The sequence below is a fragment of the Ptychodera flava genome, chromosome 22, assembly GCF_041260155.1.
Source record: "Ptychodera flava strain L36383 chromosome 22, AS_Pfla_20210202, whole genome shotgun sequence".
Lineage (NCBI taxonomy): Eukaryota > Metazoa > Hemichordata > Enteropneusta > Ptychoderidae > Ptychodera > Ptychodera flava.
Window position 1 is genome coordinate 28915498 of NC_091949.1, and position 121896 is coordinate 29037393.

The 121896-nt window shown below is 36.4% G+C and overlaps 2 protein-coding genes and 3 long non-coding RNA genes across 18 annotated transcripts; 1 reads left to right on the forward strand and 4 right to left on the reverse strand.

The window, feature by feature from the left end:
• Nucleotides 1-4307: 4307 nt before the first annotated feature.
• On the reverse strand, nt 4308-33842 carry LOC139123146 (poly(U)-binding-splicing factor PUF60-like). 11 transcript variants are annotated; one of them, XM_070689177.1, is made up of 15 exons: nt 33709-33797; nt 32645-32714; nt 29246-29315; nt 28417-28464; nt 23561-23696; nt 22936-23150; nt 22204-22476; nt 15224-15351; nt 13790-13858; nt 13295-13397; nt 12891-12995; nt 11460-11634; nt 10782-10987; nt 7386-7575; nt 4308-6660 (listed from the first exon to the last, which is right to left on the reverse strand). In XM_070689177.1, the coding sequence occupies exons 5-15, from the start codon at nt 23604-23606 to the stop codon at nt 6551-6553; spliced, it is 1620 nt and encodes a 539-aa protein (XP_070545278.1). In that variant the 5' UTR covers nt 23607-23696; nt 28417-28464; nt 29246-29315; nt 32645-32714; nt 33709-33797; the 3' UTR covers nt 4308-6550. The 11 variants fall into 11 exon arrangements, with proteins under 11 accessions (XP_070545278.1, XP_070545277.1, XP_070545282.1 ...); XM_070689176.1 differs by lacking the exon at nt 28417-28464; XM_070689181.1 differs by lacking the exon at nt 23561-23696.
• A 3576-nt stretch (nt 33843-37418) lies between these two features.
• LOC139123133 (SPARC-like) lies at nt 37419-90364 on the reverse strand. The gene is made up of 7 exons (XM_070689149.1): nt 89984-90364; nt 89541-89610; nt 75294-75333; nt 45494-45721; nt 39837-39994; nt 39322-39505; nt 37419-38552 (listed from the first exon to the last, which is right to left on the reverse strand). Exons 2-7 carry the CDS (start codon nt 89604-89606, stop codon nt 38542-38544), a joined length of 687 nt encoding a protein of 228 aa, XP_070545250.1. The 5' UTR covers nt 89607-89610; nt 89984-90364; the 3' UTR covers nt 37419-38541.
• Nucleotides 47701-72782, forward strand: LOC139123134 (uncharacterized). The gene is made up of 2 exons (XR_011549604.1): nt 47701-47813; nt 71946-72782. It is a non-coding gene; the product is annotated as an uncharacterized lncRNA (long non-coding RNA).
• Nucleotides 90365-99736: 9372 nt separating the features above from the next.
• Nucleotides 99737-106202, reverse strand: LOC139123135 (uncharacterized). Of its 4 annotated transcripts, none has more exons than XR_011549608.1 (6): nt 106095-106202; nt 105409-105498; nt 103535-103610; nt 102548-102650; nt 101446-101606; nt 99737-100823 (listed from the first exon to the last, which is right to left on the reverse strand). It is a non-coding gene; the product is annotated as an uncharacterized lncRNA (long non-coding RNA). The 4 variants fall into 4 exon arrangements; XR_011549605.1 differs by having other exon boundaries at nt 103529-103640; XR_011549606.1 differs by having other exon boundaries at nt 100652-100823; nt 103529-103610.
• Nucleotides 106203-119271: 13069 nt separating this feature from the next.
• LOC139123136 (uncharacterized) lies at nt 119272-121120 on the reverse strand. The gene is made up of 2 exons (XR_011549609.1): nt 121031-121120; nt 119272-119497 (listed from the first exon to the last, which is right to left on the reverse strand). It is a non-coding gene; the product is annotated as an uncharacterized lncRNA (long non-coding RNA).
• Between the last annotated feature and the right edge of the window lie 776 nt (nt 121121-121896).

A 121896-nucleotide genomic window follows, 5' to 3' on the forward strand; every position in this document is an offset into this window, starting at 1 on the left:
TCATGGGGGATCACCATGTTTTTGACTTTGGTGATAGGGGGGGTCACCATGTTTTTGAAATGCCCAATAGGGGAGGGGGGGGTCAGTGTGTTTTTGAATTTCGACACAGGCTCATCATTGCCTAAAATGCATCGTGTCAGCCACAAATTTCATCATTCAGTTGCATTTTTCGGTGCGCCCTTCGGGAGCGTAACTTTAATAATCAGACATTTTCAGCACGCCCAATTTTAACATATCAGGCATACATATATCAGAGATATCTGTATGTTCAATATTTTTCAGCATGCTCTTCGAGCACATCACTTTAATATATCAGACACTTTTCAGCTCGCCCTTCCTTTGCATGACTTTAATATACAAAAAATATATATCAGAGATATCAGGATGTTTCATATTTTTCCGTGCCCTTCAGGCGCCATACTTTAATAAATCAGAGATATAAGCCAGAGATATCTTTATGTTTGCTAAGTGAAAGTGTACCGTTATGAAATCTGCATTTCATATGGAAAGCATGACAAATTCCTGATACTTTTCGAATTCAGTATGAGAAAGCAACATGCACAAATATTTCACAATATATATTTGATAAAGTGACTTATTTTAGAGACAGAAAAATGACAAGATATCTTTCGTTGTCATTGATGCAACGTCTGTTTTCCTTTGTGTCTCAGGTTTTCTGTAGAATGATGCTTTTTTATGACCAAAATAACATTTAAAAAGGCAGTTTTTGTCATTATTAGCTGTGCTTTTATGGTTTCAATGTTACAAGAAAAGGTCATCTCAGATACTGCACACATCAGATTTAGCTAAAATGCCTCTCTATGGCTCCTCAGGAGATTTAATTGGATGGATGGCAAGTCTTAACACCCATCAAAGTTTTTGATTTACTGCTTTTTCCTCTTTGATATTAATGATTGACATCCATTTCTGTTCAGGACATCTGGTTAAGCATAGAAAATACATTCACAACTCATTCAAAATGTACTATATTCATACTTCAAGATTGACACTTTGAAATTCCTATCTTACAACTGACATATCAACAATTTCATTAAAACACAGAATAACTGTTAAAATATAAATGTATGTAAAATATATATATATATATATATATATATATATATATATATATATATATTATATATATATATATATATATATATATATATATATATATACATATATATATATTATATCCAACTATTGTTTCACATTTGTCGCGTGCGGGGGGGTCACCCTGTTTTCGAAATTTGGGATAGGGGAGGTCACCATGTTTTCAAAATTTGGAATAGGGGGGTCAGCCACTTTTTGACGTCGGCAAAAAATAATCCAACCCCCCCCCCCCCCCGGGCCGAAGAAACTGACCCTAACCGCGGTCCCTCGGACTTTTTGCCGGGATGCAGACAAGGCAAAATAATCTTTTCCCCTTTTAGACTGACCAGAAATATCTCAGACAAGATACACTGATACTGATTATTGAATTCAACATTATATTTCAGACGTCGCAACAACGTGTTCACAGAGATCAGTGCAGACACGTCGGAATTCAGAATTCGAATCCCACATGCCTGCGAAACCCGACGATGTGTAGGGCGCCGCCAGCGGAGGTGCTAACGTATTTGCAATGCAGAAGTTAAATTAATTGCCAAGATCAAAAAAATTCAAAATCGGGTACAGTAGAAGCGGCGATATCGATGAACAATTTCTTTTTTCTTTCTGACCTTGCCTGTCTATTTTCTTCTTCCAAAGATTTGATAGTGCACTTCATGTCTTCAACCAGGGCGTTGAAGAATTCCAATGACGAAGACATCGAATTCTGTGCAGTTTTCATTTCCTCGATTGCCGTTTATAGTACAGCTGGCAGACACGACAGCCTTGAATAAATGTCCTTCATTTGCTCAGATATCATTGTTAACGAGGTTGGCTGAGATTTCTCACCGTGTTGTTTTGCGTTTTGGTGCTCACTTGAGTCGCTGTCTTTTTTCTTTTTTTTTTGTGGTCGGAAAACTTTTCCCTTTGTAGGCCTGGCGGAGGAAGAGACTCACCCTGAGTGAAGCTCACGTTTCTGGTCTTTCCATAGACTGCCCCCAGTCGCTTGGTTTGCCTCGCCAGAGCAGTTACTGTCCGGGCAAGGCGTTCACTCCGCGATCTAAGCACCAGCCTACCACCTAGTCTATCCAGTCTGCTGGGGTTCATTCCTTCAATTTATTCTGTTTTGATATTTATATGCCCACAGACTTGGAGCAGTCTAGTCTTTCCACAGTCGTTGCACTAATTGGCATTGTTCTTCAGCTACTTATAGCACTAGATCTGTATCAATTTAATATAAAGAAAATGCTTTTCCCTTGACTTTCCCCGTGTTGGAATTCTCCAAATATTTTAGCGGCACTATTACCATCGATTTGTATTTAACCAGCAACAGGATACCTTACTTGACTAAGTTTCTCTGTCTTTGAAATGGCTTCACCATTAATGGAAAAAGTTCCTTTTTTCTCGATTTCGGGTGATAAACAGTAAATATGAGCCACCAGAAATTTAACCTTGGGAGTTACCAGACACGATGGTTTGTGACATCAGTCACTGCTTTCCGTGACGAAATTCGAGACATGTTCACGAAACCCTTCTCACTGAAGCGCCCCAACAACAGTTTCCTTTCTATTAACAAACATTTCTGAAATTTGCAGGCCAGGTCAGGCTTTCCTAGCAATCAAATGTGTTACCCCTGGGTGATTCCGGGTGAAACTCCTCTGTATGGCGTTCACACATTCCAAGTTAAAACAAATCATCGCGTTCATGCAACTCTCACACATTCACAAATCACATACTTGAAACAATGCTATGATAAGATCAAGGTTAGGAAAATAGCCAAGTATCTCACCATGAACATACAGGAAAACAGTAGAACACGTTTGTAAGACTGCTTCATAGGCAATTTAGAAGCGCACATTTGTGTGTAAAGACTGCTTAATTGGCAATTTAGAGAGCACACATTTGTTTGTAAGACCACTTTCCTATGCAATTTCGAGCGCACAAATTTGTATACAAGACCATTTCATAGGCAAGTCAGAGAGCCTATGTTTGTGTGCAAGAAAACTTCACTTGCAAATAAGAGAGCATGCATTTGTGAAAGCACTTCACAGGTAAATTAGAAAGCACACATTTGATATTTTGTCAGTGACTGTTTTTGTTGGTCAACTGGCAGAGTAAAAAAAGGACAAAACTTATTATATTATCTACAAGTAGTCGGGACACTGTTCCCTAATGTTTATTAGGAAAGAATAAAAACAAGATACATTACTGTACAGGAATGACTTTTGCATGCTTCATTGCTAAGATATTATTGATAACATTTGCTGACAGTACAAAAATCTTCAAAAAATAATGGTTTTTTTTTCTCTGGCATCAAGCAATATTGAAAGTTGCAGGATATTGTTCAAAATGCAATGCATACAATAATTTTGGCCAACACCGAGAGACATTCAACTAATGAATATCATAAGACAAGTTGTTGGTTGACTGGCTGTCTCTAAGAAAATGCTTTCTGTTTTATCTAAAGTGTCTCATGGCCTGAGCACATGCTGGCTGTGGAAAGCAATTTTGTTTCAAGTTCATCTGCGCAAAACCAGCTTCAATGCAGCCAAACCAGGTTATACACGGACACTTCTATTTTGGCAAAAAAAATCAACATCCAAAAATTGATCAATACCGGAATGTCTATAAGGAATAAGGGGGCACCCACATTACCGTTACTAGGATGTAGCTAGCATTGAAGGATCACCTTAACCCCTGCTGCAGCCATTGTTATTGAACTGTTACTAGGATGTAGCTAGCACTGTAGAGCCACCTTAACCCTTGTCCTGCCAGATATAATCACTTCACAATCTGACAGGTCATATTACAGCAGTAAAAGAGGATATTGAGCCAAAATTATATGACTTGGCTTGGTAAGTTACAGCAGCTTGAGTCTGTAAAAATCATGTTTACAGTGTCTGTTTTCAGGAGCTTTCAAATGTTCAAATTTATTGTTAAAATGCACATACATAGCACATATAGGATAGGGCATGTTGTACTTTTGCTCGCTTTAACCAACTTGACCTGATGGTGAAATATGAACTTGGCAGGATAAAGCTTAAGGCACAAAAAGATAGATTAGAATACAAGTGTTACTAATTGACAACATCACATTGTAAAATCACTTTGAAATCATATTCTAACACTTGAGTTCATTTTTTAGACACAAATACTGGTGGGAATTTTTAAGAACACACATTTTAATAAAACAGACTACACAGAGTTGTTACCAACACTTGTTATACAAAAGTATGAGACTTGTACTTTACTTCTCTACCAACTGTCAAAACTAGGTGTCCTTGGTTTCATGGGTAAGAGAACCTCTATACAGATACAAAATTAAAATGCACATAAAATAACAATCTGGAAAGCAAGAAACTCACAATTAACTTTAATGTTGAAAATGAGTTGTATGACAGGACTTTTCATCTTAACCCTGCAATAGCTACTTGTTATAACACACCTCTTCAAAACACTTTGTCGTTATTTGTGAATTTAAGGTAACATGGTATGCATCATTTGTGATGATATATGCAACAAAGTAGTAGCTGGTCAAGTTTTCATCTGTAAACTGGCTAGCAGTTTAGACAACTATTGACAGAGTAATTTTGAAAGTTAGTTTAAACAATAATGGATAGAGTAAGTTTGAAAGGCCCATCTTTGCATGTTTACATGTCAAAGAGGATGGCGATGATGAGAGATAGTAAAGAAATTTCTAGATTTTTCAGAGAGCAAATTGGACAAGGTGTTATAAAACACATGGACTGGCATATTCAGGTAGCAGCATATGTTTGTTTACCCTTTGGCCTGAGAGTTGCACTAAACAATCTGTTTACTAATGTCTACAGCCTTATGAGACAGATTGTATGGATGCAACTCTATGACAACATATGCAATACCCTCATTGCAAGTCAATATGTGAATACTGTTGCAAGGTTGAAGACTCTTGGTTTTACAACAATAAAACTTGACTTTCCATACATCTGGAAACAGTTGAGTAATCAGGAAATGGAATTGGGGCAAACCTGTGTTATCAATGGTGATAGTGGACCTGTTTATAGGTTATGGGTGTGAACAGCATAGGGGTAACTGTCCTAGAACTGTACAAAGGCTTACCGACTGCAGATTGTCATTAATTAAAAAAAATATGGCCAGGCATCAGTATTTGTCTAAAGATCTGTATGAAAATGCACTTTTAAAGGAAGACAAATAATTTCAACAGATCATCTTGAAAAGCACTCCATGATTCATATCATTCTAATATTCCTAAATAGATTTGTATGCATTGTATAACTTCTCTACAACATGTTGAGATAATTTTCAACATCTTCTCTGGGATGTCTAGCCTGATAGCAAATCTATGCTTTGTGGGTACACAGTGATTCAGGTCTAAAGCATTGTTCAATAACACCCTCATAATGCCAGTAACATTTGGCTAGAAATCTTTATTAGCCAATATCAATTTACACTAGTTTTATTCAGTGTGCTTGCTACCACACAGAACAGTACTTGTAACCAAAAAAACATGGCTTCTGTTCTTAGTGGGTGGAAGAAATGTTACTGTAATTATCTGCAGAGCATTCGATGGTAAATGTTCATCACACAATCTATTTCTTGAAACACAACTGCATAAAAAGTACTTTCCAAAATAATAAGCCAGTATCTGTGACACAAATCAGTGTTGCCATCACATGGACACAGTGTTGCCATCACATGGACACAGTGTTGCCATCACATGGACACAGTGTTGCCATCACATGGACACAGTGAAAACAGATAAATGTTGGTAGTCTCATCTTACCGTACATGGAAAATCAGTCACTTTGAACAAACTTGAAAATGATCATAGATGATTAAGAATTTTAATAAGCAATATCTGTACATAAATGGCAAACACATATGTTGTTTCTATGAATGACAGTCTTACAATGACATCCTTGGGGAATTATATCAGTGAGAATATATTGTATCAGTAAGACCTGATACTATGATATTGATCAAAAAACGTTTTAAAACATTTCTACTGTAATACAGCCATTAAAAGATTTTCTTTTCAGTTGTGTTTTGAAGCACTATTCATTCTTCTTTTCACAATAATTACAATGTTCCCACTACTTTTTGTCAGGTTACAAAATCATGTGACAATATAAAGGAAAATAAATGACACATGAATCTAATAAGGTTGATCTGTCTATTTTTATCATATAGACAGCAAGGTGTGTATATGTATATTCTAAATAAAAGAGCCCATGCTGATGTAAATTTTGACAAATATGAAGAATACTTGCCCGATCTCTGATGTGAAAAAAACATTGCTTTCTTACAGAGCCCCCAATGATTTGTGAAGCAAGGAAACCCTATAGATTGCTTTCTCACAGAGCCCTCCAACAGCATCATGAAAGGGAACCCCTGGGATAATGTTGATTGGTAAAATCAACAGCGGGCCCAGTATTTTCAAGTCTTGCCTTAATTGTAAAGTTTACCCTGACAAATCACTTGAATCAAATTTCACTTGTTCATAAGTCTCTGCTTTCACCAGTCTTCCACCAAACCACCTTCCATTCAGTGAATCTATTGCTTTTTCTGCCTCTGTTGAAATTAGCATAGAAAAAGTAAAATAAGGTAAGTTGAATGAACACATATGTTATTAGTGTTATCCAACAAGTTACATAATTGTATCAATACTCAATGAATTTCAAGGGGCATACCCTCTGACAAGATACACATTTCTTTGTGTCTGAACCTATGTAAGCAGTGACTCTGGCACAGATATTCCGACTCAAATTTTCACAATTCTTATCTGCTGCTCTTTATGTGCGCTTGTTTTAAAATTTTTCTTCACAGAATTAAAACCCTTGGTGCAAAGTTTGAACAACTGTCTTAGTTTGAGGTTGATGTAAGTGCTACTTACACTTTTGTTTTCTATTGAATTTTTGATTGATTGAAAAATGTTATCAGGAATACCATTCTTCAGTACTTCATAGGTCTAAAGTTACACACAGTATAGGTCCACTTGATTAAATACACCTGCAGAGATTTTGTTATCTCTGGGATACCAATTTTGTCACAAAGTCTATGACATTTACAAACTCTAAACCTAACTTAACAATTTTACTTAATTTTTTCAAAAGACATAGCAAACAACCACACACCTTTTGAGGAAAGTCGGCAAGAAATTCACACTTTCATTGTAAGGTGTTGGTTATCTGTGTTGTGTCAGTCTTTATTGTGGGACAGTGTAACAAAGCTGTGAGAAGTACTGTACAATGGGCAGTTTTATTGAAAGTGTCAGGATTTCATAATGACAGACTTACCAGCTGGTAATGAGAATTCTACAAATAGTTTTACAATGACTTCAGCATCCTCTTCTTCACCTTGTTTTTCTTGATAGATGATAACTCTATTTACAGTGCCAAATCTTCCACATTCCTCTGTCACTTCACCCTCTAGCTCATCATCCAAATCATCAACAGTAACCATATTCCTTAAAACCATCACACGTGACTATCATCAAATTTAAAGGAAAGAAAACATGATAAGATTACAGTGAGTACATCAATAAATCATTAGAAACTTCATATTTTTTCCTGCATCTAAAAATCAAACTATTACCGGATTTTTCTGAGAGTACGCCCACTCGAAAAACCGCCATGGGCGGTTATTTGGGGGGGTGGGCCGTTATTAAGAATTTTAAATTTCACTCAACCTTTGTCTGCGGCATTTCAACTTGACTCCCCTTGAAAAAATTACCTACGCAAAGGTCAAAAAGTTTTATATAGCGTACAAAATAAAACAAGTTACACTTCTAAGATAATTACTTCGGCGATATATGTCCGTATCCCCCTATTTATGCTACTAAAATGCAGGTGGAATGATCCAGAAGAACGCAAAGTCAACGTTAGAGTTTGCCACACAATGCCGACAATGATTGACAGATGAAGCAGGAGCCAGGAATTTTCCATTCTGCACGATGGGGATCATGAAATAAATAAAATGACTATCATAAAAAATAACTCTGTTCATTATTTTTTTATTTAATGTACATCATTACTTTTCAGGTTTTTTCGCTTTGATACAAAAATCTGATGATTTTCTTCGCGTAAATTTGTTGCATTCACAAACGTAACAGTAGTAGTAATCCCTAGTAGAAATGGTATGATCCACAATTGTTTACGATTATTGACCTCTTTGCGTGCAACGAATGTGAAACACTGTATCTATTTTCACACGTTCGACTACTTTGATTAACTTGTCACACTTACAAACTAGGTCAACCTCAGAACACATGCACACGTCAAAATCTGATCGATGATTTTCTTCGCTTCAATTTGAATGCGTTCGACAAACCATGGAGGTAGTAGAGAAGGAGTCACAACTGAGATAATTACGTTTATTACTATTGTGCACCATTGGTTTAATCCCTTTTTGTCCATTGTTTAACACCCCTTTCCCGCCATCTGCGTTGCCGACGGTACCTTCGCAACCGAACCGAGTGAAATTAACCTGGGTTTGCTATGCGACTCAGTTTCTCCAGTGTCATAACGCATGCGCAAAGACTGTATTTGCGTAGCTTGGGTCAAGTGCGTCATGATAGTGTAAGAACCGACACGTTCCGTCCACGAAAAGTGAAGTTACAAGGAATTTAAGTTTTTCATTCTCAAAATCTTGGTAATTTTAACGTCGTTTTTTATATACTTTACATTCGATCGCAGGAACCTTTTCTTGTTAGAATGAAAGTTCTGATCACGAACTTTTCAATCATGTACTGAGTATGGTGCAGCGGACTGCAGCACTGCCGTGAGCGTGGGTTAAACTTGTAGCGTTTCCCGGGTGTTTAATGACACGACGCGACGCCAGCGACGCCATAGGCGACGCTGCGACGCTTTGTTTCAATGCATCGTACGTGTTGTTTTTATATCGCGACCATTCATTAAAGTCATGGACGTAGCAGTTAAAAGCTATGCTTTCTTATTTAACCTTATCATTAATGCCAGTACAACATGATAAAACACGGCAAGAACCAAGAACTGGATTTGGAAAAAGTTGGCGTGTTAACAATGCTGCTCTACGATGTATGGCATTTTTTTTGTAATCGCAAGCTATCATCAACTCAGTCTTCGCGCCTTTGCAGATACAAAACAAAGCTCCCTTCCTCAATTATCTGTTCCTCGACCTCTTTAACATCGTGTACATCAAAATCAGTGGAACGACTCGAACTTCCCGACGCTTGGACACGTGACGCCATGTTTGAAGATCTGTCAACTGCCGAGGGACGGCCGAAACACCCGAACAACCCCGAACGAACTTAATCTTGATAACTCCTTTATTTTTTAGTTAATTGGCGGTAAATTTTTACCGAATTACGGCCCTGGGCCGTTATTTAGCTACAGATGTGAAGCAGACAATGTAGCCATTTTCTCTTTAACGGCCCTGGGCGTACTTTCAGAAAAATCCGGTAGTATTGAAACTTTTCAAACGATGTGAAATAAAACAGGAAAAGACAAAAGAATCAAGTCAATCAAACTGTAGGGCAGATTCAAGATTGACAAATTTACTCTTCAAAGTGTGCCGACTTTGGGAAAGACTGTGTCATTGAAAAAAGCTTAAAACAAACCAATGAAGAGCTTGAAGTACAAACAGACAAATGGTGATTAAAATCAAGGAAAGCCATTTAAATTTACAGGAATAAGAAATAACAATTATGATGAACAAACAAAATACGTGAAAAAAATCTTAGTGCATTGTGAGTTTGCTATGAGTAAAACTTTGGTACATGGTGAGACTGCAGTGAGTAAAACTTTGGTACATGGTGAGACTGCAGTGAGTAAAACTTTGGTACATGGTGAGACTGCAGTGAGTAAAACTTTGGTACATGGTGAGACTGCAGTGAGTAAAACTTTGGTACATGATGAGACTGCAGTGAGTAAAACTTTGGTACATGATGAGACTGCAGTGAGTAAAACTTTGGTACATGGTGAGACTGCAGTGAGTAAAACTTTGGTACATGGTGAGACTGCAGTGAGTAAAACTTTGGTACATGATGAGACTGCAGTGAGTAAAACTTTGGTACATGGTGAGACTGCAGTGAGTAAAACTTTTGTACATGATGAGACTGCAGTGAGTAAAACTTTGGTACACTTGTGTGAGACTGCAGTGAGTAAAACTTTGGTACATGATGAGACTGCAGTGAGTAAAACTTTGGTACATGGTGAGACTGCAGTGAGTAAAACTTTTGGTACATGGTGAGACTGCAGTGAGTAAAACTTTGGTACATGGTGAGACTGCAGTGAGTAAAACTTTGGTACATGATGAGACTGCAGTGAGTAAACTTTGGTACATGATGAGACTGCAGTGAGTAAAACTTTGGTACATGATGAGACTGCAGTGAGTAAAACTTTGGTACATGATGAGACTGCAGTGAGTAAAACTTTGGTACATGATGAGACTGCAGTGAGTAAAACTTTGGTACATGGTGAGACTGCAGTGAGTAAAACTTTGGTACATGGTGAGACTGCAGTGAGTAAAACTTTGGTACATGGTGAGACTGCAGTGAGTAAAACTTTGGTACATGGTGAGACTGCAGTGAGTAAAACTTTGGTACATGGTGAGACTGCAGTGAGTAAAACTTTGGTACATGGTGAAAATGCAGACTAGTTCTGCTAGCGTAATGAAGAATTTAGTAACTTGAATTTCTTTTCTGCCACACTCACCTCTGTCTTTCGTAATAATTTCTGCATGACCATATGCCTGGCACTGCTACCAGAGATAGAAACATTTTCTTGTTCACTCAAAGTCTGAGGAAGTTCATTTTCTTTTTTCTCCTCTTCTTCTTCTTTTTTCAACTTTTCTTGAGCTGCTGCTGAGAGTAGAGATGTAGCAGCAGTTGCTGCAAGCAAACTCTTTGCTGGCGTCACTCCTGTAAAAAAACAATTTAAACACCATAAGAAAGAAGACACAACAATGCCAACATTCCTTGAAAGTAACCTGAAAGATGTCCGCCAAAGCAAACTGTATTTGCGCTGATAAATGTCTTGTGTACTGTATACCTAGTTTTGCATGCCTGACCTCAACCACGTATTTGCGTTTTGATTTGCACCACGAGCAAATGGTTTTTCACCATGGCATGGCATGTTATAGCAAGTTAATCTAGTAAAAGGGCCTTCAAATGTTCAATTCTTTGTTAAAATGCAACATATGGGACACATTAGGCCCAGCTGGTTTTATCCAATTTAACCTGATGGTGACCTATGAATTTGGCAGGATAAGGGTGAAGTCAGTATGGATTGTAGCCCTATCATAGATCACTTCCTATCTCAAAGAAACTATCCCTAATCATCAATGCGTGCTCATCAAACCATCAGTACAGGGTTGGAATACTAGATAGTTACCTGTAATAACACCAGGTGCACTTGCAGCTAGGACAGCCTGTGGTAGAAGTCCACTAGCTAGACTTGTTGTGACAGCAACACCTGGTAAAAGTCCAGATGATCCGAGACCTGCCACATTTACACCAGATGCTGCCATTCCCGTCTGTCCAAGGGTACCAGCCACTGCATCCAATGCCTGCCAAAGAGGTATCAAAGAGGTGACATATACGGTATGCTCACATCAGTGCATTCTGTATCAATTGATATATGGTTTAATTGAAGAAATTCATTACAAATGCAAATGAGCTAATAATCAGAACGTCGTACTCATCAAAGTTACAGTATAGTTGGACCTAATATGACCAATACACAGCAGTAGCAGAGGTGTGGTCAAAATCAATGCCTCAGTATTGCTATGTATAGCCTAATTACAGAAATTCCTTCAACATTATCAGTAATTAGCAAAGGTTTGGTCAAAATCAGCCCATTAAATATTAACATGTGGGTTACTTACAGAAATTCATCAGATATGCAAATGTACTAATGATCATCATGTCCCACTCATCAAACTTACATTATGGATGGGCTTAAGTATGATTAATGAAAAGCATAAGTTTAGTCAAAATCAATGCCTCAAGTATTGATATAAGGCCTGAGTACAGAAATTCTTCAGATCTTCAGCTTATAATCAGAGTGTTGTGCTTATCAAATTCACAACATAAGTAAAAGCAAGTATGATTAATGAATAGCAAATGTTTGGTCAAAATCAGCACAATCTGTATTGATATACGACCTAATTAGAGAAATTCATTAAATATCCAAATTAGCAAATAATCAATATTTCACACTTCTCAAATTTCTGCTAAACATGACTTATGTATGACCTACACACTTAAGAGGTCTGATGAATTCGGTGCATTGAATTTGACATATGGCCTGATGTAAAATAAGTTTTTAAATAAGCAAATGAGCTTCTACTATATCAGCCACACCAACCAAAGTTGTAAGATCCTAGAACAGTTTAAGTGCCTACACAGTTACATCGTTTGGTTTGGTCTTCACATGATTATGCTATTTATAAATTTGCATGACACTCTGATCATCGGTTTTCAATTTGTAATTGGCTTATGTAAATTTTAGTGCTTAAAATAAATATGGCTGCCTAGCAATCATATTGGATTTGATGCCAAAATAAAGCGACATGCACATGTATGCCAAATACGCTGTCCTTGTACTAAGTTAGAGACAGATCAGTCCAGTCTTGTCAGAGAAACATCTCTGAACACATGGACACATGAACAGATGTGCGCACAGACACACACCCGGTGGAGATTAAACACACTGACATATGCATAGTGCTTACATTGAAAACACAGACATACCTAGATCCTGGCTGTGGAGATTAAACACATTGACATATGCATAGTGCTTACATTGAAAATACAGACATACCTGGATCTTGGCTGTGGCAGCAGCTGCTGCAACTGCTGCAGCTGGAGGAAGTCCACTTGGTCCCAGTGGAATCTGAGGTTGATGTTCATTTGGCGGTGTTATTGCCTAAACAATAAAAACAAATAAATCAAAAACTCTCTTTCCTCTACCTGTGTACCTCAAATTCCTTGTAAAGAGGTCTTCAATCACCATTGATAACAATGGGTTTGAGCTAATCAATGGTTGTGAAAGGGGATAGAAATGTGACAGCAAGATGCATCCACGGGTATGAGTAAATTCAATATTTTAGAAATGTGTTGATCATCATAGAATGCAACAACAATGGAAACAGTACCGGATTGATATATACTTTCAAGTTCACAGGGTTAAAGCTGCCCTTTAATTGCAGAATCAACTTGACTTACCCTTCCCACTCTTAGGTACTGTCCTCCAAGGTCAAATAAATTCATTGATGCAATGGCATCTTGTGCTGACTGGTTGCTATCATACTCTAAAAATCCATATCCCCTGCAAAAATCGAAATAATTATGGTTACAAATCAAACCAAGTCATATCTGTTGCAATTGACCAAGATGATCATGATTATATATTTTATCTTATTTTCTAGAATTAGATCTTCATGTACTCAGTATCTATAACTCAACAATCTTTCAATTACTCCAAATGTTGACTAGTTAGCTCTTCTTCACACAGAAATTATATTCAGCTGTACCAAGCACATTCTTTGGTTATTTCATTTCAACAGTAACGCTTTAAATTCCTTTATACACCAGTTTGACAGCTATGGAGCAAGCAGGAGACACAAACTGCATCACACATTGTTGTGAACTCTGTAAAATATGTGCAGAATATCAAGCTGAGTAATTCTCACAGCACTTTCAGTGATCGTCAGTACTTACTTATGTTTTGTGGGTACAGTGTCAGCAACTAATGTACACATTTTAATGGTTCCAAATGCTTCAAACACACTGTAAAAGGAAAAAGAAATCAATATTGATTAGTGCTAGTACAAATGATACACATCTATAACTATGCAACTGCACAAAACTGTATTTTTCAAACACTCCATTATTATTAATTTAAGATCACATGGTATGTATTATTTTTGTGATGATACATGCAGGTAGCTAGTTACTGGTCAACAGTTTCAATATAGAACAAGGCAATAACGTGACACTGTAACATGTGATACTGATAATGTGTTTGTCTTGTTTTGATGAAGTGGAAATGAACCATTCCAAAGCCTCCACTACACTAAAACTACAATGACAGACCGTGCAAACGAAGAGACAAATATTCTCAGTCAACATGATGAAGTATTTCAAGCTATACTCCACTGCCTGGAACAGTTGGAAACAAAGGTTAATGCAGGCCCTGATGATGAATAGGTGTAAATCAAAGCTGCCGGTGTAGACTACAATTGCCTTATCAGCCATATTGCCTGGCAAAATCAGATGCAAGTCAGCCACAATCTGAGTTACAAGGTAATGCCATTCAGCATGCTCTGTGCACAACGCCTTAAGTATGGATTTTGATGTCACAAACCCTGAAATCAACCAACTTGCAGAGCGATGCGGTTAAAGCAAAAGTCAACTAGATTGCTTTGCCACCAACCACATGCTACCCAAACACACACAAAGGATTTGGATTTGATAGAGAAGTGTTGCCCACTCTTGACATTCCGTATCAAACTCCCAAATATCCTAAACAAACTGTCAAATATCCTTATCAAACTGTCAAATATCCTTATCAAACTGCCAAATATGCTGAGATAATTATCAAATTGTGTAATGAGCCACCCAGTAATAAAAGGACCTGCACCTCTTCACTTGCAGATGAAAACAAAGGTACTTGTGATGTTATGCTTCAACAAGTGTAAAGAACTCCTGGTCAAATCAAATTCTGAAACATGCACTGTGACCTTGTTTGCAGCTCTCAAGGGCATAACAAGCGTGTTCGCAGCCCTCCAGGGCACAGCAAGCATGTTTGCAGCCCTCCAGGGCACAGCAAGCATGTTTGCAGCCCTCCAGGGCACAGCAAGCATGTTCGCAGCCCTCCAGGGCACAGCAAGCATGTTTGCAGCCCTCCAGGGCACAAAAAGCATGTTTGCAGCCCTCCAGGGCACAACAAGCGTGTTCGCAGCCCTCCAGGGCACAACAAGCGTGTTTGCAGCCCTCCAGGGCACAGCAAGCATGTTCGCAGCTCTCCAGGGAACAACAAGAATGTTCAGTAGATTTCTATAATAGTATAAAATTTGCTTCAGCGTTATCTGGAACCGTTGAGTGCAAAGATTAAGTTGGAAAGATCTGACAATGCCTATTGGACGTATATACCTTTTAATATCTTCTTCTGAAAGATCTTGATGCACTGATGCTACAAATATTCTGTTATACTGTTTAGCTTCTTCCATAATCTGATCAATGATTGGCTGAGCTTGTGGCATGTTACTTGGACGACCAACCTATGATAAAAATTCAACAACATTTATTTGTTACAGTATTTTCTGTGGCGCATTTGAAATAGTCTTTCAATGAAATACTTTCACAGTAATAATTGAAGTCAATGTGCAGTGGGGCTCAAAAGGTTGCATCTAATTGGTAGATTGTAATTATTTCCAGCAACTCAAGGAGTCTGAAAGTAAGGCTATTGTGTAGCTGATAGGCTGTTTGGAAGTGATTCCATAATGAAATGATATTCAGCCAACCAGTCAGCTACAATCTTCCAAGATGCTGCATATTGCCAGATATAAAGCAGCTCTACATAGCTGGTGGGCTGACTAGTCCAATACTTTTCTAAATGAATTTCAAAGAATATCATTCTTTACACTGATCACAGTTAATTCTTGCACCGATGCTTTCCTCTGCTTGAACTATTATATTGATATGAAAAATAATTGCTCTAAAACTTGGTGTAGATGAAGAAGGGAAAGCTGTAACTTTTCAATATTTTTCCACTATTTTTGTGTTGCATCAGAGGTCGTAGGATTTTTTCAAGGGCGTATTTTTTGACACATCCAAGGAAAAAGTAAGATTCCTTTATCAATCAATATTTAAGAGAATGCTTGCAGATCAGATAACTGATTAAAACAAGTCATTGTAAATGACACAGTCCCCAACAGTAATTTAGATGATTTGATTGGATATTTAAGTCAAAATAATGTAGTACTTAGAATGTGAGACTGGTATGTCATAGCACCTTGATTAAATGAAAGTTGAAAAGAAATTGGTCTTGGCATATCTGAGTAATGGCTCAAGCCTGACAGGTGTTGAAATAAAATGGCTGCAAAGCGGCCATAATGATTCATCACATATAACAATTGTTGTGAAGCCATAAGTGCTCGTTCTAGGCTTTGTCCAGCCGGGACTGATGTCAGTTGTCCTCACTCTGACAGCAGTCTCCTGACCTTGGAAGCAGTGTGAATGGTTGTCACTATGATTAATGTTGTCTAGATCTAAAGTGATATTATTTCCTGAGAGCAAAATTCACTGTCAATGGGTCATTGTGAATAACATAGTCCCCATTTGGCTAATAAATTTGGAAACCATCTGTGGAATCATGGTGAAGTGAAATTCACTTGTGTAAAAACAACGTGACCTCTGTGTATGCCAACTATAAGTTCACAACAAGTTCTTTTTACTCTGCAAAACTTGATAAAACACCACTGTATTTAGCCTGCTAACACAGCGTCTACATGTGTAAAATGCATTGTTATAGTGTTCATTTGAATTCTACTAGTCAAGGTCAGAATTCACTTGTCAACAAAACAAGGCAGTCTATACAAGTACAAGCTGGGTTGACAAGCTGAACACAGAGTATCTCAACGTGCTTTGGGAAGTAGAAGAATAAGAATCTCTAGTTGATATCAAAGACAATCAAAGTGAGACTTGAGTGGACACCGTGGGTCATCAGTATGTATTAGGGAGATGGTGCAGTGGCAAAGAATGTGAAATTTTCAGAAGAGTTACCTTCAGATGTGCTTAGGAATACAATTCAGAATAACATTCAGACACTCACTATGTGAGATAATATTCTGTATATTCCAGAAGAGTCCTTTCAGAATGTGCTTTGGAATACAATTCAGAATAATATTCAGACACTCACTATGTGAGATAATATTCTGTATATTCTAGAAGTAACAAGTCATTGACAATGACATAGTCCCCACCTGTAATAGGAGTATTAGTCTTGATGGGGCAGGGAAATGAGGTCATTAAGAAGTATCACTGGAGTGTATATGTTCAGATCTATGGACACATAGGTCTATGTCATTGTTCCCATTTTTAAACAAGAGGCATGTCTAAGTTATGGTTCTAAATCGGGGAAAAAGATCAGACCTCTAGCTGTATTGGCCTGCCAAGAAATACATATGTGCATAATAAATGAGGTACAAGATGTGACATTTTAAGGTCTACTATCCTATCAAAATTGAAGCGTAAAGAACTTGTGGTTACTGAGTTATGCGTATATATGCATATTCAAGGTCAAAGGTCATCAAGGTCACGTGACATTTTGAAAAAAACAAGTCATCGTTGATGACACAGTCCCCACTTGTTAATGGGTACTTTGATTACATGTCCTCAGAGAGGATAGAGTCCTCTTCATTAATTAGGTCTGTGATAAAATACTTTGATACAGATAGCGCTCAATGGCCAAGAATGACCTACATACAAGAAAGACCTACATATGTATGACATAGGTTAATGTCCTTGTACCAACTTTGAATAAAATCGGTTGAGATATGCCTGAGTATTATGGCTCTGTACATGAAAAAATCGTAACAAAATGGCCGCACGGCAGCCATATTGGATCGTATCACATAACAAATTGACATGCATATGTATGACAGTAGTCAATCTCCTTGTACCAACTTTGAATAAATTCGCTTGATACATGTCTGAGTATTATGGCTCTGTACATGAAAAAATTGTAATAAAATGGCTGCCTAGCGGCCATATTGGATCGTATCACATAACAAATAAACGTACATATGTATGACATAGGACAATGTCCTTGTACCAACTTGGAATAAAATCGGTTGAGATATGCCCGAGTTTTGGCTCTATACATGAAAAATTGTAAGAAAATGACCGCCTGGCGGCCATATTGGATTCGTATCACAAAACAAATCGACGTGTATATCTATGACATTGGTCAATGTCCTTGTACCAACTTTGAATAAAATTGGTTGAAACATGTCTGAGTTTTGGCTCTATACATGAAAAAATTGTAAGAAAATGACCGCCTGGCCGCCATATTGGATCGTATCACAAAACAAATCGTCGTGTATATCTATGACATTGGTCAATGTCCTTGTACCAACTTTGAATAAAATTGGTTGAAACATGTCTGAGTTATGGCTCTGTACATGAAAAAATTGTAATAAAATGGCTGCCAGGCGGCCATATTGGATAGTATCACAAAACAAATAGACTTGCATATCTATGACATTGGTCAATGTCCTTGTACCAACTTTGAATAAAATTGGTTGAAACATGTCTGAGTTTTGGCTCTATACATAAAAAATTGTAAGAAAATGACCGCCTGCGGCCATATTGGATCGTATCACAAAACAAATCGTCGTGTATATCTATGACATTGGTCAATGTCCTTGTACCAACTTTGAATAAAATTGGTTGAAACATGTCTGAGTTATGGCTCTGTACATGAAAAAATTGTAATAAAATGGCTGCCAGGCGGCCATATTGGATAGTATCACAAAACAAATTGACTTGCATATCTATGACATTGGTCAATGTCCTTGTACCAACTTTGAATAAAATTGGTTGAAACATGTCTGAGTTATGGCTCTGTACATGAAAAAATTGTAATAAAATGGCCGCCTGGCGGCCATATTGGATTGTGTCACAAAACAAATCAACGTGCATATCTATGACATTGGTAAATGTCCTTGTACCAACTTTGAATAAAATCGGTTGAAACATGTCTGAGTTATGGCTCTGTACATGAAAAATTGTAATAAAATGGCCGCCTGGCGGCCATATTGGATCGTATCACAAAACAAATCGACATGCACATCTATGACATTGGTCAATGTCCTTGTACCAACTTTGAATAAAATCGGTTGAAACATGTCTGAGTTATGGCTCTGTACATGAAAATATCATAATAAAATGGCCGCCTGGCGGCCATATTGGATCGTATCACAAAACAAATCGACGTGCATCTGTATGACATATGAAGTAATCCTTGTACCAAGTTTGAATGAAATCGCTCCTTGCATCTCTGAGATATCTGCGTGAACGGACGGACGCACGGACGCACGGACGGACGGACGCACGGACGCACGCACGACATGACCAAACCTATAAGTCCCCCCGGACGGTGTCCGTGGGGACTAAAAAACCACTGTATTGCTAATTAATCCATATATGCCAAAATTCAGACCTCTAGCTCTATTGGCTTGCCCACATTATATATGGGCATAATTAACGAGGTAAAGCATGTGTTGTCATAAGGTCTCCCATCCTACTAAATATAAAGGACATAGCACTTGTGGTTACTTATTTATTGACATAATCGTGTATTTTAGGTAAAGGTTATCGAGGTCACGTGACATTTTTCCAAAAAATTGTATTGCTAAGTTATCCTACATACCTAAAATCAGACCTCTAGCTCTATTGGCTCGCTCAAAATTAGATATGTGCATAATTATTGAGGTACAATATGTGGCGTCATAAGGTGTCCCATCATACCAAATATGAAGGGTGTAGCACTTGTGGTTACTGAGTTTTGGACAAATATGTATATTTGAGGTCAAAGGTCATTGAGGTCACGTGACATTTTTCAAAAATAATTGTATTGCTAAGTTACCCTACATACCAAAAATCAGACCTCTAGCTCTATTGGCTCGCTCAAAATTAGATATGTGCATAATTAATGAGGTACAATATGTGGCGTCATAAGGTGTCCCATCATACCAAATATGAAGGGTGTAGCACTTGTGGTTACTGAGTTTTGGACAAATATGTATATTTGAGGTCAAAGGTCATTGAGGTCACGTGACATTTTGTCAAAATAATTGTATTGCTAAGTTATCCCTATATACCAAAAATCAGACCTCTAGCTCTATTGGCTCGCTCAAAATTAGATATGTGCAAATTAATGAGACCAATATGTGGCGTCATAAGGTGTCCCATCATACCAAATATGAAGGGTGTAGCACTTGTGGTTACTGAGTTTTGGACAAATATGTATATTTGAGGTCAAAGGTCACCGAGGTCACATGACATTTTGTCAAAATAATTGTATTGCTAAGTTATCCCTATATACCAAAAATCAGACCTCTAGCTCTATTGGCTCGCTCAAAATTAGATATGTGCATAATTAATGAGGTACAATATGTGGCGTCATAAGGTGTCCCATCATACCAAATATGAAGGGTGTAACACTTGTGGTTACTGAGTTATGGACAAATATGTATATTTGAGGTCAAAGGTCACCGAGGTCACATGACATTTTGTCAAAAAATTGTATTGCTAAGTTATCCCTATATACCAAAAATCAGACCTCTAGCTCTATTGGCTCGCTCAAAATTAGATATGTGCATAATTAATGAGGTACAATATGTGGCGTCATAAGGTGTCCCATCATACCAAATATGAAGGGTGTAACACTTGTGGTTACTGAGTTATGGACAAATATGTATATTTGAGGTCAAAGGTCACCGAGGTCACATGACATTTTGTCAAAAAAATTGTATTGCTAAGTTATCCCTATATACCAAAAATCAGACCTCTAGCTCTATTGGCTCGCTCAAAATTAGATATGTGCATAATTAATGAGGAACAATATGTGGCGTCATAAGGTGTCCCATCATACCAAATATGAAGAGTGTAGCACTTGTGGTTACTGAGTTATGGACAAATATGTATATTTGAGGTCAAAGGTCATTGAGGTCACGTGACATTTTGTCAAAAAAATAGCATTGCTAAGTTATCCGTACATACCAAAAATCAGACCTCTGGCTCTATTGGCTCGCTCAAAATTAGATATGCACATAATTAATGAGGAACAATATGTGGCGTCATAAGGTGTCCCATCATACCAAATATGAAGGGTGTAGCATTAGTGATTACTGAGTTATGGACAAATATGTATATTTGAGGTCAAAGGTCACCAAGGTCACATGACATTTTGTCAAAAAAATTGTATTGCTAAGTTATCCATATATACCAAAAATCAGACCTCTAGCTCTATTGGCTTGCTCAAATTAGATATGCACATAATTAATGAGGTACAATATGTGGCATCATAGGGTGTCCCATCATACCATATATGAAAGGTTTAGCACTTGTGGTTACCGAGTTATGGACAAATATGTATATTTGAGGTCAAAGGTCACGTGACATTTTGTCAAAGCGTCTGAGATATCTGCGTTAACTCACATGGATGGACTAACAGACTGACATGACCCAATCTATGAGCCCCCTGGACTTTATCTGTGGGGACTAAAAACTGTGTCACTGCATCCTTTTTGCAATATGAATACGATGAGAAACTAAATTTTTATTTTTCTTGGCCTTATACATGGGAGTCTATGGACTGCCTTATACATGGGAGTCTATGGACTGCCTTATACATGGGAGTCTATGGACTGCCTTATACATGGGAGTCTATGGTCTGCCTTATACATGGAGTCTATGGTCTGCCTTATACATGGGAGTCTATGGTCTGCCTTATACATGGGAGTCTATGGTCTGCCTTATACATGGGAGTCTATGGAGGTGAAAACTAAAAAGTCCTCTACAACGGCCAATTTGATCGCATTGTGAAACAATCAACATGCATCTGTATGAGGTAGAGTACTATCCTTTTACCAAGTTTGAACAAAATCGCTCCAGGCGTCTCTGAGATATCTGCGTGAACGAAAAAAGTCATAAAATATGCAAATGAGCAATTAATTAATAAGCCACACCCACCAAAATCTAATCAGATCTAAGTCTCATCATGATAATACCAAATACCAAATTGCATGACATTGGACCTAAGGGTTCTTAAGTTATGAGTGGAACAAAATCTGTCTACGGACGGACGGACGACGGACGGACGGACAGACGGACGGACGGACGGACGGACGGACGGACAGACAGACGGACACACACACAGACTTGTGGCGACATAGGACACCTTTGGTGCTTCGCACCACAGTGTCCAAAATAGTGGAAATTCATCAAAAGTTACAGCTACTGTCCCTATGAGATTGTCATTGCCAACAACTCCAATATCTCTGATATACACAGCAGTGTCAGAATACATGTTTGATTGAATGGTTAAAGTGTAGTGATACACTCACCTTGATATTTCTTCCACCAATCATAACACCATTCATTTGTTCTAAAGCTAGCTGAGCAGCCTCTGGCAACTCATACTCTACAAATGCAAAACCTTTGTGTTTCATGGTAACTGGGTCCCATGACAGGTTGATATTCTTGATAGGTCCAAATGGAAGGAATGCTTGCTTGATTGTGTCTTCTCTCAGTTCAAAGTTGATAGATCCTACATAAACACGGCACATCAATGCCAGGGCACGCTGTCTCTGCGCTGCCATTTGTAAATTTGTCATTTGCTAGAAAAAACAATATGAAGTGAAGACATTAAAACTGGTATAAAGCTATGCACTACATCATACTTATTACTTCTGTATGTCTGGCCTAAATGTTGCATGTTTTCAGACATTTTCAGTTTATGATGACAAGGAATTCTACAGCCATGTTGCCAAAAAGTCAGTCCTTAATGGCTGCACGTAGGGGTTTAAGTAAGCTTGGTCACAAGAAAGTCAATCCTTAATGGATTACAATACAAGAAGCCATAAGGATAAAACATATTTTTTTTAGTATCCTAAGAGTAATGACAATCACAGGAATTCACAAAGTATTATTACAAACTTACACAACTTCCTGGGTTTACATTTACAGTTGTGAAAGACAAACACATGCCAGTTACATACAAAGTTACATTAGTCCAGGAGAATCTCCATCGAGAGCCTGATTGGAAGATGACAAAACACAGAGACACTTTGGCTTACCTGTTGTTGGTGGGCTAACGTTTGTTTAACTAACACACTCTTGATGCTCTGTTCCATGGCAAATTTCTTGGCTTTGGTCAGGGCCTCTTGTTGATGTTCTGTTAGTTTTGGTAACCCTTGTGGGCCATCTTTGCGTGCACCGGGACCTGCTAACACTGGGCCTTTCTGTTCAACAATTGGCATCGGTGAGGGACTTCTCCTCTGGAAGTCAGGATCTAAAGCAAACAAATAATATATTTTAGTCTGGATTTTGATGACTCTAGCCTTCATCCACAATGTCAAGCGCATCAAAAGTATATTTTGTGTTGTTGTCGAAGCAAGAGTTTTAACTTCAAACAATTTTTTTAGTGTTTGATGCAACAGCTTTGAGTCCTTAAACTATGTGTCATAGGTATTGCATTGTGGATGAAGCTATTTTTGTTCCTGTGGTTGAATGAAAGGTTTGAATGTCATGCTTGAACACAAAAATCAATGGTGAAAACCCTTAACACCAGAAGGCCTACCACAAAAAAAGACTATGCCAAAATGAGTACATTACAAGATTTCTTGCAAACAAATTATCGCTAACATAGGTTTTTGTTTAATTTCTGCACAGCATGATACTTATTGAACCAATTTTCTTTACCAATAACATCATGGCATTTGTTGAGGCTTTGTAGGCCTAAGGCCATTGTAGGCTAGACGCGGCAAGCTAGACAATAGGTGTGTCATCTGTAGGCCAGCCTGCATTTTTCATTTTCCTGGTCAACTCTGCTTCTTAACTAGATTAATGCACAAAAACACACAGAAAAAAGAAGAGATTTGAAAAAGAATGCATGAATGGTTAGACCTTGATGATATTTGGTGTATACTTGTGTAAAACATTGCAGCCATAGATTACAGCTTCTGTATTTGTGGAAGGAAAGGTGTTGTCTTGGTAACAGAGCACAAGGAAAGTTCCTCTAGGTCTATGTGTAAATGCTCTCCTTCTGGTGGTTTTCTAAACTTTATCATCAGTTTTACAGACACAAGACATCCCCAGGCTTTTGATGCATGACAGTTGGATGTACAAATGTACAAAGCTCTAAAACATTTCATAAATTATCTAACAAATATTATTCTTCTTTATTTCAGGTTAACAAAGTTCCAAATTTGCACATTTAAAAATCTACTTATACATATTTTAAAGTCATGGGAGGACAAACATGACATGAACCACTGCAAGTAGTTTGCAATACAATTGTAATTAGTTGACCTTTTAGAGTTGTTGGTAGTTTTGACAAGGCTGGGGATGTCTAGCTTGACTTTTAAACAACAATGATCACATTATAACAGACATCACATGCCACAATCAATCTCTTTTTCACCAACACAGAAATATTTCTTATGAAGGTTACGTAAACTACCATGTCTGGACCACATCAAGGCATATGGGTTGCAAATTTCACCCATTTAACACAAGATTCACCAAGTTGTACACATTGGCAAAGTTCACACTCAATTATAAATACCGCAATTACACAGTGTCGCTCAAATTTGATCAGAATTGGTATATACCAGTATGGGTTTCCAATGATCAACAATAAATGTTGTTTCTATCTGTTCAGTGGAGGAAAATTCTACGTTGATGTTATGACAATGATTTCTGCACAGTACAACCAGAAAAACAACAAGAAATATTTAAACCAGAAGAACAAGAATGACAAAAGTAATTAAGGTCTGAAACTTTAGGTACTGGAGGTCAACTTTAGCAACATGCATAGCAGAAACAAGCCCCTCTTAGTTTGAGCATAGACAGTCTTCCTCCCCTCTACTGTCTATGGTTTGAGCAGGTCTGTTAATATGTAACAGTTCATAAACAATGACAGGAAATGACTCAAGATCAGTAGAGTTGGCCTGTTTCTTACTGGCATGCCATCACTCCTGCACATATGCAGGATTTCACTTTTTCTTACCTCATTTGCATATTTTTGACACTGATGTGTTCATTTGAACAACGTCACATTTCAAACCCTACATCTACCTGTACACCAAATACTGAGATGGTAGCTCTGACAGTATGGGAGCCTTTGTGTGTGACGGACATACATCCGCACATGCATACCCACAAACATACAGACACACAGACGCCACCGACTCATCATATAAGCTCTTTTTGGTATTTATATACAAAACCAAATATGAGCTAAAAACACACTTAGTTTACTCATTCATTTATTTACCAAAATCATAACAGAGTGTGCATGCAGATGTGAAATCATTGTTATTGATATGCAATATGAATGATCCAGAACCGGGTGATGTAAAGATGCTAATTTGGGATACAAAACTAGAAAGACAAGGGATCTAAGATTTCACTCGATGAGGTAGTGTAGTTACTTAGTCCATTGACTTGTGACACTAAATAACCACACTACAAGTCCATCAGTGATATGCCATCTTTGTTGAAAGCATGACATTCTAGTTAGACTAAACTTAATCATTAATGCAGTGTGTTTGACTGTCTACAGCAACTTGTGCCCTTTTAACATGTTCCCTTTGTTCAGTTGCAGCATGACACTGCTGAGCAAAACCATGCCATCAGCACACAGCTGTGCAAGACTCCACACCAATGGCATTTGCAGAACTCACTCATAATAAAATATGCTAGATGTGACCGGTAATGATAACACACTGAAACTACCCATGAGAGACAGTAGACAGTCTGGTATTGATTATACATGATTCCTAAACCACACAGGCAATGCCTTCAGAGGTACCAACTTAGGACTACATTTACCTTATCTGCAGTGCTATGGTAAATATACAATAACCTATGGAGCCTTAATTTATTTAGGAACTGATTCAAGCAATATCGAAACACTTAAAATGTTATACCTGGCTGTTAATAGACTACAGTATTTGCCATTTATCATTTGACTGAAAAGCAAGCACTAAATTGATATTGACATTTTCAAGATTGTAAACAGTAACCACATCAAAGGCATGATTAGAGTTGGTTACATATTGATCTAACATAGATAACTGTCCATACAAATCCACCTGTTTTGAATGGTGAAGTGTATGAATATAATTTATGACATCATTAACATGCTTTCTTTCTATGTACCAAGATAATCACAGTGTGTTATTGCAAGTAACATGACATCAAAGATTGTTGTGCAATGTTCCTGACTTTAAAACTTGACAGTGATTGGATGTATATGAACTTCAACTTGTGTTACTTCTTGTACTAACACATGGGATAAGATTGGTTATGGCAAAGACAGGGACATTGTGGCATATTTTGGCGTGGCAAGAAGGGCTGTCTTGATTGAGGGAATCAAAGCAACAATGCATGGATATCTTACCACATCATGAAATAAGATCAAGGTAGTACACGCCTAAAAATTTCACTTTTGTTCAAACTTTCCCTGTGAAAACTTGAAAATAAGAATAAACATCAGGGGGTCATCATGCAAATTTTGGTAATGTACAAGCAGATTTCCTAGACATTTATTGACGTATGAAATTCAAAATGGCCACAGTCCCTGTGTTAATTCTGTGAGGAGAAATTAAATTTTTGATTTTAAAAGGTCACGTAACTGAAAACCCTACTGAGCGTTCGATGACTCTAAAGGTTAGATCAAGCCAGGGAGGCTACACACTGCTACACTCTTAACATGTCCAGTTGTATTTGTTTTTCAAAATAAACCAGACCATCATAGAGGTATCTATTCAAAGACCTTCAAAACAAGCACACACAATCAATGGACCACTAAGTATTGTAACAGTCTGATGAGGCACATTCCATCTTAGACATTCCTACAAAAGCAAATGCTAATGTTTTAAATGATTCTGAGCATTTTGGCAGCTGAAAGATCAGAAATTAATATTTCCAACATATTTTAATTTTTTTTGTTAGTCATTTTTGTAATGTAGCAGTCAACTTCATCCAACCTATCAAGGATTTTATTTCTCTATAAATACGCCTTATTCTCTTCTGGCATCCTTGATCTTGCTCTAAATTCTTTGTGTTTGAACTTATTTTCAGCTCAACAATTACCAATGAGAAATAATTTAAATGTTGATAAAATTTAGCTGACCAGAATGATCATAAGAACAACAGCTTTTTCGCTAGGAGAATATTCTAATTTTCATGAAGGCTGGCTGCATTTCCGATCAAACACTGTTTTTCTTTACTATTCAATGCTTCATGTGTAACATCCTAATAATAATTATTATCCAGCGGATGTAAAGTTTTAGAGAACGCTGCAAAACTACCTCCGCATACCAAACATTTAAAGCTTTCTATGAAAATGTAGACCCATCCCCAACGAATTTCTCTTGCAATGATGAAAATCGATTGTAGTCTACAGACTAATACTTTCTGTAACAAAATGGCCAGGTCCCCCATTTTCTGAAGGCTAATCATTACAAGGAGGTTATCATGTGAAGGATAATTGCTGTGCCAAGTTGTCATTATCTTTAATTGTTCTCTACTCAGGTTTTGAATTGTCTGATGGTATGGGGATACATAACCATTTTAAAAATTTTATGCTGGTTTTATGACAGTCATATTGATTTAATCATCTAGAATTCTGTTATTTGTAAGATGTAACACCATTCTATTAATTTGATCATTCTTGAGTAGTTAAGGAGCCTGTTGTATATGATCATTCTTGGGTAGTTAAGGAGCCTGTTGTATATGATCATTCTTGGGTAGTTAAGGAGCCTGTTGTGTTATAATATTGATTTCATGATTGCATTATACTTGGAGAAATTATCATATAAATATTTCAGCAGACTGTGTACTACCCGTACACACATCACATTGTCATGAATCCTCCATTGTAATGGAGTCTGTACGGATGGTGTTAGGGGAAATGATTATTAGATTCTGAGATCTGCACTATTTCTTTATATTAAAACTAGCAACCCAACAAAAAGGGAATGCCTGTTAGTTAACATTATTGTGTATGAAAGTTTGGAATCCTTTCAATAAACTTGGGAAGCACATAACAAGATAAAGTATATCTTTGAAACTAGTTGTCACTTTCAATTTTTTGCATTTGGATAATTTGGGCTTGAGTGTAACGCCTAATGTATCCAGCAAAATTATACTCTCATATCTATCAGTGTTTTCTCTAGGTTTCTCTCACAAAGAGGGACTGTCCCCTCTGCTAGAATTTTTTTGGTGTAGTCAAAGTAAGAAATAAATTCCTTTTCTGTACTGCATATTAATACTGTTTGGTTCTAAATCAGTTTCGCAAACAACTGACCTTCACTTTTGTACATTGTTTGAAATAATCCTTGTAAGCACATTGTGTGTTGACTTTGTAACTGACTATGTGACTAACAAGCAGAATTTTAGCCACAGTTTTTGCAAGTGTCCTTAACTTTGATGAGTTTCTAGAGCATAATGTTTGAGAGACGAGTTATGGGATATGTTTATTAAAAATACTGAAAGAGAGTTGCTTCATGGTTGCATGAGGAATAGCCTGGGCACAAAACATGGCGTACCATAGTTATAGTGGTAGTTTCAGGTTACCGCTTGCTTCAAATCTAGAACTTAAGAAAAAATGCACAGAAAGACAAAAAGAAAAAAAGAAAAATATAATTAACAAATGCATGAGATAAGTGGTTCACGGTGTAGTTTTAGTGATGATAGCAAGCCAAACACAACCAAGACTTGCAATGTACACTTAGATTACAAAAGCTTGAATTTCCTGAAGTCCCAATTCAGTCTGATGCTAGACTTGATGAATGATCATGACCTGGTCACAATTTGCGATGGATAATTCTAGTGGCTAACATAACTTCACAAGTTTTTACTTTATAAATTTATACATCATTGACGTTGAAGCAGAACAAGTTAAAAGACATAGAGCCATTCTCAATCCATCTCAAAATGTTCCACGCCATTTGAAAACTGTTTTGACCACCAACTGGGACACAAGGAAATTAAAGTTTCTTATTATTATCACAGAGTACCTTGTTAAACTCATTTCCTTATATTGTTATTAGCAAATAGTACATTTGTGTGTATGTGTGTGTGTGTTGGAATAAAACTATGAGATCTGTGTATTTGTCTTCTTGAACCATCTCTTCTCCGGACACTTCCCTCCATCTGCAGCATCTTGTACCAACAGCAGTGTTCAATATTTGTGTCTGATACTGTAGAAACCTAGCAAATTATGTTGCTTTTTTAACAAAGTGTTGGGTGCACAAAAGCTGTGTTTGATTAAAAAAGTCCTTTACACAAGCTTACAGGGTGGACATGTGCAAAAAATGGGTAAAGGACAAAGGGAACAAAACAAGAAAGCACTTGATAGTAACACCTGAACTTTACCTTTCAAGCCATCTTCTAATTTGATTATTTTTGCAGCAGGTTCAGCCATGTCTCCAGCTCCTGTTGCCATCTGAAATTCAATTCAAAAACCAAAATTAACAATTTGCCCCATCACAATCACTAACAAATAATCTTACTACATGTATGAATATGATCTTTTAGGTTATGTCAACATGGTACCTGGACTATCTTAATTTAAATATAAGTGGCAAACTTATGCTACAGGTCCTAGACTCAGGGGTGCTATACATTTCAATCAGCTATAAAAACCAAGCATTGTAATTTTTGGCTCTAAACTTTCACCAATTTTAATCTTTTTTTGAACAAGTTGGCAATTACAGGAAAGAAGCCATGACTTACACAAACTTTCTGTGTTACCGATGTTTTCACAAAGCTAGGTGAATAAGTTGATATTTAAAATAGCCATTGCTGAGGTTCATAGACTGAGTAGAAAGGTTTAGGAAATATTGTATCCTTTGTTTCTTCTTGAAAAGCTTTTCTATCATTTTGTTATACACAAAATAGTGTTTTAATATCAGCACTTGGTGCTTGAGGTCTCGCCCATATACAAAGAATGGAAGATGTATGAATGTAAATTACTTTATTATTACAAATTGACACATTATTTCAAACAACAGAGAAATTGTGGCTTGACATTAAATGTTTTTCTACGTACACTGAGGTAATAGTTTCAACTTGAAGTTAGAAAAGGAGTATTAATGAGTATTCTGTTTGCTTTATTCCTACTATATGGCAATGACTCTAACTGGACATGCTCTGTTGAAATATTTAAAATTCAATCTATATGTACCTCAGTGTTTTGCCCAGAGTGCGTTCTTGCGTCTTTTGACGCAAAATTAGCAACAATGTCCCGCAAAAATACCGGACATGGGTCACAGGGACGCACTAAAATCAGGGCTAGAATTGTAAGTCCAGCGTCCACAGAGAGACTACTTTTTAGCTACCAAATTACATACTTGATAGCCCGTACAGTTATTGCTTCTCTATTGAGACAATGAAACATTTAAAAATTAGTCTATTTTTTTCGTCACAATGTAAACACTATTGGAAAATCAGTTAGTCTGTTACTGTCTACGATTCGTGGTATGAGCACAGTCGCTCGAGAGTTATTCAGCTCAGTCGCCCCATAGACGAGTATACAGAAGCGAGAAATACCTCAAGTCTGGAAACAGAATGGCTATAAAAACCACGCCATGTCACATTCCGTGTCCGATTTCACTGTGAAAATTAGCAAGTTCAACTATCATGCAACCGTCGATCGTTCCCTACCATTCTAAAAATTCATACCTGATACTTTATCTGATTCAAAAACGCTCGTTTCGTGTGATTTTCGGCCGAATTCGACGGACAACTCGCCAAAACCTGGGGGTGAGCAACATTCCGGTCACCTCTTGGGTACCTCCACTTTACTGACGTTAGCGCAGCCTACCCATGAGGGATGACTGGAATGTTGCTCACGCTTATGTTTTGGCCAAGTGTCTCTTGAACTCGGCCGAAAATCACAGGAAATGAGCATTTTGTAAGCAGATGAAGTATCAGGTATGAATTTTCGTGTGATTTTCGGCCGAATTCAGAAGACACGTCGCCAAAACATTAGGCATGAACAACCTTCCAGTCACCCCTCATGGGTACGCGGCGCTAACGTCAGTAAAGTGGAGGTGCCCAACGTCCACTGTGAGGTGCCCGAATGTTGCTCACGCTTATGTTTTAGCGACGTGTCCGTCGAATTCGGCCGAAAATCACACGAAACGAGCGTTTGTGAAGCAAATCAAGTACCAGGTATGAATTTTGAGAATGATAGGGAACGGTTGACGGTTACATGATAGATGACTTGCTACTTTTCACGGTAAAATCGAACATCGAAGTTGACATGGTGGCAAAATCCCTATACGAAATAGCCATTCTGTTTCCAGACTTGAGGTATTTCTCGCTTCTGTATACTCGTCTATGGGGCGACTAGTCCCAGAGCTGAATAACTCTCGAGCGACTGTGGTATGAGCAAGGCGATGTGCGTCCACTGGGCCATGCAGCCCGGGGACAGACTTAAATACCAGGCCGGCCACGTACGATCCCGATAACCAGACAAAGATTTCGGAAACGGAAGGCTTGTAAAAAGAACAACAAACTTTTCACAAAGCAAATTTTATTGACCACCAACTTTGAATGAAACGTTTACTTGTAAATATATGCTAGTACAGTGAAGTACGAAGAATCAAATTTTCAGTCACTAGTCTATACTAGCCCGGGCACATGGCATCAAACTGAATTGACTGTACGTGTATTTTGGTGTACTGGAAGCTCATGACTTCACCTAAAAATATCATCAACCCCACAATTTTGTTGAAACACTATATCCCTGACTTTCAAAGTAGTAATTTGCCTCAAATTTCCCCACAAGGAATCTCATACAACTCTCCGATCGTCTGCAAGCCAGAGAGATCGAGGTCACCATGCTGAATTCCTTATATAGTCAAGACCCCCTAGCTCGATTGTAGCTGATCTTAACAAGAACCACCTAGCTTGTCAAAACAGCTTTATGGCAATGTGTTACCATGAGGATCAAGGAGTTCTGTCAGATATTTGTGTTTTTAAACTATCTTTTTTTGCAATTTTCAGGGAAAATTAATTGTCAGTCATTGGAGCAATTATAAAAAAGAAGAGAACTTTATAGCAGTAATAAAAAAACAGGTTACAATGTGCATCAAACTATATATTGTCTTCAACCACTTCTAGTTCTGGAGTCATAAGTGTAATGAAACATCTTCTTTATTTCTGTTAAACACATGTAATGCAGTAACTGGCAAGAATCCCCATAAAAGAAAAATGCGCATGAAATTGATTTTATCATGATGATGTCTTTTTTTAAAATTAAAATTGTAAATACAACCAGTTAAAATGACTTTGTCACAAACCATTATGGGAGACGTCCAGCAATCTTAATTTTAAAATGAATGTATGTATTCATGATATCAAATTTTTGATGGAAAACAACAGCCCTACATGTTTACAATACCTTTCTGCCTTGGTTACTTGCACTTTGCTTTGCGTTCTTCGCTCACACATTGACCCCTATTGTAACTCAGTGTCCCCCTATTTTAACAATCATGGGACACTGTGTCCCACCTTTACAATTCCTGGGCAAAACACTGTATATGTTTCTGATGTTGTGTTACATGTGATACATATGGGTACATTTTACAGTTGTTTGAATTTTTAATGATAAATAGATAAGTATATTAGCATCTTATTAGATGATAGTGTCTAGAAAATCAGAAAAACTGTTTTGGTGCCACCCTGCTAAATGAGATTTGTAAGGAATCCTGATATATCATGTTGCTGTAAAGTTTTTGCCATTTTTCTCAACAGTACCATGCCTACCATACACGCCACAGCCACTTTCCAGGGCAGTTATGTCCCACCATGGGATGATAATTATGTATCTTTTATCCTCCAGATATGAACAGAAAAAAACAGCAGAAAAAAAAACAACATTTTGTTACATTATGTATATAACGCCACTTTGACAATAATTTCCATGAGAATATACGGTAATTGAATAACTCAAAATATGGACTGTCATAGTTTCCATTCTAAACAATCTACTCATCACGTGATGTTCTTAATTATACATAATAGTTTCAACCTTCAGTAAAACTGAAAGCAAGCAAATGATCATTTCTTGATGTTACCCTTCATGCTATTGACAACAATCTACTTCATTAGCCAACTAACTTAACTCTTTAACTTTGAACTCTCAAGAAGAACTTTTCCCCCAAAAGCTAAGCTGACAGTTATGTTGGCCAGAGTTCCTAATAATTTGGCTGCATGTGTTTGTTTGCAATTTTGTGTCACTCTTATCTATATGATGTTAGTTTCACTTCAATATAACGTCAACATAGTTTTCAACGACCTGACCTGTAAACTAACTTCTAGACATAAGTTCACGGTCATCTAAACTAAGATATCCCGATTAAAATTAAATCTGATGAAAAATTGACCGCCGTTGTTTCCGAGCTCACATTCCTTTGTAAAATTGCTAGCGTGCTTCGTTCGTCGAAAGGACGCGAGCATAGCATGAAGTAATCAGTATCACTGTCGACAAATCACAAAGAAACACTCATTAAATATTGCAATTACATCTTTAAAAAGACATTCCATCGTTCTCTGTACAGCGATCGTGCAGTAATCGGTATGGTTTCATGACTGCCTTATCTATGCCTATATTATATAGTGACTAAGAGCAACAAAATGGTGTCCTTATTGCCGGCTGAAGACCTTGTGCGTGGTGCAAGTGTTTCAAAATGGCGACCGCTCAGAAAGACGGTACCACCAACAACTCAGATCGTTAATTGATTGAAAACGTAACATTGGTCGTGTAAAAGGGACAGTCATAGCTATATCACGTTTCAGACGAAAAGCCGTCAAAAATTTTAGATTTTTACCTGTGGAGAACTTTGATTCAGACAGTCGTTGACAGTGCACGGTGGACACAGTCGGGAAATACGATACTGCACAAATTCTGTCACGTGACTGCTTATTTCAATGAGAGGGCGCTGTTATGCGTGAGCTCTGCATGCGATGTTCGTGCAGTCTCATACATTATACGCCGTACTTCATTCATACGATGATAAACAAGGTCGATAATTTTATAACTGGTTTTTCAAACTCTGCGAAACTTAAAGGTAGAAGATGCGCCTGAATGCATTCATATAATGAAATATTATCACTGTCACTCCGATTTAGCGGCTGGGTTAAACTCTTCACTTTTATCTGTTTAATAGCTTTACATATTTGAAGTTGTGTAGACTTGATATTCAATGTTAATTGATGAAATAAATTTTACTTTAAAACGGTAACGTTAGTCAGCAAGATGGAAAACATGACCTAGTCATGTTTTTTCAAAGGGAAATAATTTGGCGGTGTTCTCACCCCATACAGGCTGCTCATAATTTTTTTTTTTTTTTTTTTTTTTTTTTTTTTTTTTTTTTTTTTTTTTTTTTTTTTAAGATGTAACACCTTTTATTAATTAGGCCTAACACTAATCCCTTTCATTGCTTTGAAAATACCCCAGAATATCAATTCAGTTATAAAAGGCTTATAAAAGGCTTTAAGGAGTAAACCAAAATATGCAAATGATGAAGCATATTTATTATGATTACTTATAATTGTATGCTATGGTAGATCAAAAACTATGAAAGAACGTAATTCTTACACATGAAACAGGAGATATGAAGATATGAAGTGCCGATAAGTTTACCTGAAAACAAATTGGTTGAACCATACTTTAAACCATGACGATACAAAAAGAAACCATATAAGGGTAATCAGCTGGCATCAGCAAAACACAAACAGAACATAAACCAGTTTCCTGGAGATCACATTAATAACAGATTTACACATCATTAAGCTGCTCTTCCGTCAGAAAAATAAAGCATGGAAAAATATTTCAACTTCTGAGCACTGAATACAGTTGTTGGTATTGAAACTGAAGCTACGCTGAGAGTTATTCTCATCAAGCAACACACACTATTTCTTTCAGATGTTGTTTGGATCATAAACTTTGCAGTCTGTTATTACATATGGTTTGCATGCTAAAAATTTATGAACAACTGGATGTTCATCTGTCCAGCATTGACCCATTCATGTAATGCTATGCTTGATCACAATCACTAAATCAACAACCCGACATGTGCAGTGTCATGGAGATTTTTAAAAAGGTTTAGGAGAGATAACAACAATTAACATAAATCCTTGAATTATATCATCAAATCAAAGGTGCGCCTTTTGAACTAAATGCGGTTATCTTTCTTCAGTGACACACAGCAAACATTTGTGGAAAGGCTATATGGAACATTGTTGTAATTCAGATGAACTCAATTCACTGGTAGGATTATGAAAAGGTTGCATCTGTAGGTAAGATACTTCGCAAATTCTTACTTAGGGTCTGCCTTTAAGTAAGTGAAAGTTAAACTATTATTATATTACTGTCAATTTTGAGGAAAAAGAAAGGCTTCTTTAAAGTTATCTGTAGAGGGCATTAAACAGGGGGATAGCACTTCAGTTACGCAAACACTAATTGGCACATGGGAATTGGTCCATATGAAGGGTTAGTCATGTGGTTGTAAGGACAGAGTACAAAAAAATCCTCTTCACATGCTTCACACACAATTGCACATAAAATTTACAGTTTATATTGTCAGCTCATCTTTGAATTAATATAAGTGAAAGGCAACTTGCACATGGTTCTTGTATATGTGATCGATAGATCGATGGATAGATAGATAGATAGATAGATTGATCGATCAATCTAGATATAGATGCAATATAACAAATTACTTAAAGTACAACGTAAAAAAGTGGTTGGGAACCTTTCTATTCCATAAATAATATTTGCTTGGTGGCAATATTTTGGTTTCAAAATGTCGCCTCCAAAACAAACATTTATCAAATTTTAACACCACCTAGAAATAGAATGGTACATCCTAACCATATAAATGAGTGTAGAATATTTCAGTTGTCTGAAGATTGCAGGATGCACAAAACTACTAAAAAATATTATTGCTTTGTACTTGAAGGAATTTGTGTTAATAATAACACTCTGCTTTTCAAATCAAGCACTGTAATTAGTTAGATCAACTTAACAGATGTTATTACTTTGTACTTTTTGTTAGTGTGCTGGATGCCAAAAGCAGAGCATTATAAAGAATAACACAAATTACTTCAAAAATTTAAATGTTCTATTAATTATCCACGTCCCCCGAATTCAGTTTGGATGCTCTACCAACTGAGCTAACGGATCAGTTCAAGTTGGTTTGATGTGCGCCGTCCTGTTGGCCTTTCCCGAATGAGACCTCAGATTTACACTGGTTATTCTCTCGAAAGAGTTGTTTTAAGGAACCGGTTCCTTAAAACAACTCTTTCGAGAGAATATATATATATATATATATATATATATATATATATATATATATATATATATATATATATATATATATATATATATATATATATATATATATATATATATATATATATATATATATATATATATATATATATATATATAGAGAGAGAGAGAGAGAGAGAGGGAGGGAGCGGGGAAAAAAAAATCAACTTTACATGCTTCACACACAGTCACACATAAAAATATATTCATTTAACATCACTGAGATGTTAAATTGATGTATCATGGTCAATTATTGCCAGTGTGTCCAGTTATTCTAACATTTATATCAAACAACGCCCTTCTCTACAGATTAAAACTAGAGTTTATTTTGTTACGACTCAAAACATGTAACAGACATTATACATACAGAACTAAACTGGAATATAAAAAGTTTAAATTAAGAGCATAATGAGAATGAAAATACAAAACAATTCAAAGTCAATATTGATATAAAAGCAATACAACTATATAAATACCTGTAAGGACATAGTCACTAAAATGATAAATTTATTCTACCAGTGTATTTTTAATACAGTACATTGGATTTGCATCTATTGATGGGAAGTTTCCTTATTGATTTATGAATGATTTTCAACATTTAAAATAACACTTACATTGGTTGAAGGAAAATATTTGTGAATATCATGTTTCTGTGCTGTGTGTACTGACCTCATTGAAACCTTGCAAACCTTTGCTTTCAATTGAATTTTAAATGTTGAAATAATTTGCTTATTCTGTTTGACTTTGTCAGAACTCTGTGCCTTTACCATCAAATTACACTATGGGAAACATGTTGAATTCAAATAGGACAGACAAAGGGTTGAAGACTAATGATTACATCTAGATGTAGTAATACTTTCATGAAGTAAGCATACAACTTGTTATTTGCTAAATTGAAGTTTTAATAACTTCACTTTACATTTCCATCATGAAATTTGTCATCCACTTTAAACCATCTGTGTTTTTACTTGACCACATACCTCCGTAGAAGACAATTATTGAATTAATATTTTCAAATGCAATGTAGATTCTCAATCACAGCATGTAACTATGGCTTGATGACCATATAGCTACGCTGCAACTTGTGATTTTGACTTTACATGAAATATTTTGAATAGAATTTTCCAAACAATGGTTCAAAGCATACATTTAGCAACTTCTTACAGATGTTGAGCCTTCCTTTACACAGTTGTCTTTTTGAAAAACACCATTTAACTTGTTTACTTATAACGCAACAAGCAATAGAGACTGTACTTAACAATTTTGACAAAACTCCAAATCAGTACTGTGTCAGATTTTCTTTCAAACATTTATGTACTTCAAAATATAAAACATTTATCACAGACATTCTGTTGGGACAAGGTTCTTGTAAAGGCTCAGGTTTCCTTGTGTAACAATTGCTCAAAAATGACGGTCATGGCCGATGGAAAACAGGAAAGTATTTTTGAAAAACTAGCACCATTAAGTCAGTGTTAAAGGTCATGACTGCTGAGACAACCATGACTATATACCATCAACGTCTAACAAACATGAACTTGAATGGCTCATATTGATCTTAAAACATGAACAATTAAGACTATACTACAATATCATATAAAAAAACAAAAAACGGTAAACACCATTCTTTCAGTAAACATTTACACACACACAAAAGAAAGCATGCACATTTAGGAGTTAACAGACATTTTGAATGTTAAATATTCAGTCACTAAAGTTTCTGTGAATTAATTTTAATTTGGGCATTTAATATCTCCATTTTCATCAACATTCACATTACCTCTGCCACTTTCATGCTGTTCAATGATTCAACTATTCACAATCTGTTTAACTAGAAAGTAGTCATAACCTTTGATGATTTCCCAATTTGTTGTCGGCAATTTGAAACTACACTTTCTTATTCTAATCTAAAAAGCATGATGGGATTGTCAATTCAACTTTACGTCTTCATGGAAGTAAGAATGACTTGTCACAAATAAAAAGACACAAATATTAAGTACATATTGGGAACAGTAAACAGTAAAATGCTAAAAATACAGACACAAAATAACATGATACTAAAATGCATCATGTCTTTCAAATGAGGTAAGATATGGTTTTGGTATTACAACCAGCTATCATGTACATTCAGGATCAAGAGACCAATATAAAATATGTTATAATATCAATACACTACAAAGTAACTTTGGAAGTGTGAAAGTTGCTGGAAGTATTTCAGGTTGTCACTTTCCTTGAGTGTTCTCTGGGTAGCTAGACCATTTCAGCCGCTGACAAACATCGGGTTTGATACTCAGTTTGGGATTCTCCAGATTCAAGTTGGTCTTTACTGGTCTTAGTCTACATCTGTAAGAAAAGAAGCAAGATTGGGATATGTCCAAAATAATTCTGAATAAAATGATTTGTCTGCCCATCGTCCCTTGTAAAACAAAACGTCTAATTACTCTTTCCTCTGAAAAGAAAATGGACACGATTATTTTGTATGAAAATTAAATGACAGATGGGTATGGATTTGATGAAATCAGTAACAGATTTTAGAGAGACAGTAAATGAACATTTGATGAAATCAGTCATAGATTTTAGACAGAATTGATATTGAAAACAAAAAAGTGAAAACATCATCAAAAGTTACAGTTGCATTCTATTTAAGTAAGCTTCTTTGTTCAAGGCGTTTGAGTAGACTGAAGGTGTAAAATGTACCATACATGTTTTCACCTACCAGAAGATGTGTACCTTGAACAAAACTTTGAGATAAAGCCTTAACTGATGGTAGCCTGATGGTAATTGGCTTACTACAAAGAGTATATATATATATATATATATATATATATATATATATATATATATATATATATATATATATATATATATATATATATATATATATAATATATATACATGTTAAATATATAATATATTTGTGTGTATCATAATATATATAACATATTATATATATATATATATATATATATATATATATATATATATATATATATATATATATATATTATATAATATATAAGTAAAAAATTGATAACAAGTAGAACACACATATATATATATATATGTGTGTATCATAATCTGTAAAACCTTGCTGTACAAGTACAGTACTTACATGATTCTACTTCCAAACAGTCAAACCATTCCTCAAGAGTAATTTTCTTGTTACTGTCAGCATCACAACCATTGAAGAACTTTGATGCACAATGTTCCAGTGGCATCAGGGCATATCGGAAATTCTTCAGATCACGACGATCCAACTTGCCATCTCCTTTACGATCTAACTCATTAAATTTCCACTGGAAAAGATCAAAAGTTGATATTATAATTTCTTTTCTCCTGAGTTCAATGCTGTACAAAAAGTGGACAGTCAGTGGATGAATAGCTCTTTTGTACTTCACAGTGTGGCAGGGTATCACTTTTACTGCATTAGATCTTTCCTCCAACATCGTACACTCCAATGATCCAATCAGACATACACAACCATTAAACTGGACCAAATGAAAGGAACATATCATAAACTATTAACGAATGGCAGTTCTGTTCACTTAACCAAATAAACTGAATGCATCACTCTGTTATAAACTGATATAAGGATTTTATCCAATACAAGAAGACTGATTCATCTACCTGAGCCAATGCTTGTCTTCTCTGAACACTCAGAGTGGAAATGCTGCTCTCCATATCAACAGTTCCAAATTCATCAACTTCCCGCAAATGTTGGAACCACTGTAACAACCGATGCGGAAACTGTGCTATTTCATCATTTTCACATCGATCTTGAGAAGCTGAAAAATAAAAAACATAAACAACAACTAAAATCAACTGAAGTTCTTTAGCAATCAAAATAACAACATAGAAGGATTCTGACATTTAATGAATAAACAGGACAACAGCCATAACTTTTGATAACATTTTCATTGTCTGTTCCATAAGACAAGTTTGTGTTTTATTTGTCTCCTTATAGTCTGTGAAAGTACACACTATTAGTATTGGCAATATGATACATGGTCTACAATTTGCCAATTTTCACTAAAGTTCAGTTATCAACATTGACATCCGCAGGCATTTCATAAATACCAGTTGTCTGACATTCAGACAAGTAGCAGTGTGATTTACAGACAGAAAATAAAAAAAATAGTGACAATATCACTGTTCGCTCCCATATAGTTATCAAAACAAGTCAACAATTGTATGAAACATGGACATACATATACAGACAGACTGACATACACAGACTGGCACAGAGTGATGACATTGACCTAAAGTGTGCCTTGGCCCATGGAGAGTGATAAAGATATAACAAACAGCTGAATGTAATGATAAAATAGTTAAGTATAGGCCTATACAGGCACTGAGAGTGAATATGTTACAGCAATTCGATTATGTTACACCAATTTGATTAGTTTCTTTTCCTTTTCTACTTCTGTGATAATATTTAAGACAATCAATCTGCAAGGCAGTTTATGTATTGACAAATATGTTATCTTTTACAAGCACACAGTAAACTGTCCTTGATTTTTCATTTACAATATTTGACATAGACTGAAATACATAACATGCAACCAATGTTTACACTTTGCCCATACACCAGATACATGGAGAAATTTCAACATACAATCATCAACTCAGAAACCCTACAGGAAAAAGTAAACATTGTTTTCTTCCAGAACAGCTGGTACATCCACATCTGGAACAACTTACAAACTTAACAAATTACACAAGGATGATGACACTAGAGATAGAGTTAAACTGTGGTGAACTTGACTATTCCTTTCAAATCCTTACCTAACTTGACATCTTAAACTAAAATACACTGCATGGTGGACCATTTGTTAAGGGATGGTGTCTGGAAGATCGATCTGCCAGGATTTTTTTACCGCATTTCAACACCAAATACAGTTTACCATATCAAATGCTTACTGAATCACCACATTATATACTCTTAGTTCCAGTAGGTATAAAATTACCCCCCAAAAAATCTTAAAAATACAAAATGAAAGATATCCCAGTAAAACTGAAAGTTTCGCAAAGTTGCCCCTAAAATTCAAAATTCCGGATTTCAACTTAATTTCACTATATCTTATTAACAAAAACCCTAAGGACCGGTTTACTAAATATCAAAGCAATCAGACTGGTAAATTTTGAGAAACAAATTTTTTGACCAAAAATGAGAAAAATTGCCCCCCCAAAATACAAAATTGCAGATTTCATCCTAATTTTAAATATATCTAATTAACATAAACCCTAGGAACCTGTACACTAGATATCAAAGCTACCAGATCAGAAGTTTAGGAGAAAAATTTTTGACCAAAAAGGCAAAATTGCCCCAAAAATAAAAAAAAATTGCCAGTTTCAACATACTTTCAATACATTATATTGAGATTAATCTTAGATACCTGTATACAAATACATGTATCAAAGCTATCAAATCAGCAGTTTTTGGATTAAAAATTTTTTTATCAAAAATTGAGAAAATTGCCCCAAAATTACAAATATGACAATATCAATACAATTTGTACAAGCATGACTGAGGTCATTCTGAGGAACATGAATATTAAGTTTCATAGCAATCAGACGAGCGATTTCAGAGAACAAGATTTTTTGACTAAAAACGGAAAAAATACCCTAAAAATACAAACATGCAAATTTCATCCCAATTTTTGCACACATAATTTGGAATACCTAAAGAAATCTGCATACCAAGTTTCAACCAAATCTGACCAATGCTTACTGAGTTTTAGCCATTTGCAGGATTTTTCCTTTTTCCCCCCTCATTTGCATATTTTTGGCACTGACATGTTCATTTGAACAAATTCACATCTCCACCCCTAGGTGCACCTGTACACCAAATACTAAGACAGTAGGTGCTACGGTTTAGGAGTTTTTGATGTGGACGGACTAACAGACATACATACATACATACATACATACACACAGACGCCATTTTGCCACCTTATACGAATACCTCCCATTTGCATATATACATATGCATATATGGGAGCGTAAAAACTCTGGAAAATTGATCAAAGTAAACCGGATAAATCTTTACAAATCATGACATAAAGCATCTAAAAATAGCTAAACATTATGTTTTGAATCCACAATGCCTGAAATCTTTACAAAATACAAGTGACATGATCCTACACTGTCACTGAATATAGTCCACTTCAAACACTTTAGAAACCCCTGAGACAGCTAATCACACAATCTTTTGTAAAACACTTCATACCTCAAATATTTGTTTAGGTCCAAGTATTTCTCATTGGGTGGAATTTCCCCAACAGCACAAGCAATAGTTTCTAAATACTTGTTTGTTCTTTTAAAACTATTTTGTATTCATCTGATGAAAATCTGATCTTCATCAGTCCATACTGTTTATATGTGTACTTTACAAAATCATTACTATTATCTTATTTTCGTATTATCACAGTTTAACTTCATGTTCAAGGGTACCTTTCTTATAGTTGTGGTAAAATATTCTAGTTCTTTGTACAAATAACTGATAGCATTCCTAAAATGGAAAAAGTAGTTTGAACAACAGTCAAATTGTACACCAAACACATGTAATGACAAACATCAATCTCAATGCTTACAATCCCCTCCTTTGACACTGAGGGCGCCCTTTAGATGGGTCAATACAGATCTCCACCAAGTTGTAAACTGTAACATTCAATATTTACAATGTAGGTCACCAGATAAGTTTTTCAATATCACAGTGTAAAGGCTAGCATAGACAATACCACTGATAGTTCATTTAAGAATTCTTTGCTTCAAGACTGATGTAAATCTCTGTCTGCAAATTCCTTACAAATACATATTCTCTTCAATTCTCCCAAGTCCTTCCAATGGAAAATTCCACCAAAGAGTGACCTTAGTAGACTCCACCAGCAAGACTTCCACCTTATTGACATAGTTTATATCCCTTACTGACAAGATTCTCCATGTCTGAATTTCAGACTATTTGACTCTAGGCACATTAATTTTAGACTATTTGACTCAGGCACAAATTTCAGACTATTTGACTCAAGGCACAAAATTTCAGACTATTTGACTCAAGGCACAAATTTTAGACTATTTGACTCAAGGCACAAATTTCAGACTATTTGACTAAAGGCACAAATTTCAGACTATTTGACTCAAGGCACATTAATTTCAGACTATTTGACTCAAGGCACATTAATTTCAGACTATTTGACTCAAGGCACATTAATTTCAGACTATTTGACTCAGGCACAAATTTCAGACTATTTGACTCAAGGCACGATGAATACCTGTCTAAGCAGACGACATTATGTCATCAATCATGACTCACAGTGAAAGGAAGTTTTAGACAATATAATTGTACATGTACCAACAACAATGTTTGATGACACTGTCCTTGTCAGCAACGAGTTGACTCTTTTTGAATACTAACTGATAAAATGAAGACATTTACCAAAGTGTGCTAGCTGTTTTAAAAGACCATTATACAGAACATAAAAGCTGATCTGAAAAGAATAAACAATACTGCACCATTACTACCATACCATCAACAGCAAGTCACCTCAATACTGCAGGTGATGACAAAAAAACTCTCTCTTGATTTACCAAACGACAGCACTTCTTTTTAATTTCAGCACACAATTTTTAGACTTGGAATTTTCTTGTCAATTGTAGCCTTTTAACCCTTATTCACCCCAATTTCCCTCTGTAGAAATCTAACTTTACCACAGAAAACAATGGGGTTGGTTAAAACCACAGCAGTGAAAGGGTCAAACTGACAGACTGACCTGACCTGAACTTTACAACCTTTCAGACAAATACTATCAAAATAAATGAATTTTAATGCTAAAGGTGGAAAAGACAGTGTGACTTCAATGTGAGAAGAACTGTAATGTATCTGGCAATAAGACAATCTTCATTGAGGATACTGTCACCACCATGTCCTAAGGACAATGGTCCACACATTTTGGTATGGCTCCTAAATAATTCAAAACCTCTCAACAGTTTGGTTGACACCGAAAAACGTCAAAGCCTCTGCAAAATTTGCTATAAATAGCATCAAGAAACTTTCAAACCTATCAACAGTTTGGTATGGCAGCCAAAAACTTCCAAACTTCCCCACAATTTGGGGCGGCATCTAAAAACGTCAAAACTTCTCCTCAATTTGTTATAGTGTTAACAAACTTTCAAACCTATCAACAGTTTGGTATGGCAGCAAAAATTTTGAAAACTTCTCCATAATTTGGTATGGCATTCAAAAACTTCAAAACCTCACCATAATGGTACCCTTAAAGTTTGGAGTACAGTACAAAAACTAAGGAGTGGTTCTAGACTACAAGGAACCTTTATCCAGTATGAGAAAATTGTCTGATAAAATAATGCATTTATGCATTTATCTATGCGGTAGGTATCATCCATTTGTTTAAGTGAGAAGAAAAGGCCTTAAAATCTTGTAAAGTTTGAAATCTCTGGCCACTCAATTATTCTTACCAACTTATCATCAAAAATTTACAAAACAGCCATGGTATAATTAATGTAAGGACTTTTTTAAAATCAAAAGGGGATTTATTTACATGAAAACATTTACTAGTTCATTTAATAGGAAATAATACACAGAAGTTAACACAAAATAATTTAATTGAGTAATGTGAGTGATTATACGATGCCTTTCATCTAGCCAAGTCTCCTAAACAGACTTTTTCCAAATAACAATATGGAGTTACATGTGACAGTTTATCAGTACGGATGTCAGCGAATAAATAAAAACAAAAAAAATAAATAAATAAATAATTAGGTTAAACAAACAAATAAAGCTGGAGAAACTGAAGTGATCAATTTTTTCAAAAATCACACTGAGCCTCCTAGTTCACATCAATCAATGTACAACTCTCATAAAATCTGTGGCTCCTGAGAGTTAACATCTGAGAACTCAGCTGTTCCAATTTATCTGATCTGTTTCCACCAGCATCTGATAAACGACAAAAACTTGCAAAACCTCTGAAATTGTCTGTTCTCTTTGTTGAGCTAAAACACACAACATTATAATTGCCAAAGCCATACTGTACAGGCAAAAACTGGCAATATGTTATACAGAGCAATAGGCTTTCAGATTTTCAATTAGCACATACCAGAAACACTACAAACAACATTTCCTGACAGCGGTCAGTCGCAACATGGTCCACGAAGTTGTGAATAATTGGTTTGGATCTCTTTGAGAAACCATGGGAGGTATACGTATTGTACCATTAGGTATTTCTAATGATGGTTAATTTTCTTGGAAACGACAAAGAGATCGTACTAACCGATACATTTTCCTTTGTAAGCAACTCCAATGTGTTTCTTCTTATTACAAGCTTCTAAGTGAAGTTGGCACAGATTGTCATACTGACGGCCATAGACACTGCACACTCTGTCCAGTTGATGCGGACATTCTGTTGGACAGACACAAGTTGCTGTCTTTCTGCCATTCTTTTCTACAACCTCACACATTGAACCTGCAGGCTTCTTGCATTTCTTAGTGGCACAGGGATCTGTTGAAAGCAAGATTGTTACATTATGAAAATATGTGATATAAATTGCCAGCAATGTGGCAATGGTGTCATGTTTTTACAAAGTGGCCCTGGCTTGTTGATAGCACAATTGCACACGTGTTGAACTTTGACAACAGTCAGAGCAGACATGTGAGAAACAGTTGTTAGTAATAGTATGTGACCGTGGAAACATTGACTGTACGTATATGAACTTCAACTTGTGTTACTTCTTGTACTAACGCATGGGATAAGATCCAAAACTTATTGTGTATCGCTATTCAATGGCACTCATCTCAACATTGGAGACAGATTGTCTGTAACTACAAAAAGACAAATTTCAACTTTGCACTCTGAGAGATGTAAAATTTACAAATCACAATAAAAATGCCTGCGGTATTTCAGAGTTTACAAAGTGCACAATGCAGTGTCATTGACAGCAAAGATCATATGGTTCAAATCAGCGGCCTTTGCCTGCTTCATATCATATGTACATTCCAAAGTAAAGTAATGACGTTGATGTCTAGAAGTCGATTGACCCACAAATCTTACACATACTCTGGACACACTCCTCTCTGGTACCGTTTGACTTCTAAAGTACCAGTATGTACAATTATTTCCTAAAAGTAATTACTCTAACACAAAGTACAATCGCCGAGATTGAATTGTTAAAAACAGATGTTCAAGATATTGTAACCAGCATTCTGAGTCAAATATACTGACATTGACAAAGTAGAGATTGCTTTGAATGTTAGTAATTTTTTTCTGAAGAGACCAATAGCTAACACTCATTCAGTGAAATTATTTGTGATAATTTATTACAATCAGCCACCTTGGGAATACAGACCTACTTGAAATTCTACTTTCAGCCTTATCATAAATAGAGACTGACTTGAACTGAAAGTTACATGTACCTCTTGAGTGCTGGACAATAAATCAAGAGGGGCATTATCAATGGAAACCATTTACAGCCTGTTTGACACATGTATTCTGAACTGCTTGCCTTTGGTTGAATTCCCATGAATTTAACAATTGTTTTGGAAGGATGAAAGGAAAGCCATGTAGAGACAAAATCAGTTGAATGGATTTAGGAAGACTTTCAAAATACATGAATAAAACCATCTAAGTGGTCAGAAACTCTTGTTGCATGCATTCAGCAAATAAAGACTGTTTAATCTCACACATGTAAGCGATGACAATGTTGCTATCTTGTGAAATGATGACAGTCAAGCAATGCTATTTAATCCTGGTCTACAGGGCTAATTACCAACTTACAGTAGAACAAGGAAGCCACAATGGATACAGTGTCACATACGAAGAGAGATTATCTAATCTGTTTTACAACTCTGTGAGGAATTGAGGATGCATCAGACTGTACTGGTCTCTATAGTGTTATAGACAGATAACTGGGTATAATCATTACAATGTGTACTCTAAGAATTTGTATTGATATCAAGTCTAATCCATTAATACTGCCAGCAAGATGCACTTGTTATTAATGGTATTCAGTGATAAAAAACATTTAATCTGTAGCTTGGCACCTTTCTTCATCCTACTGCACATGCATGCTGATAGCAACTACACATTCACATAAAGAAAACAGCACCACAAAATTGGTGGCTGTAACCTTACACTGGTGATCAAAATTTCAGTAAACAACCCCTCAATATGAATATTGGAAATTGCAATGCTATTCACCAATAAACAAATAATTAGTATTTAATCACACAAGATGGCAATATTGGAATACAGATATTATAAACAAATTAGATGCAAATCGAATGTAAATAATTTTTCCATTTTTGTCTCTTCTGGATTAATTTGTTCATATTTTTAGAACAAACTAATTTCTGGAAGATTACTAGTTTAGTTAACAGTTCATACAATCTCCCAGAACGACATGGACAGGCATCTCCTTACGCCACACCGTGCTAAGTCAAATTGCCTTTATTGCCATTGAGGGCGCTCTGAATGCCACACATAGTGCAATGCCAAAGGTCATACGGTACTTCATACTGGACTTTTGGAATTGTCAAAAGCAAGGAGTCCTTTGAAGCCTTGGATACTGTTTACAATTCATCTGATAAGACATAAGGTTTGTTGTCTATCTACATTGGTTTGTACTTTACTGCTGGATAAAGTGTAATTGACAGACTCAGTTAAGCATGAAAGTAAATTAAGGTATGCAATTGTGCTTCATGTATGGATATTATGTTAGTTAGCATAATTTGCTGACTGGCCCATGAAACTATCAAGTGAAAATCATGAAAAAGCCTTGGATAAGTAAAACAAACACGTTGTTTTAAAACCATTGACACTTTATTTTTCTCAAATGCATAATAAAACTGTTCACTATAGGTTAAATCATTTACTGTCAAGGTTGAGTCAGAGAACAGTTACATACCCTACAATATAACTCTAAATTTTCATCACATTTGCTAATTACATGCAACATAACTTGCAGTGATACATGGTTCTATGACACAGAAATCAAGGCTGTAATTTAAACAAAATTTTCAATTTGATTGATCCATAAATTTGGTTTGAGCTTTAGTTGATCTGAACAACACAAGCCAATACTCAGGGAAAGATACAACATTGATGTACATTGAAAAAACTCCATGGTTTGTTGCAGTCATCAAACAATCAAGATATCTGACCATTATACTGAAGCCAGTTTTGTGTCATTGAACTGCAACGCCAGGCCTGCAAGGCCACACTACTGACATAGTATGCAAAACCAAAGTCATTTCATTGGTTCCAACCTTGCACAAAGTAGTCCAACAAATGGCATATCAGATACTGCAAGGCTTCACAGGGCACTATAATACTGTACCGAGAACCACGTATATTCCAGTTCTATAGTCATCCCCATGGCTAAGACATTAATGGAATGGTTTTATCAAGTTCTTCTTCACTATGAAATACTACAAGTATTTGTACACTACAGAGGTTTCATTTAAATTTGTATGATAATTGCCATCAATTTTTAGGGTGTCTGGGGACCATCAAGTGCATAAAAAGTATATCTACCCCATGAATAAGAACATCTTTAAAGGCAAAGCAACTGACCGAAATCTTTAAAAAGCCTTTCACATTGGTCTTGTGAAGCATGTAATCAACATGGTCACTTACAGTACCATGGTATGTGGAATATTTGACAGTTTTACAGCTTCAGCCAACAGGAATCTGACTTTGGAATGAAAACTGACAGGAATCTATCTTGTGAGCATGGCGGCTTCCACTGACTACACTATTAGTGTATGCAATGATTATATCTATTCCACTCTGATCCAAACAGGAATTTGCTATTCTTGCTTGGATTAGACACAAATGAAAAGTTTATTATCGATGTCAATCAAGTAAGAGAATTTTGAATGATGGCAATCACATGTGTGTGTACACCGGTATTTTATCAGCGTAGTGGTACTTGGCTACTCGCAAAAGTGTTAAGCACTACCATATGTGTGAAATAACAGTGTAAAAATGAACGTTTGGTATGTGAGTCAACTTCAAGGCCAGGTCTGTAATCTGCAGATATTTGTACTCAGTCTACTTTTTCAGTGAAGTTTGATTTAACAGAGGAAGTATTACACCCAGTCTGTTCATGAGTTTGGTCTCACTTCAGACAGAAATTATGAGCCCTGCATAATTTAAATCCCGATCCCAAAAGGCGGCCTTGGCCAGAACCTCTGTAGTAAACCAAAAACTTGTATTTATGCATGCATTGCACTCTGATTTTTCAAGGCCATAAAATTGCTCATTTGACAGTGACAGCTAGCTACTCAAGCTTACAAAATGGCATAACTTGCATCCCCATATGACTCATAATATATGGTAGAGCAGCTATAGTAGTTGTATCCCAGAGACTTAGCTGTCAGCAAAGTAATGGATAAATCCCATAGTACCGGTATTCACATTGTAGTCATTGACAACTGAAGGCCTCAAGATCTTTACAATTACAGCAACAGCTACTGGCAGAAATGTGCTGAGTAGATTAGATTTATGAAGCAGAAAAGCAGCTCGATCTGGCTCAGAGAATTGCATTCATAGCCAGTCACAAATCACATAACCAATCACATACCAAAACTAAACCTACAGGTTCTGGAGTTCATACAAAACCAATACTACTAACAGGTTCTGTATATACTCAAGAATAAGGATGGAGATTTGACAATCTTTAAACATACATGTATATTAAACTCATAATACTGTACAAGTACACAGTAAGTTGAAGCATAGACTTTAAAGTCTATGGTTGAAGATTGTATTAACTCAATACATGTAGACTAGAAGGTGCATTTTCTTTAAAGTAATTAATCATTATTGTGGTAGACTTGTATGGTATAAATAGCAAAGGATTTCACATGAACAGGGAAAGTAATGGATCTTTTTTTTATCAAATTGAATATGGATAAAATCTGATAAAGTTATTAGCTATCTAGATATTTTGGTGCTAGTAACAATCGTCTCTACATGTCGAAATGATTTCAAATTACAAAGTAAAATTTCAGTAATCAGGGCAAAAAGGCAATAAGAACACTTCTTTGCCAATTGGATTTTCAAAGTTATTTGGACAGACCAACATGTACCAACCAACTATTATATCTATAGAAAACTAGATTACAAAGCTTTTCAATTTGCAATTAGCTCTTTATTCTTTGAACTAGAAGAGCAACACAATCTGATGTCTATTCATAATGCTGCTACATAATGCATGGCCCTGTTTCACTAATGCCCTTTTGCAAACCGCTGTCTGCATTAGAGAGGTGATTTTCTGTGTTGACATCAATTTACAATACTTTTAATTCAAACACCAAAAGGAAGACAATTCCTACACAGGATGGCTAAGTCCTCACACTTTTTTTTGTTGTCGGGATGATTGGAAACATAGCCTAGATTCCTTTTCCGTCCGCTTGCCTCCGTATACCTCCGTCCGGGACAGAGGTACGGAGGCAAGCGGACGGAAAAGGAATCTAGGCTATTGGAAACAAGACAGAAATCGTTGACCACACAAATCAGGAATCTCATAGTGAAACCACCCATGTGGCTAGGTGTTACATTGAAGACTTACAGATGTAAGTTATAACACAGTTGTCAGTATTGTACATGTAGATGCTGATAGATTTGACAGTTTGTTGACCGTATGCCACAATCAATCTCACACAACTTGACCTTGAAGATGAATGTTATAGCCTCTACTGGTACACTGGTCTGACAGTTTGCAAGCTGTGAAAATGAAGACATTACACATCGGGTATAACTTGCTTCATTCTCTGTCTGCAAAGGCATAACTGACCTAAAATACATCAACACCCTGAAATAACTCTAAATTGATTACAGAAGAATAAAATATTTAGTTCCCATCATATATACAACATATTGTAATCGCACTGAATTGGCTGAGTAACCCCAATGTAGGCTCTTGGAGTGTTCAGTGCAGTGTTGGACATTATTGGACACACACAGAGCCCCTGAAGTGATTGACCTACACTAAAGATCATTTTTATACATCATTTTACATATAATTTTTACTGTGTCATAACTGATTATTTTGTTTGATTTTTGAAAATTGTGGGCGGATTATCAATTTTTCATGACTGGATTTTCAATGACTTTCAAGGATGCTTTGATATTCAGGACTTTCAACCAGCATATTGACCTCGCAGACTGTCATGAATTAAAGATATCAATTATAATCTGTAAAACTATATATGTTTAAGTACATTTACTCAGCTGAATATTAACATGATTTGATGCAACTCAATAATAATTTATAAAAATACCGTCAAGGACACTATGTGCTCACATTCGGTTTGAATTGGTCCATTCGAGAAATATTTAAACCAGGAAAAACAAGAATGACAAAAGCAAATAAGGTCTCCAACTTAGGTACTGGAGGTCATCTTTAGGAACATGCATATCAACTTCTATAGCAATGGGAGAAGCAGATCCTAAATACGTAAGCAAATGTCAACAACAAAAAACAGAGAACGCTTGATAAAAAGAAAAGGTGGGAGTGGGCAAAAAATGCACAAGGGATCTGGTAAAAAAGTAATGCTACATCATTGATCTTCTAAACCCTACCCCCTCCTGCATATCAAATGTTCCACCCCTTGGTATTACATAAGACCAAATGACAGGAAGTACATTTACAACCTTGGAGATTTTTAATTAATGCCATGAGTGTTATCATTCTAATGTAAACAGCACTTAAGTTAGTTACAGATAGTGAAATGCCTTCCACTGTGGGTGGTGATTACAACATCTGGAATTATCCTGGATCCAAATTCTCATCAGTTTTTGTATGTCTTACATAGAAAAGTTGCAAAAATTGGTCCAAAATGAAAAAAAATCACCTCAGCTTTGTTTTCTGGATCAAATTTTCCTACAAATTGGTATCAAATATGACAAAATTATGTTCACAGCCTTCAAATTGCGGCTGACTCGCAGCGTGTTTGCAAGGTTATATCTGATTGGTCGATTGTCACTATTCACAGCAACTTAGGGAGTTTATTTGTATTGTTTTAATTATATTGGTAAGATTCAGCCAACCAATAGGATAACAGCTTCGAAATCGCTGCAGGTCGCCCCCAAAATTGTCTCACAACATATCCTGGGTTAGTATAGGTCATTTAAGGTCACAAACTGAGAAAAGTACCTAAAATATACAAATTTTGGGGTTTCCCAACACTTTGAGCAGAAAATTTATCTAATAACATCTTTCGGGACTTTTATACCAAATTACAAAGCTATCAAACAAGGGACTTTATACCAAATTACAAAGCTATCAAACAAGTAATGTTGAGATAAAGTTTCTTGACCAAAAATGACAATATTGTCTTAAAAATACAATTTTTTAAATTTCAGGACAATTTCCACATATCTAACTATTGTCATCTCTGTACGTCTGTGTACGAAATATGAAAGCTGTCTGTCCAGGGGTTTTAAAAAGGAAACACTGTCTAAGATTTTTTGACCAAAAATGACAAAATTGCACAAAAATAGTAATTTTCCCAATTTTGTCATAATTTCAACAAATTAGAAGAGTAACACCTGCGCAAAGATCCAACCCAAATTTGAGAGCAATTGGGCCGGCGATTTCAGAGAAGAAGAATTTTTACTGAAAATGAGAAAAATCACAAAAAAATTCAGCAAAATACAAAATTAAGGATATCTTCACAATATTCATAAAACTGTATAAGGTTAACCTAAGGTACTTGCACACAAATTTTCAAAGCAATCAAAAAAGTGGTTCTTGAGTTATTAATTCTTAACCATTTTCACATTTTGTAAGTCATTTGCATAATTTTGGCAATGCAGACTTCATTTGAACAAAATCCCATCTATAGCCCACGATGCATCCACACACCAAATACCAAGCTGAAACGTGCAGCGGTTTGCGTGTTTTTAATGTTGACGGACATACTGTACGTACATACATACATACATACATACATACATACATACATACATACACACATACATACAGATGCCATCGACTTCAGCCTATACGATAAACTCACATTGGTAAAACCAAATGTGAGCTAAAAAGGAACTTTTCAGAGATTTCTTTCTTCACCAACTTTCTGACCGATGAATTTGTCAAAAGTTTTCTCATGAGGAACAAGTCATAAAAAACTCATTTTGTTGAAATTAAAAAAGGTAATAATTAACAACAATAACTTTGGCATTTCTTTTATGGGAACCATTGTTGCTGTAAGTTCATAGCCAGCATGAATAGTTATGATTTAACACTTTCATACAGATTTTGCTTCAACCAAAAGTGTTTTCAGTTGAACCCGAAGTTACCATGCAGACTACAATAATTAGTGATAAATTTGCTGGCAAAAACAACCAAAATTATGTGAGCAGAGGTGATGGGTCTCACAAATGCAATTCCATAGCAGGGCAGCAATATTCGGCAATGCATACCGGCTTACAGAAAACCGACCTGACCCAAATTTTTAAGTCGACCTAAGACGAATTTCAGACAACGCATCCCCTAAGTCAACATTTGTAAGTCCAATTTTGACACCTCCTATGCCGCTCCGTTTTGCTGAAGCAGAATAAGCCTGTACACACTACATGTACCGGTACTAGTACCAAGGTTAGGTTTTCGGCCTCACACTTCCATCCTGGGCCTTCAATCGACTATCCAAGCAATGCTGCACACACCTATCTGCCACAGACTGACTATCCCAGAGTTCCATGCATTACTCCATGCACAGGTTTAATTTATAGCTGCAATAATTTAGCCCACAGGCCACGCGCCTGCTTTAGGTTCTAACACAGCCAACACGTCCAACACAACAAAAAAAGCTGGCACCCGGCTAGTGGACTACAATTATTGCAGCTATATGCGGGAAATTTCCTTATAAGCTCTTTGACCTGCACTATCTGTTTGATACAGTCTTTTGAACAAATTATGTCGTATTGTTGCAATATTAGTGCACACCCTTACCGAAAATTATTTCTACTGCAAATTTGCCGTAAGTTTGCTGCAAATATGCAGCAAGCATATAGCTTGCAGGAAGGAGTTGCAGAAGTTTGCAGGTAGATGTGATCCTCCTGCAAACCCTTAAGTCAGTTTGCAGCAAATTTGCGGTAAACGACTAAGTTGCTGCAAATTTGCGGCAAACCAGATTATTGCTGCAAATATGCAGCAACACATGATTGACATATTTCCCACTATTTCATTACCAGGGAGTACACACTACACACTGAGTACTGTTGCACTTCGTGACCAGTCATGTGTAAGCAACATAAAATTGATCTTTCATTTATATTTTATGTTCCTTTATTTCATAACAGACAATCCACTTTTTAAATTATAATAACTGGTAATGCTAGATAATGAACAGCTTCAGTTATGCTGGTGAAAGCATTGCATGGAAGAGTGCATCTATAGTATATACCGTAGTGACATGATGTAATAAAAGTGCCCTTTGACAATCTGGTTGGGTAAATTATGGTTGGATCGAAAACTGAATTTTTGGGGAAACAAATTTTTGAAACAGGGACTTGTCTGTCTTGCAAGTTACACCCTGTATTTTCTGCGAATGATACCAAAATGCAAACAGTTTCGAACGAAATGTGCGTTTGATGATGGTCTGTAAGGACACGTCGTAGACTTTTGTTACTGCAAATCTGTACAGTAATGTTTCCGCTACTACCTCCAAGCAGAGTAGTGGCTGTGCTCCAAGCTATTCATCCCATCAATATAGTACATGTATACGGTACGTACAATGCACTGCAGCTTACAGTCTGTCCCATCGATGCCGCTGACAAAATCTCGCCTTCTGATAACATGGGTCGAGGTAAAAGGCTTTTGTCCATGTTTTCAGCGTTAGAGTTGTATTGCCGAGCACAAATTTGAGATTTAGGATTACACTCCATCCCGAGTCGCTGTACGAAAATTCAAAGCGCCGCTTCACCAACGTCCAACACGTCCTGTGTATCAGCTGCGAGCAGCCGACATATTTACACTCTCCAGTCACGGTTCATCAAGGTCAGTTCGCGCATTGATATTGATTCTTCGTGCTGAAAGAATTTTTACTCTCTTTTTAGTCTTTCTATGATAAAAATAACCATTTTCATTAAACTAATAAATTAAATGCTATATTAAGTATGAAATATAACGGATTGGTGCAGATGTAGAGTCAATTCCAGCATTTAAAAACGGGACTACATTATCGATCGCGTAATGATTTATAGATCGCACTTCCGTTATCGTCATGAGGCTTGATCGGCGCGAAGTTAGATTTTAGTACCATCGGCCAGTGTCGGCTGCGTACTTGTGAGCAGGGAGTTTTCTAGTGGACAATTTCGTGATCTTTCTATGGAATCGCCAGCCAAATGATATCACATAGTTGCAAAAACGTGTATACAGTACCAGGGACATGCGGAGTTCTAAATTTGTGAACGCGAGCGGCAGTAAAGATGCCGACTATATTTTCTGAGTACGGTATTTACACACAGCACGGTGAGTCCTGCAACCGGACCGGGAATCGTCCAGCGTCTGCGAGCCGTTCACAAATGTAAGTCAATGTACTGTTCGTCTGTACATCGATCGCTATAATTATGTTCTGTAATCGTTGTATTGCAATCTTTACCTAAAGATAAATTTTCGTTGAGTACTGATTCATACTGAATTCACTTTCGTTTCACAACAGTTACTTACAGTAAGTGCTGAGATTTTTGCAGATTGTCGCCGTCGTGTATGTAAACAACATACGGCGAGTTGTCCGCTGTCGGACATTTTAATCATTATTAATTTAATTTCGATCATGAATATTTATGCATTTTCTGCTTCAATTTTTCAACTTGATTTTGTCTCATTTTCAAATAATTATCGATTTCTTTCATGAAATTTACAATGTTTGGTCAAACGGTAAAGACTTACACTCTTCCCTGAACGATTTATATTTTTCAGAATCCATTGCTGGTACACTAAAGGGACAAGAAATTCAGAGAACAGAAAGCCAAATCGCAGCCTTTGACAGTAATGTAAATGTTACATGAAACTTCTCAAGTCAAAAGAAAATCTTGACATGATCATGACACTTATGTGGCATGAAATGAACATGGCATATAAAATAAATTGTACCACAATTGAATTTAACCTTTTTTTCTCTGTCATCTTTTTGTTTATAATAACTTTATTTGCGCTGACCATTGTTTCTCGTGAAACTGGTATTTCAGAGTTAAGTTGGATAAAAAATATTTATATATTGGCCGACTGTGGACAGCACAAGATGTGTTTTATCCAACTAAACTCTGAAATACCAGTTTCACGAGAAACAATGGTCAGCGCAAATAAAATAATTTGCTGTATGGAGTTTGCGGCAAATTTTCAGTAACATTCAAATTAATTTGCGGCAAGTTTGCTGCAAGGATTGTGCCGCAAATTTGCTGCAAAGAGTTTGCAGCAACGTTGCGGCAGGGAGTTTGCTGCATATTTGCAGCAAGTTCACAAGAAACCTAATTTGCATCTGAAAAATGAACCACCCGCATATTTGCGGCAAATAGTTTGCTGCAAATTTACTGCAAAGCTTGCGGCAAATTTGCAGTAACAGTTTGCGGGAGGCCTAAAATTTCGGTAAGGGCAGGAATAAATGCTTATTCTGTATCTTTTGTGATGTGGAACCATGAGAGCGCAAAGAGAAATTTTTCTTGATCATCTAGTCCCGGGCCGAGTTTTTCAGTAAGCCATGCATACCTTGAAAATCAACTGAAACAGAAAGTAATAGCATAGAGCAAGATGCAGACTATCCTGTCATTCAAAATGCAGTACTTCAAAATACATGTAGTTGCTGAAAAGATGAAGTTATATACTGCAAGTCATAACCACAAATATCAAATATGTGATTCTTTCAACAAATGGAAAATGAACACTCCAACATCAATACACTACATGTGTTTACAGAAGGTACGGTAATCAGTGACCCATGGTTTATGACTTGTGCAGCACTAGGACAAAACAAGTCATCGTTGATGACACAGTCCCCACTTGTTAATGGGTAGTACTTTGATTACAGGTCCTCCGAGAGGATAGAGTCCTCTTCATTAGGTCTGTGATAAAAATACTTTTGAATAAATTCGCTTGATACATGTCTGAGCTGTAGTTCAGGACATGAAAAAATCGTAATAAAATGGCTACATGGCGGCCTTATTGGATCGTATCACAGAACAAATCTATGTGCATATGTATGACAGACATCCAGCTCTATGGGTTTGCTCAGAATTAGATATACGCATAATTAATGAGGTACAGTATGAAGCATCATAAGGTCTCCCATCATACTATATATGAAGGGTGTACCACTTGTGGTTACTGAGTTATGGACAAATATGTATATTTGAGGTCAAAGGTCATCGAGGTCATGTGACATTTGTCAAAATAATTGTATTGCTAAGTTATCCCTATATACCAAAAATCAGACCTCTAGCTCTATTGGCTTGCTCAAAATTAGATATGCGCATAAATAATGAGGTACAATATGTGGCGTCATAGAGTGTCCCATCATACCATACATGAAGGATGTAGCACAAATATGTATATTTGAGGTCAAAGGTCAAGGAGGTCACATGACATTTTGTCAAAAAAATTGTCGTGCTAAGTTATCCCTATATACCAAAAATCAGACCTCTAGCTCTATTGGCGCGCTCAAAATTAGATATGCGCATAAATAATGAGGTACAATATGTGGCATCATTAAGTGTCCCATCATACCATACATGAAGGTAGTAGCACTTGTGGTTACTGAGTTGTGGACAAATATGTATATTTGAGGTCAAAGGTCACCGAGGTCACGTGACATTTTGTCAAAAAAATTGTATTGCTAAGTTATCCCTATATACCAAAAATCAGACCTCCAGCTCTATTGGCTTGCTCAAAATTAGATATGTGCATAATTAATGAGGTACAATATGTGGCGTCATAAGCTGTGCCATCATACCATATATGAAGGGTGTAGCACTTGTGGTTACTGAGTTATGGACAAATATGTATATTTGAGGTCAAAGGTCACTGAGGTCACGTGACATTTTTGAAAAAAAATAGTATTGCTAAGTTATCCCTATATACCAAAAATCAGACCTCTAGCTCTATTGGCTCGCTCAAAATTAGATATGTGCATAATTAATGAGGTACAATATGTGGCGTCATAGAGTGTCCCATCATACCATACATGAAGGATGTAGCACAAATATGTATATTTGAGGTCAAAGGTCACCGAGGTCACATGACATTTTGTCAAAAAAATTGTCGTGCTTAGTTATCCCTATATACCAAAAATCAGACCTCTAGCTCTATTGGCGCGCTCAAAATTAGATATGCACATAAATAATGAGGTACAATATGTGGCATCATTAAGTGTCCCATCATACCATACATGAAGGTAGTAGCACTTGTGGTTACTGAGTTGTGGACAAATATGTATATTTGAGGTCAAAGGTCACCGAGATCACGTGACATTTTGTCAAAATAATTGTATTGCTAAGTTATCCCTATATACCAAAAATCAGACCTCCAGCTCTATTGGCTTGCTCAAAATTAGATATGTGCATAATTAATGAGGTACAATATGTGAAATGTAACAACTTAGCCGGCTATTGAACCACTCTTTTTTGGGAGTGGAGATTTAGCCGACTGGTTCTGTCTGTTGCCTTTCAGCTAGGCGACTGATGCCGTATGTTGTGGGTTCGAATCCGATTGAAAACTATCCGAATGTGGCGTCATAAGCTGTGCCATCATACCATATATGAAGGGTGTAGCACTTGTGGTTACTGAGTTATGGACAAATATGTATATTTGAGGTCAAAGGTCACTGAGGTCACGTGACATTTTTGAAAAAAAATAGTATTGCTAAGTTATCCCTATATACCAAAAATCAGACCTCTAGCTCTATTGGCTCGCTCAAAATTATATATGTGCATAATTAATGAGGTACAATATGTGGCGTCATTAGCTGTCCCATCATACCATATATGAAGGGTGTAGCACTTATGGTTACTGAGTTATGGACAAATATATATTTGAGGTCAAAGGTCACCAAGGTCACGTGACATTTTGTCAAAATATCTGAGATATCTGCATGAACGGATGGACTCACAGACAGACATGACCCAATCTATAAGCTCCCTGGACTTCATCTGTGGGGACTAAAAACTGTGTCACTGCATCCTTTTTGCAATATGAATACGATGAGAAACTAAATTTTTATTTTTCTTGGCCTTATACATGGGAGTCTATGGACTGCCTTATACATGGGAGGGAGTCTATGGACTGCCTTATACATGGGAGTCTATGGACTGCCTTATACATGGGAGTCTATGGACTGCCTTATACATGGGAGTCTATGGACTGCCTTATACATGGGAGTCTATGGAGAATGCCTTATACATGGGAGTCTATGGAGGTGAAAACTAAAAAGTCCTCTAACACGGCCAAAATTGATCGCATTGTGAAACAAATCGACGTGCATCTGTATGGGGTAGGGAACTATCCTTGTGCAAAGTTTGAAAGAAATTGACCCGGGCATGTCTGAGATATCTGCGTGAACGGACGCACGCACGCACGCACGCACGGACATGACCAAACCTATAAGTCCCCCCGGACGGTGTCCGTGGGGACTAATAAAGACACGCTGACATTGTAGGCCTTGCAGTAAAAAGTCAGGTACTGGCAGTATGTACACCTTGATTCATTTCATTGACCAAATCTTTACGTTGGCGTAGATATTAACCCACTATAGGCATTGAGTGACCATGGCGTCATGTGGATTAACTGCTGTGGTTGAGTTATCTTAGCTGGCTTGATCTGTTCATGACCTACATTGTAGCAAGTCTGCCATTGACAATCAAGCTATCATTGCACGCATTGTCAAAGTTCAAGGGGTCTCCAAATCTGCGACTGCACACAACAATCTCCAACTTCAGAGTGGCCATGAAGTGTTTGTAACCAAAGCTGTAGGTGTGCAACGTCTGAATATTTTTGCTGCTAGAAATTAGGACAAATTCTGTCAGTGTTGAATGAATGGCTGGTGTTGCAACATGTATAAATATATCTTTTCTAGCGGTTATCATAAAGCTGCATTCACCTATTAGGCTATATTTTCAGCATTCTTGCACACATAATTTCCATGAATGGAATCTGAATTTGCAGAAAAATACTTATTTTGCATATTAATGACAGTACAATTAAATAATTTGCAAACAGGCCTATTTTATTGTTGTACTTGATCTGAAAGAGGGTAACATTACAAACACCATCTCATTATCTGGAGTACCTACATGTACCAGACTACTAGGCAGTTTTTTGTCATTTTGTCTACACAATGCAGACAGATTCACCAAAACCAGAAATAAATCTAGACATTGTCTGCACAGATTAAGTTGTTTTTTCTTCTTCTGGTAATAAACTTTTTGTCAGACATTCTGAACAAAGACTTTACAGCCAATCCCCTTGTGCCCAGCTTAGGAACATATTCATCCATCCTTTAATAGATTGTGTTTAAGCTTCTTTTTTTTCCAGAGGAGTAATGAGGGACAATTCAAGAGACAGGAAACTTGGTGGGGAAAGTTGGCTGAGGAAGGGAGTTTACTGGGGTCAATGACCCAATCTTTTAAAATAGTCCAAAATTTACTAAAACACAGAGACAAGAAGTGAATGGACTAGACCTAGAAAGACAACTTTGCCGACAATGAAAAATTTACTAATCAACCTAATCCTAGGTGGTCTAGTTGTTTCAAAAAGATACAAGAAGGCCCCTTAGGGAAACTTCATTGTTTTAATAATGCACATTTTGTCATGTGTTCTTCAAATGACTCAATGAAAGAGGGACACTTGGAACTTTGAATGGTGATTATAATAGTATTTTACGTTTATTATCAGCTTTGCTCATCCCATTTTACATCTTTCACATTATCTCAGTCACGTGAAACCACCTTCTAAGTGTTGTGTTACTACAAACAACTCACCGAACAAAATTATTAATTTGATACTGCTAGTTTTTCACAGTCTGTTACATGTAAAGATTACAATGGCACACAAATAACAATTGACTTTATGACGTAAATTTAAAACCATATAGATGTCCATGATTTCATAGTTAAATTCAGCTCATTATGAATTTTTGCCATTATAAAGCTGAAAGCAAACTCACTCAAGGAGAAAGTGCCTAAAAAAGATGGAGTTACTGCCTTACTGATCTTTTTTGTCAATTTTAAATTCATCAAAAGTAAGTTAAGTATCTGTCCTGTGCATATTCACATTTTAAAAGTCAGTCAATGAAGCAGTTGAAAGGCGGAAGCGTCCGGTACTGAATCAATTTACCTCCGCATTTGAAAAATGAGACTACAGTATTAACACATGTCAAATTTGGAGATATTTCCTGACGGTACTGTTTTAAATTGCCACATGCTTTGGTAGAGACAGCCATAAATAAAGTGTAAAGTCGTGGCTTGATTTTCAGACATAACATTACCAACCATTTTCAAAATAGTTTTTGTGTGTTTTTCTTGAACACTGTGAAAAGCTACACAGGGACACAAACCGGGAATTTTACCTTACATTGGCCATATATTTGAAAAGAGTGTTTTAGTCAGAATCTTGGATTATGATGGAAGCATGGACAACAATAAATACACAACTTCATCTATGTTTACAGAATACAATGGTTTATCTTGTCTAGAACCTCTAAATTAGTTTTATTGTAAGTTTTGGTGTACCATACCAAAACTACAGAGATGTTCTGAAACAAAATGCAGCTTCTGTCACAGCATATCTCAGCGTATCAGCAATACTCTTTAGGAATCTGAAAGTTATCAGTGTTTTTAGGAGACTTTGTATGTGAAACTCTTTGAAACGGAGTATGTCCTGACACTATTAAAATATCAACCCATACACCAAATGTCTTCATCTATAATAATATTCAAAAATACTGAGTAAACTATAATTGAGGCAGTATTTTTTAAATACTGATAAAGAAATAAAGTATTTCAAATGATTTATGATTTATTCACATTTGAAAACCATATAAATTGGCAATAAATACAAAGTTGTTAGCTTGTTAACCTTGATAACTTGGAACCATTTACACAAAATTTCTGTAACTGCAATACCATCGGTATGCTTAAACCTCACTGTGTCTAGCCAAAATTTGACTGTGACAACACTTTTTTCAGATAGGATTACAAAATGCCTCATTTTTTCCACCATCAGTACAAAGCTGCTTTATTTACACCACTAGGAACTTTTCATGCGCTGTGTTGATGCACCAAGTCACATAAATGAGGGTTCAGGCATAAATTAGGGGAGAACCATTTGATTTCTGGGGGGGGTATGGAGGAAATGGTATGGGAGTAAATTTTTTTTTCCTGTCAGAGTGACAGCAATTTTTTTTTTCTACTGTCTGACCTGCATCAATTTTTTTTTTTCAAATGGAGTAGCAGTGCAAATTTTTTTTTTTATTGGTCATCAAGTTTGTAATGCGTTGTATATAAGGGAGCTGTCATTATTTATGGCCTGAAACTCCAAAATTTCAAGTGACCCCCCCTCCTCGCCAACCCTGATGAATTTGAGTAACCTCCCTCTCTAACTCTGAAATTTTGACTGACCCCCCCCACCTCCCCACTTAGAAAAGTTAAATACCAATACATGTAATTGTAAAATTTACAAAATACAGCAACAGTAAAGACCTTTCAAATCCTAATGTACCCTGCTACACTATCATCAGTTATCTCATGATGGTTCAAAAAGGTGAACACATCAAAACGAAATTCAAAGTCAAAATAAAATAAAGATATAAAAGCTCACGCAGTATCTAACAATATAGATATTGTTTGGTTTGGATGGGTATTATGACAGGGTTTTCACTAGGATATCTGACCGGGCAGAATTTGAAAGTACAGGGGGAGAACATGCGAGAGGCTTAGGGGAGAGTGTCACAGGGGCTTTCCCCTATCTTGCATGGAAATTTTTAAGATATTGATGTGTGCAATGGTGCAGTCTGGTGCAATCGGAGAGGTGTTTTTTAATTTTGTTACTAAGTGAAACTGTTAGAATACCCCAAGGGGGAGAGCAGCACGAGAGGGGGGTTCCCCCTCTCGTATTGGAAATTTTGAGAAATTTATGTGTTTAATGGTGCAATCTGAGAGGAGTTTCAGTTTATTTTGCACTTGGTAAAACTCTTTGAAAATGACATTGAACACTGATATTTTTTACATTGTCATCGTCATTCTTGTGCCAGATTAGTTATTGAGAAAGTTCGCCACTATTGACGGACTCTATAGTGAGCGATCCGGCGTCTGGTGTCATATTATGATTAACATGACCAAGCATAGATGTAAGTTCTCAGGGAAGATGTTATCTTTTGTGGTCAGAGAAACAAGGCTCACACATTGTATTCATTATATTTGTTGTTTCTCAATTTTTCATTGTCAAGGTACATCTTTCTAACATATTTATATTGAGAGAATAATATATTGGTTTTAACACTAGTTTATTGACTCCTGTCTTGTGTTTTGAATTTTCACAATTTACAGAAGTCAAATGGTCCCCTTTAGATAGTGCCTATGCCATTGAGATATTGCAACAGAAGTCCTGAAATATGACTTCTTGGGTCAGAGAAGGGAAGGAAAACATTGAGTGTACTGAGGTGTAAAGTAGACCTATGTAGTGCATGCTTATATCGTAAGTGCTAGAAAAAAACAACATAAGAATTGCTTGTGGTAAAAACATATGCGCCGCCTATGGCGGCGCACCGGCAAAGAATACATGAGAAGATGGTTTCCAAATTTTGCTAATTTCTGGTGCATTGTGACAATTTTTTTTTTCACTTCTGTATGTTATGATCATTTATTTTTTCTCAGGCCATGACAGGATCAAATTTTTTTTTCTTCTATCACACCTTGCAACAAATTTTTTTTTCTCAAAATCCTCCATATCCCCCCCCCCCCGAAATCAAATGGTTCTCCCCTTAGGACAATTTACAGTCAGTAAGACCAAAAAGGCGATCATTCTTGTAAAACGAGTACATGGCCATCAATTATACTGTCACATTTTTGTATTTAGGGTTATAATTAACTTAAATCCTGCTGTGTGCTGAAAGAAGACATAAATTGCTAAAAGGAGACATAAATTTTAAGTGGAATTCTTAATTTATTCTTGTGCTAACTGTTAACACCTAGCAGAATGCCAATAGACTAGTGTGTTCTTACAAAGAGACCAATGTATCGGGCCTTTTTGCCATGGATACAAAAAGAGAATCCATTGATACATTGAAAACTAAATGACACACTGGGGAAAGAGTTAGAGACTTAATTGACCCTGAGGCTCTTGATTTGAAAATTAAAATATTTTGAATACAAGTCCGGTGGTAAGGCTTTTAGGTCAAACCAGCCTGATAACAATGACATGTCCTGTACTGAACACTCCCTGTATTTTAACATACTTTTAAGGTGACTTGGTTATTTTTGTGGGTTCTTTCAAGGACAAGTTCTGTTCATCCAGGTCACAAGAATCTCTCTAACAGAGAATTCTTTTGTTCAGATATGGTGACTTCTGCTTTGTATAAAGCATTTTTACGACTTAGAGGTCTGAGTGAACTGGTATACTCTGTATTGAAAGAGCAAAACCTTGAGAGACCCACATAAAACAAGAGACCCAGAGGGTTATGATTTGAATGACAAACCTTGTCAATATTGAGATTCTGAGTCTACATAGATAAACGCTATTCATGGTGATCTATCTGATCATTGAAATAAAATATTTCAATGTAAGTCCTTTACACTGCCCTCTAACACATCATTGGCTTTGAGTACCATAAATACTGTCAACAGGATAAAACAAAAGTATTAAGCCAAAAGCCAGAATAAGACAGATTGGTGTAAAATGCTGTGAGACTTTCATTTCTGTGATACAAACTCTATCAGGAGAAGTGGTATATTAGTCTCTGCTTATCAAGGTTGGTTCAAATATTCTCAGAGTTGTTGTTTCCAAATCTGCTTGCCTCGGTAGCGTAATGCACTGGCTAATCTCTGACCTGTAGTCTCTGCTCAAAGTAGGGTAATTTTATCAACTGGTTTTTACTAGAGAGTTTCCGTCTTTAACGTTTACCTATACAGACATATATGACAGAATGACAGCTCAACCCTAATCCTGTCTCTCTATTCACTTTCACTGTCTGGAAAGTCCGTGAAAAGCAGTATTGAATCAAAACCTACAAGCACTTTCAGTTTTGTATGATATAGTCACAGCTATGTAGGGGATTTAGTCAATAAAAATCATGTTCACAGAATCCCTATTTTCAAAACCTTCAACTTTTTAATTTTTTTGTTAAAATGCAACATACACGAAACATGATTCACCACTTTTAACCAACTTGACCCAATGTGACAGCTGAACTTTGCAGGATAAGGGATAATTCTATTGCTTGTATTTTCTATCAGATATATAATGATTGAAACCAGCACTTCAATGTTTCTCATAAAGTTTTGCTTTTGATTATCATGAGAAAGCTCAAATTCCTGTAAAATTTTTATGTATTTTGTGGGACTGAAACACCGTTTCCAATACTGACCTGCTTCTGTCTCACTCTAGTGGAAAGAACATTGAAAACATCCTATTCTAGAGTGGAAAGAACATTGAAAACATCCTATTGAATGTCAAACACAAAGGTACCGAATGCTGCATCTGAAAAGAGATCTGTGATTAAACTGTACACAGGGTTTGAGCTCTGTTGAAAAGAAAGAATTTACCCTTGAAAATTAGATACACATTACAATCTGCAGTATTAGTTGACAGCTTCAAAAGTTTTATCAGTATATTATAGCAACTGGATCACTAGGTATGACAATGTATGAGTATCTATGTTTCATGACTTAAGACGAAAAGCCTAAGACAGCGTACCTCTTTTCCCCAATACTGTAATGGAAAATTCTAGGATTAGGTTTATGAATCAATCACCAATGATGCATCTAAGCATCTAACACAGCATATAACCTCTTGTCTTAGAACCTGTCCTATACATTTCCTGTAATAAGCTAAAAATGCGATGAGAGCTTGGAATGCAGAGGATACAATCTGTATCAGGTACATCTTCTAAACTCAATGAATGAATGTCGCTTCATTAATACTGACATGACTGATTGGTTACTAAGCAATGCTGTTGTTTTTTTCCAAGGAATATGAAGACAATTTTAACTACACTATGTAGAGCAGCTAGAGTCTATTGGAGTAAATGGAATCTATTTCGCTGTCTAGCAGCTGCTTATTGTCAAAGGCATTTACAAGGTCATAGCTATTTTGGAAAGTAAGGATACCAATAGTACACCATAAAGGGTCAGTAGCGCTGCAACTTTGAGGATTTTTCACTATTTTGGTTTGCATGCCAAATGTAAGTTCTTGTTCACACCAAAGTGTATTCAAACACTTCAAATCATAAATTGTTAGAGCTATACTGGCCCCTTAACATTTAAGTATGTGTATCAGAAAGTAAATGGTATATTACAGTTTACAGGTATCATAGCATACCAGTAATCATATATTACCAGAATTTGAAGTATGCAGGTTTAAAGTTGTCTGCCAGTATGTAAGGTCTCAGAGTCCTCGACATGACACCAATCAAAGTGTTCAATTTGTGACTGTGCTCACGTAATACCAGTATAACAGTTTTGTGTCAGTCTTCAAGAATTTAACCCTGCTTGAAAACTATCTGTTAAAATTAGAAAAGGCTCTGATCCTTAAATATTGTCAACAACAACTGGGCAGAATTCACCTATGTCCAAGCTGTTGCATAAAACAGTTAAAAAGAGCTAGGTCACATGACAACAGTTGTTGAAAAGACTGGCATTCTCCACCTTCCTTTAGCTGAAGTTGCTGTTGAAACAGCAACCAATATCAATTTCCTGCCATGAAACAGCCACAGAAAAAAATAAGGAATTATAGTTGAAACATTAAAATAACTGTTGACAGTATTATCAATAACAACACACAGCTCTGAAGGTGTGGTCATGACAAAAAATTAAATTTAATGTAAAGTTATGTAAATTGATAAAAAATTCTGGTCGTGTTTTTACCCAAAAATAGACATGAAGGGAAAGTTCAAAATGTGAAATTCTGGGAGAAAATACTCATACCTTATCAACTCATAGAAAAGCCACAATGTAGGAAGCTGAAAAAATCCTCATCTCTGTCACCAGATAACAAACCCCCTCCATTGAGCTTATGGTGGCAGATCGTCCATGTAGCCGACACGAACACGAAGTGTCTGTTACCGGCTACCGAAAACTATGAAAAATAGTAAAGAATGAGCTACAAAATCACTATCAGTTTTAAGTTGCAGGTAGAATAAGTCTGTGCCTTTGTATAAAATACTATAAAAATAGTAGAAAGTGAACAACAAACTGAAAGTTGGTTGAGGAGACCTTAACTGCATATCATTTGCATCTCATTGTCGGCTACATGGACTGTGTGCCCTTATGGTAAATTCTGACATACAATCTTAAGGTGGTTGGAAAGGCTAGAGCGTCAGTTATAAATTTCAACAAAACTATTAAAATATAAAAGTATTCAACATTCTCTGTGGAATAAAAAAAACTAGACATTTGGGCACAAAGGCATTGCAGAGCTATAGCCTGTTAAAACTTCTGAAAAACTGACCAAATAAGAAGAAGTTGGGGAGTCCTTAGTGTATTAACTATGGTAGAGGTCCCCTAGCTTTTAATAAAATGTTTGAAAAGGGAAAGTCATTATTTGCTGTTTTTCAGGAAAGTTTGACAAGGCGGTGTTGGCATTCAGAGTGAGTGACTGCTATTGTAAATGCATTTTTAGATTCTTTGAGTGTCAAAGAGGTGTCAAAAGTGAGATTAACCAAAAAAACTGCTCTATGACTTCAAAAGATGATCTTCAAAAGTATGACTCAACTCCCGTCGTTAACTCTAGTTGTTCTCACATTAACTGGTCCAAGGTGAATCATATATCATTGCATAGTTATCTCAACAGTTCATGTAATAACCTTAGAGACATTAACATTGGTAAAGAAGCTTTCTTTTGTAGAAATTCAAACTGTAATAACCCTTCTCATTTGCAATCAATTTCAAAACTGTATGATGATATTGTTGAAGCTTTAAAGGATGCTGGTTTTCAAAGCATTCCTTCTAACATTGAGTGTAATAATGGGGCTAAATCAATTCCAGGTTGGAATCAAAATGTTAAAGAATATCATGCCATTGCTCGTGATGCTTTCCTGTTGTGGCGGGACTCTGGCAGTCTCAGACAAGGTCCGATTTTTGATCTCATGAGGACATCACATGCTAAGTTTAAGTATGTTTTTAAGATCTGTAAAAAGAGTGAGTCTCAAATGAGAGCTAACGCCTTAGCGGACAACCTCTGTAACAATAATAACAAGGAGTTTTGGAAGCGTGTTAATAGTAAAAAGAAGTCTCCTCTTTCATCAACCATTGATGGCTGTAAATAATGACATTGCTAATTTATGGCGTGACCATTTTGCAAGTCTGCTTTCCTCTGTCACCAACAACGGTAATGAGTGTTTTGTGAAAGATTCTATTTTGAGTGTTTCATTCGATGAGAATATGATTGTCACTCCAACTGCCATTAGAAATTCCATTGCAAAATTGGCCAGTGGTAAATCTGCTGGTCCAGATGGCATTACAGCTGAGCATTTAAAGTTTGCGCATGCACGCCTGCACGTTCTTCTCTCAGTGATGCTTACTGCAGCGCATATTCATGGTTACTTGCCATCTCGCATGATGGACACCACTTTGGTTCCACTTGTAAAGAATAAAAATGGTGACGTTACTAATTCTGGGAATTATCGCCCTATTGCTATTGCCACTGCCATTTCTAAGATGTATGAATTATTCATTCTTGATAAGTGTGATAGTCTGCTGTACACAAGTGATCATCAATTTGGTTTTAAAGAAAGTCACTCAACTGATATGTGTGTATTTTTAGTAAAAGAAATAATTGATTTTTATAAGCGTCATAATACCCCTGTTTTCCTTTGTTTTCTTGATGCGACAAAAGCCTTCGATAAAGTGAACCATTGGACATTATTTCGCAAATTGATTGATAGAGGTATCCGAATTTTATAGTTCGTATGTTGGTTTATTGGTATAGGCATCAAGAATTTGCTGTAAGATGGGGTTCTGTGTTATCTAAACATTTTAAAACATGTAATGGTGTGAGACAAGGAGGCATACTTTCTCCACGTCTTTTTTCAGTTTATGTTGATAAACTTAGTCATTACTTGTTAAGAAAAATATCGGCTGCTTCCTCGGTGGAAAGTGCATGAATCACCTGTTATATGCTGATGATATAGTACTGATTTGTCCTAGTGTAAAGGGTATCAACAACCTCTTGAATATTTGTACTCAATATGCTAATGACCATGATATTGTCTTTAATGCTTTGAAATCTAAGTGTCTTGCCATTTTGCCTAATATGCTTAATATTTGTAAGATTCCGCATGTGTACTTGTATGACAAAGAGCTTTCTTTTGTAGATAAGCATTCTTATCTTGGTGTCATTTTCAACAGCAATGGCGATGATAATGATGATATTAAGCGTCAAATGAGGTTGTTTTATGCCAGAGCTAACATGTTAATCCGTGAGTTTTGGAACTGTTCGTACTTTGTCAAAACGAGACTTTTTATAACATATTGTACTTCTATGTACTGCTCACATCTTTGGAGTAAGTTCACAAATCAGTGTATCAATAATGTTCGCGTTGCTTATAACAACGGTTTTAGAATCTTGTTTGACAGAAGATTAAGTATCTCGAACACTTTTGTACAGAGCAACATTTTGACTTTCGAAAGTAAACAGCGCACTTTACGCTCAAAATTTTATATGAGGCTGATGAATAGTGAAAATTCTCTTATTAGTGCTGCTATCAATACATGTATTATGTGTGGTAGCCTGTTCTGGAAAATTCTGTTTTCCGACTGCTTTTAAAGTTTTCTCTGTCTGTCAGTTTTAATTTCCTTCATGATTTTTCATGATTTTTATAGTTTTTTTTATAGTTTATCAGTCCCCCTTTTTTTCTGTATGCTTTTTGGTGTATGAGCTGGTTCTCGAAATAAATAAATAAATAAATAAAATAAATAAATAAAAGAGGGGTGCAAATATGGTTTGTTTTCAACATTTTTGACAGAATAACAGTTTTCCTACATAATTGTATACCAATTTAATCCAACTTTGAAATGAGATATGGACATGGAATTTTTACAGCCTATTAACAAGGTTACAGATAAGATTTGTACGGCACAATTTTCCTGTATTTGAAGTACTTTTTGAAAAATCACATTTTGAAATTTGAAAGAATTTTTAATAATTTTTTGATATATAAACCCATGTAAAATCATAAAAACAAATTTTATTTACAAATCCTGCCTTACAAATCTTACAATAAATAGTGTCAACATATTTATAACTAATTTGGTAATATTAATACTATCCAATTATTATTAAATTCAAATATGTAAAAAAAATATGAAAAATTAAATTTTCATATTTACTGTTGTCATATTTCAAAATCATCACTGTATCGGAAAAAGAGGTGTGCAATTTCAACAAGTCTGAGAAAAAAAAGTGTTAGTTTCAAGTTACCTGACCAACGTGGCTCTTGTAAACCTGCCAACCATAAACAGTTTTAACCGCATATCAACAAAAAGTGACGCAAGATGAGAAAATTCTGCCAAATTTTTACACTCTGGTCTCTTCAGAGGGGTTAGAAACCCTGAAATAATAAATCTGCAAAATCTACAAATCTGCAGAAGCTACACACACATTGAATAGTTTGGCCAAAACAACTAGCAGTGTTCTCAATGTATAACTCTTCTATGAAAAACACACATTCTGAGAAGCAACTGGACGTCACATGGCAGAAATGACGTCCTGTAGACCTTTGATATTTGTCAGTCCTATACACATGCATTACAATGTATATATCTTATGTGACCTTTGAAGAAAAATTTAAAAACCTGGATTTCACGGTTTTAAACAAAATATGCTGCAGAGTTTGAAAGTATTTTTTTTAAACACGTACTCTATCGAAAATATTCAAATATTTTCCCCTCCTGCTGATGATATATATGTATCATGTACATCTGAAAACATCAAAATGAAAAGAAATGAATCACTACTGAGCCTTTTTTCTGGGTATCAATGCACTTTTCTCTTCTCATTACACTTAGTTTTATTTGACTTCTTTGATAAATGACTTTTCTGTCACAGAAATGGTAAATGTCAGGATCTCTTTAAATATCTTGAAAGTTGACATTTGTAAATGGTAATACGGAGCAGCTATGTCTTATTCTGAAATTTCAGCATTATTATGTCTATGTTCACTCCCTGAACAAATTGAATAAATATATATGGAAGATTTTTAGTTTGTTATGCTGTGGTTAAACATTTCAATAACAAATTCAACTTCAACAAAAATTAAATGTGCTGCAATTGTACTGTGCAGGGTCTATACAATGTCACTTTAAGTTCAAGGACTTGACTCTTTCAGCAGTTTTCAAGGACTTTTTGAAGCGTTAAATGCCACTCTCATGGCATCATTTTACAATATATCATTTTTTACATCATCTGGAGTATCATTTCTAAGACATTGTGACTGATCATTTGGTAACCATCAAAGATCATGGAAGGTTTATCAATTTTCCAGAACTTTCCAGCACTCAATTTATTTTCCAGGAATTTTGAGGACTTTCTGAAGGCAATGGACCCGGACTGTGTGGGAATCTGTTCATTCTGGCGTGTAACAATGCATGGATATCATCTTACAGTAATGAGCTGTGATTTGAGATCTCCCTCTCTTTTGGACAGGACTGGGGAAACACTGCTACAATATCTGAATATGATGTAAACTACTAGCACCAGTAATTAACTTTGAACTCTAATGACCAGTGCCCATTGTTGTCTTTATCAAAACCACTGAAGACACCAAACATCTGTGTATCGATAATGTGATGGAAATATTCATGAGTACCTTGACAGTTGGCAATCCAAAATTAGATCACATATCAATGATATCAGACTTAAATCATGATGAGACATGAGAGATTATTGTGAAAATGTAATTATCTGATAACATCAAAGATTTGTATGTTTTAAAAGCCTTGGAAGATAACCTACAGTAAAATTAATTTGATCTTCCCACTTAAACATTGCTGTAATTACATAATAGAATGTGTAGCCCAGTAACAAAGTTTATACAGGTCGTGTGAGACAATTTCTATATGAATCAACTTTGTTTCAGCAATCCAAACTGACATATGAGCAACATAAATTTTTCACTTGGAAATTCCTTCAATGTAGAGCTTTTATGAAAACCCCAAGTCAGGTCCTATAAGCAACACTCAGCAAACATCCAGACTACCAGGACAGTGTAACCTTGTAGTGTTATACAAACAGATTAAACAGTATGTTACCATCCTTGCAATGAATACTGGTGTGACAAAGACAGACTGTGAGTCTGAAGTGAATTGATTGTGACCAAGACATACATTAAAGTCTGAATTGAGTTGATTATGTCTGCTGTAATTACTAGCACTGCATAGCTTTTACAGAATCACACTCAAAAGACCGGGCAAACACCACTTCACAAAACCACACTTAAACAAATGATAGAGCAAAATGCATGTGTTTAGAGGAACAGCTTGAGTAAAATAATTAGAGCACATATGACAGACTTGTTTTCTGACATCAAGTTTAAATAAAGATACAACTTTTTCAGTTTTACAAACATTCATTTAAAAATAGCTTTTAGAGACTAAAATTTTGTTTAAGATCTACAGTTTTGCCTCAGCGTCTAGACATTCTCTGTACAGATTATACTATTTCAGTCGAGAGTTTTATGTCAATGATAAGCACCTGGACCTTAGTCTCAGGCGTAAATCTATGGTTTTTCTCTGTCCACATTCCTTCCCGCATTCTTATCCGGCTTTAATCTCCCTAAAGGAGAGAAGTGTTTGCATATGTCCTGAATAGCATCAACTTGTAAACATGTCTGTCTGGTAAGGCATTTCCACGGAAACCACTTTGTTTATTCAAACTCTGGTATTCATGGCCCGTTGGGGGACACTGGTCTCTCAAGGGTGTATAAACCAACATGTTTTCCAATAACCTACCATTGACAGAATGTAATACTATAGTGGTTCCCCTCTGGGATAATTTTGATGACATTCATCAAAGTATTCTGACCTTGAGGAATCTACTGACCTACTTTTTTCGGAAAAAAAGGTTTTGGAATTGTATAATGTATGGCAGATAATTAATCTATACTATGATCTGAGGAAATGAATTCCTGCAGATGAAAATATTTCTACCTGGTAGGTAACAGTGACTGCAAAATGTCATAATGAATACTAAGAGATGAAACAGGGCCGGCCATTGAGAAGTTATTATTTAAATGCTTATTGATAACAATATGCTATCATAATTCACCACAGTATGATTAATTTTCTTCAAAGCTGAAGGATTGTACTGCTCAGTTAACCTGGAATTTCATCAAGAAAAATTGATCTGAGGAAATAATACTCATTTTCACCTGTGATGTTATGTCTACTTATAAGAGACCACACAGATTGAAAATAATAACTTCAAAAGAAATACCGATCATTGTTGACACAATCTGAATTTAAATGATTGCACACAGATAAGTTAAAAGTTTTCATTGAATTTAAAACCCGCGAAGTCTTCATGCATTCATGGGAAATGGTTGCAGCAAATTAGCTTCCTTGGTAGACTGACTTACTGAGTAGAACAGAAAAGCCATTGAAAGTTGAGAACTGCTTCCGTGAAGTGAACAACAGAGCTGCTGAAAAGTTTTGAATGGATTCTTTTGATCAGCAGTTACAAGAGCCCTGGCATGTAATTAAATCTCAGTCTATCCACTCTTACTTGTAACTGAACTGCACACAGATTTATTAAGTAATAAAAGTACCTGACCTGGGTCACCAATTACTGACCAAACGGAAGGAAAAATTTGTAAGACAGCTACTCAAACAAATCTTTCAAGTGTAACCATTCTTACGAAATACTTTCCTGAGGAGAAAAGTCGATCTGTTGGATTAAAACAACTCTGAGTTTCAGTGAGTTTTTAGTTGACATGTAAAAAAATATTTGTTTGTTGATGGTATCGAGTTTGAACTCTCAACTGGTATGAGAAATGAGACTATCTAGATAATCTGAGTGCATTTGGATGTTGACAACAACGCTCATGAGAATCGACTTCACAGACAAAGGTTCCATTAGTAAAAGGATGTAAACAGTTTTTGTAGAAAGTCGAGCAGATGATCTAAGTGTGCTACTTTACTCCAAAATTTAAGTTTACAGAGGTCAAACATATAGGAGGTCAATGCATTCATTGGTCACTTCACCATCCCATGGGTGGAGGGATGGTGGTCACTTCAAGGCCATTTCCAATCAACTACATAATTGTTGTCACTGGTAATACAAAGGCACCAAACTTTGTTTTAAGTTCTCTACAATTTTCATCTATTTTTTAAAAATTCAATTTATGGCTTGTGAAGACAAGTCTTAAACACTCACTCACGATTGTTTGTCACAAATTTTAGACCAGGACTACTCAGCTTTTATACACAGAGCTAAAAATGGATGCCTTACAGGTACAACACAACACCGGACCTGACAATGGATGCCTTACAGGTACAACACAACACCAGACATGTTGATTTTGAAAAGAATTTGCCTCTCTCATATTTGGATTGTTTGAGCTGCGGAAGTCTGAGTAGCCTTTGGGAATTCTGAACTTGGTCAACACCCAGAGTACATGGCTAGGATATTCAGGACAACAAAGGCTTATCAGTAAAGGCACATTGGGACTAAACTAATGTTCTACAAAAGTACCGTGCCATGATATTAAGATCTTTGAAATTGTACGTTAGCTCTTAAAACCTCCATGTGGATTTTTTGTTCATTATTTTCAGGAACATTGTCACGGTTATATCAGTTACCATTTCTCCACAAGATTTGTCATGTCTGAAACAAACAAAACAGAATGAACTAAATCCAGCTTACCAGATTCTTCCCATAATTCTTTCCATGTTTCTTGCTGAGCCTGTGGAAAGAAGACACAAATATTGGACTTCCATTCATGACCACAAAATTGACAGTCATTGCATATTGTATATGTCAATGCATGAAAATCAAAATTTTGCAGCAGCAGATATTACCTGCAATCAAGGAGATGCAGATGCCAAATCCATCCCATCTTTTTTTCTCTGGCTCTAAGCTTAAGCCCCTCTCCTCCCCCCCCCCCCCCCCCCCCCCCACTTGTTGACTCTCATTTTTCATACGCCTGAGCCCGAATTTGATCGGTTCAAGGCGCCCCTCACTTCAAGCCCTCACATTCCCTCGCACTTCGATTGTGAGAGCCTATGATATCACTTCAAGCCCTCACATTCACTCGCACTTTGATTGTGCTAGCCCTCACTTTGGCCCCCGCACTTGTCGATTTCCGGCACCCTTACATACCTGTAACTTCTTTTGAAAGTTTCAATTGATTACTTTGCAAATTAAACAATATTTGATTTTATTTTAGTTAAGATAAACACTAAATATAGGATAGCAATTTCAGCTCACTTCCAAACATTTAGCCGGTGTGACAACATCAGAACTGCCTAGCCCAACTATACGCTACCATCAACTGGCCTTGCTTTGTGGCTGGAAACCCTTAAGACTGCAAAGAATGTAGAACCATTACCCTCCTTGAGACAAAGCTTACAGATATCAACCATAAATAAACTCAGACACCATTTACAGTGACAAGACTAAACACTAACTATTGTCCTATTTTAGTATTTCCTTGACCTCTCTTGCCCTTTAATATCTAGTATAGCACTACTACCGTATATCTGGCTGGGTCATGATGTTTTCACCCACCAACTGGATTCCAGACTAATACCAACTGGATTCTAGTCTAGTGCCAACATGGCTTTGCCTTTTATCAGAACTCCAAGTCCCAGTGACTTATCAATTTCCCTTCTAATATTTCTCCACAAATGCATAGAGTACCGGTATTCTGCAGGGCAATGGAACCTGCACAGGTGTACCATGAAAATTCTGTAATTGGCTCACAGGCAGGATCAAGCCATCTGATCCACTACAATACAAACCACAAAGACAAAATCCAGTCAGTATAGACCCCATCCCTCTTCAATGTTTTGTAGCAATGCCACCTAGGTTGCACTGGTCATTGTAGATTAATAAACTGCAGTCTCAGTGAATCCATTCAACACATCTTTTCTGATGTAGATATATTCCAAACAACCTGATATTGTACTTGGAAGGAAGCAGCGACATAAAACTCTTTAACAGATGAACTTCTGGCAGGACCCCAACAGTCATTTGCATATGTAATGGCTTGCATAATTTGGTAAATAACCTATTTACTGCAAAATAAAGCGATCCATGATAGGGTTGAAATGGTATAGGTAAATTCAAAGGTTCCTCAACTTCTTCAGGAAGCCCTCAATAAGATATCATTCATAAGTACTCCCTGGATTATAGACTAAAAATATCAATGGCAGATCCACTGGTCTGTGAAAAGGAAATATGGTAGGCCTCAGACAAACAGATCTGCACATCACTCACTCATGTGGTCACACGGCATTGACACTTGCAGCTAGTAAATAAAAAAGTTTTTTTACTTGAACCTTGACACGCATTACTCTTTCTTATTTTACATAAAATAGTGAAAAACAGCTTTCATTTATGTTTCTGTCTTTCAAACTTCATTCTAGCAGTCCAGGTTCTATAGAAAATCCTGATGCATTATGGGACTAATCGTAATACTGCTAACAATGGCCGTAGCTGTATCATTACCCTGCAAAGGTTCAGTTCTTTCTTCATGACTACACCTTTTCTGATTTTTAGGTACACTTAAAGTTTAAAACGTACTAATCCTCTTTAGAGTTGGTCAAATGAAAACCTATTAGGCACAGTTTTAGTAATGATTAATTGTCTTTTAATTGTTTTGTCTAGTTAAATAATGTACAAAGTCAGACCATAAACAGTGGAGCAGTTGTCTATGGTCAGACCCAGTCTAGCGTCTCCACATCCATTGTTTTGGGTCAACTCCAGCCACTAATGACCTGAAAAACATTTTGTTAAAATCAACTGAAGCAAACATTAGTGATCAACAAAAGTTATACCAACTGTGATGAACAATTCAATTTCCAGAATAACTCATATTGGAAGTCTGCAGACACATAATATCTTGGGATTAATTCTGGTTTTTTGTAACATAAATAAGTAATTATTTGGGATTTTGACTGAGAAAAAAACCAATTTAAAACACTTTTTTCTGAAAGTTTTCAGCTGAATAAAAAGTGACACCCATGAATAGTAATCCTTGAAATCTAGAGCTTACACTGTGAGGGAAAGTAATGAACCAAGGGATTTTGACAGAAAGTTGTTTGAAATGCAAATCACACAGCTTTAAGACAATTTATCTGTACAGTTAGAGCTTTGGAAGCACAGTATTTCAATCAACAATCTGAGTAAAGTTGGCTGCACAGATGTCAAATACCGATTTCTAAGTCTACTACCATATGACGTAATGTGAAGATGTACACAATTTACAACGTGCTACAATCTGTGCAAGCATATCCAAAAGTACTGGAAGACTAGAAAAACCATTCACCAAGAGATTAAGATATTAATCAAATATTGTTGAAAATGAATTTTTCCTAAAATAGTGAATTATTTGCCATTTTATTTTGAAATGGTAGTTGCCATTGGAACAAATTAAGACAAAGAAGTCAGAATATCTCATGCAAACTTTTGTTTTCACATTGCAACTCTTTTTATTTTTTTTTCTTCAGCAAGTGGAAAAGGTAAGGTTCTGTGATTTCCTGAACATGGAATAAAGCTTTCTTTTCTTTGTTATTTACAAGGGGGCAGACACTCAAAGTCCCTTGAAACCAAAGGACTTTCAAGGACTTTCCCCGGAACAGACCCTGTTCCCACCACACACTTCTCATTTCAGAGAGACATAATAACTATGGCCAGCCAGACAGTTAATGGATTCACAGATTTAAATAGATTATTGGTAATATTCAAAGCTGATGAAAAATCAAAGAGTCAAAGCCGTACATTATCAGCATGATTTCTTAAAAGAGATATAAATCAGAGAATACCTTCACCTCACTGTAATTGAGTTTTAAAGTTAAAATTAATTTAAAAAGTGAAAGACATCTTTAACGAAAGACATTTTTTTCTTTTTCAATGAAAACTGCAAATCACTTTGGAGAAAAGAGGATTAGCGAATGCAATTGCAGGTTTGGAAACTCAAGGTCATGTTTGCCTGTTGCTCAATGTGTACAGACAGCTATAGAACCTTTGGATCTTGGATCTATAGATCCCTATGGATCTGGTCATTGCCTATACCGGTACTTTCAAAGAAAACCAAGAACGTGATTGATGATTCCACAAACAAGAAATTCTCTTCACATGGCCAGAACATGCTACTCAATGGAATTGTATATAAACTTTCCAGATTAAATCCCTAAAATCTCACCCCAAACACTCGTAAAACTGACCACTCAGATGTGTCTGTGATAGAAAGATTTCTTAGTAGTTGCCCTGTCTGACCATTCTGTTTGCTATGCCAGGGGTCGACTTATGTATCTTTAAAAAGGTGACATATGGGGTTGCTCTCTGTACATCTTACGCTTGAAGGGCACCACACAATATTCATTTGGTCAAAAACTATTGACAAGTACTGTTTATCTGTTTCAGTATGCAAATGAGGAGATATTTCAATCATCATTGATGGAGCCTATCCCTATCCTTCGGGTTGAACATTATTTGTTATGTACACCTGGTAAACAGCTATCCCTCAGGTTGAACACTGTTTATCATGTACACCTGGGTAAACAGCTAAGATAAACCTATCCACACTGATCCATGTTAAATCATAAACATGCCTATATTTAGAAGCGTTGATACATTTTATTTTGATTAGTTTTCTCTGTTGACATGACGGCAACAGTGGTATAGAGCACTAAGTGAGAGCAAGATTAATCTACTTTTAAGCAATAAATAATTTTGAATCAAATCAAAACCACACATTTTATCAGCATGTTGAATGCAATGTTATATAAAAAATAATAATTTGAGGCAAATGCATACTAAGTAAACACTACTGAGCAATTTGGAAAGAGAATTGCCTCACAACCAGTGTCCTGTGTGGCATTTAGCTCAAGGCAAAGTAAAAACAGACTTCTAGCATCAAGTACCCTCCATTGAAAATAAAACTTCCATCAAGCAGAATTCTTTTCCCACTCTTGAAATCCAACGATAACAACGACTAGTATTGTATACACATCTTTGCAGGCTAACTTTACAAAGTCATGTCATAAAACCTAACTTTCTTCACAGTACCTTTCAGCTTTCTAAATTGACCACGCAACAAAGGTGTCTTTAGAAACTTGAGATTTTAGCATGCTGTAATTTTAGAGGGTATGATTTGTGGTTTGAGTTGTGTATCAGGTGAGTTTGAAAGAATGGTGGCACTGTCTCCAAACCACAATTCAATATATATCTTGAGGTCTATAACAACAATTTGGAGTTGTGGTTCCTTGGAGTCTGTGACAACAATTTGGAGTTGTGGTTCCATGGAGTCTGTGACAACAACTTGCATTTGTGGTTCCTTGGTATATCACCTCACTGACACATTGAAACCATTTCAAATGGTTTCTGGAGAAAAAGAGAATCAGTGAACTGCAAACCACAGATTGATTGTTCAGTAATACTACAGGTACCCTGGCAACAGAGATTGAAAGTCTTATCATATATGTCTGCCATTGAAAAGCTCAAAATCACCTACATAAAATCTGCTTGTCCCAATCAAAGCCAAGAATATGAAGTCCTCTTAAAACTTTAGGTTTGTGAATAATATCAAAACTTCTAATCTTTGATGTAGGTTGAATGAACAGAAATTTGGAATAAATTTGAATTATCAAAATTTGAACATTTGTAGGAACTGTAGTGGCATTTGACAGTCAAAAATCCTTATGTCACTGTGAGTACACCACATCACTTCTCTGATGTTGACCATATTGTTGCTGTGTCCAAGCTATCATATACAGATGTAACAAACTAATGAAGGCTAATTAATACAAAAGGCAACAAATTCACTATTTCCCCAACGAAAATGTCTGCCTACAATGAAAGATGCACATGGATTTCTAGGAACTGACAAACTAATGAGTATATGAGAATTTCAACTCTTGCCACATCAGTTTTATAAATCTTTCAATACTTGGAAATTTTCTCTGTGCTAAACTTATTGAAGTACCAGCAAGAAAAGCTTCGCGTATCAAAATAAAAAACTTTCGAATTTGTGTCTGATGATTATTTATTTATTTATTTATGCTCCTTTCGTACACATCTCTGTAGTCATCAAAGAGTTTGTAAGACCAGGACAGTATAATCCATCGTAATTTTTCAGTCTGCTTTTCCTTTTACTCATTTATTTTAATTTACTTTTTTTCATATTATATTGAGCTGCAGCCAGTGACAATTACCTTCTGGAAGGCCATGGCTGCTTAATAAAAGTGTAAATAAATACAACGGATAAAAAAATTTAACTAGAAATATATGCAAATGAGATAACATTTCCCCTCCGAACTGAAAACCTTGACAGTGTTGTGAGGTTATACAACTTTAAAATGCACCCTTAGTCTGACAGAAGCTCTTTCGGTGGATAGAGGAAGATCCGTGTGGAGATGCGGAGAATTCACAAGATGGTTCAAAGTTTTCTCACCTGTATACTGAAAGAGGCCACTCATCAGATTTCATGAAATAATGCTTAGGTATTTGGCACCATCGCCAAAACGTATTGAAAAAAAACTTTGATCAATGCTTAGATTCAAATGATATAGGATGTGACACTCACGTTTCCTTTAACAGATCAATTTCAAGAGAATTTTGAACTTTTTTCTGAGATTAAAAACTCACTGACTGACTCTCTCAAAGAGAGATTGTCTCTTTAAACCCAAACTGTAATGCATTATATTTCGACCTATATATTTGAATTGATAGACTTTATTTAAGTCTCAGCCATGCTTTCAGAATAAAAGGAAATAAATACAGATGCAATAAATAATGATTTCAAAGGTGTCACTTCATGAAAAAAGCTCACAACTGGATTTTACAGTGATAGGAATAAACAAATATTGCAGTAGTTTGGCTGATATCACTATTAACACTTTGGCAACTTCTCTTCAGTGCCAAATATATAGCACGTTAAGTTTCTGTATATTTCTTTGATGAATGCTGTATGCAAGATCTGTAGTTCATGAATATTCACCAGTGATAACAACTCATCACCAGTGATGATGACTCATCAACACTGATAACAACTCATCAACACATCAACACTGATAACAACTCATCACCACTGTTAATTCATCAACACAGATAACAGCTCATCATCTCAATAGACACTTAGTAAACAATACCTTGAATTCACTTTTCATAATTACAATTAGATCATACTTTAAGAAAAATGTTGTTTTGATCAATAGGAAAGTTGGTTCTGTTGACAAAAAAGGCCTGTCAAGGTTGGTTTTGTTGACTCACTTTTAAATCCATTGATGACATTAACAGGGAATTTGTTACCTGAACATTTTATTAATATTTTCCCAATATTCTTTCAGTCGTAGCAAATGTATGATAGTATGTAACTATGCCATGACAACACTTGTTTCTGACAAAACAGGCAATGGATTACACAGTCCTTAGTTCATTTTGGATTTCTAGTTTCAAAAACTTGACATGACTAGGAAAAAAAGTTTTAGTAATATGTGCAAGTGGATAACGCCTTGTTACAACTGTGAATCCAATTATACTATGCAAGATGCGATGCACATGAATATTCCGCATTGATTAGCAATCATTACCATACAATTTCAATACCACAACAATGCTAATTAATAGATTTTGCATACATAAATACTAATCCACCCCACTTCTTGCACTTCAATCCAGGTACATGCACCATTGTCCACTATCTTTTGCATGACATGGAGCAGCCATAGTATTTTTCTTATTTATCTTTTTAAAACTTGCAAACAGAGTCCCATTCTGTTGTTTCTAATATTATTAAGTTTTATCACATCCTTTTATAACTACATCTGTCAGGACTTACTTCAGTCTGACAGTAACTTTATGAAATCAACACTCAAAGTTTCACCTTATGAATCTAGTAGCATCAAACCAAGTATCAGGGACAGTAATTTTTGACAAAACCAACACAAGAAATCCTATAAAGTAGTGTTTGAAAATGTTTGATTGCGTACTACATAGACGAATTACAGAGAAGCAGATATTCCTGTAAATACTCTGGAATTGAAAAAATGCTCTTAATGTTGTTGTCTAGGACCACTCTGTCCTTTGGAGTATGGACGAGGGCCAAATGACAAAAAGACAAAGAGTCAAGATACTAGACAATAGCATACAATGCAAGACCCGAGGTACATGAATATTCCACATTGATTAAGGGTCATTAGCATAGAATTTTAATACCGAAACAATGCTCATTAATGTAATCTGCATATTTGAATATCATTATACCTCGCATCTTGCACTAATAGCACAATTAATGCTGAGACTTGTTACGTGCAGAGAAAACTAACAAAAGGGTGAACTCAGCAGTTACTGTTTAAACAAAATTTATTACAAAAATAAAACTAATTGCTAAGTCAGGGATAGAGTACAAGCTTTAAAAGTGTACAGACTACTTATCTCAGCTGGGACGGCAAAGCTCCAGTCTCAGAGTTGTAACAGTCAGTCGGATGAATGAACAGTCCTTTGGCTTGCAGGCTTGAAGCTGCACAAAGACCACAGTATAAATCCAGCGTTGACAGTGAAGGTCTTGAAAAGTCTTGAGAATGACTACTGCTGGAGTTTAGTAACACACAAGAGACACGATCCCAAAAGTCTGACTGGAAGCTGTGCGCGTCCCTTTTATAAAGGCATATAAGAACAATCTAGAACTTTTATTGACATGCTAATTACTGTTCTAAAATTATCTCCCTTACACAACTAATCAACTTTCAGAACATTCCAAACATGACTAATTGAATTCAAGGTTGTGAGGTCATCAAGGGCAGTGACCTTGAGAATGTTCTAGACTAATTGAACTCAGGTCATGATGAGTGTGGGGAAATGACCTACATAACACACCCCCTCTTCAAAAAAAAGAAATTTTTCAAAGAAAAATCTTTCTTTTACAAATGTAATCTTGAAAAGGATTTAGTACTCAAATTTGTTTTTACTCTAAAGTAAAATTTCTTGAAAGTGAACAACAATAAACTCTAAATACGAGAGAGACAGTCTGCAATTAAATTGTCTCTGCCTTTGATATGTCTAATATCAAGATTAAACTCCTGTAACATTAAACTCCATCTTAGCAATCTCTGATTTTTGCCTTTAAATTTCTGCAGAAAAACAAGAGGGTTGTGATCAATATAAACCACTATTGGCTGATTTGAAGAAGTAACATAAACTTCAAAATGCTGTAAAGCTAATATCAAAGATAAACACTCTTTTTCAATTGTAGAGTAGTTTCTCTGGGATTTGTTAAATTTGCGTGAAAAATAGCAAACAGGATGATCTACACCATGACTATCCTCTTGCAATAAAACAGCACCAGCAGCCGTATCACTAGCATCCACAGCTAATTTGAATGGCAAAGTGAAATCTGGTGCAGACAACACTGGGGCACTTTGCAGTATGGCTTTAAGTGTATCAAATGCCTGTTGGCATTGCTCTGACCAAACAAACTTTACTTTCTTTTTAAGTAAGTTAGTCAAAGGCTCAGTAATTGTGGAGAAATTTGGACAGAATTTTCTGTAGTAACCAGCCATACCGAGAAAGCGCATCAGTTGTCGTTTGCAGTTTGGTATGGGAAAACTTGAAATGGCACTGATTTTGAGCATCAACAGGTTTTACCTCACCCTGTCCTACAGTATGTCCGAGGTAAGTTACCCTCGCCCAACCAAACTCAGATTTGGCAAGGTTGACAGTCAACATTGCTTTACTCAGTCTCTCAAAGAACTTCCGCATGAGCTTGATGTGTTCCTCCCAGGTGTCACTATACAGACGACGTCGTCAACGTAGGCTGCACATCCGTCTAGCCCGGATATGACGTCGTTGATCATCCGTTGGAACGTTGCCGGAGAGTTCTTCATTCCGAATGGCATCACCTTGTACTGGAACAATCCGTCTGGTGTAACAAAGGCGGATATTTCACGAGCACGATCCGTCAAAGGGACTTGCCAAAATCCCTTCAGTAGGTCAAATTTCGTCACGTACTTGGCTTTTCCCACTCTGTCGATGCAGTCATCAATCCTCGGGATTGGGAAAGTGTCTGTCTTTGTTAAAGTGTTGACCTTCCTAAAGTCCGTGCACATACGATAACTGTGATCTGATTTGGGAACAAGTATGCACGGCGAACTCCAGTTACTTTTACTGGGTTCAATAAAGTCATTGTCCAGCAGGTATTTGACTTCTTCCTGGAGATATTTCGCTTTTGTTGGATTCAGTCTGTATGGATGTTGTTTTACAGGCTTACTGTCCCCAACATCAACGTCGTGATAGATGACGTTTGTCCTCGTTGGAACATCTTGAAACAGGTGTTTATATTCGTGGAGCAGTTCTTTCACCTGTTGTTGTTGTTCTGGCTGGAGGTGTGCCAACTTTGTAGACTCCAGCTTCTCCAGGATTTCTGAGTTCTGAAGCTTGACCGAGCCCAGCTTTGAGTTTAGAGTATTTTCACTCAAGTCAGTTTCAGTATCACTATCTTCATAATGGTTTGAACTGACTGCACTGACAGGCTGAGTTATAGTAGGATTATCCCTATCCAAATATGGCTTAAGCATATTTATGTGACATAGCTGTTTTTGTTTTCGCCTGTCAGGTGTTATTATGATGTAATTTAAATCACTCAATTTCTTATCAATTAGGTATGGCCCAAAGTAACGAGCATGGAGTGGTTTGCCAGGAATTGGAAGTAGAACAAGAACTTTTTGACCTGGTTCAAACTTCCGTTTTGAGGTGCTTTTATCATATCTGGTTTTCATTGACTGCTGAGATGACTCAAGATTTTCTCTGGCTAATTCACATGCTTTAGAGAGTTTTGTACGAAAATCTGACACATATTGCAAAATATTCAGACAATCATCATCGTCTGATAGGAATTTCTCTTTAATGAGCTTAAGTGGGCCACGGACTGTATGTCCAAATACAAGCTCAAATGGGCTAAAACCAAGAGACTCTTGAATTGACTCTCTAACAGCAAAGAGCAGAAAATGAATTCCTTCATCCCACTGCTTCTCTGTGTCAAAACAGTAGGTCCTAATCATGTTTTTCAAAGTTTGATGAAATCGCTCAAGAGCACCCTGACTTTCTGGATGATAGGCGGATGCCTATACTGTTTAATGCCTAGCTGATCCATTACTTGTTGAAAAATACCAGACATAAAGTTGGAGCCTTGATCGGACTGGACACATTTAGGGAGGCCAAATAAAGTGAAAAATTTGACTAAAGCTCTCACTATAGTCTTTGTCTTTATGTTTCTCAGTGGTATGGCTTCTGGGAACCGAGTTGATGTACACATAATTGTCAACATGTACTCATTTCCTGATCTTGTTTTTGGTAGGGGCCCAACACAGTCTATTAGTATCCTACTAAATGGTTCTTGAAATGCAGGAATTGGCTGTAAAGGGGCCTTTGGAATGGTCTGATTTGGCTTTCCTACCATTTGACATGTGTGACAAGTTTTACAGAAATGTGCTACATCCTGCCTGAGATTAGGCCAATAAAAGTGACTGAGAATTTTATGATAAGTTTTCCTGACTCCTAAGTGACCAGCCCAGGGCGTTTCATGGGCCAGGCGCAATATTTCAGCACGGTAGGGCTTTGGAACCACAATTTGATGTTTTATAGCCCAATCGTCATCAACCAAAACATCTGGAGGTCTCCATTTACGCATGAGAATACCAGATTTTGTATAATAGGAAACAGAGCTTTCTGAAGTTTTACCTTCATCATCTACCCTGTCAAACAAAGACAAAATATCTGGGTCTTTGTGTTGTTCTGCAATGAGATTTGATCTAGAAAATGTCTGACTTTGGTCCGCAGAAGTTTTACTGGAAGTTTCAAATCCACGAGGGATAACGGAATGATCCGTGTCAAACACCTGACTGAGAAAGGTGTCATTTAAGTCAACATCTGTGACATTATTTTTGAGAGTATTTTGATTCTCGGAAGTTTTCTTTGACATGGCTCGAGTAATGGCACATGAAGGAAATAAATCGGGTATCTCTTGTTCAATTGGCTCTGGATCCTGATCTAAAGTAGGATTATCAGTCACAAGTGGATTAGTAATGACCTTGTCCCCAGCAAGGTCGTTTCCAAGAAGAAGGTGAATCCCTTCAAAAGGCAAAAAAGGCCTAATACCTAAAGTCACAGGTCCAGAAACAAAGTCCGAAGACAAATAGACATTATGGAGAGGAACAGGAATGTAGTCATTACAATCTACCCCCTTAATAAGAACTTTAGAACCTGAAAATGACTTTTCAGAAAACGGCAGGGTATCTGCCAACAAAAGAGACTGGGAAGCCCCGGTATCTCTTAAAATTTTGACAGGGGTAGCGGAAGAGAAATCACTAGAAAGTGATATAAAACCATCATGAATAAATGGTTCGAAAATACCCATAATGCTATCTTGAGAAGAATTGACCTTGACCTCATTAATTGGGGATGAGAGGATTTAACCTCAGAAAATGTGTTACACACATTATTAGACTCTAATTGAGTTGATGAAGAAATAAAGCCGGTTGGCTTAGATCCACTTTGACCACTTTGACCTTCACGTTTTCTTTTCAATTTGAAACAATCTGACATTAGATGGCCGTCTTTCTTACAATAATTACAAGAAAGTGTACCAAACTGTTTGTCAGAAGGAGATTGAGACTTGGGATCTGATGATGTGGGAGTGTTACTTGAACTCTGTGAACTGTTGTCATTTGATTTCCTACTCTCCTTTGAAAAATTCTTGGACGAAAAGGAGGAGTTAAATTTACCTGCATTGTTTCTGTAGGAAAAGGACTGGGATGGTTTGCTGAGAAATGAAGATTTGTGGGTCAATGAATAATCATCGGCCAAACGTGCAGCAACCTCTAATGTATCTGCCTTTTGTTCATTGATAAATGTCTTGATGTCACTCCGGATGCACCTTTTAAATTCCTCAATCAAAACAAGCTGTCGTAATTTGTCATAATTCTGACTGACCTTTTCGAAGAACACCAACGATCAAACAGTTGTTCTTTTGTTCGAGCAAATTCAACATAAGTTTGATCCTTCACCTTCTCACAATCCCTAAATTTCTGACGGTAAGCTTCAGGCACCAACTCATAACCTTGAGAATTAATTCCTTCACAGAATCATAATCTGAAGCCTGCTCTACTGACAATTGAATGTAAATTTCTCTGGCTTTACCCACCAAAGCACTCTGCAAAAGCATAGACCAGGACTCCTTAGGCCAATTCAGACTCTGAGCAATTTTCTCAAAATGAAGGAAATATTTATCAACATCCTTTTCTTGGAAAGGGGGACTAACCTGAAATGCTTAGTGATGTCAAAACCGTGTGAAGGGAAGGATTTTCCTGACTGTCCAAGCTCTAAACGTTTCATTTCTAATCTTTCCTGCCTATCTTTCTCTCTCTGTCTTTCTTCCATTTCTAACTGCATTTGTATTTTTCTTTTTCTATTTGTAATTCTAGTTTCTTGATCTCCAAATTTGTCTGCATTTCTAATTCTAATTTTCTGAGTTCAGAGGTAGACTCGGGCTCATAATCTTTCAGGGTGGATTCCTCAAATTGGCCTAAATCAACTAGATGTTTGGCAATACGGTACTGTATTTCCCTCTTGCGCATAGATCTTTTGACTTCTACTTTAAGGAAATTGGCCAGTGTTATGAGGTCGTCTTTTCTGAGGGAATCAAATGTGTCCTGATCAAGGTCATCCATTTCCTCTGGTTTAAATTCCGCCATGATTAAATTTCGCTGAGTTCACAGTATACAGTAGTTTTAAAAAGGCTGGCAAAATGTTGTCAAACGGCTCAAAATGTTCGTATCCCGGACAAGCCCCCAATTTTGTTACGTGCAGAGAAAACTAACAAAAGGGTGAACTCAGCAGTTACTGTTTAAACAAAATTTATTACAAAAATAAAACTAATTGCTAAGTCAGGGATAGAGTACAAGCTTTAAAAGTGTACAGACTACTTATCTCAGCTGGGACGGCAAAGCTCCAGTCTCAGAGTTGTAATAGTCAGTCGGATGAATGAACAGTCCTTTGGCTTGCAGGCTTGAAGCTGCACAAAGACCACAGTATAAATCCAGCGTTGACAGTGAAGGTCTTGAAAAGTCTTGAGAATGACTACTGCTGGAGTTTAGTAACACACAAGAGACACGATCCCAAAAGTCTGACTGGAAGCTGTGCGCGTCCCTTTTATAAAGGCATATAAGAACAATCTAGAACTTTTATTGACATGCTAATTACTGTTCTAAAATTATCTCCCTTACACAACTAATCAACTTTCCAGAACATTCCAAACATGACTAATTGAATTCAAGGTTGTGAGGTCATCAAGGGCAGTGACCTTGAGAATGTTCTAGACTAATTGAACTCAGGTCATGATGAGTGTGGGGGAAATGACCTACATAACAGACTACACGTCAGAATCCGAAAGTATAGATTAAATCTTGGCAGGGATATTGGGGTGTGATCAACACTTCCTTCCATGTTGTGAACCACACAGGTACATCCCACAGCTGTACGATACAAATATTTGCATCTATACATTCCTTTGAGGTTTGGGCCTATAGCATGTACAGTGCAGCCCAATAAACCATACAGAAAGAATTATCTTATCAGGTTTTTTGAAATCATCAGGTCGAGTTCAAATTTTAGTTAACGTTCGATTAAAAAATAAATTTCAGTGCATCGCTAAGATAAGTTGATACGAGACCATACTGGTCAAAGGTATATCGTCCTAACATTCCAATGAACGTTATCTTTGTGTTATCAAAGTTCCTACGCCCCCACTCATCAGCTGTGATAGCCCCTGCAAGGTTGCATACCAGACAGTCCCACTTATTACTAGTAAACGAGCCGACAATAAATTGTGCAAGACAGAAACTAAATCCTTGAGTGAAGTACTGATACTAGCGTTCGGTCTAGCAACATACTTACTCTGATTATGTTGGTTGTAACACACAGAAACAGCATTAAAACTGTCAGGACAGCACGAACAGCCATTTTACTGGTGAGGAAAGTAAGAGAGCTGTTAGAAACTGCACAGTGTTACACAGCTTGATTTGAAAGATTCGGGGGGCAGTTCGTATAAAACTCAGTACAAAAAGTACATGAAATATTTCCATCACAACGTAATCCTGAAACTTTGCAATCATTTCTGTGTTTTTTTTTCAAAAGTTTCTCCCAAAATGAACGCTCGACTGAGTTCACTTCATTTGACCTGGTTTTTTCCAAGTTGTCTCCCCTCCGCACTCGCGCCAGACGCGGTTGCCGGCAGTGAATAGCAAAGTTAGTCACAATAAAATATCATTGTCGCGTATAGCGGAAAATTTGAAAACATGCATCTTTACAATAATTACTAGATTATTATTGTTACTTACTTTTCTCAATCCGTTCTGTGATTTTATTTCGTCAACCTTTTTTTACCTCCACACGTACAGTGTCTACTTGTAGCAAACCTTCCCAGTTCGGCTAATTTGGCTGTGGCGTGGTCCAGTGGATACCGCAGTTTGAAAGGGTGACCAGCGGACCAGCGCACCGTATCCGTATGCAAATTATGTGGGTCAGACAGAACACTAGTTAAGCAGGGAGGTTCGGCCTTGCTTGACCGTCATACTGCAGCGAGGGGATCGCCTGGTTTCCGGGAGTCTCAACTACTTCCCGCGTCGCTGACGACTTACATGGAAGAGTGTTTGGAAAGAATGCACGGAATATTAGAGGACAAAAATTTTTCTCCGTGTCGGTGGGATAAACAAGTTATGTAAGTGGAACGCACTTCATACAACGCAAGTCCCGCGCCAGTTATGTGCAAATAGATACACTAAACATGTTTATTGTTTAATCGTCCACCGCTACGTTCGTTGCTCTGTGCAATAACGTTGCATCTATTATTACTCAGATTAAAGCTCTATAATTATGCAAACTCTACTCTGACTTACCTGGCAACGAATCGATATGACGATAAGTATCCATAATTTCAAAATGATTTGCTGTTTAATTTAACATTAAATGAATCATTTGGTTGACATGCTGTTGACATGTCGTGTAACAGCCCTTGGCAATGGGAACTTCGAAACTTCGACGGTTATTTAAAGTCTTAAAACCGGCGGAAGGGTCGTGGATTCAGTCATTTTCGCCCGAATTTCACCGAAAGGTCGTCTTTTATCAAACGAACCCAAAATTTTGGCAAGGATTGCACGCCATCAGGGGGTGACTCACCCCACTGACATAGCATGATCACTGATGACTGACTGTATTTACACTGATTCAGGGGTATTTTCGGATTTTTCACGTCATAGTTGGAATACTTATTAGTATTTCGAGTAATTGAAAATGGCTAGGTACACTGGACACATGAAACTGAGGACCATTTGTAATTTTCATATCGCCGAATTTCCCTCGTGTGCAAAATATGATCTAATCAATCTTTATTATGTACTCAACTCACACTAGCAGAGATTGTGGTATGGTACATTCCAAAATTGGACAAAGTACAAAACTGAACACTTTCAAGAGGACAACAAAGTATAAAACTTGTACAATAAACAAATTGTACAAAGCTACTGGAGGGTCAGCACAAATCAGTGTTCTTCAAGAATATAGCAAAATCTAGAAAATTATACTCTATAACCCTTTTGAGGGCCGTTTCCTTTTGTGTGACACTTGAAAAAGTTGAGTTATCTATCCACTTTCCTGTAACAATAAAACTCGTTCAGTGATAAGGGCGACATTTTAAATTTTTGTGTTTCTCATCTCCCGACCGACCGTAAATTTCAGCTCCGACATGAAAATAAAAAAAACGTTTTTTATTTGCGCCGCCTCTGAGGCGATCATCCTGGCATGTATTTTTCATTTAGGCTGCGCGATTGCGCGATTCCCCCTTCTTTTTTGTGCTGGGCGCCGCCAATTGTACATGGGAGGGGCGACCCATCGCGCACTGCACTGAGCTGGCTGGAATGGCAAAGCAAATACAGTATCATAGGTGTCACATATCGTAGGTGTCCTGGAAAATTTCATAGTTACCTTGAATGATAATGATTATTGGACCTGATTTGATGTCTATTTTGATGCATTTGACCCGTTATTGTATAGTGTAGCAAGAACATATACATGAAAGGAACTAATTTTAATTCGATTTTGATACTTTTTGAACTGCTTCAATAAAATGCTGTTGAAACAATACAACGCGTTAATTTCGGTACGTTGATTTTGCATATGAAAGCCTGTCAGCCAGTTGAGAGTTACGTTCACAAATGTTCATTGCCCTGGCTCGATACGATTGAGAAAAGGAGACAACTTAAGTTTTTGTACATGGTATGAATGTCCACAACACTATGAAAATATAATTCTGGTAGCAAAAATTGACCCGAAAAATTGGACTTTACTGTTACAGAAACGTACGTACGTTATAAATTCACAACAGTGATACTCAAATTTGTCGACTTTTGAAAAAAAATCTTATAGGGGATGGTGTTTGCAGCAAGCAGCTTGGATTGTGTAAGCAAGTGATTTATGGCTTGTAGTATGTGTATGACAAGTGACATCATTGCAACATTAAACTTACGTGTAAAGTATATGTTTCAGTTAAATCCCCCCCCCAATTTAAAATCCCCCTCAAAATTCCTGTAGAGGGGGACTTGTCCTGGTGTAGCATCCTAGATGAAACACTAGAATGTACTTAAAAATTGTAGAGACTAAAATGAGAGAACACTGAATTGAAAGGCAAGAAATTGCAGCGACTGAACGGACAGAACATTGAACTGAAACAAATACACATTTTTTGTACTTAAAAAATTGTACAGACTGAATGGGCAAAACATTGAATTGAAACAAATAGTTTTCTTGGGGTTTTTTTTGGTCTTGTTTTTTTTATTTCGCCCGCCCGCCCTGCTTGAGTATTCCTCTGGAGATGAGAAACAAAAACAAATAGGGTCACCCTAAACTTTTTACATGAGAATAATAAATGTAACTCATTATCTATTTCGTTGCTATCACTACTGAGACAAAGTCTATCTTCCAAAGGCAATTTTGGCTTACTTTTCCTACCCAGTGTAATATTTAAACTATGATCACTCAATCTAAATTTCGATAATGCTCTGCGAAGAGTAAAATTTGACAAATCATTTTGGTACGTATTTTTCAAAATAAAGTCCAGTCTTGAAGTTCTATATGTATGCAGTTATTACCACCTCCATTTTTTCTTGTATCATCTGACATATTCTTTCTCCAAGTATTCAAATACTCGCTTGATATCTTCCTTTTTAATTTCTTGTTTAACTGGGCATATGATGTCACTCTAATGGAGTTGAAAACATTCATATGATTGTAACTTCCCAAATTACAAAGAATTAAATTTGCCCAAGGAAAATTTATAACTATGTTTTCTTGAAGCGCCTGTTTCAGAATATGATCTCCTGGCATACTATTTAATACACCAATATATAGATTGATCTTTAATGGAAATCTGCCAAATGCTGCTCTTATCCCTTCAAGTAAAGTACATTACTCACTCCCAAGATAAATCTGTAATAAGACATACACAGACCTTCAAGACAATTATCAGTACTTGTAATTTCTGTTGCCCAGATTTCTGAAGCATAAGATAAAATTGGGACAATTAACGTATCAAACACTTTCAAACAAAGCTTTGGACTCAACATCTTTTCACTAAAAATTGACTTTTTGATACTGAATAAAGCTTTCATTGCTTTATTTTTAAGAGTAAACTGATTCTGCTTGAATTTTCCATTTGGTGTAAAAACTATACCTACATACGTATACTGATTTAAAGTTTCAATTACATTTTTCTCATAATAAAATGACTTCTTTATTAAACGGTTACTTTTATTGAAAACCATTGTTTTTGCTTGTTTTTTTTTAGTATTTACTGAAAGACCCCAACTTTTCATCGTTCTTGCGGAAAATGCAGACAGATATTTATTTATTTATTTATTTTTGCAAATTAACGAGAGAAAAATGACATTCAGTAATCGGCGCTATTGCATACTAAAATACCAAATATTCTGCTTTCAAGACAACCAATGCCAAATGGCAATTGCTATTATTGAAAACTGAATTCTAATCCGGACTTATAAAATGACCCAATCGTTTTGTAGTGGAAAAAATGTTCAAAGCAAGAACAACTTCAACTGCGTATTAACTATTTGGAGCATTCAACAACGAACATTTCACCTGAGGTATCTACTTGCCCCGGTGCAGATCCAATAAGCTTATCGTGATCAATCGTGGATCGTGGAAAAGCTGATGGAAATTCAGTTCCGTTCCGTATTCGAAGCTAAACCACTCAAGCATTGTTTTCGATCCGTCTTATATGGAGACCAAAACAATTTCACGTACTGCCGCCAACTTGAAAACTTTGAGGGAGAAATCAACTTGTGAAAACAGTCGCGATCAATCTTACGGTACACTCGCAGGCGCTCCTTAGCTGGGTAGTCTGCGAAATTCGATTTTCAGCTCGATGTATCGATCCCGTAGTCGATATGCCCGCCACTGCAACCTATAAATAGGTGCATATGTACACTTTAGTTTACACGTAAAGCGGCTTATATACCCCTTTACTATAGGTAGTATGATTTATAGTGGTTCGCAGTTCGTTTATTCAGTACTATTGGCCACCGGCCAAAATGTACGAAGGTATAGATATTATATGTATCAGTCGCTAGTAAATAATAGAATAAGCAAACATCCAAGTCTGTCGAAAAAGAAACGAAGAAAATACTTAATACGGAACTATGTAACAGAATTATCCAAAAATTCGTGTCTACAATTTGTCGCATAAAATATTAATCTACTAAGTTTCCGAAGAGTGTCTACTTTCTCTGATAAAAGAAGTGCTTTAAACTTGAACAAGACAGGGGGGTTGTAGTCAGTAGTAAGGAATATATCGAGCTCTCAAATCGGATTACTTCGGACAAACTAGCGAGAAATGGAATTCATCTTCAACATCCTTCAAGGTGCATAGGTCACACAACCTATCTATTCGTGGAATATTATTCCAACGATCTGTTTCTATTTTCAGACAGTGAGCAGAGATTCTAAATCTACACAGTGCCAATCTAAACACGGGTTTCTCGATCAGGTACAAATATGGTTCAATTCGAAGTTCTTTTGTTGAAAAATCCGTAAAAATACCGCTTCGTTCCCAACATCTTGGTGATCCCTCACTTCACCAAAACCAAATCTACGGGGAAAAAGCGCACATTTTTCACCAAAAATTTGTAACGTGTAACATCGATGTTGTTGACCTGAAATTCATAGTATTTATTAACAATTCAGTTCTTGTCCATGCGCTCTATGCGTAACCAGTATTTAATTATTCTACAATAAATATTATAACTCTCAAGGTAATTCTACCCAGTTCACCTCTCATGCAGTTACTGAAGTATTGTTGTACACCTTTAAAATAAAGCGCATCATCTTGTTGTGAATTTGTTCAATATCTTTGGCAGGATGGAAGCCCAAAATTTCTGAACCATACAGTAAAATTGGCAGAATTTTAGTGTCAATTATTTTCCATGCAATATCGACTGGTAATGTACCAAATCTGTGCAAATTGTCAGACTATAAAGCGCTGCTTGTTCACTGAGTGATTTTTGGGCTCAAAACCATTGACCAGTCCAAGAGGAAACTACACCACGATAGCCATAGAATGAGATGACTGATACTTGGTTGTCATTGTAATACCATTTCTCATATTTTCTCAAGCCACCACCCGTCCTGAAAACAATTATTTTGGTTTTATCTACATTTACTGAAAGTTTCCACTCAGAGCAGTAATATAATTGTTTATAAACCCGGTAAGCCTATCTTTGAGGAGCTGACAAGAGTAAGGTCATCTGCAAATAACAAGTATAACATTTTTATGATCTGAATACCAGAAAATTGATAAGTATCATTCCAAGTTCCACCAAGGTCATTTACAAAAATGCTTAATGGAAGAGGTGACAATACAGAACCTTGTTGCACTCCTAAAGTACATTCGAAGAGGTTGGTAATACTTTTTCGACGTTTGAACACAAGCTTTTGCGTTCTGATACATTTGGAATATTACATTGCAAAGTTTACTTTTGACTCCACATTTAAGTAATTTATAAAAAAGTTTCTACATTGTTAACAAAATCCTTGACAGTCTCACAAAAAGTTTCTGTTCAAACCGACAACCCTGTTTTCGCAATAAAAATGTCTAGACACTTGGAGATATGCAAGACTATCAACATTGCTTGGCGTAATGTAAAGGGCACGTCAACATGTGTTACAAACCAATCGAGACGCCCTGACTCCGTTTGTCAAACTGTGTTGCAGACGATGCTTTGATCAACCTCTTGAACAGCAACAGTGCCGAGCCTTTATGTAATACTATTAAATATTCAGCCATAGACAACTTTCTTCACAAATATAAGTAGCTTAACAGCGACTCTATCTTGGAGACATCATTTGACATGTAAAAAGCATTTAGGCCAGAAAAAAAAACTGTTCATCGGAATCGCCGCTTCTACTTTCTACTCGATTTGGATTTTTTTTTATTTCGGCAAAGTCATACTTCTGCATTGCAAATACTTTAGTATCGCCGCTGGTAGCGCTCTACACTTCGTCGGGTTTTCGCGGGCATGTGGGATGTGGGATTCTGAATGAGACTTCCGACGTGTCTGCACTGAGCTGAGCTCTGTCAACACGTTGTCACGACGTCTGAATTTTGCTAATCACGACACAAACTGTGTCAATTTTTGGCTGAAATTTCTCCGTTAGATTATTTTGCCTTGTCTGCATCCCGGCAAAAAAGTCCAAGGGACCGCGGTTACCATTGGACCCCCAAAAATAATTCGCTCGCCGCTCCTAAACCTTGGTCAAAAAATCCGATGAACAAGATGTTTTTTGCTCTAGCCTTAGTTAGATTGATTTTCACACTGGTATGTACATTTCAAATGCACGATATTGTCTTCTCTGCATTATACCATGTTCGCCCACGGGATTTGTTTACCTTTGCAAGGACCTGCTTGGGTGGTCGTCTTTGAGAACAAAGTGTCTTGTCTAGTAAATATAAGCACGGTCCCTCCACAATTTTATGGAGGGACCTTGATATAAGCCACTTTCATCGGTGGAAAGCGATCTCCAACTTCACACACTCATTGAATACCAGCTGAAAGCTTTCCAGTGCAATGATCTTCTTTACTTAATGCAGATTTCAGCAGTGTGAGACTGTTGGCCTGCCCTCAATTACTATTAAGGTAGTATCGCCTCAAAAGTGAAAGGCTTAAACTTTTGCTCAAACTTTCCTGAAGGATTTTTCACCCATTTTCTTTCAAAGTCAAGAAAAACAAGTCATCGCTGATGACAAAGTCCCCACTGGATTATGGTGTTTGAATTACGGTGATTGAATTACATTCTTGGCAGCTTCATTACAGGGGAGAGGGGTGAATTGTTAAATGAAAGAAAATATACGATCCAACGTGGGCGCCCGGTGGCCATATTGGATCGTATCATAAATTGACGTGCATATATATGCTATATTGTACTCTATCTGCGTACCAACATTGAATGAAATCGGTTCAGGTATAGTTGAGTTATGGTTCAAAAACATGAAAAAATCGCAACAATTTTTTTCTTATACCAAGAGCTTTAAAATGAGCCCCACCCACAAGTGGTAGATCAGAAAAGAATTGCAAAAGTTTGAGAGTCCAAATATCTGTCCCCGAGGCACATTCTACCTTCATAATTAAGGCCACACTTTTGACAAAGCTACAGAGGCGACAAGCGCATTTTATACGGACCATCAAAATTTTTCACTAATTACAATGTTACTGAAGACTTGAAGTAAGCTTACAGATTTTACAAACTGTCCATGATATGCGAACGTCACATTTTCTGGACGGGTCACTTTCAACCTAGGGAGGCGGGTGTTTTTGTGCCGGTGACAGGGTCATCACAGGAAAGAGCGAGTAAAGTGTGGGGAGGATCATTTTGAAAATTACCATCACTACACACTTCAGCAACAAGAACACAAATGCAAATGGCACGCCAACTGTGCTGGAAATTCAGGTGGGCCGATTCGAATAAGTATGTTTTATCGTTACTATGGGTGACGTGAAGCGTTCAATTCCTTCAGTTGTTGGATGGTTATTGCCCCTATTTGTCCATATCCGAAATAAGTGATTCAATTACCTGTAATTACAAATCCCAATGATTAAGGAAAATCCAAAGAACTAAATTCCCTACAAAATTCACCCAAACAACACTACTTTCTTAACTTTTCCCAACATGACAGTGATAACGAAACGAGTAACTGCCGCGTATGCCCGATACACGCGACTACGCGGCTAGTCTAGTTCAACGTTATGGAAATATGGCAATAAGAGTACGTTTATGGCTCGTTAACCGTCAAATTATAGATACTTGTATTTTTAGGTGACTGCATTTTTATAGTAGAGAACATCATATGAATTCGCCTCGTTAATTCCATGCATTCTCCTATAATAAAGTGTGTTACTTTGTCAGTACAAAATTACTGGTACCATATTTTAGCTACCACAGACTATGGTTGTATTTCCATCTGTCTGTGCATACAGACAGACCGATCAGATTCAGTTGATTCGAATTTGTTGCGCAGTCGTAGTGGCGCCATTATAGCAGAACTGAGGAGACTTTGGTCGGTGAGGCTTGCATATGTAGCTCTAAGTGGATGTGACCAATTTCGGATATTTGTCAATATCTTGGCAATGTTTTCTTAGAATTAGAAGGAAGTTGTTGAACATTGCAACTGGCTAATTAGAAATTTGCACATTAAACACACACTTGCCAATAAGGGAGCCGTCATTATTTTACGGACTGAGGGGGCGTCACTCAAAAAATTGAAAGCAACATTGGGGGTTGCTCAAAATGTGGAGAGAAAGAAGGGGAATTACTCAATTTTTGGTGCAAAAAAATTGAACACCTCTCAGATTGCGCAATTGCGCGCATAAATTTTTCAATATTTTCGATGCGAGAGTTGGATACCCCCTCTCGTTCTCTCTCCCTTCGGGTGTTCTAACATTTTACTTGGTAAAAAAAAAATTGAAAACATCTCTCAGATTGCACCAGACTACACCATTGCATACATCAAATACTCAAAATTTTCCACGCAAGAGAGGGGACAGCACCCTCTGACACATTCCCCCTCAGCCTTTCACGTGTTCTCCCCCTGTACTTTCAGATTCTGCCCAGTCAGATATCCTAGTGAAGACCCTTTCATGATACCCATCCAAATTATTGTAAAACAATACCATATGGTTGCATACTGGTTATAGCGTGAGCTTTTACATCTACACATTATTGTGTTGAATTTCATCTGTTGGTTTTACCATTTTCAACCGTCATGAGATAACCGATGATTATCTAGCATGGTACACCCGCATTTGAAAGGGCTTTACTATTGCTGTAACTTTGTAAATTTTACAAAACATGTATTAATTTTTAACTTTTCTAGGTTGGGGGTCAGTCGACTTCTGTATCAGAAAGGGGCTTACTCAAATTTATCATGGTTGGCAGGGGGTTACTCGAAATTTCAGAGTTTCCGATGAAATTCCTCCGACCTCCGAGGCTGTAAATAATGATGACTCCCCAATGCTATATTCATTGAACCCATTCGTAAAAATGCTTTGATTTTTTGTAAATATACATTCCTAGGGATAACCTCACCTACATTTATTCAATCAGCAATAAATTTACATGTGTAAAATTCTGAGATTTTTCTCCTAACTTTTCTCTGAAGACCTTACACTTTGAAAACCCTTATCCGATTGGTTTGGAATTTGGTCTGTAGCTTATGCCAGACGACCCCATTCGGTATATAATGTAAGTGAATCTTGATATTTTGAAGATTTTCCTAATTTTTGTGAAAACATCGCCTTACTTGCTTGATTACTTCCCTTAAAGCTAATTTGATTCAGACTCCTTCAAATGGTGGTGAAACTTGCCCTTATATGTCAGGGCAAAATTTCTCATTTTGGTCAAACATATGAACGGATGACTTGGTCAGATGTGTACAACAGATAGCAAATGTTTTATATCTGTGATGAACTTTGAATATTACTGCAACAACAGTCTCTTTGGACTAATTGTGCAATAACGAGACTACTCACTTTGGTACAACGTTATAATTTATTGAGTACATTTTAGAAATAAGATTGCACGCAGTCTCTCGTGATAGACGGACCGTGGTTTGCAATAACGTAATCAATGTATCCCTGTGCATATGTCTCAGTCTCAGTCGTGTATTATATTTTTATATAGAGCGTCATAAATAATAGCACAAATACATTTATCATAGTAATAGATATAATTACTGTGTACTTGAAATATATATATATATATATATATATATATATATATATATATATATATATATTATCTTATTGCTTCTAACACGATGCTCTTTTGGGTAAAAATCATCGGTACTGTAATTAAACAAATCAAAATCTAATTTGTACTTAGTATAAAGTCCTTTGATTTGATTATCCGTCAGTCTTTCAAAATATCTTTTAAGTTTATTGTGCGACGAACTGTTTGTTTGATGAGGTATGATTGACGGGAATTGCACATTATCTGCATGGATTTTCTGAAGTACGTATTTAGCATCCTCAGCCAGGGTCTCGTAGTTACCGATGACATCATAATGAACCGCGCATGGATTGCACAAACGGAATATTTGCCCCCAATGTGAATCAAATTCAGTTGGATTTCCTCGGATCACGTAGTTCACGAACTCTTTAAACGTAAACGCGAACTTTTTAGTGATTTTGTTTGCCTTTTGAATTTTTGGTCTGAACCTTTCGACGATAGGTATTTCAGGTTCATCTTGAAACTTGTCATAAAAGCCGAAAGTAGGCGTGAAAACGGGTGTCTTGAAAACATAAACTTAGTGTAAGTTCTGATCCGTTTTAGTCTTTCTATCGGCGGATACATCGCTAAAGTTTTATAATCGTACTCATAGACACTAGATTGAATGTTCGACACATTTTCAAACTTTCCTCTGAGCACCAGTAAAACTCGTCTCCAGTTTGAGTTACCCGTCTTCGGAACAGCACAGTAAAGAACTTTGTATTTATCATCAACCAACAAATGGTCGTATATTTTGTCTTTAAACATATTAGAGAGTTCAGGATGCTTTTGACAGACACTGATGACGTGATTTCTTCTGTCCAAGTGAATATCGTCCAGATCTTTTATCTGTAAATATATAAAGGCAAGTGAGATTTCAACTATACTTGAAAATTAAAGTTGGCAACAGAACTGTTTTAAAATGTGTCGATTATTTTGTGAATACAGTGATTTGCACAATCTAGACACAGAGATTTGCTCTGTCAGTTTTCTAAATGCTTCTTATCCGTTGCAGCTGCAACTAGGTTAGGGGCAAGGAAATTCAAAGCCGACATGAAATATACAATATACAACACGATAAGACAAAATGCATTCCATACTGTACAAGGCCTGTGCAATGATATTCCATACTGTATCCTGCAATAACATTCCATACTGTACTCTGTGCGTCGTACTTGCAAGGATAATAATTTACATTTCATTATACTTTGGGGAAAGGAAAAAATATGTCATTTAGAAGAACAAAACCTGAAAAAATGTGATTGAAATATACAGTCATTGCTTCTCTTATGAAAACACCTATGATCTGACGGAAATATTCGTCGTAATCCTAAATGACTGTAAGATGATAGTTTACGGACTAGCATCTGATTCAATAACACCTTTGTCCATTTTGTATTCTATTTGCATTTTTAATTTTTCACCTAGAGCCTGCCAAATTAAATGAAAATTGAAAAAATGGGAAGCGTACCCAGTCTTCTTCAACCTTTATTACAGTAGAACCGTTTACATTCTTCGCTGATACTCTGTGCTCTATCCTCGTATGAACAGTGGAATTATTTTCATCACTGGATGCTCTTTTGTCTGCCTCCTCGGATGTATTCTGGGAAACTATAGAATTCCCTCCAATACCTACAAGGAAACGAAAACGAAGTACAGCCATGTATTACACCTTATATAAAGAGCCTGTATGTTAAGCTTCTCATATTTTACCTTTTACTTTTGTTTCACTCTCGTGAAAGTGGTCAATGTGGAAAACGATTCAAATTTGAAAACATTTTCGTAGAGAGGTACGGAAGATGAATGGTCCGGTACATTGCTTCGAAAATTAGGAAGCGATATCAATTACTTTTCGTTGTTGTTGTTGTTGTTGTTGTTGTTGTTGTTGTTGTTGTTGTTGTTGTTGTTGTTATATTACATTAATTATATTGGTTTATTTCGGACTTCATAATCGTTCATTTGTATATTTCAGAACAGAAATAGTATATAAACATAAGCTTACTGATCACATGATAAAAGAGATTTACAGCTGTTACTGGAAATGCATTCAATTGCAATAGGTATCGACTCAGAGAAGGAAAACTGTCTAAAGTGTGGCTTTAAAAAACTTGCTCTTCACATTAGGAAACCAAGAAAATAGTACAAGCAAGAGATGAAAGATGAAATTAAATGTCCTTTCCCGTCAGAGAAATAATTGTTGAATAATTGGACTTACTTTATTGTGTGGCCACATTTGAAATAATTTCACTATCAAACTGTATACTATTATAGATCTTTGGTGATCAAAATTTGTCGTACACGAAGGCACCTTTGTATTAAACATCTTTATTGTACCAAAACGTCATATAATGGTACAATATCCATTGTTTTCTCTGTGAACGTCAGCATGTCAGCTATCGAAAAATAGATAAATAAGGGCAATCTTGCAGCAATATGCTTGATTGTTTGTTTCGTCGACTTCTAGGCTTAGATATTTCGTACACAGGCTAAATGATGCGTATCTGTCTATGCGTAACACTGGCAGTCAACCCGCACATTACACTCAACACAGAAATAAGAAAGATAATACTCACTTAGTACGCCATATTGGAACAGAAAGAACGCCACGCCCACGCACACTAGGAGACAAAAAGCAGCAATACCAGTCTTTTTCATGACTGTATCTTAATCTGTCTCCTGTTCAAAACGATCAAGAAGAACGTGAAAATATATTAAAATAAATCTGCATTCTTTCCTGAACATAGGATGAGCTGAATCAACAATGGCTACTGTACAAGTAGACACAAATGGGTGTGAAAACAACCGACTGTATTGAACATTTTTTGAAAAATTCGTTGTGAAATTCGCGTTGATGGATGAGTGCACCGAGACAGGGCACATTGCTTTCTATGAGGAAATATTTTCAAGAACAATGGGGATAAATGATGAGTGTAAAGACGAGTGTATAAATAGAATCTAAATTTTGCATAAATAGTCTTCAAATCAAATCATTCACGCTGTTATGAACGTGATCTTCGGCTGTAGCGGCAAATTAAACATTACCACATCGAACGATGAATATATATACAACTTTACGTAAACGTCTAAGATTACATTAATTTAAATTTAGGCAAGAAATCGACATCAGCACATGGTTCAGTGTCGTGTTATATAAGTGAAATCCTTAACTACTGTGATAGCCGTCAAACGGAATCACAATAGATCGTATATTAGCGACCGACACAAAGAAATGAAAATGCATTGATGAGATGGTTATCAGAATATTGTATGAAACATGGACGTGATCATGGCCTGCTTTCTCTGTTATCGTAAATGGCGACAGTACTTTTATAACAGAAAAGTCGAAATATTGCACCGCCAGTTTCCCAAAATATATTAATTATCTAAATACAGGTAAACGATGAATTTCACCATGCTTCTTCACTGGTCACTGAACGTTATCTAAACACAACGACTCTTCGTATTTATTTCTCATGTTTTCTGAGAAGTTAAGAACGCTTAATTTTCGTGTCTTAGTTTTGTGCCAAATATTCATGAACGATGTCGATACTTACACTTACCAGAGAACGATCAAGTACATCCATGCCTCGGACTCAGACGGGTCAGCTGTTATATTACTTGGCGGTCTACAGTATGCTAATTCAGAAATAAAATTTGGTTTGCTCGCTGTTTCAAAATAAAAGTAAAAATTAAGTTAAACTTTTGAATGAAGGAATGGAAGTTCGTATACAGGTTTTTTCTGACTCTGAAAATTGACAAACAGCGACAGAGTGCACAATGATGTATTGTAATATTGACACACCACGACGCATTCATTGGATGAGGGCGCTATTTTGTCGAACTTTGCTCCTTACTGATCATGCGTGTAGAAAATCTCCGTATGTGTGATGGGAAATGTCATGTAGCCCGACAAAATGAAAATTGTTTGTGATTCTATTTAAGTCGCCTACTTTAATTCTGCAATCGAAAACTGAGTGATTTTATTGTTGAATTTCGAACCTTATGATAGTTGAAGGTCAAGGCTGCTCCTCGCCCTCCTTCTTATTGAACTACAATACATTTTCTCTTACTGTGTCTAACATTGACATTTTATATAAAATAATTTTCATTACTTATGAAAGTTCAATTCTGTTGTACACTTTTGCTGGCTTTGTTATTTAATTATATTGACATGACATTTCATGACAATGATGGATATATCTTCTAATGATGCATCTGTTACATGTCATTGAAGAAATGTTCACTTAAAAACATGTATAATTGACATGTTGTATAATTATTTGGGTGCCCGGGTTTTTCACGTATTTGTGACATAAAATTAACTTGACCCAACGTCAATTTTTCTCCCCGTTACAAAATATGCCCTGGTCAGTTTTTCTCAGATTTTTGCCAAAGTTTTGATAGAAAACTGTAGCCAATAAAATATTATATCCATTTGGTTCAAAATTATCACAAAAAATTCAGAAAAATTTATAAAAATTGGCTAAATGTGGCAGTAAAAATTTGGTTGGAAAAATTACAGCACTCAAAGGGTTAAATTTAAGACATGTCCCGTTCCGAAGAACAAGGGTGTATTTTTTGCATAGAAATTTTACGGTGCTTGTAAGCAGCAGAAATATTTTCTGCATAGAGGAAGTCCCCAACTCAACTGTGGTAGGATGTTTTCTGGTCTATCCTGCACCTCATTAATTGTATAAGAAACATTTTGTGAATAGAAGTGACACCAAACGGAAGGGAAATCCTTTCATGAAAAAAGATGGAGGTTTTTGAAGTATCATGACCAAATTGTGAATATTATGACTTGTTTGGACTGTCATAATTCGATCTGATAACACCGCTGGATTAATAAGAAAAATTATCATACCATTATATAAGATAGCGCAAATACTTCGATCTGATTGGTTAAGACATGCAAATAACGGTGCTATATTCTCACTATAGCACGGTTGGAACAGGCACGAGCTCTAAGCTGGAGAAAAATTCCTTTTTTTACATCTCACGCCAGAATGTAAATGTAATATTATGATATCACCTCAGCAACGGGTATACCACTCGATTTTGACCAGTTCACTCCATATAGCTAACGCCCTTTACTGGTCAAAATCTCGTGGTATACCGGGTGTGATTTACCGCTGGTTTCAGTCATTTCCGTTATCCTATTTAAACATTCATAATTGTATTAGTAGTGTTCATAAAATAATGCTATTGTTAGAATGTTACACTTTGTTAAACGAGCCTTTAAATTGCCTGATAATGGCAAAACGTCCCGGGTGCGTTCACGGACCTATATAAAGTCGACCGGTGTGTGATGATGATACCAGGTAAAACAGTAAACGTCATCTGTCCGGTTCGGAAATGAAAAAATGTAAGCCTATATTCTACGGAAAGTTGGTATACAAAGAAAGATATGTTTTGAAAAAATATATAATCTCACCTCTAATCGTAAAGCAACTTTGTTTAGCCAAGGGTAGTTCCTCGGGCAGGTAGCCTCCAGACTATGCCGACCCAACCAAGCCGTGCCGACCTGACGATGTTATAAAAGACGAAGCACTTGAAGTTAATACCGTACGTGCACATTATTTGTCTCTATTTATTTCCTGTTAGTCTTAATGCATTAGAGAAGCTGTTTGACAAATTTCGATCTGTATCTATCAAAATCTGCCAGGGTTTGAAGCTAGTTATAAAGGAGGAATAAGAAAATGGTTGCTGCCACTATTTCCTGTACGTCCTTTTTTCACCCTTGAGCCGTGAAAAGGTGCTGTACCAGCTATACGTTTGAGTTAATGTTGTAGAGATAGGTGCTTCGATCAATGTTACGCAACGGTGCAGTGTGGTAGGCCTATATGGCCATACACCAGCCAATTCGATATGGCCGTACACTATCTGATTCGACCACCTCTGATATGTCATAGGGATTTCTATGTCATATTCTTATCGGCAAATACACAATTCGGCCTTAACACGACATTTAATCAATTAAAACGGCAAGGCGGTCAACATGTTCCTTCGAAGTCGTGCAACACTCAGATTAGGCAAGACACAGACCTGACGGTGATTACTACAAAATTGAGAGCGTGTGTCACGTGCCGCGCAAAGCCCCGACAGAAAACGCCAACATACCTGTGTTATTTTGAATGAATTCTAACAACGTAGAAAAACGTTGAACACAGCCTTCGTTTCAGTGTCATCACCGGACCAAGCCCTGCTCAAACGTCAGCATAATATGAAGGTTGGTTAAAAATTAACTTAAGGTAAAAAGGTCATAATTTATTCTAGTTTGTGGCGGTGTCGTTTTATCATAGCGTCGTTTCACTAGACTCCGAACAATTTATTATGGGGAGAGCGGGCAGAAGTTTCACGCTACGGTTGAGACGTAGTTATTAATAATACGTAATATTGTTTCCTTTCTTTCCAAAACAAATATTTTATGATTATCATTTATTGAAGCTTACAAAAAGTCAGAGATTCCTGTGTAAGCATTAATTGTAGGATCCTAATTGTTCAGTTGACGCTCTATTTATGACATTTATAGGGAGGTAGTCAACATAACTTGACCTGAGCGTTTACAACGAGGTTACAGTCATGACAACCATGGAGATAGCACATGCAGAACTTGACCTGAGCAAGTAGAGGTACAGGAGACATCGAGTTTGAAGAGAACTGACCATCCTGGGTTTTTTCTCTCTCAACATTGTCGTTGCAAAATAAATTCTACACATCATGATTTTCTTTTATGTACACATGGCATGTTATCAGGATCATATAAGCTTACGTGGCATTTTATCAGCACCGTATAAGAGGCAGTAACTCTAATAACTTGGCAAGGACATTTTTCATAGTGGGTTAACTCGAAATTGGAGTCATTGAATACTGATAGTTGTATTGAACAAACATGAAGGTGACATTATTATCGACAGAGAAACAAAGAAACTCATGAGAGTGCTTATGTGGAAGCTTGGTAGTTAAGACGTTGAGAAAAAACAATGGTACGGACAGACACCAACTTATTGTGGATCATAATTGTTATTTTGACTCTTGTATTTTACTATTTATATCTATCATGGGAAACTAGGAATGGAGATCAGTGATTAATCATCGAAAATGATTGCGTAATTACTCTTTTAAAATCGTGTAAGCTTTGCTTGGGCTCAAATCGTTTGTTGTGTTTTCTTACGTCATATTCTTCATCTCTTTTGATAGGATATTACATTTGTCACAGATAAGTCTTTTGGAAAAACGGGAAAGATCTTAACATTTGCCTATTTTGCAGTTTTCAAATGTAAAAATTATTGTGTCTTGTCTCGTTTATTAATGCTAGATTTACTGATCTACTGGTGTTTCTTTTATAATGGTTTGTTGATGGTGTCCATGTCTTGGATTGCAGAAGGAAACGCAACGTGAGACAAATCTCCAGCTCATACAACCTAGGTAAAGGGAAGGGCAAAGTCAAACACCGTGATGATAGGGTCACCGATGTCTCACTAGATATTGGGTACTAACATTGCCAAACGAACGGCTAAGGGAGCGTTCATTTATTATAGTAGCCGGGGATGGGCCAGCAAATTCTTTTTGCACCTCCGTCAAAATAATAGAACCCCTCCCTACTGCAAATTTTGATGACCCTCCTAGAAGACGATAAACATTCAAAAAAATGGTGGGGTGGAGGAATTCAGTTGGGAATCGAAAATTCTGGGGTAGTCAAGGGGAACTTGAAAGGTTTGCTCTGCCTATAGGGGGACCTGAAAATATTTTGGTTCCCAACACTTTGATGTCATCAAATGGTTGTAATGTTAGTAATATTAAACAAATTCTAGAACCTTTTTGTCGCATTTTATGACTTTAATCTCGAAAAAATCTAAAAATGTATGAATGCCATTAAATTTTCGTAAAAACAAGTTGGCCCTATAACGAGGCAGGAGCTGCAACTGCTGATAATTTTTTTCAATATTTCTATGCAATGTATCAAATACAATTTCTTGGTGTCTCGCTACAGCATGTAGACTGACAGGTCCGTCGCTCGAGGGCGCTCTCTACGCCCCCCCCCCCCCTCTTACGAGCGCCCTCGAGCGACGGACCTTTCAGTTCATACAGCATGCTGAAAAACACAATATTCAGTTTGTCAACAAAGCCCGTTCGTCTAAATATAGGTGATAACTGAATTAGAGTTCAGACTGAAAGTTATGTGTCAATGATATAAATGCATGGTACATGTAGGCTGTGTTGGCAAGCTGGAAACTGGACAGTTGAACATGCTGTAGGCAGTAGAACAAGAACTCGGTTGTATAAACTGAACAAAAATATTATCAAAATACAAAGTTATATAGCTACTACCCTGCTACTTCCTACGGGCAGTGTCATTGTCACTGCATACCGACAGTGACAGTAATAGCTCTGACTCTGATGCAGTTGCCGAGTTGAATAAGAGTTTTGGTCATAGGGCGCTCAATTGACAGTGAAACATACCTGTACACAAGATTAGGCCAGAGAGCAACACATAGAAGACTAGGAGACTTAACAGTTACCATGGAATTTTGAATTCTGGCATATAAGAATGCCCAAAGAGAAAAAAGGTGGGGTCATCATGCTTGATTTTCTACAAATGTACGATGAAAAGTCACAGTTTTCCTCGAAAATCACTTAAAATCAATATATATAACCATTCATTTCAAGTTCATGCAGTGAATGAAATTTTCACATCACATCGTACATAACACAAAAGTAAAACTTTGAACAGTAAAGACCCGAATTAGTAAAATTAAGAATGGAGGGGGTGTCATGTTCAGCAAGTTTTGTAAAGGGGATCGTCATATTTGAGAAACAGGAATTTTGGACGACAGCATTCCAAACTACGGACATGCTTTGATTCCTCCGGCCCACCCGTTGTAATAAATGAACACTCCCTATATCTATCTGTACATTTATATGTGTTTGATAATCCATATAAATGTACTCTACAGAAGTTTGGGAGTGAGAAATGCACGTGTGTACAAAAAATTTGATTTCGTGATTTAACCAAAAATTTTAATTTACTCTAATTGGCAGTCTATGAGTAAACTAGGAACAATTTTGTTCCAATACAAAACTGGCAAAATCTGTGCATTTGTAGATGTTTTATAACTGATATAAATGTAATTGACTAAAATAGGGTGGTCATAATGGCACTTCACTTTGAATGATAGTCTAGTGGTAAACTATATACAATTTTCCCCTACAAAACTAGATGATCTGTGCATCTCTTTGTACGTATTGTTAAATTATTTAATATTGACTTTTTAAGGCTGTTATATGTTTTTTACAAACAATAATAGTACTCTCTGTTGAGCAACATGTCAAATTATGCAATACAGCAATTTTTCATCATAGTCAAATGCACTTAAAACAGTCGACAGAATTATTCATTTTGAAATATGATGTCTTTTTCATCGAATAAATTGAAACTTTGCATAAAAGTGATTATCTGTAAAGGTTAAAAAGTATTCTTTGAAATGTCAAGTGTCAAATGAAAAATGATATATTAATTAAGATATAATTAATATTGACTTGTGAAACGCAGGGGGAGATCATTGTTTTTTGCGCATGAAAATTGGGGAGAATCACTAATTTTCATGCAATTACTTTGAAAGGTCACTTTTTTAGTGCTGTGTCGTTGTGAAAAAACGCTGAATCTCCCTCTATAATTTCTGTCCAGTCAATGAGCAAGGATAAAAACTATACATCGTCTTAAAGGTAAATAAAGAAAAATTTTGAAATGCTGGAAAAGGAAATTTTGCCGACAATAATCAACAGGGAAAAAGAAGGCAAAATATGCGTATGAAAATCCAGAAAGTCAAGTCAGGTACGGGCCACGGGCGTAATTAACTGGGATGAAGTGCGCCCTCAATAAATTAGTATCCGTAGAGCAAAAGAAAAAAATCTTGTTCATCGGATTTTTGGACCAAGGTTAAGGAGCGGCGAGCGAATTTTTTTTGTGTTTTCTTTAGGCCAATGGTAACCGCGGTCCCTCGGACTTTTTTGTCGGATGCAGACAAGGCAAAATAATTTCCCCCCTTTTAGGTTAACCAGAAATATCTCACACAAGATACACTGATACTGGTTATTGAATTCAACACTGTATTTCTAAACAATAATATAGGGAATTAAATATACAGTCGGTGTTTGCACAACATATTCTAACGAAGTTCAGTGCAGACACGACGGAAGTCTCATTCAGAATCCAACATGGCTGCGAAAACCCAACGAAGTGTAGGGCGCCGCCCAGCGGCGTTATTAATAATAATAATATTTTATTGCTTGCTTGTAAATATAGGATTTACATCACATTTGTGGCAATAAAAGTGTGATACAAAAATAAGTTCAATTTTGTCTCCAATAAAAATAAAGTAATACAGTATAATAATAGTAGCTAAATAATAAATATAACTGGGTACTTCTTTGTTTATATAAAGTAAAAACATAATCTGCATGTTGTTCATTAAAAGATAACTCTTGTTTTGTTAGTAGAGAAATAAGCTGATTTTCAGTTGTATCGTTTAGGGAATTAATTTTACTGAATACAAGTTGTTTTGACAACAAAACATGACACCATTCCTGAGAACTCTTTAACTGCACTGACTTGATAAAAACAGCAAAACAAGTACTGAGTTATTACAACTGCACTATGACATCACTTCTACTAGACTACTGTACTGTCTATTAGACATACGTGCACAGTCAATCTACTGAGAACTTTATGGCAGGAGGTTTTTTGTTATTTTTGTTATTATATTTGAACATAAAACAATGCAAGACAATAAAATCACAAACAAAACAAGAAAAACAAGAATTAATGTACGAGGTTGGAGAGTTTACATTACATGGGGGGGGGGAGGGCAATCTACCCCATTTCACACTAAATTCTTCATTGCTCAAGATACGTTTTTCTGTGTTCATTACCTGGGTGAAAGGATTTCTAGTCGGTTTTACTTTGGTGTATCGGCTTGCATACGATTGATACATTCCTATAAGGATAACCTTCATTTGGTGCACCCAGTATTATAGATTTACACAAAAAAGGTATATCTTTATCAAGAATTAAAAAAAAAATTTTACAGATGCCCGAAAAGATTTTGCATTGTTGCAATACCAGGGTTTCTTTTTGGCCGCACTGATCGCAATTACTATAAGTTCTAATCTCATTTTTGCTACAATATGATGGAGAATTTTGAACTAGAAAACTCAAAGTTTTTCTTCAATGGTAATCTTGTATGGGAGATTCCAGATGTGTTTACAGTTTATTTCGGTATCTTTAACATAATCAAGAGTCAAATGTAGCTAAAGAAGTGGGATGTACAAATTTTGTCTCCAGTAAAACCTTATAGAAATCCCTGGATGTCCCTTTACCAAAATCTACATTTCTTTCATAAACAGTTATGTTTGTGGATTTATCAGTAAGGACTAAAACTTTCCAATAATTTGATAAAGCATCGATAATTCCCAAGAAAGTGACAAAAATTAGTTGAAATGTTATATTTTCTAACAAACTTAATCATCATATGTCATAAAGTTTCCTTTATCACCAATAAGGTCACGGATATATATAACATCAGCATCAAGCCAGTTCTTGAATTAAACTGATTTACCATTAATTAAAATAAACCTATTGTTCCATAATATCTCTGAAATAACTTCTTGACAGTTTGTTGGACGTTTGTAGTCACTTATAGCCTTCCAATACTCTAGCATGTCTTTATAAAATTAGGGTATGTTAATTTTTAATTTACTGATGTCATAATTGCACTGTAGCAAAAATTTCAGACTTCCCAATCGACCAAAATAACTTATAGGAATCATACCCCATGTACCATTGGTATTGATGAATGGCCCATGCGAACTTGAAAGCTTTATTTTGTATATCAAGGTCGAACATGAGTAAGGCCCCCTCTTCAAGATTTCCTACCAATGTATTTCGCTTGACATGATGTTTTTTCCGTTCCAGGGGAAATTAAATAATTTTGAATTTGCATACATTTACATCCTTCTAAAGAATATGGATCGAATTCATAACATACAACAGATTTGTGGCTTTTACAATGAATATTAGGATACAAATTTTTTACTTGGCTAATAAAAATGCCCAAAAATCTAACTGGTTCTTCAGTAGGTGTAATTTCTCCCATTTCTTTCCAATCATATTTTAAAGAACCTAATAATAACAATTCAGTTTTGTCTTAATTTACCCAGAACTCAGAAAAAAGTGATCAAGCATAGAAAGTGATCAAGCATAGAAAGAGCAATTCTAACAGAAAATCGATTTAGCACGTTTTAGTGCATTGTAGCTCATCCTTGGATAGAAGGCCGTCACAGAGGTGAACTTTGTCTTCATCAATTTTTGGAATATTTGCAAATTTAAACAAATCAAAATCGTCAGGATTTTCTAAATATGGAGAAGATGATGTATATAGGTCGACGTCAGTGAAATAAGATTTTATATCAAGAAGAATGTCAGTTTTGTTTGTTATTTCCTGGTCACCTAGTTGAAGCTTGCTAATTAATTTTTTGACATAATTTCTTTTCTCAAAATTTAAAAAGTATTTACACTTTTCCTCCTTCTTTTTACCACTGTTCACATGATCTGACGGTAGAGCCACGAGTATTTTTGTCCATAATCACGTCTAATTCTTTCTTCAAAATGTCATACCGATTTAGGGTCTGTTCATCAAGATTGGCATCAATGTTTTCCTCTAATTTATGGATCACAGAATAAATTTCTTTTTCCTTGTCTCTTCTTTCTTTGAGTCTTTTCTTAGGAAATGTTGCATCTTAGATGTCATACTTTCAAAACTCAAAACGTACACTCTCGTCCAAATCATTATTATCTCGTAGTGTTTCCATAATGAGCTTGTCCATCATCTGCGTATATTCCGTGTCTTCTAAAAGACTACAATTAAAATTTCCAAAACCCTGGACCCCTAGGGCGTGACGCTGAGATCTGCAATTTAAGTACAACTGCATCGTAGTCAGATTTCACACTGGTTATAGTTTCACAAAGTTTTACCTTTTTCTGAAAAAAGGAGAGGATAAAATATAATCTAAACGCGATGTACTATTACCTATTTTCCACGTGAATCTATAAGTATTGGAATTCTGTTCTCTATTTATTTATTTATTTATTTATTTATTTATTTATTTATTTATTTATTTATATATTCACATCAAAGGGTTACCCATTTAGAGATACCAACTGGGTGAAAGTTTCCCAATTCGGCCGTACGGTCTTCCATGAGGTCCTACAAAATTCATAAAAGAGATGTACAGATAAAAACAACTGATAAAAACACTAAGAAGTATAGTGAATATATATTATATATATATATATATATATATATATATATATATATATATATATATATATATATATATATATATATATATATATAATTATATATAACATAAAAACGATCACGATATTTTATTACACAGGCTGTGGACAGTGTTAAATTGGTTTAAATCCTATCGGCGGGGGCGAACGCAGTCAGTGTGTGTTGGGTCAGTCGTGCCTGAGGCACAATATCTCGATTGTGGTGTACCACAAGGTTCTGTTCTTGGACCAATTTTATTCAATCTGTACACAGCACCCTTAGAGGATATTTTTTTCAAGCATTAGTTACATTACATGATGTACGCTGATGACATGCAATCGTATATCACTTGCGAAGCAGATCAAGTCCCGACAACTTCAATTGAGTTATGTGTTAATGAAATCAGGGGATGGATGCGAGACAATATGCTCGCTCTCAATGATGGTAAAGCCGAGGTCATTCATTTGTCTTCTAAATTTACAGGTGAAGGCTCGGTTCCTCGTTGTGATATTAGAATAGGTGATATCATTGTTCACCCGTCTGACACTGTTCGTAATCTTGGTGTTACGATGGATTCTAGTGGCAGTATGTCAGCACATGTTGTCAATGTGTGTAAATCGGCCTCTCATGCTCTTTGGAAGATTGGTAAAATCCGTAATATACTTGATCAGCCTTCAACTGAGAAACTCATTCATGCTTTTATCACATCTGGCCTGGATTATTGCAACAGTTTACTTTTCGGACTCCCTTCATTTGAAATACGCAAACTGCAAACAATTCAAAATTCGGCAGCTCCACTTGTTACCAAGAAGAGAAAATGTGTTCACATTACTCCCATTCTTCATGACCTTCATTTTCATTGGCTCCTTGTTGAACAACGTATCCAATTAAAAAGTCTTTGTATTATACTTTCAAATTTCTTTTTTAGTCATGCAACATCTTACCTTGATGAGCTTTTGATTAGACGTAGTACGAGTCATACATTGCGTTCATTTTCAAATGGAGAAATTAAGTTACACCAACCCATCGGCCGCACAGCTTACTATGGTGATAGGGCGTTTTCAATATGTGCGCCTCGTCTGTGGAATTCTTTGCCGTCGCACCTTCGTGCATCTCAGTCACTCGATAATTTTAAAGTCGGGTTAAAAACTTACCTTTTGAGTCATATTTTATACATTAATTTTATATCCTTTTAAGTCATTTATACATTAATTTTATTTGTTGATCTATTTTAACCATTCCTTGAGTTTTACAAGCTGTTACTTTTATTGAACATTTTGAAATTACTGTTATCATTTGTCACTCTTTTAGTGCATTGAGATATTTAAATATGTAATGCGCTATATAAGAAATAAAGATTATGATTATGATTATAAAATAAACAGCGTCAACAAAATAAAAGTTCTAATTAAAAACAGCTATTTGTCAATATTATCTTTAATAAAATGCTTTAGTCCAGTTTTAAAACTCGCAAGACTCGAGTTACATCGAAGATTCTCTGGCAGTGAATTCCAAGTCCTGGAAGCACGCATAACAAAAGATCTCTGACCAGACTCTGTTCTAAACTGTGGAATTTGCAGTTTGCGCGTAGAAGAGGCGCGTACATATGGACATTCATTAACGGAACAAACATGTCGGCAATATACGTTGGAATAGCATTCTCGAAATATTCAAAGACTAAGATACAAGCTTTTAAGTAAAATAAAAAATACGTTGTTTTACAGAGAGAACACCGGCGGTTTCCAAAAGGTAATTACTCGAAATGTCAAAATCTGCATTAAGAAAGACTCTTAGAGCCCTTTTCTACATTTTATAAACACCTGTCGATATTTTTCATGGTTGCATTTCCCCAAACAACGCAACAGAAGGCGATATTATAGATTAGATTAAACCATGGTACAAGATTATTCGAAGTTGGGAAGGAGTAAATTTTTGTAGACATCTAAGTAAACCAATTCTTTGACTCAAAGTGGCACATAAGTTGTCAATGTGCTGATCCGTAAGAGACCAAATTATCAAGAGTTACACCAAGAATCTTCTGAAAGGTAACATTAGCAATACAAGTATCATTTATAACAATGTTAATTTTATCATCTTTCGAGTCTGCATTATGCAGTTTCAGGCGATACACAGTTAACATAACTTTGGTTTTGCTCGCATTGATAACCATACCGTTACTTTTGACCCAATTCTAAACAGGGATTGCATCATTTTGAAGTGAATTGTTAACTTGGGAAATCGAAGGACCAGATAACAGAAGAGTCTGGTCATCGGCGTACATGTCTAAGTCAAAATTACAAGTTAGGGACAATGGTAAATCATTGATAAAATTGTAAAGAGCAAAGGATCAAGTATTGAGCCTTGTGGTACACCAACCATAACTGTTAGTCTTTCTAAGAGCTTGCCCCTATGACAGACAATCTGTGAACGATCAGACAAGGAAGATTTGAACCACTTTAGATGTTAACGTTTCAGCCCATACAGGAACAATTTCTTAAGAAGAATGCCGTAATCAACAAGATCAAATGCTTTAGAAAGATATCTAGAAAAAGGATTGCAGAGAGACGACCATTGCCAATATTTCGTAATAAATCGTCACACATACGTAGTAGAGCTGTTTGACATGAGTGATGTTTTCTGAAACCTGACTGCTTCTCACACAGCAAACTTCTATCAGTCAAAAACTTATAAAAATTATACTGAACATGATTTTCCAGAACTTTTGAAATAGCTGGTAAGATTGAAATTAGTCTGTAGTTAGACATTTCATTAACACTACCAGACCCCTTATAAATCGGAACAACTCTTGCACATTTGAAAATCAGGGAATGTTGCACTATCAATGCTTAAATTTAACAGTTTGATAAGAGACAATGAGATGACAGGTGCACCAACGCGCAATAGCGTTGCGTTAACGTTATCAACACCTATGGATTTAATTTGTAAGAGTGCCTTTTTAACAAATTGTGATGTTAAATAAGGAATGTCAAAATTTACATTGTCAAGTTTGCCACGAAGATGATCTGCCAATGGAGAGAAATCTAGATTATAGTTGACGAAAACATTTAGAGAACTTGAATATTCGTGAAGAAGGAATTAAACGCATTAGCAATAACACGCCTTTCATAAAAACTCAATTTGTTCTCTTTCCTTGTTTGGGACATAAAAGTTTGCAATTACATCACTGAAATCCTCAATAGCAATGTCAACAAAAACGAATTTACCATTTACATCTCGTACAATGTTGGCCATTTTTACATTTGAATTTGTATTAATGAGAATTACTTTACCACGACTGTTATTCGTTCCATATGAATAAACGATATTTCCTCCCCACTCCAATTTCCATCTCCATTCAATATCGGCGGCGCTTGAGTTGCTTGCAGTAGATCTCGAGCAATATTAGCTTTTTGTCTTCTGCAAAAACTATGAATTTCTTTTCGTTTAATGAAATCTCGCATACCTCGTACATTAAGACAAACAAGTTTTACAGAAATACAAAAAAGAACCTGAAACAACAAAGAAACAAAAAAAACCAAAAAATCAGCTGTTGAGCAAGGAAAATATATAAACAGCCGAAAAATTGACCCGGAGAGCTTACAACGATTTCATACTTAAAGAAGTAGTCTCAGAGTTTAATGTTAGCTTTATTTTTGAGCTGAGGCAGAGTAAAATTTACCGTTCAGATAAAGTTTACCGTCGCGAAAAGATGGCTTCCGTCTGTCCTGGTACGCCTCGCCTTCTTCATCACATAGCCAAGTGACTTCTTTCTTTGATAGTCCTCCCGTGTCAAATCTTGTGTCACAAAAATGTCCAGCGCCCTCTTAGCCCGTATCCGTATATCTTCTTTCAATGGTCAACTAAACAATCTCACGATTATTTGCCGTGGTAAATTCTTCGTTTTCTGCCCAAATAGGCCCCTACACGGTGTAAGCTTACACGTTCTCAACAATGCTGGCACGAGGTGTCATCTTGAATTTCGTAACAAGTATTTCTTCAATTATTTTTTTAGTTTTCGTTTCTTTCTCTTGAATTCCACCAAAACAAAAATTATATCCTCTGCTATGCCTTTCTGAGGTATTTTGTTTTTCATTTAATGTCTGATAGCTCTGCTTCAACACGGTATTTTTTCTTTCTAAATTCAATGCGTGCTGTCAATGCCGATATCTTTTGGTGCAACACGTTCGCAGATTGGTTTTGAGCCTCAGCGAAATCTTCAAAATTTACCTGTCTTTCTTCAAGCTCCTTCTCTATTCTATCCACTCTATCGTTGTATTTGAGTGTTCCTCCACCAACTTGTTGAGGTTGTTGTCCATTCTCAGAATGGCGCCCTTCATAAATTTACGAAAGTCCTGTTCGCTCTCTTCTTCTTCGCATACATTGCCACCTGTTGCGCCGTTTCGAAGTGCCACGTATTGCGTTATGAACTGCTGCGAATCTACTTTCCCAGCATTTGGCGGCGCTTGTTGTTTTGCTTTGGATTTCGCTCTTGTTTCGGTCGCCATTTCATTCAATACTGGTTCTCTAAGTTGCTGTAGTCGCTTAGGCGATGCTTGGTTGCAACTTTTGACCGAAAGTCTGTGGTAGAGATTATGTCACCCGTAGCTCTCCGGAGCGACTCTCAGGTCAACCTACCTCCACGCCAAAATGACATCGCTTGCTTATCTTAGTCTCTCTCTCTCTCTCTCTCTCTCTCTCTCTCTCTCTCTCTCTCTCTCTCTCTCTCTCTCTCTCTCTCTCTCTCTCTCTCTCTCTCTCTCTCTTACAGTCCCGACATACCGTCCAGAAATTAAAAACCAATCAAAATTTTATATATATATAGAACAAGATAGAACAACAGTACATATAATATGAAATTGATGATAATTTGGTTGGCATGTTTTTGTCTGATTGGCTGCTTTACAACACATCCTCGTAACTATGGTAACCGGTCATTCTTTAAATCATAGTTAGTAGGGGGGAAGACCCCTCTATTTTCTATGTTTAATTATTATATTATGCTTAGAAGTGTCCAGCTATTCCTTGCAATACCATAACATTTACTTTGCAAGTATTGTAAAAGTCAACCAATCAGTTGCCCTACCACCACGTCACGGTACATGCCATAGGTAGGGTATGTACGTGTTTTGTGCGTGCAATACGGTGTGCAGTGTGAGTGCGTGTACGTATTCGTTTCAGCTTCGGATATAAACATAATCAATTCACTTTCTTCCAAATCTCCGACATTTTGCTCTTGATATTGCCATTGTTATCAGCTTGTGGTATGTTTTGCCTGGCCAGTTTCTCTTCATTGCTGAGTCTATCATCGCCACCGAGGATGTTGACGCAGTAGATAACGGGTTGTGAACGTTGACTGGAAAATGTTCAGTTCTTGTCAGGTTTCAATCAATCTTGTCAGGTAAGAGAGGATTGCCATGATTACATTGATGTAGTTAAAAGTTATCATTTTCTCAGAGTGTTGCCCCGAGGTCTACAACCATTCACTAAAGTAACGTCTGTGTACTCACACTGTGTCAACGTTACAACCATCATGCCGATAGTCATACGTCTTCCGTTTTCAACACTGTCCGTTATGCTTGGTAAGTTGCCACTCTTCAATCCATGACTTCATGGCAACTGCTGACCCAGGTCAAGGGTCAAACGAATGTTGTGCGATGACTCATGCAGGATAGCCTGACCAGTTGCCCTACCACCACGACAAGGTACATACCATCGGTAGGGGATCACTCATTTGAATCAATCTCCAATCACATTTTCTGTATTTTTTTGTATTTTTTTGTCTTTTTTTGGTTTTTTCCTTTTTTTGGTATTTCTGCATTTTCTTGTTTTTTTTACTTTTTTTAACTTTTTTAAATTTATGAAAGTTTCGAATGTATGACAGAAGTATTACTTTGAAGCTAGGGCATTAAGGCGATTTTAGACGGCTGAACATTTTAACCGCTTTGTAATTAATTGTAAACTTTGATATTTTTGTTTGTTTTCGGAACTTTTGGGATTTTTTTGTTATTTATCATTTTATACTTTTTTTGTTAATTCAAAATTTGATTGGCCAATTATCCAGGATAAAGGACGAATACCAGCGAAGGCGGTCGATGATTTTATACACAAACAGAGTAAGTTGGATTATCGTCTGTCGTCACACTCAGCAAAATTAAATGCTGTCCATCATGAGGATATATTGTACGCCTAGAATTTGAAAAGAAAATGAAAATAACGAAATGTTATTATTTCTCTGTCCGTCTGAGTGTCACTGTCTCTCTCTCTCTCTCAAACTCTCTCTCTCAAACTCTCTCAAACACTCTCTCTCAAACTCTCTCTCAAACTCTCTCAAACTCTCTCTCAAACTCTCTAACTCTCTCAAACTTTGTTTTTGTCCCTAGTCGCTACTCTTTATCGCTGCGAGACATCGATAAATCAATACATACATACACACTTACACACTTACACACATACATACATACATACATACATACATACATACATACATACATACATACATACATACATACATACATACATACATACATGTGATTATAGTATTTCAGCACTGAAAAGTTTGGATATAGCGCTACTTGACATAGCAAAGATTGCACGATGAGTTGAAGAGGTTTGAGTTCAGCATGGCCAAGTTCCGAAAAAATTGTGTCACAGTTGAGAGAGAAAGAGAGAGAGAGAGAGAGAGAGAGAGAGAGAGGGAGAGAGAGACAGAGAGATAGAGACAGAGAGGGAAGGAAACAACTTTTAAGGGTATCTGGCCTACACTTCGCAATTCCACAAATGCATGTTGTCTTCGGGACCCATCCGTATAACTAGTGAAGTTTCCGAATAAAAAAAAAACCCGATATTTTCTAAAGAAGATATTGGGTCTTGCGTTTTTAAAGATACGTTGAAAGAGAATCAGAGAAGGGGACAGAGACCGAGACAATGATAGATAATATACCAGTAAACAAAGAGACAATAGCAATGTCAACATTGACATTTGACATACGCTCTGTGTTGAAAAGCTGAATATTAGGTATTTCGGCTTGATTTGGGAGCAGAAGTAACTGCCTTTATGAAAACATAGTTGTTCAAAAATACAAGGAAAGTTACAGTAATGGATCTTTAAACCAACAAATCCATCAGAGACGATGTTTGGACTTTGTTTTTATATCAATTGAATACTGGATGTGAACCCCTTTTAAAGAAACAAAGTATGAAAGACTGTGAAACATGAAACATAGCCTAGGTCAGTGTTAAAACGGATCTGTTTTGTTAAATTGAGAGACCAACACACCCTGTCGATAAAAATTTGGTTCGTCGGAAATTGAAACGAAAGTACATCATGGTGTCAATTTGTTGCGTCATCTTGGCAATGTTCCAATACTTCGTCTCAGCAATATGAAGCAATGACGTAATGTCTGTCCTAGCAATGCTTAAAAACTTCATTTTAAAACATTGCAAAACTGTATCGCTATTGTTAATGATTGAACAACGCTAGTTTAAAACATACATATGTCATTTGCTTTAAGACAGCGTGAACAATGAATAACGAAGTTAACCTTTATATTCTAAAATCAACTTCTGACAAAACACTAGTATACATGCTGACACTGTACTCTGTCTGATTTCATCGGATTAGCCTTCATGGCATCAGACCGATAGAGGGAAACTATGCCTAGCAACGTTAAACTTATTAAAAATGGCAAAGAAGTGGTAAAATAATATATGGCTTCTTACCTGCTACACTGGTATTCGCCCATCGTCCATTTCTATTTGATTGTGCAGTGTGGCTGGCAACACATCAAGTACTTGCTTATTATTCACGATAATTCATACGCATGCGCACACATACATCTTGTGTGAGGTGCTTTATTATTAAACATACTTCGTCCATTTGGCGGAAATATGAGGATTTCTTTTACATGCTTATTTTGTGACTAAAATACCACGTGATTATTATCATAATATATCTGTAAGTTGCGAAGTCTTCAGAAAATGTCACATGTTCTGTTAAAATTTAGTGATACATGAACTCGTTCGTAAATTGTATTTCCTTTTACAATATAAGGTATGTAGCTACCTTAACTTATACGCAGACGCGGTTGGACGTCGCAAAGTACAACCAACTCTTTGAAAGCTTGGTCGCTTCATCGGAAATTAAAACGAAAGTTCACTACGATGTCATAGAATGGCGTCAACTTGGCAGTGATCCAAACAGAAAGCATCTTGTCAGACCATGTCTGCCTTTCACAAAACTTACAGAGTTCACTGTCAGAGACTGAGCAGGCGAAAGTCAGAGTCAATGTCAGCACTAAACAATTTACTCACATTCTTTGGAAAAGCATCAAGATACAGCTATCTCAGACTGTTGATGCCGTGACATGCGATAAAACAAAACATTCCTGTCGTCAGTAGTACAGAAGCTATAAGCTTAACCGTCCTTTTAATTTCAATAAAGACTCATTCAGATTGAGTTTGAATAATGTTCACGATTAATGACATAATTAATCGGCCTATCACTGATGGTAAGACTGTATGACAATTAGTTGGAATGAATTTGCTGATACAGAGGGACTGTTGACTATTGGCACGAAATGCCTGTT

What these genes read in the sequence shown, in the direction of transcription:
- LOC139123133 (XM_070689149.1), bottom strand. Translation starts at nt 89,606, where the DNA reads ATGGCTGTTCGTGCTGTCCTGACAGTTTTAATGCTGTTTCTGTGTGTT. An exon ending in TTACAACCAACATAATCAGA is followed by an intron (nt 75,334 to 89,540) that starts GTAAGTATGTTG and finishes TTCTTTCCACAG; the next exon opens with GCTCAGCAAGAAACATGGAA. An exon ending in GAAGACAAGCATTGGCTCAG is followed by an intron (nt 39,506 to 39,836) that starts GTAGATGAATCA and finishes GATCTTTTCCAG; the next exon opens with TGGAAATTTAATGAGTTAGA.
- LOC139123146 (XM_070689172.1), bottom strand. An exon ending in CGTTAGCCCACCAACAACAG is followed by an intron (nt 22,477 to 22,935) that starts GTAAGCCAAAGT and finishes TGTTTTTTCTAG; the next exon opens with CAAATGACAAATTTACAAAT. An exon ending in TGCACCTGGTGTTATTACAG is followed by an intron (nt 10,988 to 11,459) that starts GTAACTATCTAG and finishes GTTTTTTTACAG; the next exon opens with GAGTGACGCCAGCAAAGAGT.